Source organism: Zingiber officinale, chromosome 1B, assembly GCF_018446385.1.
Source record: "Zingiber officinale cultivar Zhangliang chromosome 1B, Zo_v1.1, whole genome shotgun sequence".
NCBI lineage: Eukaryota > Viridiplantae > Streptophyta > Magnoliopsida > Zingiberales > Zingiberaceae > Zingiber > Zingiber officinale.
In genome coordinates this window covers 17,734,645-17,878,823 of record NC_055986.1, presented here as the reverse complement: position 1 = coordinate 17,878,823, position 144,179 = coordinate 17,734,645, and the positions used below count along the sequence as shown (strand labels likewise).

The 144,179-nt window shown below is 39.0% G+C and overlaps 6 protein-coding genes across 8 annotated transcripts; 5 read left to right on the top strand and 1 right to left on the bottom strand.

The window, feature by feature from the left end:
- The first annotated feature begins 15,517 nt into the window (after positions 1-15,517).
- Positions 15,518-18,134, top strand: LOC122043653 (protein SPEAR1-like). Its single transcript, XM_042604280.1, has 5 exons — positions 15,518-15,761; positions 15,898-15,981; positions 17,616-17,677; positions 17,753-17,810; positions 17,905-18,134. Exons 1-5 carry the CDS (start codon positions 15,633-15,635, stop codon positions 18,004-18,006), a joined length of 435 nt encoding a protein of 144 aa, XP_042460214.1. The 5' UTR covers positions 15,518-15,632; the 3' UTR covers positions 18,007-18,134.
- Positions 18,135-41,888: 23,754 nt separating this feature from the next.
- LOC122043562 (sigma intracellular receptor 2-like) lies at positions 41,889-42,850 on the top strand. Its single transcript, XM_042604204.1, has 2 exons — positions 41,889-42,244; positions 42,490-42,850. The coding sequence occupies exons 1-2, from the start codon at positions 41,921-41,923 to the stop codon at positions 42,652-42,654; spliced, it is 489 nt and encodes a 162-aa protein (XP_042460138.1). The 5' UTR covers positions 41,889-41,920; the 3' UTR covers positions 42,655-42,850.
- Positions 42,851-45,245: 2,395 nt separating this feature from the next.
- Positions 45,246-47,798, top strand: LOC122051818. The gene is made up of 4 exons (XM_042613121.1): positions 45,246-45,434; positions 45,525-46,026; positions 46,705-46,890; positions 47,266-47,798. The coding sequence occupies exons 2-4, from the start codon at positions 45,559-45,561 to the stop codon at positions 47,542-47,544; spliced, it is 933 nt and encodes a 310-aa protein (XP_042469055.1). The 5' UTR covers positions 45,246-45,434; positions 45,525-45,558; the 3' UTR covers positions 47,545-47,798.
- A 122-nt stretch (positions 47,799-47,920) lies between these two features.
- On the bottom strand, positions 47,921-76,263 carry LOC122051807 (proline-rich receptor-like protein kinase PERK1). Of its 2 annotated transcripts, none has more exons than XM_042613109.1 (8): positions 75,486-76,263; positions 74,425-74,958; positions 50,167-50,253; positions 49,988-50,058; positions 49,247-49,323; positions 48,880-49,027; positions 48,627-48,791; positions 47,921-48,462 (listed from the first exon to the last, which is right to left on the bottom strand). In XM_042613109.1, exons 1-8 carry the CDS (start codon positions 76,060-76,062, stop codon positions 48,163-48,165), a joined length of 1,959 nt encoding a protein of 652 aa, XP_042469043.1. In that variant the 5' UTR covers positions 76,063-76,263; the 3' UTR covers positions 47,921-48,162. The 2 variants fall into 2 exon arrangements, with proteins under 2 accessions (XP_042469043.1, XP_042469049.1); XM_042613115.1 differs by having other exon boundaries at positions 74,425-74,929; positions 75,486-75,653.
- A 9,999-nt stretch (positions 76,264-86,262) lies between these two features.
- On the top strand, positions 86,263-88,239 carry LOC122051794 (indole-3-pyruvate monooxygenase YUCCA2-like). Of its 2 annotated transcripts, XM_042613097.1 has the most exons (5): positions 86,263-87,153; positions 87,249-87,497; positions 87,594-87,716; positions 87,839-88,043; positions 88,147-88,239. In XM_042613097.1, the coding sequence occupies exons 1-4, from the start codon at positions 86,542-86,544 to the stop codon at positions 88,013-88,015; spliced, it is 1,161 nt and encodes a 386-aa protein (XP_042469031.1). In that variant the 5' UTR covers positions 86,263-86,541; the 3' UTR covers positions 88,016-88,043; positions 88,147-88,239. The 2 variants fall into 2 exon arrangements, with proteins under 2 accessions (XP_042469031.1, XP_042469023.1); XM_042613089.1 differs by having other exon boundaries at positions 87,839-88,233.
- A 3,729-nt stretch (positions 88,240-91,968) lies between these two features.
- Positions 91,969-101,675, top strand: LOC122051786 (GTPase Der-like). Its single transcript, XM_042613078.1, has 8 exons — positions 91,969-92,455; positions 92,544-92,768; positions 92,894-93,150; positions 94,140-94,357; positions 96,402-96,527; positions 99,545-99,730; positions 100,300-100,437; positions 100,780-101,675. The coding sequence occupies exons 1-8, from the start codon at positions 92,082-92,084 to the stop codon at positions 101,092-101,094; spliced, it is 1,839 nt and encodes a 612-aa protein (XP_042469012.1). The 5' UTR covers positions 91,969-92,081; the 3' UTR covers positions 101,095-101,675.
- Positions 101,676-144,179: the final 42,504 nt, after the last annotated feature.

Below are 144,179 nucleotides of genomic sequence, written 5' to 3'. Positions count from 1 at the left end.
AAAGTCTTATTTACATATCTAGGTTTGATAGGTTCAAAGATGTAATTAGCAAAGGTGTCCCTAAGATGTATAGTCGGGAATCTGATATCTGCTGATGGAATTCTAGCTGGATTAAGGTCAACATGTCGGCGTTTCCTATTTTTAACGAATTTGCCAAAAATTGACAGAAATAAGCAAAAATTCTAAATAAAACTTGATCGGAAGGGATTAGGATTATACCTAGGAGGCATTGTCACGTAGAAAGGGAAAAAAAACGGTTGAGGGCGCCTTAGTTGGGAAGAAAACGCACGAGTAACGCGTGCTCGGCGTCGGCAGAAAACGAACAGAAAGGCTTCTGTTCGTTTTGATATAAAGTGTTGAAGGCGCCTTAAAACAAGGTTTAAGGCGCCTTATATACGTTGGAGGCGCCTTGGATGGATCCGAGGCGCCTTAAGACGAAGCGGCGGGAATTTTCCCGCCGCTTGCTAGGGCGCCTCCTATTGATGGGAGGCGCCTCCGATAAGTTCCACGTGTTTTTTTTTTTTTCTTTTCTTTTAAATTTAATTTAATTAATAAATTTTGAAGAGGTTTTAAAAATAATTTTAAAGTTGAAAAAAATTTAAGGAATTTTGAAATTGAGTTTTAAAAATAATTTTGAAATTGAGTTTTAAAATAATTTTGAAATTGAGTTTTAAAAGTAATTTTGAAATTGATTTTTAAAAATAATTTTGAAATTGAGTTTTAAAATAATTTTGAAATTGAGTTTAAAAATAATTTTGAAATGGAGTTTAAAAATAATTTTGAAATCGAGTTTTAAAATAATTTTGAAATCGAGTTTTAAAATAATTTTGAAATCGAGTTTTAAAATAATTTTGAAATCGAATTTTAAAATAATTTTGAAATTGAGTTTTTTAAAAAAATTTAAAATTGAGTTTTAAAATAATTTTGAAATTGAGTTTTTAAAAATAATTTTAAAATTGAGTTTTTTAAAATAATTTTGAAATTGAGTTTTAAAATAATTTTGAAATTGAGTTTTTAAAATAATTTTGAAATTGAGTTTTTTAAAATAATTTTGAAATTGAGTTTTAAAAATAATTTTGAAATTGAGTTTTTAAAATAATTTTGAAATTGAGTTTTAAAAATAATTTTGAAATTGAGTTTTAAAGATAATTTTGAAATTGAGTTTTAAAGATAATTTTGAAATTGAGTTTTAAAAATAATTTTGAAATTGAGTTTTAAAATAATTTTGAAATTGAGTTTTAAAAATAATTTTGAAATTGAGTTTTAAAATAATTTTGAAATTGAGTTTTAAAATAATTTTGAAATTGTGTTTTAAAAATAATTTTGAAATTGAGTTTTAAAAATAATTTTGAAATAATTTTGAAATTGAGTTTTAAAATAATTTTGAAGTTGAGTTTTAAAATAATTGAAATTGGGTTTTAAAAATAATTTTGAAATTGAGTTTTAAAAATAATTTTGAAATTGAGTTTTAAAATAATTTTGAAATTGAGTTTTAAAATAATTTTGAAATTGGGTTTTTTTTAAAAAAATAATTTTGAAATTGAGTTTTATAAAAATAATTTTGAAATTGAGTTTTTTTTTTAAAAAAAAAATAATTTTGAAATTGAGTTTTATTACTTAGTCATCTCACCCGATCTAAATTTTCAATCAGGGAATCCTATGATTGATGTGAGATGATTTATTGTTGAATTCAGGAGTTTTGGTTTAACTTTGTGTTAGATTCAGATTTGGCTTTGGGTTCAACAAGTAAGCATTCTTTGGATAAACTTCTGGGCTATGGTGAGTCACAAGGAGCTCATTAAAGTAACCATGCCTTTGAGGTTTTCCAAATAGTCCTACCCATTGAACTTAATACCAATCCTTGGTCTAACTAGTCAGGATCCATTTAAGGGTAGCTTCGGTCAGTTCCACTTGGCCAAATGCACCAGGTCGAAGCCATATCTTCCTAGACATGCGATGCCCAAGCTTCCCTAACGTACTATTATCCAAAAACTTCACCAGTACTGTGGTTCAAGTTAACCTTAGTCCGTTTTAATCTAACCTTAATTACCCTGCCGGGTAATCTACTCTTGTTTTACCCATTTCGGGTAGATTAGGTTCAGTTACCCTACCGGGTAGTTTAGTTGGGGGTGCCAGCGAGTCTGGATCCTCCATCTTTATTTTGAGTTTTTAATTTATGATTTTATTTTGACTTTCAATTTCGAATTTTGAATTTAACTTTAATTTTTAATTTCAATTTCGAATTTTGAATTTTATTTTAATTTTAATTTCGAATTTTGAATTTTTCAATTTCGAATTTTGAATTTTAATTTCAATTTCGAATTTTGAATTTAACTTTAATTTCAATTTCGAATTTTGAATTTTAATTTTAATTTTTAATTTCAATTTCGAATTTCGAATTTTAACTTTAATTTTTTAATTTCAATTTCGAATTTTGAATTTAACTTTAATTTTTAATTTCAATTTCAAGTTTTGAATTTCATTTTAATTTTAATTTCGAATTTTGTATTTTTCAATTTCGAATTTTGAATTTTAATTTCAATTTCGAATTTTGAATTTAACTTTAATTTCAATTTCGAATTTTGAATTTTAATTTCAATTTCGAATTTTGAATTTAACTTTAATTTCAATTTCGAATTTTGAATTTTAATTTTAATTTCAATTTCGAATTTTGAATTTTAACTTTAATTTTTTAATTTCAATTTCGAATTTTGAATTTAACTTTAATTTTTAATTTCAATTTCGAATTTTGAATTTTATTTTAATTTTTAGGATTGTTTTTCTTTTTGCTCCCCCTGGATCATGGCCTCGATATGGTCTATCGAGGTAGTATATTTGATCCTTCGGAACCCAGTATTGGCCAAGTCCAACTTGATTGACCAAGTTAGACTTGGAGACCCATGCTTGGACTGATTTAATACTTTGTTTGTTTATTAGTGATAAATAAGATCTATATTTACTTTTGTATCCCAACCCAGTTCTGTTGTAGACGGCTCTTTGTGTTCCAAGAATCAAGTCCAAATTCTTGGAGCCCAAAGTAAACCGTTCTAAGGTATTTTCTAAATCCTTAACCTTATTTGTTAAACTTGAATTTTCTTCCTCAAGTTTTTGAACTTGAGTTGGAAATTCAGTCTGACTCTGGTCAGGTAAGGGTTTAGTGTTAGCCACTTCTTTAAGGACACTTACTTCCTTTAGAAGTGACTTAACTTTCAGGTTTGACTTAGCTAATTTGCGCAATAAATAGCTAACTAAAATGTTCAACCGGGAGATACTTACAGCGGGGTCTGGTCCTTCGGAAACGGATACGGATCCGTGGCTTTGCTCGGACTCTGCCTCAGACTCGCTCTCACATCCGTATTCGACGACTTGGTCCCGGGCCATTAATGCGAGTAGACTCGTTTGTTCGAGCTCGTCGTCGTCGTCCTCTGATGAAGATTCGTCCCATGTTACCTTAAGGACCTTTTTCCTTCTTTGCTTTTTGACCTCCTTCAGGTTAGGGCAGTTGGATTTGATGTGCCCTCTTTGGTTACACCCGTAGCATGTAACTTCAAACTTCATCTTTGTATTTTGTGGGCCTTCCTTTGATTTTACTGCCTTCTTTAGATCCCTTTTGTCGAATCATTTCGTCTTGTAGAGCTTCTTTACGAGGTTTACCAGCTCAGTTGTAATGTCACCTTCTTCATCGTCAGAGTCTGGTTCAGCTTCCGATGTCGGTTCGGTTCTCCGTCGTGGTCTCGGTTCCCGGGTTCGGCTTGTACCTGCAACCAACGCAATACCTTTCTCGGTTGGCTGTGCATTAGTCTGCTCATGAAGTTCAAATTCACTAAAAAGTTCATCTAGTTTTAAAGAAGATAAATCCTTGGAAACTTTGTAGGCATCTACCATTGATGCCCACAATGTATTCCTTGGAAACGAGTTTAGCGCATACCTTATTACGTCTCGATTTTCTATCTTCTGGCCAATTCCGTGAAGAGAGTTAAGGATGTCTTGTATTCTCGCGTGAAGAGAACTCGCCGTTTCGCCATCCTGCATTTTTAGATTATATAATTTATTAAGTAAAAGATCTCTTTTACTTACCTTGGTGTCGTCAGTGCCTTCGTGGAGTTCGATTAGCTTTTCCCAGAGCTCCTTTGCAGAGGAGAACGGGCCAACTCTATTGAGTTCTTCCTTGGTAAGACCACACTGGAGGGTGCAGGTAGCTTTGGCGTCGGCTTCCACCTTTTTTATTAGAGAGGCGTCCCACTTCTCGCAGGGTGTAGTTTTGCCGTCGTCATCGACTGGCAGTTTCAGTCCCGTCTTTATGATCATCCACGTTTCGAATTGTATCTTTAGATACGTTTCCATTCTTCCCTTCCAAGTCCGGAGAATAGCGGGGTCGTACAGTGTTGAAACCCTCTTGTTGGGCCATTTATAATATGTAACAAAAGAAAACAACGAATATGTTCCAAGACTAAGTCTTGGATTAGTAATCTTCGAATAAAAAAAATAAAAGCGAGCTCGAGTGGTGTTGCACCTACTTGAGCAAAAGTCGATTCGAGGGAAAGAAATTAGAATATAGCTATAAGGCTAAATTCTAATTCGACTCAGAAAAAACTGCGAAAAATTTGTTTTGAAAGGTAGTTGCACCAATTCAAACGACCCGCTCTGATACCAATTGTTGGATCGAGGCCGCTAGAGGGGTGAATAGCGCTCATGGCTATTTGTTCGATTATCGGAATCGTAAAATGTTCGTAGAGTAATTAACGGAAAAAGAAACAAACACACAAAGACAAGGGAATTTACTTCGTTCGGAGCCTGTGACGACTCCTACTCGAAGGCCAGCGATCCTTGATCGCTTTCCGTGGGCAACAACTATAAGCTCGACAAGAGTACAAGTATTACAGTTAAGTATAATGAAAAAGTACAGTTATACCGACGACAATATCGTAATCTGAAGATTTCGGAGCTCCGGGTCGTCGGTGTCTCGTAGCAACACTTCGGGATTGTCTCGTGAGCAGCTTGTAGCAGAAAGATCGCTTGGAAGTTGTGTGTAGAAGCTGCTGGTCGAGACCCCTTATAAAGGGGGTCCAAGGCGCCTTAACTGTTCACCAAGGCGCCTTGAACGAGCCGAGTCACCCGCGTGGATCAGCACGGACCTGGTCGAACTCTATCTGGTTCAAGGCGCCTTCAGCCTATCCAAGGCGCCTTCAGCCTATCCAAGGCGCCTTCAACCTCCGGTCCAAGGCGCCTTGAACTCCATTCAAGGCGCCTCCAGTCTGCTGCGCTGGCCTTTTCCTGGCTCGCACCCGAGGCGCCTCCAAGCTCCATGGAGGCGCCTCGGACACTGTTCATCCGAGTTGTAACTTGCTCCTTTGTTCCTGCAAAATGTGTTAGTCCCAAACACATACCCTGCAAAACAAAGTTAGCACAGAAACATAATGAATGAAGTATAGAAATATTTGACAGTCTCTGGACTGTCCGAGTCTGACTTCGGGTTTCCAACCGGAAACCCTAGGTCGACCCGACGCCTACTGTTCCCTCTACGGGGAACGCGTCCTCACCTACTCCACTCAGGAGATTTACCTGTTGCCAGTACGATCCTCCAGATCGACTGGACTTTTGCTCGGCACTCGATGCTTCCGGACTTTCTGCTGAACATCCGCTTCACCGGCCAGTTCAGACTTTCACCTGGTTCGCGACACCAGGACTTTCCACCTAGGGTTACCACCCCCTAGGACTTTTGCTTGAAGCCATCGACCTACCAAGACTTTCCGCATAGGGTTACCACCCCCTATGACCTAGGGTTACCACCCCCTAGGGTTTTACCTTGCCTAACCGCAGTTAGGACTTTCCTGAAACACTCAGCAAAAGCTGTCAGATAACAAAGCACTTTAACTTTGAATCCTTTGCCATTATCAAAACTTAGGTTCGATCGTCGGATGCTTCCCGCACCAACACTTTGAAGCGCCTCCAACTGTTAGTTTGATACAATAATCTTTCGGAGGCCATATCTTTTGACTCTGAACTTAGAATCAAGCTCTGTTAGTTCTCACGTATATAGAATTCGAAGCTCTACGTTTGTCTCTACAACATAGGGTTAGAAAAATATATGCATGAACAATTTATATAGATTTATGAGTTAGATCTTGTCTTCTCGACCAGAATCTAGTCAGGGTCTCAGTTTAGGGATCCAAAATGGACCTAAACTGGACTGACATCTACTGTCCCCTCAAATCAGGACGTGTTCTCACTTAGTCACTCTCCTCCAGTGACTTACATATACTTACCAATTTGCTAGTTGTCCAGTCCGCAGACCAAACTAGACTTCTTGCCAAATATTCGGTCTGCCCATTGATGTAGCTGGACTTCCCACCAGATATCTGGTCGGCTCGTTGACCTATCTGGACTTCGCACCAACTATCCGGTTGGCTTGTTGACATAGTTGGATTTTTCGCCAGATATCCGGTCGGCCCGTTGACCTATCTGGACTTATCCTACACACTTGGTAAAGTGGTTAGATCACAACAACATATAACTTAATTCACTTGTCATTCATCAAAACATGAATTAGATCGTTAGTGCAAACTGCACCAACACATTCTTTTAATAAAAGTTATGCGTTTGTAAGTTTTAAATTACTAGTAGTAGTTTGTTGTATTTTAGAAATATTAATTTGTGTTCCATATTTTATATAATATTAATTATAAATATCATATAAATAACTTCTAACATTATATATAATATTAACGAGAAAAAGAATATTTAATTGAAATTAAAGCATTATAATATAAAGTTAACATTTCTTATAAAACTTCTAATTTAAATCTAGGATATAAAGTAAATGCAATTAAATAAATTTTAGGAACAAAATAAAAATATTTTTTCCATTTAGTTTTTTTAGCTAAGATGCAAGAAGATAAAAATTCATTATTAATATGTTTATTTAAAACTAATACTATATTAGAAAAAAAATTTAAAACTAATTAACAGTGGGATAATAAACATCGAAAAGTTGTTCGGTTACATCATTAAATACTTTTAAAATTTTACAAATACTAATACAAATATTCCATTATTGTGAAAATAAATATATATTAGTATTAGTATTTTGTACAAAAAATGAATATAATAATTCTTTATATTGAAATGAATCTTGTAATAATTGGTATGTTGAATTCCAACGTGTTGTACATTACGTGAAAATTTTTTAGGTCTCATTCCATTAGTTTTACAAAACCTATCCCATTGTTTCATTATAGATGGATGAGATCATAAATAAGAAATTATAATTTTTTAAAATTTTTAATCCATCTTGAATGCATAAATTTAAAATATTACATACACAACGAATATGAAAAAAATAAACCACCAATAATAGGATGACAAACAAATTTTAAATCATCTATACAAATGGTATTAGAACTAGTATTATCTAATGAACTTAGAAATATTTTATGAATTAATCCGTATTCTTCTAAAATTTAACATAATAATTGTGCAATGTTATGAATATTATGTGATTCATCAAAAACTCTATAAGCTAACAATCTTTTTAGAAGTTCCATGAGTTATCGATCCAATTGCAAGTCACACTCATATATAAATGTGTTTACCAATAATCACTCCAAATATCATAACATAAAAAAACTTTATTATCTAATTTACTAAATTCATTAATTAAATTTTTTTTTTCTTATTTTTACTAATTCTTTAATTGTACGAGTAAATGTAGTCCTAGGAACACATTTAGCACATGAATTAAGAGATTCTTTATAAAAATCTTCAAATATGTATTTAGATCCAAAACTAAAAGAAAGATGTTATACGGAAATAAATGTAGCTAATGATTCTCTTAATTTATTATCTGAATATAAAAATAAACTGAAATCAGTACTACTGCTAGTTGAAGAAAATCTTAATATTTATGTTTGAGAATGGTCAGTCCATATTCCATCAGGTGCTTCGTTTCTACATGTCATTTCAACGACCCATAGCCACCACTGGCTTGGAATTTGTAGCAAACATTGCAGTGCTTATATTTTGCACGCATTTCTCTCAACGGAAAAGTAACCTTCTCAAAATATTTAGTGAAAATAGAAGACTTTAGAGGAGAAATTTCTCAAACCTTAGAAGTAATTGCATCGGTACTTCCTTGTATTTCGGGTGTCGGATTCGGAAGGTGCTTGATCTCATCATCGGTAGATTGAATGTTGGGGTGTTCCTCCTGCGGATTCACTATTTCCTTTCCCTTTTGAGCTCGAGATGTTGCACCTCCATGGCCTCCTTCCATTGTAATTGAAAATTGAAAATGAAAGTGCGTAGAAATGAAGACAAAAACATATAGAGAATACAAAATTGAGATTAAGAGTAAAGAAGATGTGTGTGGAAATGATGAAATAAGCTATCTATTTATAGAGTTTAGAAAAGTAATGGACACTAAATCATAGTCATTAATTAAAAAATAATCAAATGATCTTAACCGTTGAAAAAATACCCAAAAAACCCCCCACCCCTCCCTCAACTGCTAGGACCGCCGGTTACCGGCGGTTCCAACAAAAAACAAATCTGTTGAACCGGCGGGCCAAACCAGTGGTCCGCTGGTTTTGCACTTAATGAACCAAAACCGACCATGCAACTTGCCAGGTAGATTCTGGTTCGGCCCGACAACTTGCCCGGCAGGTTCCGATATAGCCTGCCGAACCGAGTCAATGGGCAACTGGCCCATTGACCCGGCCCGTGGTCAGGTCTACCTCTAAGGAGATGCTTGCTTAAGATGCCAAAGCTTAAGTCATCATAACCAAGATGACTTGAATATCTCAAGTTGAAGGAAACTTACAATTGAGATGCAATGAAATCTTCATGGACATATATGGAACAGCATGAAGACTCATAGCAGATCACATCCAATAAATTATTTACCCTTAATCAGCAACATATGTTAACTCTCAATATCTTAATGTTTCCAGCCAGTAAGGATTGGTTGCTTGGATAAACCAAGAAGTCTAACATATACTAGTCTTACAGAATCGATGATGTCTAGTCTTATCAATTTATCGACTAGGGATCTTTCAATCTGTATATAGTTACACACGAAAAAATACCCACTAATTATGAACTAATCACAATCTCTCTCATGTTATGCGTTGTATTGTGAACTTCATTAATTTAGTTTAAGATCAAATCACATACATAGAGAATGTACACTTAAATAGTAATTTTATTTATCTGATAAATAGTATGTTATTTAAGGCAATTGTCTTATGATACCTCTCAAATATAACACTAATTTGATCCCATCTGAGAACGTTGATAAACGAGCCATCAGTGAGTAGGCATCGATGTTGATTGGGTCGTCGAGCGCTAAGCAACGATGAGGACTTGTGGAGAGGTCTGCCAAGGTCCGGGGGAGAAAAGAATGATGGGGGGTGGGGGAAGGGGGTTCCAGCACAGCAACTCCGATGCCTAACCTAGTTTCTAGTGGGGGTGGAGGAAGGAGAATGAAGAACAGTAGTTAGGGTTTGGATGCATGTGTGGCGTACCTGCGTTTATAGGATCGAGTACCTTTTATATAGTGGCAGCTGTGTTTGTTCATTCTCTACGTGTTCCGAGATTCTTGCTAACATGTTACCCCTATCTCCTAAAATAAATGAAGGTGTTACACACAACTTTCAGGCAAAACGACGACATTACCCGCATCTTGTTGGTGCAGGAAGCATCCGACGATTGAACCTATGTTTTGATTATGTCAAAAGGTTCAAGTTAAGTTGTTTTGTGATCTAACGTATTTGAATGAGATTGCAGGAAAGTCCTAAGGTTTCTTAGGCAAAAGTTCTAGCTGCGATTAGGCAGGTGGAAAACCGTAGGGGGTGGTAACCTTAGGTCCTAGGGGGTGGTAACCCTAGGTGAAGAAAAGTCTTAGCTGTGGTTAGGCAAGGAGAAAATCCTAAGGGGCGGTAACCTTAGGTCATAGGGGGAGGTAACCCTAGGTGGTGAAAAGCCCTAAGGGGCGGTAACCTTAGGTCCTAGGGGTGGTAACCCTAGGTGGTGAAAAATCCTAAGGGGCGGTAACCTTAGGTCCTAGGGGGTGGTAACCCTAGGTGGTGGAAAACTCTAAGGGGTGACAACCTTAGGTCCTAGGAGGAGATAACCCTAGGTGGCGGAAAACCCTAGAGGGTGGTAACCCTAGGCAGAAAGTTCAGTCGATCTGGAGGACCGATTTGGCAACATGTATGATCTCTTGTGTGGAGTAGGTAAGGACGCGTTCCCCGCTGAGGGAACAGTAGGTGTCAATTCGACCTAGGGTTTCTGGTCGAAAATCCGAAGTCAGAACCGGACAGTTCGTTGACTGTCAAACATTTATATTTATGGTGTTTTTATGTTCTAACTTTGTTTTGCAGGATATGTTGTTGTTTTATGCACTAACGTATCTTGCAGGGATGAAAGAACAAGTGTTGCCTCGAATGAACAGTGCCCGAGGCGCCCTCAATGGAGCTTGGAGGCGCCTCGGATGCAAGGCAGAAGCTGCGCAGGAAGCCAGGCTGGAGGCGCCCTCATGGAGGCTTGAGGCGCCTCGGACAGCATTGAAGGCGCCTTCAAGGAAGTTGAAGGCGCGCTCAAGTGGATAGGCGAAGACTTCTTTGGAGCTGATCCACGCTGCGGATCCAAAGGTGATGGAGGCGCCCTCAAGGGGATTGAAGGCGCCTTCAACAGCCCTTATATGGAGGTCTCAACCAGCAGCTCTATCAATCAATTCCAAAGCATTCTTTCTTCAACGCGCTACTAACGAGACGTTCCGGCTAAGCTACAACACGATCCCGATGACCCGAAACTATGAAACTTCAAATCTTTGTTGTCGGTATAGCTTTTAATATTATTTTGTAATCATTTCTTGTAAACATTTGTGCTATTATAGTTGTTGCCCAAAGTAAACGTTCAACGAGCGTGAGCCTTGGAGTAGGAGTCGCCCAAGGCTCCAAACCAAGTAAATCTCGGCGTCCTTTCAGCGTGTGTTATTTATTATTTCGCTGCAATTACTTGTAAGATTTCCGAATACGAAAAGTAAAAGTCACGAGCGCTATTCAACCCCCCCTCTAGCGCTTTTCGATCCAACACATCTTTTGTGAGCAATGGCTAATGTTTACCTCTGAGTGGATTCTCTTCGAAGTTGGAAAATCTTTCAGGGAGTTGGGGAGTCTATGACCCATTTGGAGTCGGGGGCCCCTTCGGAGTGGTTAACCTTTGAGGGAGTCTGGAAGTCTAGGATTCATTCGGAGTTGGGGAACCTTTCTGGGTGTCTGAGACCCATTCAGAGTCGGGGTCCCTTAGGAATCAAGGAATCTTTTAAGGAGTCGAGGAGTTTGGGATCCATTTAGAGTCGAGGTTCCTTCGAAATTAGGAACCTCTCAAGGACTCAAGGAGTCTGGGATACATTCGGAGTTGGGGTCCTTTTGGAGTCAAGGCGTTGCGGAATCAGGAAACAACTCTCCATTAACTTTGATCGTCATCTCAGTAAAACTATTGACCTCCTGTGCCGCATGACCCCCTCTGATTACCTCCTGCATCACTATATGTTGCCATTTGTTGAAGTTAGGATTATTTTCTAATTTGAGATGGACAAGTGTAGCAATTCCTTATGTTATACATGAAAATGATATCTATAGATCAAATGATTTGTCATTTTAAGTTGGAATGAATTCCAACTTAAATTTAATATAGTAAAAGAGTTATAGTTGTATGCACTAATCATGATGCATCTAACGAAGGTGTGGTGAAACTAACACGATTCAACTTCCATTAGTCACATATGGATACTTATGGTGGTCCCTTATGTTATATATTTGAAAGGTGTCCTTCTCAAACGAGCTCCCAATTCAATAGCAGTCACTCACTGCTCAGAGAAAGTCACTGCCTGTCAAATTGTCACTTGTGCAGTCCCTGAGTTTGCATTCATCCAATGGAGCACAACTAGCAAGTCAATGAATGACCTTTATGGCCTGGCATTGTTTTAGCAAGAAAACAAGTTATGGACTCTGAAATGTGTGTGTCCTATTCTTTTGCTTCCAAAGAAGCTTTGGCAGATTGATTTATTTGACTGTTCATTTAAAAGTTACTTGAAGAAATTCTATGTTACTCGTGCTGTTGTTGGATCACTTTCATGCAGGCTTTCTTTAACTTTCAGCATTAGACAGGCATGTTGAAATCTGCAGCTTTACCGTGAAGCACCATCAGTGGGGACCTCTCCTATGTAGCATAAGTTTTCAAGCTTGGTGAGTGTTCCCGAAAGATACCAAGGTCGATCAAAATGTTATTCCGAGGGCAAGAATCAGTTTATTTCATCTTCTGCCCCTGGCTGAGTCATTGGATTGCCTTGATTCTTTGAATAACATTTTAAAAATCTTAGAACAGCATGCTGACTCTGCGTGGATGTGATGGCACATTGGATTGAACTGTGGAGTGGAGTAGCACTGTGGAGTGGAGAACTTTGCTATTGTAGCATGAACAGTGGAGTGGAGAACTTTGCTATTGCTGCATGAACAAATGGGTTAGATTTCCCATTTTTATTTAAAAAAAATTTTGTAATCTTTTGCTAGGGATACGCAAAATCTTTCCCTGAAGAGGGACCAAGGCATCAAGTGTTTTATGCAATAAACACTCTCCGCACTGATGGATAAAGATGCTTATAGCTGGATTATATTCTCAATAATGATTTGTTCCGAGCACTAAAATATATTATTGGGAATCAGGACCTACTTGATCACTGAACGCTAGCCGTGACAAGATATTATGGAACCAGAGATATTAAATGGGATTATGTGGGTTATTTATTAGGGATGTACATGGTGGCGTCTTTAGGGAGGGACTGTTTGCTCGTGGGTGAGGGGACAATATTAACTGGAAGGAGATCCAGAACCAAAGTTTTACGTAGTTATATATATAAACCAAGTTAATGCAGCATCGGCTTCTGAACTCTGCCGACAGGCGTCCTTGTTTGCTGCAGTGCTTGTAGGTCTCCATTACTGTGGGTTTTCTCTTTGCCATGCTTAGGGACTGAAACCCTGGGTTTTGGCTTCTCTAATGATTTCTGCCTCTGGCTAGAACCTATATAGCTCTGCCATTAATGCTTCAATTTTCAAATTTTAATCTGGCAAAATACTTGTGAGAATTTATCTTTGCTCATTGATTTCCGGTTTTGAGAACATTGAGGAGGAAAGTTACTTTGGATTTATCTTGTCGGATTACTTCAAAATATGCGAAAATAGGAATATTTTCCCTGCTCGACTGTTTGCTCGCTTCCAATTCTCACTGTTTCCCTTGGAGAACTCATCGCGAAGGACAATCGCCCCTTTTGATAATCATGACGAGTCGCATTTTTTCCTTCAGAAATTTGAAGATATTTTTTAAGGACAATCTTTTCCCTTTATTCGTAAAGCAACCCATAGCTCATCTAATATCTCATTTATTTCGCTTAACAAGGGAAGAAGGTCGCTTCACGTTTCTTTGCTCGATGGGGACTTCTCGTGGCCAACGCATTCGGAGGAAGAAGACGAGCTGAAGCAAATAAAGCGAGGGAGGGTCGACGCTGCGTCGTCGACCAGGTGTTGGATCAAATGCGTGAGCGAGGGACAGAGAGGAGACTCTTGCTCAGTTAAGGACCCACGGCACGGAAAGGAAGCGTTGTGATTAGCTGGGATATGGTTGGTCGACCACGCGGAGTAGTGCCGTTGGTCTACTTGTTTCCGCTAATGTTGCGATGCGATACTGGATTCAGGGATCCGGCTCACATCGGGCTGCGCGATCGCGGTTGCTCGTACTCTCCCCGAGCGTGACCCGACAAAATACGTAAAGCTGCCGCACCAAGCTCGGGTCCCACCACCAGTGGCGGGGCAACGGGCGCTCGAAAGCGATACAAATAAGGTAAGACACAAATCGAAGCGATTAAAAGTCTGTCCACTACGCACGAAGAGACAACAAATCAAATCCAGATAGAATGTTGAAATTTCTAGCAATCAATTATCTATTAATTTATTAAAATTGAAATACCATCTTTAAATGTTTGAAAAATTAATTATAAGAAACATTCTTCATAGGAATATGGTACAAAATAAAATGTGGCTTGGGTAAAATTTTCCATTCCATTCCGCCTAGAAATCCGGGAGCATATAAGCCTGGATGGTATGGGGGAGCATCTTCAAAAGCTAAGACTTTGGGCCTTGAAAGATCTTCCAGGAAGGGCCTGCATCATCATGTTGGACATCCTTCTGCGTCTGATGAGATAGATTCCGATTGAGTTGAAATTAAGTGTAATATACCTTAATTTATATATATTCCCTGCAAATGAATCCATGTGAGTGTAATCTTGATTAGATCTTCCATATTTCCTATCCAGCTCACGATATCTAATCATGATTAACGTCTAGTTCCATGCTTCATACTCAACATTATGCAAAAATAATTAACATGTCATAATCCAAATTTCTTTTCCACCCGAACCACTTAATGATATTGTCAATCATCATGTTGGGAATGTGGGCTTACGATGGCGCAATTAGATCGGCTTTTGGAACACTAGCTAGGTTAAAAAAGTTAGAACAAAGTTTTGGGCAATCTTTTTATTTAGCCTATTTGGCTTAATTAAACCAAGCTGACAGCTCATGTCTGTTAGTTCTAGCTAGAAGTTCCCTCAAAGGTGGTACACCTAATATTCCCTTCATCATGCACAATGAAGCTGCAAAGGAAACTTCTTGATACTATATTCTATTGTTTGTTCGATATGGCCATCTACTTCAACTAGCTTTTTTGAATTGTGTAAGTGCATCTCTTGAGAAGCATGGATCTTATGGCATTTAAATTAGTATTTGCCAAACAATAGTCAAGTGTTTTTCCTAACTTTTTAAGATAGGAGTCATGTTGGTCTATCTTTGGCAAATGAATTTAATCTTAAGATATTGAAAACTTTTAAGATAAGAATCATGTTAGTCCCTATAGTTCGATCTATATGTTCTCAGCCCTCCGAGTTTACATCTTAATTATATTAAATTGAATTCTCTTGGTTGTCTTAGATTTTTTTTTATGAGCCAAAGTAGGTTGGTCCAGTTAATTTAGACCAAGTTGAACATAAAGTGCCAATTCATCAACTAAATAAGTAATGAACTTTGTAAGTGTTCGCTTAAATAATACATTATAGTAAACTACTATACTTAAATATATAGGATGATCATATTTACGTGGATTTAACATTGATACCAAGTCCATATTATCACATTAGTTATCATATCATTGAAGAAATCATCCAATGTAAAATTACATCTTTTTGAAAAAAGTTAGAAGAACCTGTTTGATATATATATAGGCGAGGAATATTTAAGTAATTACATTAAGATCATGGATAGATAGTGATAAAACATGGATTTTTAGGGCCCAAACCAAAAATATTTTCTTCAAGTATAACTAATAAAAGAATGCACATCGAGAATAATTAAGATAACACAACTTCATTGGAATGGTTTCTACTCTTGCAATAATTGCCTTGTACGTAGTGGGAACTTCTAATTAATTAAAAAGAAGTCCTCCTCATCCTTCATCTCTCTTAATTAGGATTATTGCTCCTTAGACTACCTCGAATTAAGACGAGAGAAAGAGAGAGAGTGAGAAAGATGAGGAGCTACGTTGGGCAGTCAAAGAAAGGGAAGAAGAGCAACTCATCAGCGAAGCAAATTAGGCAGCCTCAGAGAGGACTTGGGGTGGCTCAGTTGGAGAAGATTAGACTCCAAAATAAGATGACGGTTAATTACCGATCTCAATCTGTTACAATTGCATGGTTTATGTAGATCTATCCATGCATGCATGCTGCAGTATTTTTTTTTTGTTCTTTAATTGTCGTTTAATTGTTCCATGCATATAAGCATGTAATTTAAGCAGGATCTGAGAGGACAATTTGCATATCCTGATTCATCATCGCCTTCCACATCATCTTCTGTCTTTGGAGCTCATCCTAGCTTTATGGTACGAGCATATTCATCTTCATTAAGAATAGACGTTGCTTTATACTTTTTCCTTTCTTCCTTTTTTTCTTAATGATCTGTCACTGTAAAAATGGATTCAAGCATGTCCATAGCTCTATAGTATGGCCTAGGTGTTCTCAACAATATTAGGAAACTTGTGTTGGATCGAAAGCGCTAGAGAGGGGGGGTGAATAACACTCGTGGCTATTTTGTTCGTTTCGTAAAACTCGAGTTTAAAGCAGCGGAAAATAACAACACACAAAGACCCAAGTAGTTTTACTTGGTTCGGAGTCTTGGGCGACTCCTACTCCAAGGCCCTCGCTCGTTGAGCGATTACTGTGGGCAATTCACTATTTCGCGCAAAGAGATTACAAGTATATGTTACAATAAGTGCAATAACAATAAAAATATACCGATGACAATAATGGGAAACTCGGAGCTTCAGGTCATCGGTGACTTGCAACAACACTTCAGGGAGTCTTTTGAGCAGTACGTTGATGAAAGATTGAGTTAGAACTGATATCTCAAGTTGCTACTCGAAGACCCCTTTTATACAGTGCTGGAAGCGCCTCCAAACCTGTCCGAGGCGCCTCCAGGCCGCCGAGTCGCACGGGTGGATCAGCGCAAACCTGGTCGCGCCTCATCCCTCTGAAGGCGCCTACAAGCTGCTCCAAGGCGCCTCCAACGTCTGGTCCAAGGTGCCTCCAGCTTCCTCCGAGGCGCCTCCAGCTCCTCTGGACAGTTGGCTTCGGCTTGCACCCGAAGCGCCTCCAAGCCCCATGGAGGCGCCTCGGACACTGTTCATCCGAGGTTAAATGTGCTTCTTTGTTCCTGAAAAATGTATTAGTCCCAAACACAAACTCTGCAAAACAAAGTTAGCACAGAAATATGATAAAAGATATAATCGACAGTCATCGGACTGTCCGGGTCTAACTTCGGATTTCCAACCGGAAACCCTAGGTCGACCTGACGCCTATTGTTCCCTCTACGGGGAACGCGCCCTCACCTACTCCACTCAGGAGATTTACCTGTTACCAGTGCGATCTTCCAAATCGACTGGATTTTTGCTCAGCGTTCGATGTTTCCGGACTTTCTGCTGGACTTCCGCTTCCTGGCTGGTCCAGTCTTTCATCTGGTTCACGACACCAAGACTTTCCACCTAGGGTTACCCCCCCTAGGACTTTTACCTGAAGCTCTCGACCCGCCAAGACTTTCCGCATAGAGTTATCACCCCCTATGACCTAGGGTTACCACCTCCTAAGGTTTTCCACCTGCTTAACCGTAGCTAGGACTTTTATCTAAGTGCACTTAGGACTTTTTTGTAAACTTGTTCAACATATTAGAAACCAAAACACCTTAACTTTGAACCCTTTGACATAATCAAAATATAGGTTCGATCGTGGAATGCTTCCCGCACCAATAACTTGATACTGATCCATGGACAAGGCTAACTCACAACTTTTGTTGAGTTTCAAGAAAGTCTTGAAAATATTCATGCTATAATTAGATGTGTGCGTTCAGAGACTTCTGATAAATCTCAAAGCTAGTGATCAGTTTAATCTTTCATATCTTAGTTTAATTTGAACACCAGATTTTTTTTATTTAAATAAAATGCTTCAATTGCATATTGTTTAGATTGGATTTGAAGGTTCTACAGAAATCACATATGGCGAACACTTTTCTGGTGCAGCAAAATGGTGTGTATGTCTCTCTCTGCGCCTGTGTGTCTATCGTAGATATTTATAAGTATTTAAAGCAAAAGAATATCGTAGGTCCTTGAACGATTCAAATAGTCATCCAATGTTGTTCATCAAGGAACAAGACAATGAGGTATCAATTTTTTTCTTCACAAAATGCATGCATTTCACCTTGTATTTTGTTAACTGATCAATATATTTTAATTTGGATTGGTCAATTAATGCAGAGGAATAACATGCGACAGGATCAGCAGCTTCAGCACTCAATTGGTTCTAAAGGCCGAGACTCCGATTCAGCATTAGATTTAGAGCTAAAATTATCTCTGTAGCAATATGTTTATTATGTATATTTTATTGAGTGTCGATTTTTCTTTTTTTTTTTTCAACTTTACTTTGTACCACATGGATGGTACATGCTACTATATAATCTGCACCCCAAACAATTAGCACAATACAATCTGCACACATCACTTAAATCAAATATGTTCCTGCCTAAGATCATTAACGAACGAACACCGGTGAATTGGCGTCCATGTCGACTTTGTCATCGTCGTCCACCTTGGTCCAACAAGGATTGGTAGGGTTCTTCGCTGGAGCCTAGGGAGAGAGCACTAATAAGAGAAGGTTAGAATGATGATCGAGAGGTTCCTAGCATAGCTACTTCGATATTCAAGTAAGTCTCCGGTGAAAAAAAAAAAAGAGAACGAAGAATAGTAGTTTAGGGTTTTGGATGTGTGTGTGCATGTGTATCTGTGCCCCTAGGAGCGAACAACTTTTTATAGAGTGATGGCTATACTCCTCACGTTCTTCACTTATCCCGAGATATACACGTGGCTTACTCACGTCTTTCAGATTAAATGGCTACTGATCATGTCCGGAGTCTGAGTCAGATGGAGGCCGGATGAAGTGTCGTTGCCGTTGACCGGGAAGAGACTTTGATGTTGCAGTCGCATGGGGTTTAGAGAACGGACCCCCACGTGGCCCTGAAGAACTGTTGGGCCAGCGCCGACGATATAAAACTCTGCGCATACTCAGACAAGCACACGGAACGTTAGAAATCAAGAACTAGGGAAAAAGTCTCCGGAGCAGACCCTCCGACGCTCAAGTCAGGTATTTTTTCCCCAGAAGAACAATGTACGAAGGAAGAAGAAAAGTAGACAAGTGTGCGAGTGAGCGTACCTGCGCAAGAGAGAGGACGTCCCTTTTTATATGACAGTATGTACCTTCTGGAGACTGACCCCTGTCAGAGGATGTCGGATGTCAGGACTTGTCAAGTGATGGAGGACACGTGGCCCTCTTCTATAGACTGGAGGAAAGTTCTTCTGGAAGATGATCCCAACTGCTGGAATATTCTCTAGCATACAGCAGATATTCTCTGACAGGCGGTTACGATTCCCTATCCTGTTGTAGCGTAGCGCCTTTTATCCCGCCCGGGTGAGATTGAAACAGCCCTGGTCGGTCCATTGAGTGCTGATGAATAGACTGGTCGGGCGGAGGGGCGCAATCAGAATCCCCTTCTGCCGGCCTTTATGATTCCGACCCACCGAGGGTTATAAGTTTGCTCATGTAGGCTGGCTTGACAACCCCTGATTGGTAAAGCCAGACCGAGTTTGGTCCTGATCACGCTTCCTGCTGCAGACCTGGTTTCCCGACCGGTAGATCCCGCTCTGGCTTTATATGTCAGATGGCCCCGGGTGGTCCCACTCCGTATATTGACTGTCACATCCCCTTGACTTCTGACTGTCATCTCCCCTTGACTTCTAACTGTCACATTCCCTTGACTTCTGACTGTCACGCCCCCTTGACTAGATCCTACCATTATGCATAGTATCATAAGCCCCCCCCCCCCCCCCCCAAGTTTAGTCGAAAGAGGCTCCGGTCTGACTGACTAGACCAGACTCTGGTTTCACTTGGCCTCGCCATTGAGGAGCTCTTCCGAATCTTCAGGAGTTCATCTTCATTAGAAATTGTCATTCGCCGAAGCCAGCGCACCACCTCGCAAATTTCAGACATGATCAATATACATGAAATACAAGTAGATGTGTATCAAACAATACCTAAAGATGTATATAATCTATGCACATCACTAGTACCTTTTGAAGGCAAAGATTGTTCACTTGGAGTTCTCTTGAAGAGCTCGACATGGATACGAATAGAGGCGAGATTCCATAATGTCGCAAAAGGTTGATGTCCTTCTCGTTACAGATTATCTGTAAGGTATACCTAGAATAATTGTTATTTGATTTCATTTTATTTTATGATCTTGTCTGCACGATTGTATCTTGCATGTGTATGGTATGTATGATGTAATAAATTAGTTTATTTATCATTAAGTCTTCTCTTGTGCATGTTTACAAAATATGTTTTTAGCACATACTGCATCGGGCATATCCCATCACCTCAAACACTGTTCATCCGAGGTGATTGTTTGTAATTCAATCCTGTAAGTTCATGTTAGCCTAATAATAAAAAAATAATCTATAAAATAGAGTTAGCACAAATAAAATAATTATTAATTAGATCATGTCTCACCAAGACTAGGATTTAGTTATAGTCTCAGCTTAGACTTCCAAAATGACTCTAAGCTAGACCAGCACCTCTAGTCCCACTGGACTCTTCCTCACTAGATCACTCTTCTCAAGTAACTTACCTTCATTTACCATTTACAGTCACTTGACTTGCCTCTTGACCCACCATGTCTTCCTGCCAATTATTAGATCCGTAGACCCAACTGAACTTCAACCAGCTGTCAAGTCCTGCAAACCCAACTAGACTTCCTGTTATATATCAGGTCACACTTTAAACTATCTTGACTTCAAGCCAATTATCAGGTCCTCAAACCTAATTGAGCTTCAGCTTGGTATTAGGTCCTCTAGACTCGTCAATTCCTGCACACTCGGTAAAATTATCATATCACATAGAATCTAACTTTAACCATTTATGTTCATCAAAATCAAGTTCAAGTATTAGTATCAACTATACTAACAATCTCCTCTTTTTGATACAATGATAACCTAGATTAAAGTTAGAAAAAATATGCAAAACAATAATAGCATGATTAAGAGAAAGAATAATAGTAATGATGTTCATTCTCTTGAGCTTTGGATATTTAACATTTTCTAAGTTTTACCTTTACTATCATCCCCTTTGTTATTCATCAAAAATATCAAGCAAACAATAATCATTTCTAACACAAACTTGTAGATAAAAATAGTAAATAGGATTAGGGTGTCAGGTCTACTTTTGTGAGAATTTTAAAATACTTGACACAATATTCCAAAATATTTTTAAAGTAGTTTTTAAAGTATTTCAATGCATTGTATACAAAATTATGTCAAAAGAGAGTTTTCAAGGAATAAAATTATCATATTTGAAAAGATATTTGAAAAAAAAAAACCATGAAAATTTTACAAGATAGTTCAACCATTTTTCAATTTTTTTCAAGAAATTTTTCTTGAGACCTTTTTCAAAAGATGCTTTTTTAAAAAAATTGTGTCTATTTTCAAAAGTGGTTTCCTGAAAGTTTTCAATGCAAATAATTTTTCAATACATTTTAAAAGTTATTTTTGAAACATTTTTCAAAAATTTTAAAGTAGATTTGGAAATATTTTCAAAAAATTTCAAAGTAACGTTTCAAAATTTTTCAAGTAGTTATTTCAAAGATTTTCAAAGTAGTTGTTTCAAATATTTTCAAATAAAGTTTTCAAACATTTTTCAAAAATTTGTAAAGTAATATCTTCATAAGATTTAAAAATTTTCAAAGTAATTTTCCAAGTAAGTTTTCAAAGAGTTTTGCAAGAACTAATTCTTGAAATATTTTTCAAAACATATTAACAAAAAAATTAATTTTAAAATAGATTCTCACACTTAACTTATATTACTTTAAAAATAATCATCTAAAAATTTATCCTTAAATGTCTAACATTTAGTTAATGACTGACTATCAGAAGATAATAGTATTCACCAAGTTAGTCAAGTTAAGTAAATTATCCAATTAATTATTTATTAAGAAAGATTGCTTAACTTGATCAATGTGCTATGATATTTTTGGCCCAAACTTATATTTTCAATTTGTGTTGTTTTCACATCTAGAGTGGATCGAGTAGATCCCACTATTGTCTAGGTTAAACACTTTTTTTTTTCCGCTGTGTGGTTAATCCAATCGTGTGGGTTGTATATATTATTCTTGTATTGCCTTGTGACCATGTATCCAAATTTCAATTGTCATTGTTACATGGGAGGCGTTGTCCGATTTTCGTCAGACAACATTACCCTCGGAGTGTGATAGTTATTGTTTTTATTAATTAGTTTCATAATTAAATTATAACTTGATTTGTGAAGTTTAAGTTTGATTTAGACTTGTAACCCAAGTCTAAATTTTATATGTTGATAAAATTATCAATAATTTTTCTAGTTTATTAATTTTATCTTTCAAAAGCTTGTTTTTGTTTTTCTAATTTTATAACACTTGAAGATAATTTTTTAAACTTTGAAACATTATTAGATGATTTTGAATTATTCTTATTTAGATTTGAATTAACTTAATTAGTTAAATGAGCAAGCATATCTAATTTTTGGTGAGAGTCTAAACTTGAGCAATAGTAATTATCTAAGTTACTAACATGTGTAAAAAAAAAAAAAAAAAAAATTCATGTACTATAAACTTACTAACCTTTGCTCCCCCTAGATCATTGGGTTTTCTTTCTAGGCGTTGATGTTTGTAGTGACCCATCTGTCTGCACTTGAAACATTGGATGTGTTCCTTCCCTTTCTGGACTTTTGGTATTGATTTCTTCTTTACCTCCGGTTGTATGGTTCAAGTCTTATAAGTGGGACACTTACTTTTGTAATGCCCTCTTTCACTTCATTTAAAGCATGTTATATAATCTTTAACTTTTAAATTTACTAGTATACCTTTTGAATTCCCATTAAGATTCTCCTCCTTGTCCATCGTCATCTCATATTCGGATTCTGACTTTTGTTCTGACTCAGATTTAGATCCTTCTACCTCCTCCTTTGCCATTTATGCCATGAAGCTTATGTAATCCACCGATTCTGAGATTCTGGTTAAGTATGACTTAAAAAGTTAGATGGTACTATCCATATCACCAAGATGCACCTTCCTTTTCGGAAGGCCAAACTTAAGAACTCCAAAATTAAGCGTACTTGGCTTGGAGAAATCTGAGGATGGGTGACCTTTTGGGAAGTTTTCCAGGGTAACTGCGAGTGAGGACAAAGCACACTGAAATGACCTCCGATGGTCTGTGGAGCTAGTCGTCAATCCGATGGACAATTCTGATGGTGTTCCCAATTCGGTTCGGGTGGCACCCGCCCGGGCCGGGGCGTTACAGATGGTATCAGAGCGACCTTACGACCGTGAGTGCGCCTGTGGCAGGAGCACCCAGGGCACCACCTAGCGAGGGAGATTCTGGGATTTGTTTGTGGTGTGATTCATGGTTACACAACGAGGATGTTGTGTCTTTAAGTGGGGGTGATTGTAATACCCCGGTTCTGAGATTCTGGTTAATTATGGCTTAAAAAGTTAGATGGTACTATCCATATCACCAAGGTGCACCTTCCTTTTCGGAAGCCCAAACTTAAGAACTCCAAAATTAAGCGTGCTTGGCTTAGAGAAATCTGAGGATGGGTGACCTCCTGGGAAGTTTTCCAGGATGCGTGCGAGTGAGGACAAAGCACGCTGAAAGGACCTCCGGCGGTCTATGGAGCTAGTCGTCAACCCAATGGGCAATTCTAGTGGCGTTCCCGGTTTGGTCCGGGTGGGACCTGCCCGGGCCGAGGCGTTACAGCTTATCTGGTCTGATTCTCCCAAGTGTGATTCTAAGGATGACTCTAGGGATTCATACTCAAATTTGAGCTTGAGTTCAACTTGATCTTCCAATTATGACAAATCCTCGTGAAGTTCGTTTAGCCAGGTCCAAAAGTCATGAGATATTTAAATTCTCTGATTCTGCATACAATTTTATTAGGCAATAATAAAATAAAGTTTATTACCTTTTAGTTTGCTTCTCAATGGATATTTTCAATGCTATTCCACAGTCAAAGTCGTCCATCATGATGAAGTACTCCATCTAATGCTTCCACATTCTGAAGTAATCAGTTTCATATAGTTGAGGTTCGTGAATGCTTCATCCTTCACCTTGAGCCATTGATGTGAGAAGATCTTGCAAGACAAATATAGGCAAGAAACAATTTCCAAGACTTTGTCGTGGGATTAGTAGCACAGGTGAAAAAAGAAAAGAAAATATCTCGAGTGGTGTTGCACAAACTTCAAGAAGAAATCAAGATGAAGGAAAATTTATCTGAAGGGGTAATCGTACCAGTTCAGATATAATTGAAAAATCTCAAAATCGAAAAAAAAAAATCGGCTTGATTGGTGGTTGCACCAATTCAAAGCAAACTTAGCTCTAATACCACTTGTAGGATCGTAGCGCACGTGAGAGGGGGGTAAATCACGTGGTTTTAAAAAACTCTAATTTTTTTATAGTCTTGAAAACAAGTACGCAACGGAAAAAAGATCAAGTAAAACAGAAACTAAAAAAGCATAGTACACGAGAAGTTACTTGGTTCGAAGCCTTTAGTGACTCCTACTCCAAGACCTAGGTTATGCAGACCTATCGACGAATAATCTACTGATAACCTCTTCCATAATCATTAGAAGAGGGGATGGAGTACAAAAAATGATAGGATAAGTGTAACAAACTACACTTTTCTTAATGCAGTAATTAAGTACATAAAGAAAATTTTGTTACCTAACACTTGTACATTTAATGGATCGAACTCGGTGTTGGACAACTTCTCAGTAGCAGTTGAAGGTAGTAGTGTCGTAGCAGAATAGTTGCACGAAGTTAGAGCGGTCGGAATGTTGTACGATTGCATAAAAGCTCGTAGAAGAAGTGTTTAAGAAGCATTGGTCAAAACTCTCTTTTATTGAGCGTTGAAGGCACCTTCCATCCACTAAGTTTTATCCCAAATAGCTCACCTTTTATCGTCGACGAAGTCTAATATTATCCGACCGAAAGCGTCTTCCAAAGCCACCAAGGTGCCTTCCATCGCCCAGCTCAAGGCTCCTTCTTTCGCATGGAACGCACCTCGGGTATTATTCACTCAAGGCATTTTGTGCTTCTTTTATCCTGCAAAATGTGTTAATCCAACAAAATAAAGTATATCCTGCAATGCGAAGTTAGCACAATAGAAATAAGCAGTATTAATTAGAATTTGTCTATCCGAGGCCAGAAACTAGTCAAGTCTCAGTTTAGGTTTTCAAAATGAACTTAAACTGGACCTACGCCTAAAGTCCCAAATTGTGACTCATCCTCACTAGAACACTCTCCTCTAATGCTTACCTCCACTTACTTGTCAAACATCTGATCCTTCAGACCTGTTTACTCTTTCTCTGGCCTTGCTTAGTATCTGACCAAGATGATCTACTAAAATTTACTTGCAACACTGAGTTAGCACAATAAATATAAAATAGTAAAGAAAAATAGTATTAGCATTATTAATAATTCACTGGTTTGGTCAACCGCGCACGATCAATCAAAAACCAGTCAGTTACATATGTTTGGAGTTTACTCCTTTAAAACTTCTTATTACCTAGGCTTACCTTCTCCTAGGGTTGCCCAACTTCACTCACTAGAACTTTTATTGTCTGGCTTCACTCAATAGGACTTCCACCACCTAGCTTTACTCACTAGGGTCTGGCTTCACTCGCCAGAACTTCCACCACCTAGCTTCCCTCACTAGGGTCCAGCTTCACTCACCAAGACTTCCACTACCTAGCTTCACTTACTAGGACTTCCATTATCTAGCTTTACTCACTAGGGTCTGACTTCACTCACTAGGAATTCCCTTTGGCTGACATTCAATTAGGACTAGTGACTTAGTAGACTTCTCACCTGCCTTACCCTTGCTAATCATCTAGTCCTAACTAGACTTCTCTCTTCCAAACATCAAGTCATGTTTGGATCAACCCTGCGAGCGAATTGCCTTTTGCTACATGTTTAGATCAACTCTTGGTTAAACTGGTCAAACTTAGGCATATTGTCAAATATCGAAATCCTAAAGGTTGATTACACCAACATATTAGACTGTCGGACTGCCTGTTATGAGTACTTCTGAATTTACCAATGAAAATTTTTATAATATTGGACCATTATCCCCAAATTTAATCTACCCAAAATGCTAGCTAAAAATAATAAACAAACATATATGTAAATCAGACTTCCATTCTGCTACAAATTAAGTCATTTAAATTTTTTTTTTATGGTCAGGGTCAGCCCTGACTTTTCGGGGCCCTTGGGCAAAAAGAGAAAAAAGACCTCTATAGGAAAAAAAATATATACTGACGTACAATTTGAATGCAGTTTAATAGAAAAACTTGAAAATTAATATATTTCATTTAAAATATGATAAACTCCATGCAAAATATATTTCTCAAGATTCTTCAAAAAGTACAACACCGTGCAAAACATATTTCCTATGTTTCTCCAAAAAGTGTAATACCTATTAATACAAAAAAATAAGTATAAAATAATCATTGAAAAATCTATATCTTCTAGTATTTTGAGAAGTAAAATCGTCAATAAGATTTTCAAAATCAAATTTTTTCTAATACCTCATTTTCGATATATAAAATTGTCAAGTCATTTATATGCAAATCATTATCATCATCTTCTCTCAATTCTTCTTGCTCATTCGTTGCATGATTATGATCATCATTTTCTCTCAATTCTTCTCATTCATTGATTGTATTATCATTTAGTTTTTCTTGATTACTCAATTGTTGTTCATTTGTTGTATAATCATTTAGTTCTTTTTAACTTTTTTTCTTGTAATTCATCAATTGAATCTTTAATTGAAGAGTTAGCTTTAAAAAAATTACAAAGAATACCTTTATGAGTTTTAATAATCTGTTCCACTCTTTATCTTTTGTTTCTTTTTTGACTCCAAGGTTGATATTACTTTGAAAACATGTTTGTACTACCAATTTCAAGTGTAAAAATAAAACACACAAAACCAGCAATAAAGTTGATAATGAAACAAACACTAGTGAAAATAATAGTTGAAGAACAATAAAGCTTGGTTTATGCTTGAAGCAATCGATATAATCTATTCTATGATGATTAAAATTGAGATGATTTATTTTAAGTCTTTCAAATATATAAGAAAATGTTGGATATTGGGGCCTTAAATGGACCAAAACGATTTAGAGGAAGGAAGCCATCAATTGTTGAAAGTCGTAATTGACTTCAAAATTGAAATCTACGATTCGCGTAGATAGTGTTGGTGCAACATCCCTCAGGTCAAGGTTGACCTGGTTGACCAAGCTGAGTCTTGGTTTGAGTTTAGATGTTTGACAATAAGATGTTAATTGAAGAAGAGTCAAGTAGGTCAAGGTTGACCGAATACTTGACTGGGAAGTCCTAACTGGGATGTCAGGCAGAAGGAAAACCCTAGTGAGTGAAGCTAGGTGAAGTCCTGGTGAGTGAAGCCAGGTGAAAGACCTAGTGAGTGAAGCTAGGCAGATGGAAAACCCTAGTGAGTGAAGCTAGGTGAAAGTCCTGGTGAGTGAAGCCAGGCAAGGGAAAATCCAGATGGATCAAGGATGATCGGACATCTGGTGTTGGGGAGTCCAAGTAGGTCAAAGGATTGACTGGATACTTGGCACGAGGAAATACAGATAGGTCAAAGGGATTGACCAGACATCTGAATAGGAAAGTCCAAGTAGGTCAAGGGAGTGACCAGATACTTGGCATGACGAGAAAAGTCCAAGTGGGTCAAAGGAATTGACCGGACACTTGGTGGGAAGTCCTGGCAGGGTGACCGGATGCTGGGCATGATGTACCAGGTCAAGAATGACCGGATGTTGGTTTGGGAGTCTTGGAACTTGGTTTTGGGCAAAACCAAGTCTTGGATCGATCGAGGATCGATCCGAGGCTGAATCGATCGTGGATCGATCCGGTTTTCCGATGAGCGAGCCTCGGATCGATCCGTGGATCGATCCGGATTCCCAATCGATCGGTGGATCGATTGGGGCGCATCGCGATAAGGGCTGGATCGATCCGTGGATCGATCCGGTGAGCGCTATAGGCGCTGGATCGATCCGTGGATCGATCCAGCCTCCGATCGATTGGGAACATTTGAATCGATCGGGTTCCGACCGTTGCGTCGTTACAGGCGTGCGATGGCTGCGGCATCTTTTCACCGATTCACTCCAGATCTCTCACCTCCACAGCGCTCTCAAAGATCAGATCGCCTTGAAGGATCTTGGAAGCTTTCCAAGTCAAGAGGCGGATCAAAGGCGAAGAGAAGCTAGGGTTAGGGTTTTCTGTACTCATTGTAAGCTTTGCGCTTGTGTTTTGTTTCCCTTTCCTTTCTTCTTGTACTGAGAGTCTTGTAGGGCTTCTCCGCCCTCGGTAGTTACCGAAAAGGATTGTTTTCATAGTGGAGGGTGCGTGCATGGTGTGGATCCTTGGACTAGTCACCTCTTGTGAGGTGGATACCAAGTAAACCAACCTTGTTAGCGTTGTGTGATTTGTTTCTGTATTTTCCGCTGCATATTCTTGAAGAAACGAGCAACGCCGAGCAACGAGCACGCGACAAGCTATTCCCCCCCCCCCCCCCCTCTAGCTACTTTTGGTCCTAACAAGTGGTATCAGAGCGAGGCCGCTCTTCACCGGAATCATCGCCGGAAGGGTCAAGCACATCAAGAAAAGCTAGAGGGTGAAGAAGTTGGAGCAAAGTCTTCAAGTTCAAGACTTTATCAAGCTCAACTTAAAGATGCAATTCCAAGATGGGCTTGGATTTGACACAAGGGTGGCTCCACCATACACTTCTACGAGTTTCGATTCTTGGAAATCAAGAATCAAAAATTTTCTTATGATGGAGATAGAGCAATGGTTTGCTCTAATGGAAGGCTTCAAGGCTCCAAGAAATTCAAAGGGCAAAGTTCTAAAGAAAAGCAAATGCAGCCCGGAGCAAGTCCAAAGGTGCGAGGCAAATGACAAAGTGACCAAGCTTTTGGTCAATTTATTGCCAAGCACGATCCTTTACAAAATTGGAGAGTTTGAAGATGAAAAGGAGCTATGGAGCAAATTGGCCAAGCTTCATGAAGAGATCCCCTCCACTGTACAAGATCATGAAGAATCCAGAGAGGGTGACTCTTTGGAGCAAGACCAAGAGGAGGACTCCGAGGTTGAGAGATGCTCAACCTCCGAAGAAGAGGAAATCCAAGAAGCTTCATCCTCAAGGTAATGCAACGAAGGGAACAAGGAGGAAGCATACTCCTTGTTTCATGTTCAAGATGATGAAGTCTCCACCTCTAGGATTGAGGGGGAGCAATCTTTGGTGACGCCGGATCAAGAAGAAGGAGAAGCTTCTACATCCGGGTCAAGAGACGAAGAGGAGGAAGAAGATTCTACCTCCACAAGTCAAGAAAAATCAAATGAAGGAGAAACAAGGTCCGATCAAGAGGAAGCCTCTACCTCCGGATCCAAAGGAAAAGATGCCACCCCTACAAGCAAAGGTATAAATATTTCAATTAATAATAAAAATCATATTATATGCTTTGAGTGTAGGGAACATGGGCACTACAAGAGCAAGTGCCCTAAATTGGCCAAGAAGAAGGGCCAAGTGGCACAAAAAGGTAAGGTGAAGCCCAAGGAGACCATCCCCGGAACAAAAAGGAGCAAGGAGCACATTGTGTGCTTTTCTTGCAACCAAAAAGGGCATTACCGAAGTCAATGCCCCAAAGGGAAGAAGATGGTCAAAGCTCAAGGAGGCATTAGTCAAGGGGGAGCCTCCAAGGTAAAGAAGAAGGTAACATTTATTGAGCCTACCCCTTTACATTATGGTAAAAAGCATGATAGTTCTAACTTTTATCATTTTAATGCGATTTACCATAAGAATAGGAAGCATGAGGGCTTTAAGGAAAAGCATGTGGCCCTACATGCCAAAACTACTACACCTAAGGCTAGGAATGTAGGTAAAAGTCTAGGCAAGAACTCTAAGGATTGTAGCTACAAGCCTAGAAACAAAAATGCTCATGAACTTAATGGAAAACCAAAAACTAAGGACTTAGTGATGGAAAATCAAGTCTTGAGGTCAAGACTTGATAAAATGGAAAAGACCCTAAAAAGGATGGAAAATATCCTATTAGGGCAAAATGAGCATAACCTAGATTTAGGGGTACAAAAGCCATCAAATGGCCATAGAGGTTTGGGATACAAACCAAAGGCTAAGAAGGATGTGCCCTCTTACCATAGAGTTCCATATAGTTATGGAACAAACCCTAGGTCTAGTGGTCAAGCCAAAAATACTAGGGAAGTCATCCCTAAGAGTATTTTTGCAATAAATGTGACTAAGGCTTCTAAGAAGTCTAAGAAAGTCACAAACAAGGTCACAAGGGAGGCTATCCCTAGAGTTGACCTAGAAAGTGTGACCAAGGCCTCCAAGAAGCCAAACAAGGTCACTAGGAAGGTATCTAGGGAAGTTATCCCTAGTGAATATCTAGAGCATCCAAGGAGCACCAATAGGTGTTGGGTTCCTAGGAGCATCTTCTCTACCCCATAGATGGGTTAGAGAGTGTCAACTCCGATTAGAAGGGTAGTTAACCCAACTTTGAGGAAATTGACACTCAAGGAGCATTTTCAAGGTTTTTGTTAACCTTTGAAAATGAAATGGAATTATCATTTACTCCTTGAAAGAGTAAAATGTGCCTAATGGTGGAGAATTGATTTTATCTTAAAAAGGCATAAATTGGGAAAACCTAGAGAAATACCAAGTTGGGATTTTGGTATTCTCTTATAAATTTTAAGGCACTCCGGGCCTTGATTTATGTGATTACTCTTGAGGAAAAATGGAATATGCCAACATTTGAGGATAAGCTTAATTTCAATTGGCATAAATTAATCAAGAGAATTAGAAATGCCCATTTAGGTTTTGGCACTCTCTTGAAGCACTTTGGGCAATCTAGGATTTAAGTTTTAGGATTAGCTAAGATTAACGATACTTAGATAGGTAATCTAGGTATATTTTATTTATGCTAAACCTTGCCATGATTGTTTGCTCATAATATGCCATGACATCATTTGTATTTTGCATTCATGACTTATCATGAAAAATACAAAAATGTCATGTCATGCCATACATACATCATGTAGTTATAGGAATCTTTCTTTTGAAAGCTATTTTATTTTGATGTATGCCATAATATTATCATGCATTATGTTTATTTCCTTAAAAATTAAGGACATATGGCATTAGTTAAACAAGTGGCATTTGTTTACAACAAGTGGAATAAACAAGTGACATTTGTTTAACAAGTAAATCAACAAGTAACATCATTTGTGGATGTATACCTCTCAAAATGCCTAGATAGATATGCATGATCCCTAGAATAGGGCAAAACCAAAATCTTACATCTCACAAAGACCTATAAGATGACTTGTATGTGTTTCAGTGCACATTAGATACAAGTGAGATGTTAGGATGATGAACAAAACTCAAGATGTTGATTTAGTGCATTCTTTTGAGTTTTAAGTTCATCAAAACACATAGTTATGTGTTTTCCCATCATTGGGAAAGCTAATGTACAAGACATGTGCATTATGCCCAAGGAACATGATGGGATATTGGTTTTGAAAATGTTTTTAAAATGTTTTTGGAAAACCTTGGTGGAGGCTGTCTTTTGATAGTAATCACCATTGAATAGTTAGACACAAACTTGAAGAAAACACTAAAGTTTTTGCAAGTTTTCAAGTTTGTGTCAATCTTTGAAAATATGATGTATTTTCATAGAAAACTATTTTTCCATGATTAAGTATGCCCTAAATAATGTCTACACAAAATTTCATGATTTTTGGATTTTTGTAGAATTTTCTAGGGGTTTCTGAAGTTGGCTGGATTTGAAATTCAGCAACTATCAGAGGCTCCGATCGATCCGTGGATCGATTCAAATAGGTTGAATCGATTGGAACCCAACTCCAATCGATCCAGGATGCTGATTTTGGCTGGGAAGGTCTGATTTCAGCACTCTAAACCTAATTGAGTCTAGGTAACCATTCCAAACCCCTAAAAATACATTTGTATACATAAAACGGGTGTTTTCGTGTGGAAAACAAGGATGGATTGGTTAAGGAAGGCTAAGTTGAAGTTTAGGTTGAGGTTTGTTTCAAATTTTGAATATTTGAACCTCAAAACTTCTAAATTTGGGTTTCCTAAAGGTTTAGGGATTCCAAGTCATTGTTGGTGCAATGACAGAAGTTACCACCATGTCTTTAGGGGGAGGGACTCTTTAAAGACATGAAAAATTATTTTTCATGAACCTTGGAAGGTGGTTAACCTTCTTTAAAGAAAATGCTCTTGTATGAGCTTTTGAACTTGAAATGGGGAGTGGATATCCTCATTATTTCAAGTAGGAACTCACGTGGTTAGAAAATGCTCAAGGTTGAGTATTTGTCTACAATGAGGGAGAAGTTAAGGATAAATGAAGGGTATGGGACCTTCTTTATCGTGTTGATCACAACGAGTGATGTTGTGAACAACGATGAGCAACTCTTCAGGGGGAGAGTCTTTCAACAATGGATTTGTTGAAGTATACCCGAAATTGAGGCATGGGTTGATGTGTGCCTAAAGATGGGTTGAGTGTGCCCTACAGGGGAGTTTGATGTGTGCCAATAGGGGGAGAATGAAAAGACTAGTGAAAGGGAGTCAGTTAGGCTTTCATTATCTAAGAGGGAGTTTGCCCTCTTAGGGGGAGAATGAAGAGCTTAACTTATGCTTTCATTACCTAGTGGCATGAAGAATGAGGCTATGGGATTAGCCTAACTTACATGTGGTATTGTAAGTGTTATTGTGGTATTGTCAAACATCAAAAAGGGGAAGATTGTTGGTGCAACATCCCTCAGGTCAAGGTTGACCTGGTTGACCAAGCTGAGTCTTGGTTTGAGTTTAGATGTTTGACAATAAGATATTGATTGAAGAAGAGTCAAGTAGGTCAAGGGAGTGACCGGATACTTGACTAGGAAGTCCTAGTGAGTGAAGCTAGGCAGATGGAAAGTCCTAGTGAGTGAAGCTAGGCAGATGGAAAGTCCTAGTGAGTGAAGCTAGGCAGATGGAATACTCACTCAATCCTCTCTTCTCTTCCTCAAGCATTCATCTCATCTTGTGCATACAAGAGTCCAAGAAGTCTACTAAAAGGTTCGCTGGTCTCGGAAGTCGGAGTGCTACGATTCCGAGACGTTCGTCGTTGTATCTTGGGAACGAATTGCAACAATCCGTTAAGCACCGTAGCGGAGCAATATCGTTTACGGAGATAGTGTCGAACACTAGCCTCGACGATCAGTTTGCATACTCCAGAAGCTACCCGGGGGTCAACAGTCGTAAACGATATTTCCTGCAAACTGATATGGCTACCAACGACATTCCGACGGCCGTTCCGACCGCCATTTTGACAACCATTCCGCACGGAGAAAAGCCGGAGAAATTCACCGGAACCGACTTCAAAAGATGGCAGCAGAAGATGTTGTCTTATCTAACAATGCTAAACCTTGTACGGTTTTTGCACGAAGACACGCCAGCCGCTACGGAAGGTAGTAAGGCTGCTAGCGATGCGTGGTCTCATGGAGATTTTCTGTGCCGCAATTATATACTCAACGTCTTGGACAACACATTATATAACGTATATTGTTCTCTGGAGACGGCAAAATCTTTGTGGGAATCCCTTGAGAAGAAATACAAGACCGAAAATGCTGGATTGAAGAAATTCATCGTCGGTCGGTTTCTGGATTTTAAGATGGTGGACTCAAAAAGCGTCTCATCTCAAGTCTAAGATATGCAATTAATACTGCATGATCTGGACGCCGAAGGCATGAAGCTGAACGAGACATTCGCAGTTGCTGCGGTAATTGAGAAGCTCCCTCCGTCATGGAAGGATTTCAAGAATTACCTAAAGCACAAGCAAAAGGAAATAGGGCTGCAAGACCTGATCCTGAGGCTACGAATAGAGGAGGATAATCGAAAGTTATCCGACTCTAGAGGAACCAAGCGGACTATAAACGAAATGTCCAACCTGGTCGAGCCGAACGCCAAAAAGCCGAAGCAGTTCAAAAAGAAGGCTCAAGCAAAGAAGTTCAAAGGCTCCTGCTACAATTGTGGAAAGGCAGGACACCTATCCAAGGACTGCAGACGCCCAAAGAAGCCAACCAAGGGGCCAAAGGATGTTGCGAATCATGTCGCAACCTCTCTTGAGGACTTGGATCTCACTGCGATTGTATTTGAAGCCAACTTGGTGGATACCAACCCGAAGCAGTGGTTCATTGATACTGGAGCAACTCGTCATATCTGTTCCGATAAAGCGATGTTCTCCAAGTATACTCCGATAAATGGCAGGAAGCTCTATATGGGTAATTCCACGACGTCGCCAATTGTTGGACTCGGAAAGGTTGTTCTGAAGATGACGTCCGGAAAGGAGCTAACACTCATTGATGTACTTCATGTTCCCGACATCAGTAAGAACCTAGTTTCTGGAGCGACATTGGTCAAGGCCGGATTTAGGCTAGTGTTCCAGTCAGACAACTTTGTACTTACGAAGAATGGTGTCTTCGTAGGAAAGGGGTACCTAGAAAAGGGTCTATTCAAAATGGTTGTAATGCCTGTACTCCGAAATTTTGATGGTAATAAAATAAATGCTTCCAGCTATGTTGTTGAGTGTTTTAATTTATGGCATGATCGACTCGGACATGTGAATAATAATACTCTCAAACGTCTCGTCAAATTAAATTTATTACCAACACACAAATGTGAAGTGTGCGTGGAAGCGAAAATGACGAAACTACCTTTTCATTCGGTGGAAAGGACAACAACTCCTCTAGAGTTAATACATAGTGATCTATGTGACTTGAAATTTGTGCAAACTAGAGGAGGTAAAAAATATTTTATTACTTTTATCGATGACTGCACAAAGTTCTGTTATGTCTTTCTTTTAAGAAGTAAAGACGAAGCCCTAGAGGCGTTCAGAACCTATAAAACAGAAGTTGAAAACCAACTTGACAAACGAATTAAAATAATTCGAAGCGATAGAGGTGGAGAATATGGTGCACCGTTTGATGAATTTTGTACAGAATCTGGCATTATCCATCAAACAACGGCGCCTTACTCACCTCAATCAAACGGTGTTGCCGAACGTAAAAATCGGACACTAAAAGAAATGATGAATGCCTTGTTGATAAATTCAGGCTTACCTCAAAACTTATGGGGGGAAGCAATATTATCGGCAAATCACATTCTCAACAGAATCCCTCATAAGAAAAATGATAAAACTCCATATGAACTATGGAAAGGCCGCGAGCCATCGTACAAATACCTGAAAGTGTGGGGGTGCTTGGCAAAGGTCGAAGTACCTAAACCAAAGCAAGTAAAGATCGGACCTAAAACGTTCGATGCGATATTTGTCAGATATGCCCATAATAGTAGTGCATATCGTTTCCTAGTTCACAAATCAGACATTCCTGATATACATGTGGGAACAACCATAGAATCTCGGAATGCGATATTCTTTGAAAACGTATTCCCAAATAAAAAGGGAAACGTTGAAAGTGATAACAACGGAAGTTCAAACAAAAATGACGTTATCGAACTTAGCTATTATAAAAGGACTATTGACGATCAAAGTGAAGAGCCACGTCGTAGCAAACGGGCTAGAGTTGAGAAATTGTTCGGGCCAGATTTCATGACTTTCATGTCAGAAATGGAACCAAGAACATTAAGTGAAGCTCTCTCTAGACCCGATGCTCCAATGTGGAAAGAAGCTGTCAATAGTGAAATTGAGTCTATCATGAATAATCATACTTGGGAATTAGTAGACCTTCCTTCTGGTAATAAACCATTAGGTTGTAAGTGGATACTAAAACGTAAGTATAAAGCTGATGGATCAATTGACAAGTATAAGGCCAGACTTGTAGCCAAGGGGTACAAGCAAGAGGAAGGCCTTAATTACTTCGATACATACTCACCGGTGACAAGGATTACGTCCATACGAGTGCTAATAGCCATTGCAGCACTGTATGACCTTGAAATACATCAAATGGATGTTAAGACTGCGTTCTTAAATGGTGAGTTGGAAGAAGAAATTTATATGGACCAACCCGAAGGGTTCATGGCTCCTGGAAATAAGAAAAAGGTGTGTCGACTTGTTAAGTCGTTGTACGGACTTAAGCAAGCGCTTAAACAATGGCACGAAAAATTTGACAAAGTAATGCTGTTAAACGAATTCAGAATAAATGAATGTGACAAAAGCATTTACCTGAAGGCTATGTAATTGTCTGTCTATACGTAGACGACATGCTAATAATGGGCAGTAATCATGATGTAATCATGACTACAAAGAAAATGTTGACCAAAAATTTTGATATGAAAGATATGGGTCAAGGAAATGTTATATTGGGAATTAAAATTCTCAGGACATCAGAAGGGATAGTTTTAACACAATCCCATTATGTAGAATCTGTATTGAAAAAATTCAATGCGTACGATCTCTCTTCAGTGAAAACACCTATGGATCTAAGTCAACACCTAGCGAAAAACCATGGTGAGACCATATCGCAGTTGGAATATTCTTGGATAATAGGCAGTTTGATGTATCTCACAAACTGCACACGTCCGGATATTGCCTGTACGGTCAACAAACTGAGTCGTTTTACGAGTAATCCAAACGACACCCATTGGAAAGCATTGATGCGAGTTCTCAGATATTTGAAATATACTATGAACTATGGATTACATTATGGAAAATATCCCGCTGTATTGGAAGGATATTGTGATGCTAATTGGATATCAGATACAAAAGACTCCAAATCCACTAGTGGATATGTATTCATGATCGGTGGGGGAGCAATATCTTGGAAATCCACTAAGCAGACTTGCATTGCTCGGTCAACTATGGAATCCGAGTTTATAGCACTAGACAAAGCAGCTGAGGAAGCTGAATGGCTGCGGAATTTCTTGGAAGATATTCCGAGCTGGATGAAACCTGTGCCTGCCGTACTAATCCACTGTGATAGTCAATCGGCGATTGGAAGGGCACAGAGTAATATGTATAATGGGAAGTCACGACATATACGTCGTAGACATAATACCATTAGGCAGTTGATCTCGAATGGAGTGATTGCAATCGACTATGTTAAGTCCAAAGATAATTTGGCAGATCCTCTAACGAAGGGGTTGAGTCGAGATCAAGTATACTGCTCATCAAGAGGAATGGGATTAAAAATCTACAACTAAAAATGACTGTAGCGGTAACCCAACCTTGTTGACTGGAGATCCCAAGATCTTGGTTCAATGAGATAACGAAGTTACAGAAGTTGTGGTCCAGCACATTAGATAGTTTATCTCTATCCCAATCCTAGGATGAATTTGTGCTGTCCTACCTCATGTAGTGAGGTTAAGCTTATGCTTTTAGTGACTTCTATACCTGATAAGGTGGAGTATGGTAGGATACTCTTGATAGAAGTGTCACCTATGTGAGTGTGAAGACAGGCCGCTTCAATGAAACACTCATGAATCCAAGATGGTATCCATGGCTGAAACGGAACCAACCATGAGAACCTAAAGTAGGTGAGATAGATCTCTGTGTGGGTGCTATTGTCTAAGTATACACCAACAGCTGAGCAGTTCAAGACATCATGTTCACTACGCAGCCTAGTATACTCGATAGCATTTCACTACGGAAGGTTCAAAGCCACAAGCTACCTCTCCCGATGTAGTGACTTATCGATTGGACTCTTGTAAAATGTCAGCATGCATACACGCATTGCATTAATTTCCATTCATGTGGGGATTGTTGGATATTGGGGCCTTAAATGGACCAAAATGATTTAGAGGAAGGAAGCCATCAATTGCTGAAAGTCGTAATTGACTTCAAAATTGAAATCTGCGATTCGTGTAGATAGATTTAGACTATTAATTTGCTCAAAATCGATTAAGGGTGAATAAGAAATTAATGTTTAAAGTCAGCACAAAATAACATTTATTATTCATTAATAAAGTGCATGGGAGAATAGTCCCACATCGAAAATTCTCGATGTGTATTCTCTACTTATTAATGAAGATGTGTTAATTGAGTTAACACAAAAAAATAAAAGGACAGGTGACCCCTTAGCCCAGGGCGAGCAGGTGCTCGCACCTGTGAGCCCGCCACCCGCCACGTGCGCAATGGGCGCTTTGTAGGTGCACTTTGCACCTTAAATTTATGCTCCAGGTGACATTGCAGTGCCTACGTGGCACTCGGGTGACGTGTCAGGCTCGTACCTGACGTGGCAGTACCTACGCGGCATCCTCGTGGGCAAAGGGAGATGACTAGACAGTTGACTTAGGGAATGGATGGCCACCGTTGATCAACGTTGATCAAATAGGTATGATGGATCGCTTGTGATGCGATCTAGAGCGTTAGATCGCAAAGAGTAACGATCTGACGGCCTGGGATGAGACTTGATCTGAAGCATCGAATCAATGGATCCAGATGACAATAGGCGGATCTGAGGGTCACAACTCCTCAGATCTGATGGATGAGATTGAAGTGGGCTTGGTGAAGGGTTACAACCCTTCAGAATAGATGATCTAGATCGATCCAGCCCAAGGAACACATCCACTCACCCAAAGGACACTCAACCTCTTCTTTCAGTATAAATAGAACCCTCCAGATGATGGAATACTCACTCGATCCTCTCTTCTCTTCCTCAAGCATTCATCTCATCTTGTGCATACAAGAGTCCAAGAAGTCTACTAAAAGGTTCGCTGGTCTCGGAAGTCGGAGTGCTACGATTCCGAGACGTTCGTCGTTGTATCTTGGGAACGAATTGCAACAATCCGTTAAGCACCGTAGCGGAGCAATATCGTTTACGGAGATAGTGTCGAACACTAGCCTCGACGATCAGTTTGCATACTCCAGAAACTACCCGGGGGTCAACAGAAAAATCATAAAATATTGGCTCCAATACAATATTAAAAATCAATATTGAATATTGACAATAAGAAAAAAATATAGATAAGTAGGTAACTTACATTGTAAGTTTATATATTGATCAATGATGATATTGATGAAACTAAAATTTCAATTGGAGAATAAACTTTTCTAATTTAATTAGAAGAGATTCAAAGGAGAAGAAAGGAGAAAATTAACGTTTATGATTCATACTTTACTCTTTTGAGTCTTATGACTTCTATAACATACTTTACTCTTTGGAGTCTTGTAATGCCCGAAAATTCTCAAAACTATTTTAGAAATATTCTATGATTTTTTCTGGAATTATTAGATATTTTTCCGAAATTTTCCGAGTAGCGGAAGTAGCAAAAAATTATTAGAAAAGTAAAATGGGTTAAGCGAGAATCGAACCCGGGACCTCTCGGGTCCGCTAAACCTTTAGTTAACCTTAGTAACCGGTGAACCCAGCAGGGCCGTGCTGAGAGAAAGGAGAATCAAAAATATTTATAATTGAGTTGGGCCAAAATACCCACTTAATATAAATAGGAAAACATAAGTTGGGTTGGTTTATTTTATGTTGGTTCGGCAACTTTCTTCTCTTCACCCTAACCTCACCGACGCCACCTCTCCCTCTCCTCCCTCTCTCGGCGCCAACCACAAGGAGAACTAGGGTTCCATCCCTAGGGTCCCAAGGTCACTTTCCGGCGACGATTTCAGCACAAGGACGTTCCCCTCCGCGAGTAGAGCACGTGGACGCGAGCGAATCGTCGAGAAGTCGTCTCCACCAGAATTTCTAGCGATTAGATTTGTAAGAAATCTAGCACACAAGGTAAGAAACCCCTCATCTGCAGTATAAGTAGCTCTCGCATGTTTTCTGTGATGCATTAGATTAGTTTTATTGAATTTTGTCAGCATATAGTGTGTATTTTAACTCTTCTCACAGATTTAGGGATTAGTGAGCATCTCTAGATGGGCCGAGCACGTGTATCCTCTATAGATAGGGGTTTAGACGCTGCTGGGTGCCTAGAGATGGTCTCCCTGATCGCGAGGAGAGTTAGAGAGCGCCAAATACTCGACAAAATGCTTAACACAGCCTTATAATACAGTGGGCATTTAGTTAAATGTCATAGAACATGTTAATTAGCATGATCAGTTTTTATTTTAGCTTTTATGAGACTAGATGTCCAAATGGGTGGGCTCCCACAATCGCCTCTACGTTCAGACAACCTAGTTCTAGGTTCAGATAACCTAGATTCAGCAAAATAGTATTAGCTATTTCAGTATTTTACTTTTCAATAGCACTGTACTGGATTAGATATCCATTGGGTTGGGCTCCCATAGTCGTCCCTAGGTTTAGCTAACCTAGTAAACCCTACTAGATTCGGAACTTGCAATCCCGGGTCTAGTTAGGGATGCGCGCACAGCAATGGACCCAAACAGCATGTTTAGTATTTTCACTTACTATATGTATATGGTTTTCAACCTTTCACAAAGTAGTTCGTGAATTCAGTACAGTCCTAGCAGTAGCTCAGTTTTTAGTATCAGCTTAGTTCTTCATTGATACCATGTGATTGATATCATGTTCAGCTTTAGATATGCCATGATTGTATGCTTATATGTCATGTCATGTTTAGTTTATTCAGTATACTTAGCATATCCTTTCAAACAGCATGATTTAAAATCATATTTGCATCGTATGCATGTTTTAGTGAGGTAGATGGTTTCTTACTAAGCTTTTTAGCTTACAGATACTATTTCCCTTATACTGCAGATACAGGTAAAAGGAAAATGGACTAGCAGTGGAGGCTGGAGGTCAATGCAGATCAAGATGTGTGTGGAAGGAACTTGAATAAAGATCCTAGGGATCTAGTTTTATTTTATTATGCATTAGAACGTGTTCAGTATGCATTAGTACTTATAGCAAGCGTTATCTTATGTTTCTGTTAGTTAGTAAGAGAACAGTTTAAAACCTTGTTAGTTTTGGTTTCCATATGTTTACATGCCATGAATTAGTATTCTATGCTTTAATCATGTTTAGTATGTTAGTCATTACCTAGTAGAATGTTTCTCTTAGCTTTTATGGTGTTGTGTAATGGTTTTGGCACGCATCAGTGTTGATATCAGGGGCCCGATACGAAATCAGAAACCCCTGATCGATCAGCAGACCGATCAGGGAGTCTCTGATCGGTCGGTAGACCGATCAGGGAGTCTCTGATCGGTCGGTAGACCGATCAGGGACCTGGTTTCTGCGAACAGAAGCTTTCTGTTCGTTCCCTGATCGATCCGTGGATCGATCAGGAGCTGGGTCGCGAAAAAAAAAATGGCTCACTGATCGGTCAGCAGACCGATCAGTAAGCCACTGATCGGTCTCATTGACCGATCAGGGACCAGCTGGATCGGTCGGCAGACCGATCCAGCAGCGTACAGGATTGCAGCGTAGTTTATGGATCGGTCGGTTGAACGATCCGGAGTTTCCTACCGTGCCAGTATCAGTAGATCGGTCTGTGGATCGATCCGAAGTTTATTATCAGTTGTAAATATCTTCCCTAATATGTGTACAACTCCTAGGTACACCCAGGACACTAAGTTAAACTTTACAGCATTTAGTTCAGTAAAATCTTAAATTAGCCAGTTTTCATTCCGCATTAATAGTCCAGCACAGCATAACTGTAGCGACCGGCCTCGCAGCCTAGCTAGTAGGAGGCGGGTCGTTACAAGTCTTATGACTTCTATAAACAAATTAATAAAAAAAGAATTGTACAAATAATAAAATCTTGGAAAGAGAAAAAAATGATCATTTACCTTCCTTTATATATATATATATATATATATATATATATATATATATATATATATATATGGTATTTAAATTACTCTATATATATATATATATATATATATATATATATATATATATATGTGGTATTTAAATTACTCGTGATTTGATCATCCATCAAGATTTATTTATATTTTTAAATTTATTTAAATAGTCTATGTGAAATTTTTATTAGATTGGATGTTAGTTAGAAGAGTTAGGTAGATTATATATATATAAAAAAGTTATATAGTAAATTTTATATATTAAACTATACACACAAGACACATATATTACCGCATGATGGGCCGGGGGAGGAGTTGCCCGCAGTCCGGCCCATTTGACGATTCAATGTCTAGTGGAAGTCTGGATAGTCGCCCTGTTTATTTTGTAAGAAAGGGTGAGAACGCGAAGAGCTTACACAGGAGAAATGGGTTTCATATCGGTGCTCGTTGACGCCGTCGTGGTGGTCTTCTCCGTTGTGCTTGCGGTGACGGCGCCATTTTTCGACGCACAGATCTTCCTCCCCGATTCGCTCTATCCGACGCTGCTCGTGAAGCTAAAGCGGTGGTACGCCGAAGAGTCCGGCGACTATTTGATGGCCGAGAAGCCCGGCTTCTTCACTGGCCTCATATGGCTGGAGATCGCCTTCCTCTGGCCCCTCTCCGTCGCCAATGTCTACGGAATCATCGCCCGCCGCCCCTGGGTTGCCACCACTTCCCTCATGGCGGGCGTCAACGTCGCCACGACCATGGTATTCAGCATCCTCTTTATGTCCTAAACCCTAAAAATCGCAGCTTTGCTACTTTCCTTGCTACAGACTTGGAAAAAGTTGTGACTTTAGCACCGATCCAGACCCGTATCCCAACTTCTTCACATTATTCTGGATCGGTGACTCATAGAAAACCGTGTGGAATGTGAATTGATGAGCTTCTTGATTGTTTTTGAACAAACATTTACAGTTACGTTTTGATTAAGAACTTTGTGATCGTTTTTCAGGCGGCCATAATGGGAGAGTTGCTGGGTTCAGGGAAAGCATCAGATAGACTGATTCAATTTTATGCTCCATTCATGGTTTTTGCCTTCTTGGCGATCATACGAGGGCTGCTTCCTCGACGCAACCCTCCTGCCCTTTCAGGCAAAAGCAAGAAGAAGAGGGCCTAATTGCAGCAGCTGCTGGTGCCTCGCGGTGTAGTTGTTCTTTGGCTTCCTGTCGTTGACAAATTACCTGTTGGATTTTATGCTTTATCGATCTTGTCTGTTATTGAGGTTGGAACTTACATTTTTTTGCATATTGAATTGGACCTTATTCGGGGACGAAAATACAATTCTTTAGGTGGTTTTTTTTTTTTTGCGTAATAAAATATAAATGTATTTGTGAAGCTTGCACATTCTTTAGCGCGACTGCATTTCAGGAGTTGCTTGCCACTTGCATTTCATGAGCTCAAACTTGATACAACTCCTTTTTCCTTCAGACATGATTTACTGGAAAAAGTAGTGAAAATTCTCGTCGCATTATTTCCTGTGATTTACTCTTTCGTCATGCTAACGTCTGGAAAATTTTGTCAGTGAATATTACGTATCAAGGTAATAAACTGTGTATTGTGAAATTGACGGTCTTCGTCCGATTTTGTATGCAGCAGCTTGTGCAGTGATAATGCGGCAATTATCTAACAGCAGCTTGGAGGATTCATCGTGCTATCCCCCTGAAGTCGCATATGGGCATCACTTCAACGATTTGCTGGATAGTTGCATATAGTTATTTGATTAGTTGCATATAGAGATTACAATAGGCTTAATGTCTCCGCTGTGATTGTAGATGGACAGCAAAATCTACGTGCGCCATCTAGCGAAAGCAAGTTAATTCTTGTGACCTCTTCTCCGTCCACTCACTGCTTGACCTTTCAACTTCATCTTGATCCCAGCAATAATGTGTTAAACTAGTTGATTGAGCATGGTCTAATCAATGTTCTGTTTCTTTAATCATATTTTGCCACCTTCCTCGGTTCAACCTTTTCTTCTCCACCCTCCTGGAGTCGGTTTTAATTTATCCAGCTTCTAGTGGTAGTATTTGTTTCCCTTGCTTTTGATCTCAGATATAGAATCATTTATTTTCAACGTCATTGGGCAAAATGATGATAACGCTTGTCCCTAACACTCTCGTCGTACTTTGCCGAAGGCCATTATGAGAGAGGTTAATCATGATAACCGGTGAAGCTAGTGCGCAGTGGGAAAAGGACACGGGGACCAAGGATTTACATCCTGACTACCCCACGATTCGAATCCACGATCTCATTCACCAAGTATTTATTTTCAACGTCATGAGCTTGTAGCAGCTTGTCATTCATCTATCTGCCTAGGGCTTGCTACTCTGCTTACTGCTGTTTCTTATCTCTAACAGGAATTTGCATTATATGTGGCTCCAAATAAATCTGGGTATAATCAAAGTATTCAGATTTTGTCCAACTAATCTTGAAATAAATGATATTTTTTCTTGATTTGATTCGTCTACCAAATAAATTTGAATTACAATTATACAATCAATCTCTAAAATATCAGCGAGTCCCTGCTGTAAGAGTTAATCATGTAAAGGCGGCTGATGATGTATTTTGGCTCCTCTTTGGTATTCAGGATTCTCTGAATTGTAACTCCTGATCCGTTCTTGGACCAGAAATTGTTAATAAGTGGGATCTCATGAACCCTACTTGTATAATAGATAGGGTCCATGAATTTTCACTTATAAATGAAGTAATCCATCCTCTGAACCGCACTTTGCGATTCAGAGCATCCGACCCCCCTCTTTGGACACCACCTCATGTTTGCTTTTCAGCTTACAGTTCTGCGAATGGTCCCAAGTGCTGTGTAAGTGTGTTACCAGGGCTGGAAGAACTTGGACAACTCCAATTTAGGGGAAGATAGTGATTGGCAATTAAAAAATGCTCAAGTAGTGTTGTTTTCATAATTTATTTATTTTCCTATTTAACATGATCTGTTTTCCCTTCTTTTCCCTACCAAGTAGGTGGGAATGCCTTCTTGCACAATTTTTTCATGGCATATGTATTATGGTGTTATTATATATATACCTAACTCCACTTATTCCAATAAATATATATATATACCTATTCCAATTATTAACTCCTTTACCCGAATTTCCCATTGTATTTACTATGCTAACCTCGTGCTCCGTCCCTTTCATATTTATATCATCATTCATCAACCTCCAAAGGTAAAGTTAACAACACCCAAGATCCAGGATATAATTATGTAGCGATTAGGTTCTTTAGATGGTTAATTAAATATCTAAAGATAGTTATGATGGATTGTAGGAATTTTTTTTCTTTAGATAAATCTTTCTATGAGACAGAGCTCATTAAGAGTTTAATTTATTAATTTCAAAGTGAATTTCTCTCACTAGAGTAATCAATCATCCCAAACTTAATTAATTAATTAAGTTGAATACCTGTCAACTAAAACTAAATAAATAAATAAAACAGCACTCCGCCGACACTTCCAATTCCCCCACTCACGAGAGTATTCTCAGAATCTTAGCGACTGCGTGTCAACAACTTGCCTATTCACGCCCAACAGGAAACGGGTTTAGTGATCGCGTGCCATGATCTTTTAAATGGCATAAATGATAAATGGGATCGCTTCTGCGTTGTTCCTTTTTTTGTAAGTTTTATTATATTCGAGGTTTGTCATCGAGGGTAGACAGCGGATCCCGTGGGATGTTGTGAGTTGTGACCTCTTATCCCTCACTTGTTCGTTTCGCTCTTTGGTAGTGCAGTGAGAGCTCAGCTTTTCCTTTTTCAATTCCTTGGCTTCGCGTCCGAAGCAAAGCTCGAATCTTTGCCTGGAACTCGTAATGTTGCCAATGGTTGATTGTTCTGAAATGTTGCAAGAAATCCACGTTCCCTGATCTTACGGTTTCTTTCTCACGAAAGGTTCGGAGTTTTATGAAAAAAAATTTGGTAGTTTGCTTCAATTTGCTTTAGGATTTATGCTGAAAGTTCCAAATTTGACAATTTTTCAAGCTATTTGCGAAATCGAGTAGAGTGAGATACTAAGATGATGCACACCAAGTCGGAGTCCGATGTTACGAGCTTAGCCCCGTCCTCCCCGCCTCGGTCGCCGAAGAGGCAGACCTACTACGTCCAGAGTCCGTCGCGGGATTCTCACGATGGCGACAAGTCGTCGTCGATGCAGGCGACCCCTGTTTTTAATAGCCCGATGGAGTCGCCGTCGCACCCTTCGTTTGGGCGCCATTCGCGGACCTCTTCGGCTAGCCGATTTTCCGGGCCCTTCCGGTCCTCCTCGGGCCGGAAAGGCGACAGGAAGAGAGTAAACGACAAGGGGTGGCCTGAGTGCAATGTGATCCAGGAAGAAGGATCCTATGCGGACCTCGATGACGAGAAGGGGTTAACGCGCCGCTGTCAGATTATTCTGGGTCTTGTAAGCTTCATCCTCTTGTTTACCCTCTTCTCTCTTATCATTTGGGGAGCAGCTCGGCCGTATAAACCAGAAGTTGTTGTCAAGGTATGCTTCTTTAAAAATTATTGTGTTTAAATTGTATTGTTGTTGCACTTCGTGTTCCTATAATTTGAAGATATACTCTATTACTTTATTTGGGTGTGTGTATTCATTAATGGTTACTGCAGAAAAGATTACAGCTTGTGAATCTAAAATTTTTGCGTAAGCTTCTTCATTTAGTTGAACTTTGGAAGGGCAGCATTGCCACCCTGTAAAATAATCACATTGCTGATTTGCTTGGAATCTAAATTTATATGAGTAATATGATATGAAATGTTGCTGAATTTGTCATGACCTGTAACCAGTGCAATTATAGAAATCACATTGGAAATTGAAATGGTTTTCTATCTAGTCACTTTCAATTTTTGCAGTTGAAGGACAAAAATGGTTCATCACATAACTTCTAAATTGATATAGCCCTTAATTTTTGCATTTTTCCTTTCCTTATGAACTGCAAATTATTGGTTTGGTGTTGGGCAATATTGCCTTGCATTAGCTAGGAATGTCTAATTTCTATCATGGTCATCAGGGATCATTTTATTTAGGGCATGCCCTAGCAAATTCTGATGCTTATGTAGGTAACTAGGTATTGTGCAAGTTCTATTGTTATGTGTTAAAGAGACTTGCACAACTCTGAACCTGCTGCATGATTTAACATTCCATTAAACTCTCCTCTTAAACCAGAGCTTGTCAATGGATGACTTTTATGCCGGAGAGGGTACCGACATGACTGGTGTTCCAACTAAGATGGTCACTGTCAATTGTTCAGTGAAGATCAGTGTGTACAATACTGCTACAATGTTTGGCATCCATGTCACTTCTGACCCAATCCGTCTCAAATTTTCAGAAATCACAATTGCTACTGGCGAGGTAAGTTTCTCATTGAATGTTGTATTTGATTATATGCAGTATTATCTAATCCTTCAAACTGCATTATGAAGAACTTGAACTGGGACAGTACAGATTCTTTAAGCCATAATGAATGCAACCATTTTGGTCACTGATTATAATCTCTGTAAGCCTTCTCATTGCTGAAGTACAATGGTCAAATTGTATATGAGACCCAAACTAAATCTTCTCTGCCTGTGGATGGTAGTTTTGCCTATTTAATTCTTTTTCATTTAATGTTCGCTATTTATGTCAGGCCACAGAAATGATATGCTTCAAATGTTGGTAACTACAGTTTGCACGACTATAGTTCTTGGAGGAGCTAGTTCTCACGTTTTTTTTTTTTCCTGATTGCAGTTGCAGAAATATTACCAGCCTAGAAAGAGTCACAGGACAATATCAGTTGTCTTGCATGGAGAAAAGGTCCCATTGTATGGTGCAGGAGCAGGCATGGCTTTAACCAGCACCGGTGGAGCTGTCCCCTTAACTCTGGACTTTGATGTCGTCTCACGGGGTTATGTGATTGGGAAGCTGGTGAGGGTGAAGCACCATAAGCACATTTCGTGTCCACTTGTTGTTGATTCGAGCAAAAGCAAACCTATAAGGTTTTCCCGGAATGCCTGCACCTATTTGTGAGCCGTGTCGCCGATATGGCAGCACAAATTCTGTTGTCAAAATGAGACCAAATGAATTTGACCAAAACGAAATGAGAGGAAAAGAAGGTTTTTCACTAATGCCAACCAATGTTCTGGTAATTAATTTGGCTATCCTAAAGAACAGTATTGATTTCTTAGAGTATGCTTGATGCTTTTTGTCAGCAGTCCCCCTTGGTTGTTTAATGATTGTAACAATATTTTTAAAGTTGAGAATAAGTTCCTTTTGTTTGGAAATAGCATTCTTGATGTTTTAGGGATCATCTAACATTCTTTCTGGACTCGAATTCAAAAATAAATGAGGTGCCGTGCTTCTTGTCTATTTGGATTTGACAAATAGCATCAGCAGAACATAGAAATGAACAAAAAATACAAATCTCGCTTTCTTTATATTAGAAATCAATTCAACTGTTGAAGAAATACATTTCCTTTCAGCATTTGATCAGAAAAACATATACATCACAAAAGAAGAATCAAGCTATTAGTCATTTATTGAGTCAGCGAAATGAACATTTAAGAAAAGCTGTCCAGAAGATGAATTTGGTTTTCTCAGCCGTGGAACAAAGGCTGGGATTTGCAGTAGAACTGATGCAGGAGGTTCTTACAAATTGCTGCCGAAACCATAGTAGTTGCCTCTCTTATTTCCCATCTCAATTTCTTGTGTTTGTTGACCTTCACTGCTTGATGCCGACCGAATCTGACCGTATTCACTGGTTGGTGCACTGTACTCGCTGCTAGCGAATTCTTCAGTGGTCATTGCCATTTTTCTGAACTTCATATCCTTGTGCTGATTGGAATCGTAATCAGAGCTGCCGTATGAACTGTAAAACCTGCTGTGACCGGGCCTAACGCCGTTGTTTAAGTCATCAAGAGATACATCACCTTCTAAAGCACGGACGACCTATAGATTACACTCAGTGGTGTTAGTGAAAGGTGGACAACATTGCAGTGACTGCACAATGCATACATCAGATGCAAGCCACAATTTGAAGATGTTATATAATTATAAACTTTCATAAGGAACTTCAAAAAAAAACAAAAAAAGTAAAAGAAAGAGACAGGAACCTGACTCATTCTTGGCCGTCGACGTGCTGAGTGACGAACACATGCAGCAGCACAGGCAATCATGCGGGCCATCTCGTCAGGGTTATAATTCATTCCCAACTTAGGATCAACGAGAGCATCGTCATAATTGCCATCTTCCAGAGCTTGAGTAAGCAATGGCCTTGCCTGAAGTTACAAGAAACAACTGGATAAGGTAAGATGCAAAGAGATGATCAGAACAAGATAAAACATTAATGTAAATATAAATACTAACCCAATCAACCATGCTTTCATCCATGTAAGTTTGGGATTGATCAACAGGGCGGCATCCTGTGATTAGCTCTAGAAGCATTACACCAAACGAGAACACATCTGATTTATCTGTCAGTTTGCCTGAAGATGCATATTCAGGTGCCAGATAACTACAACAAAGCAGTGTCCATAGGTTAAATTGATGTGAAAGAAATTTATGCCACGGGAACTCCACAAAGCATTTAGGTCTTAAAAGATTCCTACTCGCTAAATGGATGCAATGGAAAACACAGGTCACTAAGCTAGACAAGTGTTACAATCACTAGTTGCCTCATTAGATCTAATGTCAAAGGTACATGTTGAAGTGTAATGACAAGTATGAAGCTTACCCAAACGTCCCCATGACTCTCGTGGAAACATGGGTGTTATTATCAGAAGCAAACTTTGCGAGCCCAAAATCTGCAACCTGAAAAACATAAAATGTGTTCAAAATTAGCAAACGTAATGGTTAACTAACTAAAATAAGTTACTTGAAAAAGTGCTTCAGCCAATCTGCTGGCTGATAGGGAGGTTTCAGCTAAAAGCGCTGAAGTTAACCAAATATGTCTGACTGAACTTCCGAAGGATGTGAAGCAAAGAAAGACTTGTCTTTTTTCCATTAACTAAAAGCTTAGTGCACACTTCAGTACAAACCTTTCATTTTTTCAGTTTAAATATAGCATTTTTCAGCTCCTTTTTTCTTATATACCAATTTTCAGCCTCGAAAAAAACAACCAGTTCAGGCCAAGCCAACTCTTACATTCATTATTCATCACTTATCCGACTCCTGAGTCGGACAAATTTCAAGTACAAAGTAGCATGAGATATCCCGTTTCACGTACTACAATTGTTCCTATTGCAAAATAATCTATAGATTATTCAACTAAAATAATAAATCATTCTTCAGTTCATGTGTGAATTTTCACATAATAGTTTAATAACAATTCTAAAGATCCATGTTGGCATGTTTAGCACGTGAGGAAGATTACATGTCAAAGCAGAAGCCATATTCTTTTTTGAAGTTTAATAAACCAAATATTATATTTTTGTCTAAATTTTAATGTATTATCTGACGCAGTAGATTTGTTTACCTTTGCCACAAACTTATAATCAAGGAGAATGTTGGATGACTTAATATCACGGTGAATAATCTTAGGGTGACCTGCGCACCAGAATAATCCTAGTAAGGATTGATACAAAAGAGTAAATCAATTCTACATTGATGAACATTCGAAACAATTGTAACATACAAAATATCAGAATAACTCACAGTCTTCATGAAGATATGCCAATCCCTTGGCAGAACCCAAAGCAATTTTCAATCGTGTAGACCATTCCATGGTTGGTCGGCCTCTTCCTGCAACAGAATTACTTTCAGAAAGTATCCATTCAATTATCTTAAAATAATGCCTCTTCTGCAAAATAACAAAACAAAATCTCCAGTCATATCTATTAAGAGAAAAATCGTGTCTTAGACACTACGAAGTTATTGACTTATATAGAAAAAGATATACAGCATAATTACAATGATACCCCTAGTTATTATGTTATAATATTCTATCACTCCCCCTCAAGATAGAGAATATAGATCATATGTACCCAACTTGTTACATATGTAGTCATTCGGGAATCTCTCAGTGACTTAGTAAATATATATGCTAATTGATCATGTGAGTTGACAAAACTAATAGATATTTCTCCTGATATGACTTTCTCTCTAACAAAGTGACAGTCAACTTTAATATGCTTTGTCCTCTCATGAAAAACTGGGTTCGAGGCAATATACATGGCAGCCTAGTTGTCACATATAAGTGACATTTGTGTAACCTTCCCAAACCTGAGTTCCTAAAGCAACCGTTTTAGCCATATAAGCTCTTGACTAGTATAGTCATAGCCCGATACTCTACTTCTACACTGAATCTTGCCACAACATTTTACTTTTTGCTTTTCCAAAAAACAAGGTTACCTTCGACAGATATACAAAACCCAAAAATGGACCTTCTATCAGTGGGAGATCCTACCCAATCCACATCAGAGTACCCTATGACTCGAGTATGTCCTTTGTCTGCATACAAAAGACCATTTCCTGGTACACCTCTGATATATCGAATAATGCGAGTCACAGCATCCCAATGTTCTTTGCATAGAGAGTTGAGAAACTAACTTACTACACTTACCGCAAATGAGATATCCGGATGAGTAACGGTAAAGTAACTTAGTTTCCCTACTAATCGTCTGTACCGTTCAGGATCTGGAAGAGGCTCCCCCTGATTTGGCAGGAGCTTGACATTATGATCCATAGGGTTGTCGACTGTCTTTGAGTTTAACATTCCTGTTTCTTTCAGATTATCCATTGCATACTTCCTTTAGGATATGACGATTCCCTATTTAGACTGTGCTACTTCTATCCCCAAGAAATATTTGAGTTTGTCGAGGTCTTTTGTTTGGAAATGTTTAAAAAAATATTATTTCACATGTGAAATCCCAAGATGATCACTACCTGTGATGACAATATCATTAACATAAACCACTACGTAGATGCAACCAGTAGATGAGTGGCGATAAAAGACAGAATGATCAGCCTCGCTCCGAGTCATGCCAAACTGTTGAATTACAGTACTAAATCTACCGAACCATGCTCTGGGTGATTGCTTGAGGCCATATAAAGATTGTCGCGGGCGACATACAAAATCAGAAGACTCCCCCTTAGCAACAAAACACGGAGTTTGCTCCATGTAGACTTCCTCAAGCAGATCACCATGTAAGAATGCATTTTTGATGTCCAAATGATAAAGAGGCCAATGGCAAATCGCAGCAATTGACAAGAATAGGCGTACAGAAGACATCTTGGCAACAAGAGAAAAAGTATCCCCATAATCCAATCCGAAGATCTAATTATAGCCTTTAGCGACAAAACACGCCTTAAGTCTGTCAATCATACCGTCTAGACCAATCTTCACCGTATACACCCATCGACAACCAACAACTGACTTCCTAGGTGGTAGAGGAACGAGGTCCCAAGTCCTACTACTCTGTAAAGCACAAATTTCATCGAGCGTAGCCTGTTTCTAACCTGGATGGGCAAAGGCATCACCTGTAGTCTTAGGAAGAGAAACAAACAACAAGGAAGAAAGACAAGAATAATAGAAAGGAGAAAGACGATGATAACTCAAAGAAACATAGTGAGGAGAAGGATTATGAGTGAAACACATACCCTTTCGAAGTGCAATAGGAATATCAGAATCAGGAGATGGGATCGGAAGAAACGGCGAAGGACTTGGCTCCAAAGATGTGTCCACGGCAGTGTCAGTATCGGTCAGCGACAAAGCAGGACAAGGATGATGCTGATAAACCTACAAAGGAGAAGACGAGGCTGGGGATGATAGAGGTGCCTCCGGAGGACAAAAGATAGTAACTGGTGCAGCTGGAGAGGGGGAAACCTCGGACTGGGAAGCGGGAGGCCCAAAAAATGGAACCAAATCAAAGAATGTGACATCAGCAGAGATGAAGTACCAACAAAGAGTAGGGGAATAACACTTGTACCCTTTCTGAGACCGTGGGTACCCAAGGAAAACACACTTATGAGACCGGGGTGAAAGTTTATCAATGCTAGGATCAAGATCATGAGTAAAACATATAGAACCAATGACCCGAGGTGGTAAAGGATGAAAAGGATGATGAGGGTAGAGGATATGATGAGGTATTTTACCCTGGAGAGTGGAGGAAGGCATGCGATTGATGAGATAATACGCAGTAAGTACGGCATCACCCCAAAACTGATAAGGAACATGAGAATGGAGAAGAAGAGTCCGAGTGGTCTCAAGGAGATAACGATTCTTGTGTTTTGCAACCCCATTCTGTTGAGGGGTATGAGGACAAGACATGCGATGAAGTACACCATGAGATGCCAAAAAGGAACGAAACTAAGTAGAAAGATACTCACGTGCATTATCACTTTGCAAAGTTCGAAGAGAAATACCAAACTGAGTTTTGATTTCATGAAAAAAATTTGAAGAATAGAAAACAATTCTAAACGTTCCTTCATCAGATATAACCATGTACAATGGGAAAAATCGTCTATAAAAGTAACAAAATATCGTGATCCCAATGTAGAAGAAACACGACTCGGACCCCAAACATCAAAATGAACCAAAGCAAAGGGGAGTGTAGTCCGACTCACAGTGCGAGGAGAAAAAGAACTAAGAACATGCTTACCTAACTGACACGACTCACAAGACAAAGGCTCTAAGTGAGAGACTAGGATGTAATTGTTTCAACTTATCAAAACCAGGATGTCCCAACTAAGCATGAATAAGAAGTGGAGAAGCCGCCGCCGAACCAACAAGAGAGGGTTGTTGAAGTCGATAAAGTCCATGAGACTCACATCTGAAGTCAATCATCCCCCCTGTATTCCGGTCCTGTAAGAAAACAGACGTTTTATTAAAAGAAATAACACAATCAAGAGACTGAGTAAGTTGACTTATTGACAATAAATTAAAAGGAGCTCCAGGAACATAAAGAACATTATAAACGGAAAGAGACATAGAAGGATGAACAATACCAATACCCTTGGACTAAGTTTGGGAACCATTGGTCATGGTGATAATTGGTAAATAACCAAAAGTAGTGAGAGAAGAAAAATAGAGATTTATTACAAGTGATATGATCAGTGGCCCCAGAATCAAGAATCCAAGGACCTGAAGAGTGAGATATGCCAGCAAAGGAATTACCAGCGTGTACAACAGTAGCAGTGGAATCAGAAGCCTAACGATCCTCAAATCATTTCAAAAAGTCATTATAGGAAGGTTATGGGGTCGGATCCGGTGTTAACTGTGAAGTGGAAGCTAAAGAAGCAACAGAATTCTGAACGATTTGAGCAGTGCGAGGAGGTCGATCATGCGGACCCAGCACTTATCAATCATGTGGACCGGGCGGTGGCAATGATCACACCAAGGACAGCCTTTGCCACCCTTGCGAGGCGGAGGTATGTTGTTGTGTCGATAGACCAAAGCTGACGAGTCAACAGGAACGGAAGGAGGCATCGTCAAGATCTTAGCCGGGACACGAAGGAGAGTTGCCCAGGTATTGTCCATGATAGCTTCTGTGGGGCTGCCCAGGATCTGATCACGAACATGAGAATAATCTGGAGGCAGACCATATAAAGCCAGGGACATAAAAAATTTCTTCCGATTTTCAAGCTCTTCAATAAGACTGGCCGCAGGTGGTAGCAATTCATTGAGTCACAAAGAAGGCTAGAGACCAAACCCCAGATAAGTTGACACTGAATCCTTAATCTGATGGGCACTGAGGATGGTCATAAGATCTTCACAAACTTGATAGAATCGCCGAGAGGTGTTTGTAAAGAGTTGTTGAGCCTATGTCCAAACGGTTTTGCAGGTTTTGTGAGTACGGAAGACATTCCTAAGAGATGGATGGATGGTGGCTCGGATAATACAACACAACTTAGCGTCAACCTTCTTCCATAGAGGACATTCGGCGACTTGAACATCTTCTTCAGTTTGAGTGAGATATGCCTCATAACCTTGTCCAACAAGCCAAAGCTCAATATGAAATGCCCAAGAGACGTAATTTTTACCATCCAACTGCTCGGAAGAGAATGGTGCAGTAATGTGGTTGGTAAAGATTGAGGTATCTGGCTTTGGGATGCCGGATGTAGCCATTGATTAGTTTGGAAAGAACTGTGAAGAACGTCGAAGGAGAAGATGAAGAGGCAACCGGCTATCCCCTTCTCTGGTGAAAACTCCCTACTTCCACAACCACATCCACGGGAAGCCTTCAGAGAGCAGAACCACTGCGGCAACGAAACCCTAGATTGAAGTCGACACTCTTCAACAAGGATCGGGAGTCAGCTTGCGGATCGTGCGCTTGCTGGTCACGTCGAGGGCGATCGCACGATTGTTGGTGAATACGAAGAGGGTGCTGTCAGGGAGGAGGTGGAGAAGAGAGAGGAGTCTATGAGGAAGAAATCACCGGAGGGGGTGCAGGAGGAGAGTGGATCGGGCTACCAACGGCCGGCGAGGGCGAGGGCGAGGGCGACGGCGAGGTCTCCAAGGAAGCAAGATCCGCCACTAAAAGTAGAAGTAGGATGACGATGGAAGCGACACCGTGGGTGGGATCGGGGTCTGGGACGGCGCATCGGGAGGTGGAGACAGAGGGGTTTTGTGCGGTGGAGAACTCACTGGAGAACAACTCTGATGAGATGAAGATCGAAGCTCGCCGCTGCCACCAATCGTTGTGGAAACCCTAGCCCTTGCAACCCGCGCTGGCGAGAGCAGCATAGTAGCCACGGAAGGGGAGAAAACGCCGGAGAACCCCTCCAATGAGTTGAGCACGATCTGGGATGTCTTTGTCGTCGCTCGCATCCGCCGACACTCGTTGTCGCTGGAGAATCGCGGAAGAGAGCAAGGGGGGTTGCGGAGAAGAGAAAACGCAAGAGAGCGACGGCATAGGAAATTAGAGTTTTCTTTTAACCTGGCTCTGATACCATGTTAAGAGAAAAACCGTGTCTTAGACACCACGGAGTTATTGACTTATATAGAGAAGGATATACAGCATAATTACAATAATACCCCTAGTTATTATGTTACAATATTCTAACAATATCAATGATAGAAGTTATTTTCTAAGCCGCATGAATTCTAGAAACTGAACAAGAACTCGAATAGGAAATACAACCCTAAGCACAAAGATCTAGTAACATCGCATGTGTAGCATAATAAAAACAATGAAAAAATTGTAGTAAGGACGATAAAACATGAATGCAAGAAGAGACATTGTCGTAGAGCATCATCCTCGAACCGGAAAAAAATCTTCCGAAGGAACTAGGGTGACGGCGCCAAAACTCTTTGTTAATGGGGAACGAAAGAGATGTCAAGATACTCTAATTCAACGGGGACCTCTCCCTTATATTAGAATTCAATTCATTATCAATCATAGATGATAACGGATCGAGCTAAAGAGTTCTACACATCCAATAATCTGAAACCTAATAATCTCAAGTTAGATCACTTAAATGAGTTCGGTTTATATTACCATATACAAATTACATTAAGCCCACCTTAAAGAGATTAAATCCAACAATCTCTCACTTGGGTCACATGTGATGTGTATATGATATACGAATATAACTTTAATTGATATCAAACTGTATAGGTACTGTATACCTGTAAACAATTTGGTCGATTAACTTCAATGGTATAGAATTAAAGATGTCATAACTACTATATATGACAATAACAAACCTCAACAGTAATCATAATACTAATATCATTAGTGACATATATCAAGATGTGGATGTATAGTATGAAAATTAAATAAAATGTGATCAATACATGTTACTTTCCAATTGGTCCTGACCCAAAAGGGTCTGATCATATTTGCAAATATTTAATATTAAACTGCAATAGCAAATAATGATCCAAGCCTTATGATTTTAAAAGGAATTTATATCATATTTACAAACATCAAATGTTAAACTGCAATAATAAATCATGATATTTTATTTAGAGTGTCAAACAAACATATAAATATTCATTAATGTTTTGAACTTTAAGTACGTATAATAATCAAAACAAAATATGTCTTTATTAACATAGAACAATAAAATAAATACAAGCTCCCACTAGATGAGTATTTCTTCAAGAATTTTATTATCCACAATGTAAGATCCAATAATTAAATAATAAGTGTTATCAAGGTAATAACCTTATTAGATTTTTCAAGAATTTTTAGAAATTTTCTAGGATTTAAACGGAGTCCATATAACACGTTTAAGGGGATGAAATGATCGGGCGTAGAGAAAGCCTGTTTAGAATAACCATTTAAGTGGGAGTTGATTGAAGAATTAACTTAAGGTTTAATAAATTAAACCCTACTTATATAAGTTATATTAAGTGCCCTAAATCATTTGCCGAAGCTTCCTCCTCCCTTCCTTTCTTGCGCTAATTCCCCCCGCCCTCTCCCTTCTCCCCGTGTCACCTTCTCCTCTCCACCGTTGCTTCTCCTTTCCTCATTGCCCACGCCACCGGCCACCACAAGTGCTAGCAAGCCAATGGCGACCTTTTTCTTCCTCTCGCATCACTACAACGCCCCAATTTGCCACCTCTTCCTCTTCTCCATCCGAACTCTCTTCATCGCCGACGCAAATCCACCACCGCCAACTGCTAGGGGCCTTTATCAGCTGCTGTGGGCCGACACCGGAGCATTGGCATCACCGTTTTCCCCTGCGAGCTATGCCCTAGCTTCCATGGCCGATGCTAACACCCGATTTGCCGACGCCGACCCCCAATCCACTATCGGCCGAGGGTTGATGTTCTCCTCCTTTGATCGTCGAGTTCTGTTCGGCCTTTGTCCTCTACGAGTCGTCTCCGCTGGTCTCTCCATCCACGAGCAGGGAGCTGTTGATTCACAGTCGCGGCCTTCTCCTCAATCATGTCGCCAGTGCCGAGCAACCACCACCAGGCTCTCATCTTTCTAATTCATCACTGTCATCTCCTTTCGATGTTGTGCCCTAGAGCCCATCGGTGCTCTGTCCAGATTCGGAGGGGGGGGCGATCAAAGACACCATCTCTTCTTCAGATTCGAAGAGGAGAGCACCATTTCTAGCATAGCAGCATTCGGGTTTCATCCTAGAGGAAATTACAGGCTTGGTTTTAGGTAAGACATGCTTGGCATTTTGATTTTCGGGTTGTAGAGATCTGAATTCTGATTTTTGAATGGGAAGTTTGTGCTAACTAGGTTGGTCGATCATTGTAGCTTCGGCCTTGGATTTCTGTCAGCCTTGCTCCGGCCACAGTAGCTCCACCAGCAGCTAGTCCGGATGGGTGTCTCAGGTGACCACAATGAGTTGCCACCATAGAAGAAGTTCGATGTTTGATTTAGGTAACGAACTAAATCTAAATAGATTAATTAGTTGATTAATCTACATCTCATTGATAACCTTGGATTGATTTGGAATTTATAACATGTTGATGATGGAGATTTGATTTCACTTTCAATTGTGGATGAATTTGGAATTTAGTTACAGATTTGGATTCATTAGTAATCATTTATTTGGGGAATTGTTAAAGAAGATTATGTTAATAGAAATTGATTAAGTTGTGGTATAATTCTTTATTAAAGGATTTATGGATGAGTTGTTCCATGAGTAATGAATTAAATGATTGGTTAATTCATGATTCATGTATAAACCTAATCTAATTAGGTTGTAGTATGATTAAGATTAATTGGGGGATTAATCAAAAATCATATTCGATTAGAGTACCATAAGTAGATTGGGGATTTTATTTAATTATTTACTACATATGTGATTAGCTAAACTGTACATCATGTAATTTGCAAGACGTTTATTCGAGACAAGCATCTCGATGTGGGATTATTTAGCACGATCGACAGATAAAGGCGAATATTTCCTGCTTTATTTCTTTAGTTCTTTGACCCTAGTACATGAACTATATATTCGGATAATTGCTGTACTACCTTGATTCCACTCGTATTTTTCTTGAGCTTGATATTTATCCACTCAATCTTTGAGATGATTGTTATAATGGTCTATACAGTCTCTCGTTGTCATCTATGATATTTAGCAGATATTAGATACTAGGTACTAGATATCATGTTTACTTGCTTTGATTGTTGTTAATTTACATACCTTATTGAGCATGCTGGCTTCCTGTAGCATACCTGATTTATGTTTATATATATATATGATGATTGTTACATCTTATGTATCATATCATTGCATGTATGTCAACGACAAATTCTCCCTTGTGGTCGAGAGAGTCGTTGACCAGCGCCGCACACTCAGCCACCCATGGGTAGTGGTAGCTGGAGCAGATGTCGCTTGTCCTGTCATGCTCCCACTCGGTCACTTATGGGTAGTGATAGCTAGAGATGCGAGCAGCAGAGACCCCATTGCTACGTAGCTAGTTAGCTACTCAGCACCTGTCCACTCGGTCACTCGAGAGTAGTGGCGGCTGTAGTGAGTACAGTTGTCATTGATCCGGCCTCTCAACCATACAGAGGTCGTGGTGCAGAGGGGTGGGCGGGGTGACCATCCGTGGATACGCTATTGTTATTATACCTGCTGATGCTGTTGATTGCTTACTTATGCAATTGTTTTATTATATCCATGTGATATGCTTTCATATGCTGAGTTATATACCTGTTGCATGTGCTTAGACACTGACTTACTTATTAATAGTATGTATATACCTCACATGTTATCCTTGTTGTTATGAGCAGTACTTGTAGCAGATCTTTGCTAATCCTGACCTCTATTACTAACCTAGGATATGATTTCAGGTATGGACATTTAATATGTATCTGTTATTTTTCCTACAAGACTATATACCTTTATATCTCTAGTTCTTTATTATGTTCATGCACTATCTGTCTATTACCCGCTGAGTCCCAGCACTCACCATCTCATGAACTGGTTTATTTCGCCAGGTAATAGGTAAAGGATTTATGGAGTCGCTTGGATATCCTGTTCGTCAGTCTCATGTCACATCGAGCGACTTCTTCTGTTATTGCTTTCGTTCGTATTATTGGCTTTGGACTTATTCATGTATATGTATCTTTTGTATGGAGGTCAGCTTTATAGTTTCGTATATTTGGTTTAATATGGTCGTGTCAAGCCGAGTCGGCTCGCAGTTAGTTATATTGTGGTTTTGTGATCGTTATTTTGTGACTTCTGCTGTGTTTTGTTTCAACCGTGTGGATTATTTATTAACTGCGTGGTTGTATTTACTTCCAGCGGTGTGGGCTGCTTATAAACTGCGTAGTTGTATTTACATCCAGCCGTGTTGGCTTTAGTTTGCTTGTGAGTAGCCTTGTGGCAATGTATATTAGTTTCATTTGTCACTGCTATAGGAGAGGTGTTGTCCGATTTTCGTCGGACAACTTTACCCTCGGGGCGTGACACACAACATGCGCATGAAACACTTTAGGCACCAAGCCCTTGGTGAGTAGATTTGCCAACATAGAATATGTGCTTATGTGCTCTATTATCATTTGATGATTCTGAACTCTTTTCTTTAACTTCCAAAAACTTGATGTCGATGTACTTGGACTTCAACAACTGCGGTTGTTCTTGGCATAAAGTTCGGCGGTTTTATTATCATAGTTGATCCTCAATGGTTTGTCAATGTCATCAACGATCTGTAACGCTGTGATGAAATTTCACGGCCAAATCCCATGATTGGATGTTTCGTAGTATGTTATCAACTCTGTCTCCCTAGTAGAAGTGGCCACTAGCATCTGTTTGGCGCTCTTCCAAGATATAGTCCTCCAACCAACATGAAAATATACCCTGAAATGGACCTCCTACTATACAACCATCTAGCAAAATCGGAGTCTGAATATCAATTACCACCAGGTGATCTGACCTCCGATACATGTGCATATATCCTTTAGTTTGTTGCAAATACCGCATCACTCTGTTTACCGCTTTTTAGTGCGACGATCCTTGGTTACTTACATATCTGCCTAACATCCCCACTGTGAACACTATATCTGGTCAATATCAAATATGTGCATACATGAGACTTCCCACGATGCATAAGGGAATTATTCCATATCCTTTATTTCAAGTTCAAACGGTGGACAATGCTACAAACTGAATATGTCACCTCTAGGCATAGGTGTGTCACTAAATGCACAGTTTTGCATGTCATACCTTATAAATATATTTTCAATATAGGCATTTTGTAAAAGTCCAAGAATGCTCTTGAACGATCATGGCATTTTTGCATGCTTAAAACAAAGGATATTTCACTAAGATCTTTCATTTCAAAATGACTGGATAGAAATGACTTGGTTTCATATAATAGATCATTATTATTGCTTGCAAATAATATGTCATCCACATATAAGACAAGTATAACAAACCTACTCCAACTTGACATATGTATACTAATCAACAAGGTTCTCCTTAAATCCAAATGAGACGACCACTTGATCAATTTTTTGGTATCACTACAGGACGGTTGTTTCAAACCATAAATGGACTTCTTTAATCTATATACTAGGTGCTTTGAATCATCAAACTCAAAGTTATCTGATTGCACCATAATGCAGTCTTTACGTCCATTTGGTGTAGCTATTAATTAAAATGAACTACAAGTGTCATGATTACCCTGAGGGAGTGGTGAGAAAGTCTCCTTGTAATCAATATCCTCCTTCTAAGTGAATCTCTTGACAAAAAACGAGTCATATACTTTTCGACATTATCCTTTAAATCCAGTTTGGTTTTAAATATCCATTTACAACCAAAGAGTCTGTACCTTAAAGTACTTCGACAAGTTCACAAATGTCATTGTCTGTCATAGACTTCAACTCTTCTTGCATGGCGTTTATCCACCTTTCAAGGTTAGAGCATTATTTGACTTCTTAGAAAGATGCAAAATCATTTTCCAACCCTATATCAAACTCAATTGTGGCAAAAGGCGAATACGCTCGCCCTCAGTGCCCCCGCCAACCCGTCCCAAGGCCAACACGGAGGAGGTAAATCACGGGCGGCTATTATATCAAACTCAAGCTCTTAGAGATAAACATAATCACGAGAAATCGTGGATCTCCTATCCCTAGTGGATCGCCTTAAAAGCACTTGTTCTTAAGGTGGTTGAGATACTTGCCCATCAAGGCAATATCTCACTTTGAGTGGAAGGACCTTCCAATTGCATTAGAGATGACACGGAAATATTTTAATTCACTACTCCTACTGGATGTGCAATATCCATAACGTAAGGTGTGGTAACCATACTATTACTTATTACACTCATAGTGACCACGGGAGAATTACTAATCTTTCCTCAAAAAATACTTTCCTAACCTTAATGCTCCCACTATCCTCAATGAATTTAACGTTTCCCGTTTCGAAGAAGGATATATTAGTGAGATCATAAAATTTATATTCCCTTGACTTCACGGAGTAACCCACAAAATTACAGCTAACATTCCTTGAATCCAGTTTCTTTTCATTAGGCCTACCCTCAACTAGACAACCCAGACATATAAATGTCTAATGCTAGGCTTCCTACCCGTCCATATCTCGAATGGGATTTTAGTTATTGTCTTACTAAGTACTTTGTTAAGTAGATAAACTGCAATCTTGAGTATTTCACCACACAAGGATTCAGGTAAAGAAGTAAAAGTTATTATACTTCTTACCATATCTTTTAGGATACGATTACGGCGCTCAACTACACCATTCTAACTGAGAGTAGGCACAATTCCACGCTCAATAAGGTAATTCGCAAAAGGTCCGGGACGTTGTTCACCTGATGCATCATATAGACCATAATATTCACTTCCATGATCAGATCTGATGGCTTAATTTTTTTACCTAGTTAATTTTCAACTTCGATTTTAAAAATTTTGAACATGTCCAAAAATTACAACTTCTTATAAATAGGGTACAGATTGTCGAATCAAGAGTAATCATCTATGAAACTAATAAAATATGTATGTCTATTCCAAGATATCTTAACGAATGAGCCACAAATGTCTGTATGTATTAACTCTAAGACATCACTACATCGACTTGCTCCCTTATTTCTTTTGTTAATTGTCTTCCCCTTAACACACTCTATGCGGACATCAAAGTCTAACATATTAAGGGAATTGAGAATTTCATATGACATTAACCGTTCTAGGCATTGTTTGGATATATGTCCTAAACGCATATGCTACGGCATTGATGAATTCTCCTCAGTCAATTTAAGTTTTGTACCTATACTATGCATAATCTTGTTGTCAACCATAGGCGGTGTTTTCAATAACGGCAAATAGCGCACTATGTAGCACCCTATCACGCGCTACGATTAGCGAACGCTACATAACGTTTGCTGATTAGCGATTGTCCCAAATAGCCCATGCTATTCGGGACAATAGTGTCGATAGCACACGATCGCGTGCACTATCTTAACTTAGCGGCCCATAGCATGCGATAGCTTGGGCTATCTTGATTTAGTTGATTACAAATCAACTTAAGCAAAAATCAGATTTTAACATAGCAGAATCGTGACAAACCTTCGAGCAGCTAGGGCAAAGGCAGAGGTGAGTAAGAAGGACAGGTTCAAATACGATTAGAGAGGGGCGGCGAGCGGCAAGGGACGGCGAAGGGCGACGACTGAAGGTGAGGTTTTCTCCTTCCTTCTCATTTTTCTTCGATTGGTTTGTTTCTGACCAGTCATGGCCGGTCCCAAGCCCGGATAAAGGAGGAGGGTTGCGTTAGGTTGCCAGCCAGCGTCAAACTATGGCAAAATTTCATGAATGAATCCATTAAAATATTGTGCTAATGCTAGGTTGTTCCCCGGAAGGAACGCGTTGCAGGGTCCGACTGTAACGTCTCGTCTCCGGAACTCGGGTGTAGTGATAAATATAAAGAGTTCGCGTTACAGGGTTCGATTGTAACAACGGCAAGGACCGCTACATCTCCACGAGAACTTGGGTGTAGTGTTAAATAGGCAAGAGTTCTCACACCATAGGTTAGATAAGAACAAATATGATAGGAAAACTAATAATCTAAGATTTGGAACATGGAATATGGAACTCTCATTGGTAAATCAATGGAGGTAGTAGATATGATGATTAGGAGAAAATTAATATTTTATGTGACAAGAGACAAAATGGATAGGTGAGAAAGCGAAGATGATAGAGAACTCGGGTTTTAAGTTATAAAAGTAAAACAAGAAATGGAGTGTATTATTGTATAGTTTGTTAAAGGATGAAGTTGTAGGAGTAGTTAGAAGGGGATAGAATTATAACTCTTAAGATAATAGTGGCGAAGAAACTATGAACATAGATGAATCTACCAAATTAAGGTTTTGGGAGGACTTAGATGAAATATTACAAAATATTCCACCAAACGAAAGGATTTTAATAGAGGTGATCTAAATAAAAATGTGGAAGAGGGTAGAGTTATGGGTTTGGAGCGAGAAATGAGGAAGGAAAACTATATTAGATTTTGAAATATATTATATTAGCTAATACATTTTTAAGAAAAGAGAAGAATTTGTCACATTCAAAAGTGGGAATAATAAATCGCAAATTGACTTTCTTATGGTTAGGAAGAAGGATAGAAAGATTTGTAAAGATTGCAAAGTCACTGAGAAAGCTTAACTACCCAACATAGGGTAGTGTATATACCTCAAACATAGTATCGATAGAAGAAAATATATCAATTCCTAGAATTAAGTGGTGGAAGTTAAAGGATTGGAAACATATATTTAAAGAGAAGGTAAATCTGACAAGTTAGGTGAAAAGTTGCGTCATGCAATAAGATGGTATCAAAGTTGAAAATAGGAGCTAAGAGTGTCCTCGGTGAGTCGGGCATGCACCGTAAGTAAAGAATCTTGGTGGTGGAATGAGAAAGTCAAGAGAAAGTGAGGAAAAACGAATAACTTATAGGAATTATATATTTGTAAGACGAGGAAAATTTAAAAAATATACAATAGCAAGAAAGAAGAAAGAGTTTAAATGAAACTTTTGAGCGGTTATATCAAAATTGATACAAAAGAAGGGAAAAAGATATTTATAGAATAAGCGAGAGAAAGAAAAACAAGAGATCTTAAATAAAATGTATTAAAGATGAATGTAATAGTATAGTATGAAGAAATAAAAGAGGAAGAGGTATTTTCATCAACTTTTTAATGAAGGTTTAGGAGACCAACTTAACTTAGGTAATTTAATTAGTCAAATGAGCGTGAAATTTTAATTTTTATCGTAGAATTGAAACTTCGAAGTAAAACAAGCTTTAAATGAGATCCAAAATAGATGATATTCCGATAGAGGTATGGAAGTGCTTGGGAAACAAGGTATTGAATTATAAAATTATTTAACATGATATTGAAAGCGAAAAAATGCCGATCAATGGAGGATAAGTTCCCTTATATAAGAATAAGGAGACGTACAAAATTGTGCAAACTATAGGAGTATTAAACTAATAAAGTAATAGAAAAAGATTAAGGAAGGAGACCATAGTCAATTTGGGTTCGTACGGAAGGTCGACAATAAGCTATACATCTTATAATTAATTGAAAAATATCGAGAGCAAAAACAAGATCTACATGGTATTCATTGACTTAGAAAATAATAGAGTCCCAAGAGAAATTATATGGAGAATTTTAGAAAGAGAGGTGTTAGCAGTAATATATATTGAACTAATTAAGGATATGATGAGGATGTAACGACTGAGTAAAGACTTGAGTAACTGAAGCATTTCAATAAAGATAGGGTTACATCAAGGATCAAAGTCCCTATCTTTTACATTAATTATGGATGAACTCATGTGTTTGCAGATGATATTATTTGGTAGATGAGACACGTGAAGGAGTAAATGCTAAGCTAGAATCTTGGAGGGAAACACTAGAAGGGAAAGGTTTTAAGCTTAGTAGATTAAAGACTAATATATGGAATTTAAGTTTAGCAATATTAGAAGTAATGAAACAATTGTTAAGATAGGAGAGGACGAGTTGCACCGAGAAATTTAAATATTTAGGATCATTTTACAAATGATGGAGGGATTGAGAGAGATGTCTTACATAGAATCATGCAGGATGGGTGAAATGGAGGGGAGCGTCGTGAAATAGAAGTACCTCTTAAACTTAAAGGTAAGTTCTATAAAAGCTAGACCGCTATGTTATATGGAGTCGAATGTTGAGAGCGAGAGATGAGGATGTTAGGTGGATGTGTGGACGAGGATGGACAAAATAAGAAATGAGGCGTTAGAGAAAGTAGAGTTGATCTATCGAGGAAAACTCGGAGAGACACGTTTAAGACGGTACTTAGGCGACGATAAATGCTCCAGTGAAACTATGATAAACATGCATATAAAACGAGGAAGAGGAAGACCAAAAAAGACTTGGTTAGCAACAATAAAACAAGATAAAATTTATTTAAATATAGATGATGATATAATAGGAGATAGAGCTCAATGGCGTAAAAGGATTCATACAGCCGACCCCACTTAGTGGGAAAAGGCTTGGTTGTTGTTGTTGTTGTTGTTGGTTTGTTTCTGACTTTCTGTCAATTGTTTGTAATTTTTAATTAATTTTTCTTCTAATATAATCAACAGTGAAATTAGAGAAAGAATTAATTAATTATTTGTTCAAACAGTGAAGTTTTTTTTTTTCTTTCGATTGCTTTTTCTCCTTAATTCATAGATAATCAAATAGTGTCAAGAAAATAATTATTTTTTTCTTTTATTTTTCTAAGATTTTGATTGTATATTTGGAATTTGCAATATCTACAAATTTGTCAAAAAAAAAAAAAAGATATTGGTTGGAAGTATTGTTATTAAAAGGAGAGGGGAATCTGTTAGGCACAAATTTTGTCACCATATATCGAATGGAGGGATTACTCGCTTAAAGGAACATTTAGCTCAAACTCATAAAAGGGTTACACCTTGTGTTAGTGTTCCGGAGGATATTAAGCAAGAAATTAGAAAATCACTTGATAAAATTAGAACATCTAAAAGCTAACAAACGAAATTGTCACGAGAGATTGGTAAGGGTCCCCAGAGCATGAGTACACAATCATAAAGGTTAGACTTGGAAGTGAAGGGGGAAATTCAATTGGATTGTCTGGTAGTGGTGAATCAAAAGGTAAAGGTACTCTTCATGGGTTCGTTAGTTTGGAACCTAGACAAACAACCCTTAATTTGGCATAAAAAAAGATTTGCTTGTTGATGTGAAGCATAGAGTTGGTCGTTTTATTTACTCTGCCACACTTCCATTTAATGTTATGAATGATCCTTATTGGTTGTCTATGGTTGAGGGTATTGCAAAATATGGAAGAGGGTTCAAGCCTCCTTCAATGCATGAGTTAAGAACTTGGCCACTTAAGGCTGAGGTTGATGACATCAACGTAATATATTAGGAGCATAAAAAGGCATAGAAAAAATTTGGATGCACTATGATGTTCGATGGTTGGACGGATGGGAAGAGTAGAAGTTTGATCAATTTTTTTGGTGAATAATCCTACCGACACTTTCTTTTTGAAATCTATTAATGCATCAGCTTTTATTAAAAATGGGGAATTGAACTTTAAGTATCTTGATGACGTTGTTGATGAGGTGGGAGAGGAAAATGTGATTCAAATTGTCACGGATAATGCTTTGAATTGCATTAAGGCAGGGAAAAGAATTATGGAGACTAAACACAGAATTTAGTGGACACCTTATGTGGCGCATTGCATTGATCTAATGTTGGAGGATTTTTCTGACACAAATGAGCATGCTAAGATGGTTGTGAAGTTCCTTTATGGTCATGGGACTATACTTTCTTTGATGAGAAAGTATACAAACGATAAAGAAATTCTCCGTCCTGCTGTTACTCGCTTTACTACTTCCTTTCTCACTCTTCAGAGTATGTATAAGGTTAAAAAACCACTTGAACAAATGTTTGCTTCCGAAGATTGGGTTAGTTCACCACTATCTCAAACAACTCATGGAAGGTCGTGAAGAGAATTGTTATTAATGATCCCAACTTTTGGCCACATGTTGTATTTTGTATTAAGAGTGTTGCTCCTCTTGTAAGTATGTTAAGGGAAGTTGATTCAGAGGAGAGATTGGTCATGGGATATATTTATGAACTTATGGATAGGAAAAAGAGATAATAAAATTTAATTGTGAGGGAGTTGATAGAAAATACAAGCCCATTTGGAAAAAAAAAATGATTCACGATGGACTCCGCAGCTTCATCATCCTCTACACGTGGTCGGGTACTATTTGAACTTGCAATTGCGTTATGAAGAAAGGTTTTCTGATTGTGATGAAGTTAGAGATGGATTGTATGCTTGCATGGATAAGATGTTGTCTTCTAATGTTTGTCTTAAAGCGAACATCCAATTGGACTTGAATAACAAAGCTAAAGGAGAATTTGGAACTCTAATAGTAAAGTGAACAAGAATGTTGCGGACTCCGGGTAAAATTATTTACTTCTTTACAGACTCTTTTCAATTTTTAACCTTTTATACTAGCATTCGTATTTTAAAATTATATATACATTCTTATAATTTTCATTTTCTTTATGTTAATAGCCTCATGGTGGGAACGTTTTGGAAGTAAGACACACGAGCTTACTACGTTTGTAATTCGAGTGCTTAGTCTCACTTGTAGTGCTTCGGGATGTGAAAAAAATTGGAGTACTTTTGAATCGGTGAATATTCGAACTCTACTTGAATTTTAATTGTTTTATAATTTTCATATCATTGTTTAATTTTTTATATATGTTTTCTTCTTTACAATATTATATTCATACAAAAAAGAGAAATAGGCTTGAACATGCAAAGTTAAATACGTTGGTGTTTATGAAATATAACTTCAAGCTTAGGGAGAGAAGCATTAGGAGGAGAGATAAGATTGATCCCATTACAGTTGATGAAATTAATTCGGATGATGAATGGATAACTGAGAAAGAAGGTCTCATCTGTTGGTGCAATATCCCCTGGGTCAAGGTTGACTAGGTTGACTAAGCTTGAGTCTTGATGTTTGGGTTTCGATGTTTGACAATACATGGAGATTGTAGATGTAATCGTCCGATTGGGGAGATTATTGATATAATTCCCTTTTAGTCAAAGACTGACCAGTTTGATGTGAAGAAGAGTCAAGTAGGTCAAGGTTAACCGGATACTTGACTGGGAAAGTCCTAACTGGATGTTAGACAAGAGAAAATCCTGGCGAGTGAAGCCAGGTGAAAGACGTAGTGAGTGAAACTAGACAGTTGGAAAATCTTGGTGAGTGAAGCCAGGTGAAAGACCTAGTGAGTGAAGCTAAGTAGGTAGAAGTCCCGGTGAATAAAGCCGAGTGGGAAAATACTGATGAGTAAAGCCAAGTGAAAATCCTAGTGAGTGAAGCTAGGTGAAAGTGCTAGTGAGTGTTATCAAGGGAAAAGTCCAAGTGGGTCAAAGGATTGACCGGACATTTGGCGAAGAAGTCTCAGCAGGTCAAGGTTGACCAGATGCTAGACACGAGGAGTCCCAACAAGTCACGGTTGACCGGATGTTGGACTTGGGGCACCTTAGACTTGACTCGGGCAAGCTAAGGTTGGTCAATTTGATCAAGTGATCAAATTGAACCAAGCCCAATTGATCAGCTGATCGATTGGGCAGTGTTGCGACAAATGACAGCCCAATCGATCAGCCGGTCGATTGGGAGCAATTGTCGTGGGCACATAAGCTTCCCCAATCGATCAGCCGATCAAGTGGGCTCCCCAATCAATTGGTCAATCGATTGGGGGTTGGTTCTCTCGCGCAATCGCGAGAAAGCCTAAATCGATCGGTCGATTGATTCAAGCACTTTCCAGATAGTATAGAAGAGGGTTGAATCGATCAGCCGATCGATTCAACCTCCCCAATCGATCAGCCGATCGATTGGGAGACGACCGATGCGCAGGGTAAAGCTTTGGCAAGCGTCTTCCTTCGTAGTTCTTCCTCCCCACTTCTTGCGATCATTCTCACAAGCACACACCAGATCTTGGAGGCTTAGAGAGGAGTGTCGGTGCACTTCCAAGCAAGTCAAGAGGTGTATTCAAGCAGGAAGAAGCAAGCTAGGGTTTTGTAAATCTTGTAAGATTTGTATTGTATAAGCTTGTTTTTCTTTCTTCTTGTATTGTGAGTTTGTACAAGGCTTCTCCGCCTTTGGTAGTTACCGTAAAGGAATGTTTTCATAGTGGATGAGTGAGTGAGGGTCGGATCCTTGGAATAGTCACCTCTTCTTGAGGTGGATACCAAGTAAACCCTAGCATTAGCGTTGTGAGTGTGTTTTGGGTGTATTTCCGCTGCATATTATCATCATCAAAGCAAGCAACGAGCGCGCGACAAGCTATTCACCCCCCCCCCTTTCCTCTAGCACAAATCGACCCTAACATCATCCTCCCCGTAACTACTAAATGACTTCAAGAAGATGAATTATTTAAAAGTAATCCTATTATTAGAGTATCGTCCGCTATCTTTGAAAGTTTTTTCAACTCAAATAAGCGAGTCGAAGATGTTGAGAATATAATTGAAGTTCCTCTTATGAATTCAAAAAAAAAAGAATGGTTGAAATTCAAATAAGCATGTGCAAATTATTTACTTATATCTACTTCACCTATAATTGATTCTTAAATGTCGTGTCTCTTATATAATAGGTGGAAGCAAAGGCAAACAAGCAAAGTTTAAGTCTCGTTGATGAAGAAAATAATCATCTTGATGCTGAAAATTATAGAGTAACTCCAATAACTTTTGATAGTGGAAATTTTCCAACCATAGATACTATTGATGATGATAGTGATATGGAGTTGGATGATACTGATTATTTTTAGGTTATGTTGTTTTAATTATAAAACTTTTTAAATTGTTGTTTTGGTTATGTTATTTTAATTATAAGACTTTTTAAATTGTTGGTCTTGAATATTTTGGCATGTAATGAACTATTATGATTAATTTTAGGTTATGTTATTTTTATTTTACTTATATAAGTATATTTTATTTTTTAAATTAGCTTGCACTATACGCTTCGCTATTTACGCTGCGCGATGACAAGACAAAAATGCTATGAACCAACGCTACGTGATGAGTTAAGGTGTTTAATTTATAAAGCTTATCAACTAAGGGTCATTGTAAATTAACATTGAATTAAAGAAAATACAGAAAATTTCATTTCCAAATGAACAAGAATAATTAGATTTGTTCAAACAAGAAATTGAAATTAAATTATGTCGAAAAAATGGTATAATAAATGTATTTTCTAAATCCAAAAAAGCATATGTTCCTAAACAAAGCCTAAAAACACCTATGGACTCGACTTTAACCTTCTTTCCATTCCCCATAGATGTATCTTTCACCATCAAGACGAAGACGGCTCCTAAGATAATCCTGCATAGTGACACTTATGTGAATAGTAGTACCGATATTTATCCACCAAGTATCAGTGGATACAATAGATAAATTGACTTCTGAATTAACAAAGTTGAAAAGTTTACCTTTCTTTACAACGCCAGTTGGTGTATTTAAGGTCGTCTTTCTTCATATGGTCTTTCTTCTTGCAAAAGAAATAAGTGTATTCCTTATCTGTTTCTTGTGCTCCTTATGGCCAAAACTCCTAGAATCTGCAGTTTGCTTTTTTTCCATGTATTGTTGATTCTCTTTCTCTTCTTACTCAAACCTTGGGAGTCAGATGTTAAATGGCAGGTGTCTCACGCCTCAATCTCTCCTTTTGCACGCACTGAGCTATAAGCTCATTTAATGTCCACTTTTCCTTTTGAGTATTATAAGACATCTTAAAAGTAGTGAACCATGCTAGCAAAGATATAAAAATAAAATACACTAACATAGACTCGGACATTTCAAGTTTTAGTACTTTCAGACTTATGGCGATATTAGACATTTTCATAATGTACTCCATAATGTTTCCTTTGTCATGATAGTCTCAACCTTTTCGTTTGCCACGAAACGGTCTGTTAATTGACTAAGGAAACTCCTAGTATCCTCTCCCTCAATTATCGAGCCTTTAATTAGTGCCAGAATAAAAAGTCTCATGATACTTAGATTCATGAGATTTGATCACTCCTATTTTTTAAATTCAGCCCTCTATTCTATAGTGCTAGCACAGGACAATCGTATCTTAATGCATAGTCTAAGTCCATCCAGCCTAAGACTATGATAACCTACTCTTTCCATTCAACAAAGTTAAAATCAATTAGTGTGAGAATGTTATTAATACTAGCAGTTACTGATTGCACTGAAATTATCAAAGTGAAAATAATGTAAGCTCATAATTGAATTAAAGCCAAGAACTAATATAAGTAAGACAGTAAAACATAAGATTATACAAATAAAATAAAATTTTAAGTGCATATGAATGGGCTTTTTATGAGATACCAAATACAACATTATATTTTACTATTTGGACTAAAACAATTTGTTAGTGATACTCTTTAATATAACTCAAACTTTAGTTGGTCACACAATGTGTTTTACTTTGAGCCGACCCTGTGTGCATAAATCAACACTTTATATGAGTTATATATCGACCCATCGCTCACGACAACCTTAATCAGTCACGTCATATGCATTCCTTTGAGCCAACATATTTTGTGCATAATTTGAATAAAATAAATTTTGTTCCTTAATTATAAGTTCCATTTAAACATATATCTAGCATAAAAGTAATTTTTCTTTAGGTCAATTACTCTTAATATAGATATACGTCTACCAACACAAAATATACTAAACTTATCTAAGGTGTCTTTCTTTTAGCTAACACAATGGTTCAATTTAGTAGCATGTGTGTAGATAGACCCAAGAAGACTTAATCGAACAGATAAGTACTTGATCAGCTTTAACAACTCAAGTTTAGGCGTATCAGTCGATTGATATTGTATGGTAATAGATTGGTATGATTCAAACGATTGGCCTAATTGATCTAAAAGGTATTTGACTTCACGACCATCAATCGACTAATGATATCTGCCAATCAATCCCACTAATCGATCACAGAATCTTCTGTGTTCGACTTCACACTCACCAATTAATTATTGATCCATGGCAATCGATTGGTGGTCACCAATCGATCAACTAGACGATCTCAGAGCCTTCTGTATGCGATTTTAGGCCATTAATCGATTGGTGAAAATTAATGTCTTCAATCGATTTGACCAATCGATTAAATCAATACTGCCATGATTTTAAGGTTGTTAATCGATTAGCAAATTGATTGACCTGATCCATTCCAATCACTTCTGTGTCCGACCTCAAAACTATCAATCAATTGGTGACGATCTCCAATTGATTTACAACAACAGTTGGACCTGTAATTGATTGAAAATTGGTCCCATGTTCGATCACGCAATGTCAATCGATTGGTACCAACTAATCGAATGGGTCAATCGATTCCCATCGATTATGTTTGCAAACTTTGGCTTGGTAAATGATTGCCCGACCAAGGCAATCAATTACACCATTGCGATTTTACCCTAATTAGAACAAGTAGCGACAGTTCTTCCCGAAGACAACAATGGTTCACCGCTGTTTTTCGTGTGCTTCATGAAAATCACGAAAAACCTAGAAGATGAAGCCTTTCCTAGGTTTTCTTTGCAAAAGTTTTTTTCGATGATCAAACATGATTTATACTAGCAAAACTTCATCTAGCATAAAGAACAACAAATCGTTGAAAAACTCTAAATTGTAGTGTCATAGCAAACGATGAAACAGAACCGGGCTCTAATAGCAATTAATAGAAGTTATTATTGTAAGGATCTTGAGCGCAGAACAACACAAGCGTAGTTGAATAAATACAAGATCCTTTCCAGAAGATCCATGGGAAGGAAACGATATATTAGTAGTGATAAAAGTTATACCTTTATTACGTAAACATGAACTCCTGACAGCAACTTTGTCCTCGGTAGATCTCAGCACGATCAAGTGGCCACGCTTCTACGGTATCCACACGAACACGTTTCGTCCGTCTCACGAACTCATAATTTGGAGAAGAACCAACTTTGTGGTGCTAGCCTTTTAGAAGGTTCAGCCAAAGAGGAAGGAGGAAGAAGACAAGAAGATTAAGAGTCTCTAATAAAAATGAGCTCACAAAGTCTTTTATATTCTTCAAAGAATACCAAAAGTCTCAAGCAATATCAAGAGTCTTTGTCTTTTGGTCTTCTTCCAATAATGATACCAATTAATCTCCATTAATCTACATTATCCTCTTAATGGGTTAGATTTAGTATATTGGATTAATCATTAACCCAATAAGCCTAATCATCTCATAATTGGCTCTTAGGCCTAATACTAACAATTATTTCCTAAGCCACATGAATTCTAGAAACTAAACAAGAACTCGAATAGGAAATACAACACTAAGCACAAAGATCTTGTAACATCGCATGCATGGCATAATAAAAACAATGAAGAAATTGCAATAACGACGATAAAACCTGAATGCAGCGGAAAAGACATCATCGTAGAGCGTCGTCCTCGAACCGGAAAATCCAGGTCTTACAAAGGAACTAGGGTGACGACGGCAAAACTCTTTGTCAATGGGGAACGAAAGATATGTCAAGATACCCTAATCCAACAGGATCTCTCCCTTATATAGAAATATAATCTGTTATCAGCCCATAGATAATAATGGATCGGGCTAAAGGTTCTACACATTCAATCCACATCCAATAATCCAAAATCCAATAACCTCAAGTTAGATCACTTAAACAAGTTCAGTTTGTATTCGCATATACAAATTACATCAAACCCACCTTAAAGAGATTAAATTCAATAATCAAGACAAGGATGAAGACCAATTTATTCAAGTAATTCAGAAGGAAACATTTTAGTTAAATTGTTGTCTAAGTTTTTTAATATCAGCTCATTATATAGCTTGAATATATGACCGGAACCCAACTTCAATGCATGTATGGTTAAACAAGTGAAGGCTAAGAATTAGAAGCAAAAAAAGTAATAAAGCTTTAATTGATACAAGGTACAAAAACTTGAACAGGTAATAATCAAGAATGGCATAATGCCTTACCATGCAAGTGGAACTCCAATGTATTATTAGGAACATATTCGTAAACAAGCAGCCTCTCGCCTCCTGCAATGCAGTATCCAACCAATGAAACAAGATGCTTGTGATGCACACGGCTGATGATCTCAACCTCTGCCTGGAATTCACGTTCACCCTGTCCACTTCCTGTTTTCAATTGCTTCACTGCAACTTCCTCACCATTTGAAAGTACTCCTCTATGTACGTAACCAAAACCACCTTGCCCAAGGAGATTAGCATCAGAGAAACCATTTGTTGCTATAGCCAGTTCTTCATAAGTAAAAGTGCTTTTTGAGAATCCAAGGGCAACACCAGGAGATGGTGGCGGTAGTGGAGTCTCAGGAGCAGAATAATTGGACCCTGAACCTCCACTGCTACTTATCATAGGCATTGGAGGCAGATGGTTTGGAGAGTGTGGTGGTCGCAAAGCGAATGGAGGAGGTAGTGGTCCAGGAGGAAATTTCACAACATTAGCTGCTGGAGGAGCATTCTGTTGCCAATATTCACCATAGCTGTCATCTGAAACAATCCCTCGTGGTTGTTTTGATGAGATATAATTTGACAATTGGAGTGGCTAGCAATTCATTGAAGACTAAAAACATAATGTCCAAACCAAAGCATAAAATAGAACAGCAAAGAATACGATCACAACAATCTTCTTTCAAAGAAGTGACAAAAATAGTTGTTGCTGATTGATGAACGTGTTTGAGTGTAAATATTAGTTAAGCAACTAGACAAAACAGTGAATTGTAGATGCCATAGATGCAAGGTTGTCTTCACAGAACATCAACCTTTTTGACACAGCATTATTCGAAGCAACTCGAACCACCATGCACCAATCTCAGTGACCGACGAAGCATACTACTCATAAGATAAAGAGCCTTCGATTTGTTGGTTATTTCATGCGGTGTATTTCCATGAGAATTACACGGATGAACCATTTGTGCAGTTGAAAGTAACAAAGTGCACATCGAAATAAGGGAAAAGGTAAGGGGAAAAAAAAAACAATTTTCCCGAGAAAATCAACAAGAGAAAATGGAGCTAACCTTTCCCTGCCATTGGAGGCGGCGGTGAAGCTCCATAGTAATGAGGCGTCGGCGGCGCCGCCCTGCGCTTCTTTCTCCAACAAAAAAGGCATAGGAAGCTAAGCAGCAAGAGGATCGCAACCCCGCCAACCGCTATCGCGACGACAACCGGTGTCGAGATTGAGCTAGAGCTTGACGGAGATGCAGAAAGCGAAGAGGGAGACGGCGGAGACCTGGTAGATGGCACTTGAGGCGGCGATGGAGAATGTGAAGAGGGTGGAGACGGGGGTGGGAGCGAAGCGGATGAGGCCGGAGGCGGGGGAGGCGACGAGGCGGATGGTATGGAGGGGGAGGGCGAGGTCGAGGGAGGGGACGGGGACGGGTTGGCGGGGGAAGGCGGAGTGGCGGGTGGAGGCAGGGATGCCGGAGGTGAGGAGGCGGGGGTCGTTGGGGGAGGGGCGGATGGGGCCGCAGGGGGCGGGGCCACGGGAGTGGTTGGAGGAGGTGTGGCGGGGGTAGCTGGAGGAGGCGCTGCAAAGGTGGATGGGGGTGGGGTGGCGGTAGCTGCCGGTGGAGGGGCGGCGGGGGAGGAGGACATGGTGGGTATGGACGGCGAGTACAGAGGTGGCTGGATTCCTCTCCTTTGCGGTGAGATTAAAAAAACATACTCTTACGTTGTAATCATTCTCTCGGGTATGGACGGACAATGCACGAGGGGGAGAAGTAAAGAGACGCGGAAGTAACCGTAACGAAGAAGACACAAAATGACGAGGACGAGCCTGCTTTTTTCTCCACTGAACGAAACAAATGATGTGTTTACTTAAGTGGAAAATAAACCAAAAAAAGAAAGAAGCGCGAACTTTTATTTATGAGGAAGTGAATAAAGTGAAAATAAGTCAACATGTGAATAAGTCGATTAAAAATCTAAAAATGATTTGTGACAATATGAATCATATCTCTTTGATGACAGATTCTGTCTCAATACCAATTCCACTATATCCTTGGGGTGCTATCAAACCTTGTTTAAATGAAACATGTGGAATCTCGAGTAAATAATTACCAAAACTATAATGCGAATGTGAGGTGGAATAAAGTCACTTGTAATTATTCTGGCAAGACTTGACTTCTTTAAAAGTCAAAATGATTTCTTTAGACTTTCCTATTTGGATGCATTACTGAAAGCCACATGACATGCCATAGTTGATTGGCCAGAGTAGATCATTGACTCGGTTCCATGTTTACCGGCTAATTATACAGAAGATTCCTCTAAGCAAATTGGCCAAAATAGATCATTAAAGTGGATTTTATCTTATCACTTGTCTAAATAGCAAATTATTTCATATGGTCAGGAAACAAAAACACTCGATCTGCAAATTCCCTCTAAGCATAAGGTCGCTGCTTACCAATAAACACATCCACCAAAGAGCAGTTAGCATTTGTTTAAGCTCCTCACCCACTAAGTCACCATCACACCTCTATGGGATTGGCCTGTCTATCCTGGAATTAATCGGCTTATAAGAACTTAATACCAATTAAAATGTATAACAGTTATATAATTTTCCTTAGGCTATGAATATTTTATCTATTTCATCTTCAAAGAACATATTTAATTGATTTATGGATGTCCCTGAGCTTATAATAGACATCAGACAACAAGGGGCGACCTACTTGCTCATCATGTATAATGAAGTGGCCTACAAGTTAATTTATTTCATTCGTGATTAGTAATGAATAGAAGAAAAAGTAAGATTCTGGATTAGATAGACAACCAGGCCGGCATATTTGAGGTGGGCCCTCCTCTCCTCTTTAGATTTATTTATTAAACATATAATAAAATTAATTTTAAAAAATACGTAATTGTTTGATTTAATGACAAACGAAACCAAAAACTCTAGCTAAGAGGTTAAATTTCTTAGAAAGTTTAATTAACTTCCGTTTGCAACTAGTTGAATTATCATAGTACGAGAGCATTGAGTTGTATTTGATTATCATAATACAAGGTTCCATTACTCTTTAAGTAGCACGTACTAATCTCCTCCCATGATCTCTAAAACACATTTAGTCCTCAATTTAATTAGGTTAATTTGACACTTATTCACCTTCCTTTGTGTTGGACAATTGGTGTCAACTAAAATTAAAAATTAAAAATTAAAAATATATATATGCTTCTTATTGCAAGCAAATGCACTTAGCTTGCAAATGTATTAAGCAAAAAAAGTTGACTATTAATTATATATCAATTGATGGAGTGGACATGGATGGGGCATATACCTCACTATCTTTTAAAAGCCCAATTAAGTGGAGACCAAATGATGATTAATTAGTAGATCCTTACCCTTTTATTAGCTTAGCTGTTTTATCCTCAGTGCCCCTTTAATCTTTGGCAAATGATGAGAAAGGATTTACACAAATGATGAGACACACTTTTGGAGATGAAAGTATATATACTTTAATCCGTAACAGTTTCAGGAAAATTTACATGTATGGAATTATATTCCACGGCATAATGATTTAGAAGGCGATTCTGTCGGATTAAAATGGCTTCTCATGACACATTAAAAGGAGTAGGTCGTCATTGATATGATGAAAAGCAATGATGATGATAAATCTACACATGAACTTAATGAATAGGTGGAATATTGGTTCTTTTTGTAATTATAAGTGACGAGTGGAGAAAGATTCATGGAGATGATGATGTGATTTAGTGATCTTAAATCAACACGATACCTAATTATTTTAGTGCCGCATGGATAAGTCAATGCGCGCTAGATGTGATATATATTTATATCTCTTCCAAAAATAGACCTACGTCACAATCACTTTGATATGTGAACCAAGGGGAGAGACCGCCATCAAATTAGAATGTAACAGCTAACAAGTACATCTAGAATTTTGAAACGTAGCTAGCTAAATATAAATCTGAACATCAATCGAACTAAAATGTTAAATATTATAATCAATTGGTATAACTTTAATTAATATAGTGGTAAAAGACGAATACGACGACTACTAATCTCATACCTCATAGTGACAATATTTTATGCGCTAGTTCGATTGGGATGCACATGGTGAACTCTTGACTATGGATTAATATAGAAGTCATGTGGTAAGATTAAGGTTCGATCAATATAGGGATCATGTAGCGTACTTCATGACTCGATTAACAATGGCAGAGTCCGCCGGGTGACTTACCTGGGCTATGGGCCACGAGCGCCAATGACGACGGCGACGTTGACACTGACGTCCGGGCTTGCCTCTTCTTTCTCCTTCTTTTTTCCCTTTTTTCTATGGTAAATTTAAGATTTTTCTCTTCTCATCGTTGTCGAGCCCCCGGGTTACAGCCCGGGTAGTCTTGTACCTGGCTCCGCCCGTGTCAATTAACATAGCCTTCGCATATATGGTGTATCAACAATCTCCGACTGGTTGAGTCGAGCCGAACCGATCCGACCCAGTTCTCGATCAATCTCCTAAGTTGCCAACTCATCGACTTCCTGGCTTGCCAACTCATCGAGCTGTTGAGCTCCTGGCATACGATGGCAAGGGCGGAGCCACATATAATTTTGGTGGGGCAATTGTCCCGTCTTAATTTTTTATAAGTATCCTTATAGATGTATAAAATTATAAAAATATATATTAGAGTTTTGTCTCACTACTACCGTGTTAACTTAGACATAGGAATAATTTCGCTAGGGCAACTTTGGGCAAGTTCTTTGATGCTTGTACTTTCTGTAGAAATTATCATGTAGGAATCTAGATGAAGACATCAATATCATTGTTCTTTACGTTGGTCTGGACTTTTCTCGCCGAGTCATTGTGGTGCAATTTCCAGACCGGAACAGTCTGCTTTGTTAATTGATTAAAAATGCCGTCCAAATAGATAAAGGAATTGTTTTGATAGTGAAAAGTTTCCGTTCCATAGAAGTTCATATCTTAAAAGGAGAAGAGCATGTATCTAACACCACAGGTGTGTCTTCAAAAGGGATTTAACTAAAAGCATATCTTCACTTTTTTTTTTCAAGTGCATCAAAATTTAATAATTTGGAAGCTTAATTAAAGAGTGATGTCCTAGTCGTGCCAACTTAATTAAGACGTCCAACACACTTTTTTATTTTTTTTTTAATCTTGCAATGATGAAAGTGATTTGGTCAGGTTAATTTTCTTGGACAAGTAAATTATATTATTTGGAAACGATCACAACATTAATTTTTTTTATGAGATCCATAAATGAGTTTGAGACGAATTATTATAATCAGTTACAATTCTCTGAAATTTCTGATACACTAGTTAATCGTATATATCTTGAAAACACTCGAATTTTCATTGTTTTTTATTTCCTTAAAATTATGATTAGTCATAGTTATTAGTATACATATATCTGTCGATCATTTAAGTCGTGTGTATGTGTGTTAAAAAATTTCCATCTGAAATATTATCATTTGGGAGACCTATATAATTAACCTCTGAGTCGCTGACTGAATATGTTAAATTGTATATTATGTGTTGGGGTTAACATTAAATCCTTAATCTCTTAGTTGTCATCCCCAATTGGGTAGGAGGGAGTATGCAATAGAATTCTATATATACATATTTAACTCAAATATTCAATTAAATTATATATATTTGTACATCTCTCCATGCACCGATTGAGTGCGTGGGGTGCCCGGATCCACTTCCGAGCGTCCCACGGACTAAGTCGTGCACAAGAGGTGAGAACAAAAGAAATTTTTCTATTTCCAAATCTCAATTAAAATTCAAACGTTGTAGATGCTAATATAATATTTAGGTAGGTATCCTCTAATAGATATCGGAAAGGAGGATATGTTATATTTGAGAGATGTTCTAAGACAATCATTTTATAATTTGTACTTATTTATTGGATAAATAAAGTTTCACTAATTGAGTGCACATTCTCTATATGTATGATTTGATCTTAAACTCATTTATTGAATATCTACAAAATGATTTATAGCATAAGAAAACTTGTGATTGGATCACAACTTATGAGTTTCTCTACATGTATAATTATAAATATATTGAAATAATCCCTAGTCGATGAATTGATAAGTTCAGATATCATCGATTATGTGAGACTAGCACAGGTTATACTCTTTGGTTTAACCAAACAATTGTTCATCAAATTTCCTTTAACTTAAGGTATTCAATTCGCCTTGGTCGTGGAAATATTTGGATAGCCCACAAAGGATTTATTGCTCCTTGCGATGAGATGTATACCCTATGGGCAGTATTTCTTAGGCTAAGCGCGACGTAATCGCATGAATGAGACACGACTCATTATAGTTGCTGAAAGGTTCAGAAGTGATTTTCGAATCAACCGTTTAATTTTCGCTCCCAACACCTCCGCCAACCCACCCCAAGGCTAACAAGAAGGATCTAAATCATGGGTGCTTAGTAACCTTTGAAATAATCACTGGCGCATAAAGAATGCATTTATCTCGGCTATGTCGAGATTTGAACCCTAGATCTCATGGTGGCAGCACCTCATGCACTAGCCACTAGACCGTCCCAAGGGGACACCGATCAAATAAGGATCATGAAATATTATTATATGTCACTCATGATCGATTTACAATTAATGGTTAAGTATGGACGGCCAACACATTCGGGAATCTATTGGGTCACACGTACTACGAGTTTATCTAAAAGATTTAAAACGAGTTTGAGAATTGTATTCTCAAATTGAGAGAGATAGAGTTTGGTTGAGTCGTGACTATTGTAGGAGATATGAGATTATTATTGTTTGATAATAAACTAAAAGGGGGTTGATTTAGTTATGAAAAACTTGGTTTAATAATAAATCAAAAGAGTTTAAACAAAGATGGTTTGGTTTTGAACCAAACTTAATCTTAACGGTAATAGATCATGTTAACTTTACTTATTGGATTTGGGAGATATCTTGCTTCCAAACTCTAATTTTATTCTTTGAGGTGTATATATACAGTAGAATTCTATATATACATATTTAACTCAAATATTCAATTAAATTATAGATACCTGTGCATCTCTCCATGCACGATTGAGTGTGCGGGGTGCCTGGATCCACTTTTGAGCGTCACACACACTAAGTCGCGCACAAGAGGTGTGCACAGAAGGAATTTTTCTATTTTCTAAATCTCAATTAAATTCAAAAGTTATAGATGCTAATATAATATTTAGGTAGGTATTAGGATCGAAAAGAATTTAGATATCTCCACAATAGCATGATATTGTCCACTTTGGGCATAGACCCTTATGACTTTGCTCTTGGGCTCTCCCCAAAAGGCCTCATGTCAATGGAGATATCTTTTCTCTTATAAACCCATGATCTTTCCCATGTGTTTTCAATATGGGACTATGTTTGCAACCTTACAACCCCAACAGTCCCCCCCTCAAACAAAGGACCATAGGCTTCCCACGTCCGATCCTCGACCCACCAGGTCTTCCTGCCCCTTGGTCCACCCGACCTACTAGGACTTCATTGCCTAGTCGCAACTAGGACTTCCTGCCTGGTGTCTGATCATCTTGATCCGAACATAGGAGCCCCCACTTTCTTTGTTCGAGGTCAATATTGTACCCACATGGCTCAATAAGTGTAGGATCAAAAAGAATTTAGATATCTCCACAATAGCATGATATTGTCCACTTTGGGCATAGACCCTCATGACTTTACTCTTGGGCTCTCCCCAAAAGGCCTCATGCCAATGGAGATATCTTTTCTCTTATAAACTCATGATATTTCCCATGTGTTTTCAATATGGGACTATGTTTGCAACCTTGCAACCCCAACATCCTCTAATAGATATCGGAAAGGAGGATATGTTATATTTGAGAGATGTTATGAGACAATCATTTCATGATTTATACTTATTTATTGGATAAATAAAGTTTCACTAACTGAGTATTGAATATCTGCAATACGATTTATAGCATAAAAAAACTTGTGATTGGATCACAACTTATGAGTTTCTCTACATGTATAATTATGAATATATTAAAATAATCCCTAGTCGATGAATTGATAAGTTCAGATATCATTGATTATGTGAGACTAACACAGGTTATACTTGTTGGTGCGGTTAGCACTGATGGTCTAACTCAGGTTTTGATGAATGACAAAATAAAGTGAAGTTAATTTCATAGTGATCTAACATTTTGACGAAGTGTGCAGGCGAAATCCAGCTAGGTCGACGGACTGACCTGATAGCTGGCTCGAAGTCCAGTTAGGTCGACGGGCGGACCTGATAGTTGCCACGAAGACCAGCTAGGTCAACGGACTGACCTGATAGCTGACACGAAGTCCAGCTAGGTCGACGGACCGACCTGATAGCTGGCACGAAGTCTAGACTGGTCGACGGGCTAACCTGATGTCTGGCACGAAGTCCAGACTGGTCGACGGGCTGACCTGATGTCTGGCACGAAGTCCAGCTAGGTCGACGGGCTGACCTGATAGCTGACACGAAGTCTAGACGGGTCGACGGGCTGACCGGACGTCTGTCAGATAAGTTAAGGTAAGTCATTGTAGGGAAATGACTTGGTGAGGACGTGTTCCCCGTTTGAGGGAATAGTAGGCATCGATCCAACTTAGAACAATTTCGAAAATCTAAGTTGAGATCATGAATAGATTCTGGTCTCAGTGAGACGGAATCTAATTACTACTCTATTTTACTACAATTGTGTTAACTTATATTTTGCAGGGTAGTTTAGCTATTATTTTACCTCGGACTAACTCTTTCTTGCAGGAGAATGACTTTCTGGAAAAAGGTGGTTCAGGCACCCAGAAGGGATCCGGGCACCCAGAGTTGGTCCGGGCGCCTAGAAGGCAAATTTTATCCCCGCAAGTCGTCACAACGTGGAGCTCACTGGTTGGTTGGGCTACGCCACCGTCCAGGCGCTCGGAGCCTCCTATATAAGGAGGGTGAGCCCTGAAGCAAAGACAACAACGACATTTGTGCACTGTGCTCCTGCGAAGCTGTGAAGCTCCTCCGATAACGTGTTGCCAAGAGTTTTTTCTTTCTTTATTTTGTTGTTGGTATTCTTTCTTTTAAGTTCCTGTACTTGCATTTGTAATCTTTTACGAACTACTAGTAAATTGTCCAACGAAAGTACTCGACGAGTGCGGGCCTTGGGGTAGGAGTCGACGAAGGCTCCGAACCAAGAAAATTGGTTCGTGTTATCATTGCTCTTTTCATTTGTTTCCGCTGTGCACTTAATTTCGCTACAATATTTTTTCGATCGCTATTCACCCCCCTCTAGCGAGCTCTACGATCTAACAATACTCTTTGGTTCAACCAAGCAATTATTCATCAAATTTCCTTCAACTTAAGGTATTCAATTCACCTTGGTCATGGGAACTTATACTTTGACATGTTAAGCAAATCTCTCTGTTGAGGTGTAAACTCGGGATGATTGGGTATAAGTCGAAGTACCCGAAGGTTTTTGGATAGCCCACAGAGGATTTACTGTTTTTACAAGGAGATGTATACCCTATGTTCACTTGTTAAGATTATTACTTAAAGTGTTTAGCCAAAGCATCACATGTTAAGAGTATTGTACTCTTGGACACATGTACAAGTAATTTGAATCCATAGGATGAGAAAGTATTTCTTGGACTAAGTGTGACGTAGTCGCAGGAATGAAACACGACTCACTATTGTTGTTGAAAGGTTCAGAAGTGGTTTTTGAATCAACCGTTTAATTTTCTCTCTCAGCACCCCTGTCGACCCGTACCAGGGTCAACACGAAGGAGGTAAATCACGAGTGCTTAGTAGCCTTTGAAATAGTGACTGACGCATGAATGAGACATTTACCTCGGCTATGTCGAGATTCGAACCCCAAATCTCATGGCGGCATCACCTCATGCGCTAGCCACTAGACCGTCCCAAGGGGACACCGATCAATTGAGGATCATGATATATTATTAGATGCCACTCATGATCGATTTATAATTAATGGTTAAGTATGGACGACCAACACAATAGGAAATATATTGGGTCACACACACTACGAATTTATCTAAAGGATTTAAAACGAGTTTAAGAATTGTATTCTCCAATTGAGAGAGATAGAATTTTGTTGAGACATGACTATTGTAGGAGATATAAATTTATTATTGTTTGATAATAAACTACAAGGGGTTTGATTTAGTTATGAAACAACTTGGTTTAATAATAAACCAAAAGAGTTTAAACAAAGATGGTTTGGTTTTGAACCAAACTTAATCTTAATGGTAATAGATCATGTTAACCTTGCTTATTGGATTTGGGAGATGACTTGCTCCCCAAGTCGTAGAGGTATATAAATACCTCTTTATGGAAAGAGGAGTGATTTTATTATTTGAGAGAAAACTCTAATTTGATTAGGATTTGTTCTCATCCTTTTCTCCCTCTCCTAGCTTTTGCTTAAGCTCTTGCCGCCTAAGAGTTATCATCGGCCTTCTCCAACCACCAAATTCGGTGTCGACAAAGTCGGTGCCGACGAATTCAGTGCCAACGAATTCGGTGCCGATGAATTATACTTCGACAAATTCAGTGTCAACAATTTTATTATCGACGATTTCGATCCCGTGCCACCCACCAAATCGTGCTGTGGGAGTTCTCTCGAATTACTTCGTCTTCATTCTTGGCTAGTACCTATCGCAGACGAACGACTTGTGGTTTCGTGAAGCCATCTCAACAATAACTGGACGTGGATACGAGTAAAGGCAAACTCTATTGTGTTTGCTAATTGATATTTTTTTCACTACGTATCATCTATCAAGTGTATCTAGTGTAAATTTACTTTTCTTAAAATTTTATATTATGATTATATTTTTATGAGATGTATTTTTATATGTATATTATGTGGTAGGTGTACTGTAATAATTAAAAATTATTATTTTACTTTTTCGTTGTATTTTATGAAATATATTTTGGCATGTAATCGTAATCATATAGATATTACCTAACAGGATAGACATTAAATGAGAATGAATGATATGAAATTTGAGGGAAGGAATCCTCTAATCCTTAAATGACGATCCTCTAATCTAGTATTTATATTGATGGGAGATAAAAATTTCTATCTATTTAATATGTGGGGTCAACGAATTAGAAAAGATGATATAGAGGATCTCTTCGCGAAATTTGATCGATTGGTGCGATACGCATCCATATATGCATGGGTCAGTCAGTCATCGGTGCATGCATATGATACGGCGACAGACACGTAGCTTGGGGCTCCGATCCCCTCCTACGCTGCTGCCGTGCCACCTTAACTAATTGAACTGTTTTAGAATCATCATATATATATGTATATCTCAATTTATATATATTCAGAGATCGTGCATGGTGATGATGATGGTACCTGCGATTTGAAGAGAGGTATGCATGCGGCATGCCCGTGCTTGCAGGCTGACAGCTTTTACAGAAGCTACATTCGGAAATTATTATAGTTTAAGTGCGTCCTAGGTTCGGATCTTTGCATATGCTAGCTCGTACTATTTCCTACCTTAGATTCATCCAACGATATTAGAGATATATATATATATATATATATATATATATATACATAGACTTCGGCAACACACTAATTATTATTAGATTAAGTTTTTTAATTCCCGGTTTATTTCATATTCATAAATGGATCGTATCGATACTGATGAGAATAAAAATAATAATTACGTACGTACGGGTAGGTGACCACAGCTACATGCCCACTAATTAGCAAGAGCCAATTGTGCACCGAAACGACGGTCAAGCACTAGGTGTAGCATAAATAGTCGCTCGCCCTTCTCCGTTATTTAATTGCGTAGCTCCCTCACTGATTCCCAGCTCTACCACCACTCCCCCGCTTACTCCGGCCAAGATAATCCAATCTTAATTTCTTCGTTGATCCTCCACGAGTGGATAAGTCCTATAGAATGTTTTCTTGATTAGATTCATCCCCTTAGCCTCCTTTTTTTCCTCCAATCAATCCTTCTACGGATAATACCTATAAAAAGGCCTCCACCATCCGTCTTTCTCCCATAGTTCGTTAATGGCTATTGGATGGCCGAGGACATGAGGAAGCAGAGGAGGAGTCGAGCTGCCGCTTCTTTAAGTCGATGAAAAAGAAGGTCTGTGATTTCGCCGGTCCGATCATCGTCGGCGCCGGCCCGTCTGGGTTCGCCGTCGCAGCCTGCTTCAAGAGCCGCGGCATAGAGAGCCTCATCCTCGAGCGCGCTCACTGCGCCGCCTCTTTGTGGCGGCTCAAAACCTACGACCGCCTACGCCTCCATCTGCCCAAATCCTTCTGCGAGCTCCCCCTCATGCCCTTCCCCGCCGCCCTCCCGCGCTACCCCACCAAGCGCCAGTTCCTCTCCTACCTCGACGCCTACGCCGCCGAGTTCGGCCTCCGCCCGCGCTTCGGCGTGGCCGTCGTATCCGCCGAGCGCGACGCTTCCACGGGCCTCTGGCGCCTCCGCGCTGACTCCGGCGAGGAGTTCACGACCCGGTGGCTGGTGGTGGCCACAGGGGAGAACGCAGAGCCTGCGGTGCCGAGGATCCCGGGGATGCCCAGCTTCCTGGGGCCGGCGCTGCATACCAGCGCCTACCGTAGCGGCGAGGCCTACCGGGGGAAGCGCGTCCTCGTCGTCGGCTGTGGCAACTCCGGCATGGAGGTCGCCCTCGATCTATGCGACTACAATGCGATCCCTACCATCGTCGTTAGAGACACCGTGCGCCATCGCCATATCCATTAAATTCTTTACAATTTAATTATTATGTATATTCTCAATTTTTTCCCCCTCCCTGCAAAAAAAAAAAAAAACAGGTCCACATATTGCCACGTGAAATGCTGGGCCAGTCGACCTTTGGACTGTCGATGTGGCTGTTGAAGTGGCTTCCGGTTCGGACGGTGGACCGTCTCCTGCTCATCGTCGCCCGTCTCATGCTCGGTGACACGGCCAGGCTCGGCCTGCCCCGGCCCAAGCTCGGCCCGCTCGAGTTGAAGTCGCTCACCGGTAAGACCCCCGTCCTCGACGTCGGCACCTTAGCCAACATCAAGTCCGGCTATATTAAGGTAGGAAATAATTAGTTAATCGTAGTTAATTAGTTTAACCATTATTGTTGTTTAACTTAAATTCATATATATATATACACATGCAACAATAATAAGGTTCGGCCAGCGATTAAGCGGATTACGGAGAAAGGAGCAGAGTTTGTGAATGGAAGAATCGAAGAGTTCGACGTGATCATCTTGGCAACCGGATACAAGAGCAATGTACCTCGTTGGCTAAAGGTATCTATAATTTATCAGCATTACGTACGTATTTCTGGACATATATCATCCAGTGATTTCTTTTCCCCAAAAGAATTAGTGATCAATTAGTTGGGTAGCTAAGAAATTCAGTACGGTTGTAGGAAAGTGATTTGTTCTCGGAGGAGGATGGTTTGCCGAGGAAACCATTCCCGAATGGATGGAAAGGGCAGAATGGGCTCTATGCGGTTGGATTCACAAAGCGAGGCTTGCTCGGGGCGTCGCTCGATGCAGTGAGGATTGCTCAAGACGTGGAGTTGTGTTTACAAGGCCGAGAATAAGCTCGTTCAATAGTAATCTGATTGTTTGGTGCGTTTCGTTGCCTGTGAGAATTAATGAATTAAGCTAGCTAGCCAGTAATATGTATATACATATGTAAATGACATTTTTTTTTTCTTTTTTCTTTTCCCAGCTGATCACTGATGATATTTAGTGTGAGTGAAAAAAAGAGGAGAGGTTGATGCCTCCAATCTGACACCAAATCAAATGTCCCCTCTACGACCATAGTTTTGATTTCAAAATGTGTTTCGAGTGACTAATTATATTATTCCTCCATTTAGTTTAGAGTATTAAACTTAATTTGTGCTTTGGATCGCTTGCGCCACTCTTTGATGAGAGAAAATGGCCAATTTCAAAACCTTTTTGATTACTTTCTGCTTATAATTAATGTTTATAACGTACCCACATATCATATTAGATAGGCTATTCTATATTCAATTGTAACATGATAAAATTATTTGTTTCTGCAATATTATTTTATATGATTCATACTTGATCTCACATCTTAATGAAATTAAAGTATTTCATATTTAACCCATTTATCTAGCTCGTAATAAACAAATACTGATTCCCTTCACTATTTAGCAATCAAATAATCTAGTAAGTTGTAGTAAAAAAGTGAAATCGTCGAGACGACGGCTCCTCCAAAGTTAGCCTTCCACAGTTTTAAAGGAAGATAATTCATAGAAAATCAATCTCACACCTACACCAATCCGTGAACCGTTAAAAAGTTATATATACATGTGTAGCACTAAATAACACCACAATCTCAGACTGCATGTTAACATTTGTGAAATTTTAATTGCAGCCAGAATAGGCAACCCTTCTTCTGTCCTTGGGCTGGCGGCCTAAACCCTAAAGATATGATATCTAGCATCGCGCTTGCATTTACGATTGAGACTTCTCACACACGCGCACTATCATGCATGCCGATCTCACAATGATCTCCTCCTACGCACACGTCGCCATCGGGAATCTCATACGTGCAATTCTTGGTCCGAACTGTACTTTTTCTGTTGATTAGACATCGAAGTTCACTTCTGGTTTGGACTCATTCTCGTGTCTTTTTCTTCTCTGGATTTAATTTAAATTGGTTTCGAATTAGCTCAACACATCCAAGCTGGATCACAGGAGTAGTGCGTGTGTTCTGGAGAATGAATGGGAGACAGAGAGAGAGAAACAAACGAAAAGGGAGAAGGATCTTGACCTGATCCATATATGCCGTGGGGAATCTGATGAGTCCAAGAGAGAAGCAGAGGATGAATGATTGAGATGGAGAAGGTATGCAGTAATGCAGAGGCAAGTGGGATCAGTGGCGTGAGGTCCCAATTACAACACTACGTATATTTCTTCATTTCTGCTACTACTACTAAATCGGGGTAAATAAATGGAAGCAAAACTCTGCGATTCGTCTCCATCACTGTCGAGTCTGTGTTCTTTCGGAAGCTGCAAGTCAACAATTTATGAGAAAAAGCACTAATTAAGTAGTTGTCTTCCATCACAGTGCCAGGTGTTTGCCACATAAAATTTTTGGTGATCGGAGACAAAAAAAAAAAAAAAAAAAAGAGAGAGCCCTTTCTACAAGCAAATGCCAACGAACATTTGCGTATAGATAGCAATTAAATTCTCGTGGCAGGCACAGTAAAAAATATTTGCTTGTACTTAAAGATCTGTCCTACTGGAGTACCAAGGAATCCAACACTGGGCTTCGTAATTATTGTCGGAAGGTGGCAGCCCACTTTGTGTTAACTCTGGCCTTGCAGCTGAGTGAGATTCACTCGCTCTGCTGGTGCAGCTCCCAGCAGTGACTAGTGGCACTGGTCGGATCCGGAGGATCTCACAGTGTCCTCCTGTTCCAATGGGCCATGGCTGGTGGTTGACGATGATCCACTCCTTCGTGCTTGGACAAGCCGTTGTGCTTTTAAAGGTGGAATCAGGGGTCATTTGGGCTAAGGGTGTCCCCATTTTCAGCTCTCTTTGGAGTATGTCAACCAGAGCAAGAAGAAACAGAGTTGAGTTGTGAGGCCCCAGGAACAAACTGAAGCGGTAGTGCGAGCGAGCAGTATCAGCTGTTGGAATTTGTTTTTTTTCATGGATCAATAAACTTGCTCAGTCCCTACTTGTTCTTGCTTCTGGGCGGGCCACATTCCTGAGGCTTATTTAGGTTAAGGCCCAGGACGCGGCCCAGACCCAAGTCTAGGTTACTTCTGTGGAGTTAGTAGGTATGCATTTCAGTAATTTGCAACAATGTTTTCAGAAAATTATCATTTAATACTAGTGATCGTGCATATAGAGTCATTAGGGTAAAGTAAAATACCTAACTTTTGAAAATCTGAATTATTTAGATTTTTGAAAATTCGAATTGTTTAGATTTTTGAGTATCACCCTTACGAATTCCCTATGAAAAAAATTAATTTAATTTAATATTATACTTATGTTAGTAAAAAAACTAAGAAAAGTATTTTTTTTTTACATTGTCCGTCTAAAATATTTATAAAAATTTCTTTGATCATAGTGTTATCAATTATAAGATGTGGGATTAAAGAGAACTATATTTGTTTTATATAAAACAACTAGAGAAAATTAATGATGAGAAAAATTCATAACAATATGCCGCAGTTGAGTGTCGAACTCTAGACTACTGATTGTTTCGCTTGTGGAATTACTAATAAACCTTGGAATTATTTTTAGTATGAATAGAAAAAAAGATATTAACGTAAATTTATTTTAAGCTTCACCAAAGTTAGTTAGTAGGGGAGAAATTTTTAATAAAATAGTAAGATAACAAGATATTCCTTTTTCCGATAAATGCACTATTTGTATTTACGATTTATTTCACTTTAAGCATGTGTAATTGTCTCTCCTTCATTAAAAAAAAAAAAAAATTTAATTATTTATATCAAATATTAAATCGATTAAATAAATGCACATTTAATCTTAGTTGAAAAATACTCTAGATTTTTGATTAATTAATTAGAATTTTTTTAATAATATATCATAATTAAGTATCAAACTCCTAGATTATTAATTGATTAATAAAAAAAATTTCTAATAACATATTACTAAATCAACTCTAGAGAAAGAAAAATTATAATTATTTTAGGTTTTATCACAATTTAATAATTACTGAATATAGATATTTTTCTATAAGTACTAAAAGTTTAAAAATATTATTAGTTGATATTTTTTATTGTATATAGTTAGAGATGATAATGGAGTGAGTTGAAATTTGGACCCGTAATAAATTTGCTTTGACGGGACCGATTTAAACCCTCCTAAATGAGTCTCAAGGTAGATCCGGGGGCGGATCCCAGATTTAACCGAATCCACCCTAGATCCATCCAGTATAATATTTTTTTTTATTAATTATCAATTGAATAAAAATTGATAATTAATTTTTAATTGTATCAAAATTTATAGATTTTAATTTGTGATAATATTTTTTGTTATAAAATATTATTAATATAAGGGCATCCATAGTCGTAAAATTTTTAAAGAGGTTTCACATCATTATCACATCAAAAATTAAAAACCTTACTTCTTTTAAAAACCACTCTCTATTATCATAAAATCTCTTTTTTAAAAACTCCACTTCTTTTAAAATTCTCTCTCAACTATTTTTTTATAAACTTGGTCTCAAGATTTTGATATAGGTTTATAAAAAAAATTATAAACCCCACCTATATAGTGAGAGAGAAGTTTATATGAAGAAATTTATAGCATAAATTATATACTATAAACCTTCCACTGCATAGGATCTAACCCGGGTCTATCCAGCCGGATTCACAGGATGGGACGGGTCTAAAAGAAGATGGGATGTGTCCTGAGTTTGGTCAAACTCATCCCAATTCGGATCCATTGTCATCTTTATATATAGTCAGTCAAATACTTATCTATATTTTATGAAAAAAATAATAATTATCTATTCTTTTGGGGTTTTCCGCAAAGTAACGGTGCGGCTCGGAAAATTTGCCTTGGTTGGAATTCCAGTCTGCGGCTGTTTTAAACCCTCGTCGCCGCCTGTGCTGCCGCACGCCTACCGCTTTCCTCCCCCCGCTCGCTCATGTTATGGCGCTGATCTTCCTCCGTACCATTTCAAGAAGAACCCGTAGTGGTTTTGTTCCACTCTTCCCCTTATCTCCCATCTCAAACCCGCTACCTCTTGTCTCCTGTTCTGCTACTACCCATCTTATCCACGGCCTCCGCCGATCTCCGCCAGCATGGCTGCACCTCCACCTTCTACGATTTTGTGGAGTCCCCAACTCGGAGGATACCAGATTTACTCCCTTTCTGACCGAGGACGATTCTTCGAAGAAGAAGAGGAAGAACAAGCACGCCAAGAAGAAACCCCGGGTGGATTTTACTAAGATCGATCCCTCGGTGCTCCCCACTGTGATCCTCGTCGGCCGTCCAAACGTCGGAAAGTCTGCCTTATTCAATCGGTGAGCTGAACTTCGCAATTGTAGAGGTTTCGAAGTTGTCGTGCTTGGTGGCTTCTATTTATTTATTTATTTATTTTGTTGTTTTTAGCTTGATTCGGAGGAGGGAGGCTCTTGTTTATAACACTCCCGACGATCATGTCACTCGGGACATCAGAGAAGGCATTGCCAAATTGGGGGATTTGAGGTTCCGTGTGCTGGATTCTGCTGGGTTGGAGACGGAAGCCACTTCGGGAAGTATTCTTAGTAGGACGACAGATATGACCGCCAACGTGCTTGCGAGGTCCCAATTTGCTATCTTGCTGATAGACGTGAGGTTGGTGTATGACATTTGTTTTAATTCTCGATGCATCTCTTTCCTTGTGGCTGAACTGACGAGTTATGTTCCCTACAAGAATGCTTGGTCGGTGGGTATGACTTGATGAAACTGCCTCTCTTCAGGGATGGATTGCAGCCACTTGACCTGGAAGTTGGAAAGTGGCTCCGGAGGCATGCACATGGAATTCGAACCATTGTGGCCATGAATAAATCTGAATCACTTGATGAACAAGGATCGCTTACTGCTGAGGCAGGTCAAGCATACACCTTAGGATTTGGTGATCCAATTGCAATATCAGCAGAGACTGGCTTTGGAATGGCCGAGCTTTATGAGAATCTTCGCCCATTGTTAGAAGACTATATACTTCAACGCCCTGAAGGTTTGTCCATTATGCATGTTTTGGTATCAATTGACATAGTCCAATTTCTTGGCATATATAAAGGCTACTTTTCATATTGTTCGGAACCATAGAGATCTATTGAATTAGGGATCTATTTCTAATACCACACTTGTATTTGACTATTTGGAAAACAAGAAAAATAGGAAATTGTGTTCTCCTGCCCTAAAATTTTTGATTGGGAAACCCAATAAAAATTGGTTGGTTTGTGTTTGAGATTTCTATGGAGCACGAAAGTAAGCCTTGTTTTATTTGAATGCATAGCTAGGAGTGGAGTGGAAAGGGAACAGACACAAAACACATGAATTTTGTGGCCCTCTCCTTGTATCTAAATCTAATGATCCCAAACATAAGAAAGTGAGAATTAGAATTCTGTTTTTTACTTAAATTTAATATAAACCACTATTTGTAATTCTTAAGATTTCCTTTCGAAGTATTGAAGTTAATTATCTATGATGCTTCCAAATCTGACAGCGAGTCATGACAAAATAATGAGTATATGATGAAGGAGACAGAGAGAACCTAAATGCATGTGTGAGGATGATGCTTTATTGTAGCAACTTCAACTCATGTTCACCGTGATCAATTTGTTAATAATTTGTTCGACACATTGATAGGTAAACATTATCCATATGCCACTGGGTTTGCATTAATTTCTAAATGGGCACTCATTTTCTGATGATCTGTGTTTTGCTTGAAAGAAAAATTGATTCTGTAATCAATAGGAGCTATGAAAAAAAAAATCCAATCTTCATCTTTGGGAGCCTGGGCGCAACGGTAAAGTTGTTGTTTTGTGACCAAAAAGGTCACGGGTTCGAATCTTGGAAACAACCTCTTGCAAAAAGCAGGGTAAGGCTGCGTACAATGGATCCTTCCCCAGGTCCCCGCATGGTGGGAGCTTCGTGCACCGGGCTGCCTTTTTTTTTTCTTCATCCTTGGGATTAGTAATGTCTCTATTGTTGTGATTTTAGATGAACATGCCCATGATGATACTTATCCAGAGATGGAGGATAATGGTGAGTGCAAGTCACCATTGCAGCTTGCAATTGTTGGGCGCCCAAATGTCGGGAAGTCTACTCTTTTGAATGCATTGCTACAAGAAGAAAGAGTTCTAGTTGGACCAGAATCTGGATTGACTAGAGATTCAATCAGAACCCAATTCACATTTGAAGAACGGACTGTATATTTGGTAAACTAACATTTTTTCCCCATTGAACTCGCATCATTTCTTACATACATTCACTATGTGGTTTGCTTCCTGTCTTTTTTAACGTTTTATCATTTTACCTATTATGTTAAATTGTTGAATTCCGTATGATAGTGGCTTTGTATGAAGATGGTTTTTAAATGCATCAGCAAGATGAGGTTGGCTAGCATAAACTGTGTCAAGAGAAGGTTAAAAAACAAACCTCCCACTTGATCCTAAAACACCTTAAGAGAGACATCACATCATTAAGATTATCTAGCGAAATGTGTTTTCAATTAGAGCTCAATGGCATGAATGAATCCCAGTGTTTTTTTTTTCAAATCCCAATTAGTAAGTGTTCCATCTACGTTAGAGATATCAAACAGCTATGGTAGTATGCATACAATTACTATATATTCGATGTGGTGTAAATACTCACTAAACATACTGGTCAATAAGGCCTTGACAATTCTCTTCGCAAACAAATATATGTTTAGGTAAGGGTTCGTACTGAGACCACATCACCATATGACCTTGTTGGAGTGAAATGCTGATTCACTTCTTCATGTTGTCAGGCTAACAACTAGTTAATGCAAATGTTGACTACGCTGGGGCAGTCATGATTGTTTTGTTCCTTTGATTTATTTGCTATTTGACTTCAGTTCACACTTCAGAACTAATCAAACCTCACCTCTAGGTCTCGACTTAAGTTCCATACCTGTAGAAAATTCACTTCAAGTTCACACCAAGATCGATGACCAGCCTTGGACCTTGAACTTTAGGAGAGGGTTCACACCTCAGACATTCAAATCATATCAGCCTTTGTTTCTCAGGTCTCCATTTTGGGTTAGGAGAGTCAGCACCTCATCCAATCATTCCCCCACTTTCAGTATATGAACCAATAAGTATGGAGCTAACTCCAAATTATTTTTTCATCTCGATCAGTTAAGAACCCTTAAGCCTAGATGGTCTAACTATCTCAGAGTAATACTCCTTTAGTGAGTACCATATCTATGTTGTGCTCATTTTCAACTAAATGTGCTGGGCTTGTACCTGTCTGAAGTAGATTAGTGGCATCTATTGGATGTCCAACTACATCAAGAAATGAAGTTTTAGGTTGAATAACAGCAAAGCAAATAAGCAATTCTTGTTCACTTCCTTTCATAGTCGAAGTGCCCCATTTTTTAAGGCATTAAAGAGAAAAAATTGGACGATGGAGGAGATATTGGACGACTTGCCATCACTTGCTCGCTCAAAGATGCTGGCCAACAGCTACTTTGTTTGGCAACAGGACTATTATATTGTTTTCCAGAACAGATTGAATGAGGTATTCTTCAACTGAGAATTTGGTGTATGTGCTGGAGTTGACAACTCACGAAGTTGCGAGAATAAATCGATGATAATATTACAGAAGTAATGAATATTTTGACAGATTCTACTTAGGCCATATATTACTGGTGCATGTTATGTTGTACGATTACACTTTAGTGAGTGATCTATTCCTTTAAATGGAGGGCTGCAATGTAAAGTCAAGTGCTAACTTTATGGTTATGTAGATGATAATTTCTATAGAGAAGTTTGAAAAGTAGCGAAATTGGTCATTTCATACAGATTGCTCACCAAGTTGTCCTATGGCGGAGCAAGTTTACTTTTGTACTTGAGCATTAGGATAAAGAGTTTGCACATTGGCTAGACATCCTTTCCACCTTGAGTATTTCAACTGACATGTACAGTTGGTACCTCAGATTATCAGTTCACCCTTTTGATTCAATTTGAAGCCTTAAATTCATATGAATTAACTAGCTTAGGACAAACTTCTGTGATTACCATACCTAGGCAGTTGTGCAGTCGCAACTGCATGAGCAAACCCCAAATATTTCCAGAACAAACTCCTCTTCTTGTGCAATATGATAATGATATTTGTATTTTTTTTCCCATGAACTCCTTACTCATCCTATTTCGACACCAACCATCGTTCATCCGTTTTAAGTGATGGACTGAAACATGCTTGCAATCCATGGATGATAAGTCATTCTTTGTTTTCCAGGTAGACACAGCCGGATGGCTACTGAGAGCAGGGAAAGAAAAGGGACCTGCGTCTTTAAGTGTTATGCAGTCAAGAAAAAATCTTATGAGGGCTCATGTGATTGCTTTAGTACTAGATGCTGAGGAGGTATGCCACCTTTTCTACGGGATATATTCTTATTGTCAGAGTTTACCATCAGAAGCCACCTTTTTTATGCAATCTGTAAATCGCCTCCAGTTTTTATTTGACTGAATCTTTAACATGAGGCCTCTTAGCAATTATTTATCTGGATTATATAGTAAATGTTTTTATTTTAAAGAAAAAAGTGCAGAGAAATTTTACTTTCTAAAATGGGGATTGCATTCATTCAACTTTGAACTTTGGAAAGGGGAATATAGACTCCAAATTTTCATCTAAATAGTTTGTGAATTGCATGTGCATACCAAAGTTTTTCCGAATCACAGTTGGAAAGTGTAATGCCTCATTCTTCATTAGGGCTGTAAACGAGCCGAGCCGAGTTTTGGGGTGTTTAAGCTTGCTTGATAAGGTTACTACTCAGGTACATATTTAACACGAAAATGATCTAGATGTCGGGCATTTGATTTATTCAAAGTGGGGAAACTGGGGCCCATCAAAAAAGGGTCCAAGTTTGAGACAAGACTACAGACTCAACACCTGAGATCCAAAACTTGGATTAAATCCCTAGTGTACTGGTATAAACTAATGGTGGATAGTTTGCAGGTAAGGTGATATATAATTAAAATGTCGTGGGGTTTGCCTCGAGTGCAAAACATACTTGATAGAATTATCGGGTCTCATCTTCAGGCTTGCGATGGAGACTAAGTCTCGCTGAACCGATTGAACTGAACAAACTGAAATTTTTTCGAACTGATCGAATTTTAAAAAAAAACCGGAACCGATATCGACCGAATTAACCGAACTTCCAAATACTAATTCTGAGAGCTTAAACCAAGAGTTTGTGATTAACCTACATAGGAGGAGAACATTTTAGGAGTGGAGGATCATGCTGCGAACATTCCATTCTGGTTCGAATAAATTCAATCCCAAATGCATTGGTGGTTAAGATACAGCCTATTAGGCATTAGCAATGTTCGGTTTTGATCAAAACAATCGTCATCTGCAAGATGTTTTTTTTTCTCTAAGAAAAGATAGGAATCAGAAGAGAGACCATAACGGATTGATCAAGCAAGCACAAATAACGTGATCCCTTCCAACCAAATAACGTGAGGGAAGAGGAGAGTGAGGTTAGGGTTTGGGATGAAGCTGCCAAATCTGGCGCTGCCCTACCAAGAGGATTGCTGGAGTGAGCTGGGGAGACGCCGGTGCTGGTTGAAGCCTGGGGTGACCACTACCTACCTTGAACTCAACCGTTTTTGCCGACATCGTCAACTCCAAGCTGTAGGAGGAGAGGAGAGGGTGCTTCAACTTTGAGAGGCGAGAACGATAGGGGGCTGCCAGAGAGAGAGAGAGAGATGGAGAGGAGCCTCGGCTAGAGAGACGGAGAGGAGGGGAGGGCGGCGAGAGCGACGGAGAGGAGATGAGGGGAGTTGGAGTCGTGGATGGATCACGGAGTCACGGGCGGATGGACGACGGGATTAGGAAATTAAGGATTTTGAAGGGCTTGATTCGGTTTATTCAATCTAATCGAATAACAAAAAATCGAAACCGAACCAAATAACCCGAAATAACCGTTTTTTTAAAAACAAAAACTGAAATAACCTAACTGAATTTTTAAATTCGGTCGGTTTGTTTGTTTCAATGTTTTAAATAGTGGCGAATAGCACGCTATGCAGCGTGCTATCGCGAGCTATGCAGCGTGCTATCGCGCGCTACGATCAACAAACGCTATGTAGCGTTTGCTGATTAGTGATTGTCCTAAATAGCCCACGTTATTCGGGACAGTAGCGTCGATAGTGCACAATAGCGTGCGCTATCTTACTTAGCGGCCAGTAGCATGCGATAGTTTGGGTAGCCAAGTCCCAAGCTTCGAGCAACTAAGGCAAAGGCAGAGGCGAGGGGCGGCGAAACCAGGGCAAAGGCAGAGGCAAGGGTCGTGAGCGTCGAGGGACGGTGAGAGGCGAGGAATAGCGAGGGGCGATGGCGGCGAGGGGTAGCGAGGGGTGGCGACTGGAGGTGACGTTTTCTCCTTCGTTTTTGTTTTCTTCGATTGTTTTTTGTTTGATTGATTTGTTCGGTAAAGTTTTTATAAGCACCACTCAACCGTGAAGTTTTATCTTTCAATTGCACTGTTGATAATCAATAGTATCTTTTCGTTTTTCTTTCGCTTTTTAGTTTTTATAATCAAACAGTATTAATTAATTGTTCTGATTTTTTTCTTTTGTTTTTTAGGATTTTGATTGTATATTTGGAATTTGCAATGTTTACAAATTTGTCAAAAAAAAGAAAGATAAAAAGATATTGGTTGGAAATATTGTTATCAAAAGAAGGGGGGAGGGGGGGGAGGATGTGTTCGGTGCAAATTTTGGCATGTAATGAATTATTATGACTAATTTTATATTATGTTACTTTTATTTTACTTATATAAGTATATTTTATTTTTTAAATTTAAAAATTGACATGCACAAAAAGCTTGTGGTATATGCTTCGCTATTTACGCTACCTGATGACAAGACAAAAATGCTATGAATCAACGCTACTCGATTTAAAACATTGGTTTGTTTAATTGAATTTTTGCTCAACCCTAGTCTCGATTCCAAGTATTTTTTTTCCCTCTCTTTTCTTCCTCCTGTGCCATTCGACCTCACTTCTTCCTCCACACAATCTCCTCCTAAGGAGGTATACGAGTTGTATGAGCCAGAAGTGTGAGTAGCTGAGGTTATATTCCTTCAGTGACAAGATTGTTATATGTTGTTTTCACTTTTGTGTATTGTTTACATTTCAAATTGTGACGAGCCATCTATGGTTTATTGAACAGGCTAGTTGATCGAACGATGATCTAAATTTTTATCACAAAACCTTTCCTTTTCCCTATAGGAATTTGATTTCAAGGATAAATATGAAGAAAGATACTTAGCTCGAAACACTTCAGAATGCTTATTGTAGTGGATTAAGCTCTTGCTGACTTGGTTTATATTTTTACAATGTAACTCAATTAGTATTTTCTGTTTTCTATGCACATGTAGATTGCAAAAACTAAGACAAGTTTGAAACATGCTGAAGTACTTATTGCTCGCCGAGCAGTGGATGAAGGCCGTGCGTTGGTGGTAATTGTTAACAAGATGGATTTGCTTTGGGGGAGAAGAAGCACAATGATACGTGAAAAAGTCATAAATGCTGTTCCGAAAGAAATTCAGATGGTCATTCCCCAGGTCTGTTAATCTATGCTTCAAATGCATATATCATAAAACTAAACTGTTCAGTTTGATTCTTGTCTTGCATTTGTACCTTAGGTCCTTAGATACTGTAAACTTAAATCCTACTCTAATGCAGCATGAGTGCAAGTATCCTTATTATGTAATATTCATTGTTATGTAATATCTGTCTCTTTCTGAGTATGGTTAAAATAGCCTACTTATCATATACGTTAGTTGTTTTCTTGCACAAAGATTTGAACCTGGATAGTCTTTTTCTAAAATTTGGGCTTCAGTGTTTATCTGAAATTTTAGCCCTATTCTGACATGAGAAAAAAGATTTTTAAATACTTCTTATCAGGAGTATCCCTTGTGATTTATAAACACCTCTTATCAGCTAATAATCTGTGATTGTAACTCCTATAGATATTGGGTTCTTTAATTCTGAAATTGGTGTGCTTATCCATGTTGGCTACAGCTAATGGTAGCGTCATACAGTAATTAAAATTTTGCTAATATATGCTGAATACAACAAACATCTTTGTCAGTAAAAGGGAGTGCTTATTCCTGTTCTCGTCATTTGGCAGATTACAGGTATACCTGTGGTCTTTGTTTCGGCGTTGGAGGGAAAGGGTCGGGTAGCTGTAATGCATCAGGTAGTGGATGCTTACCAGAAGTGGTGTCTAAGACTACCAACGGCACGCCTAAATCGCTGGTTGCGAAAGGTAAATTGTTACTATACTTTGATTTAGTTGCAAGAGATATAGGTCTCCATTGTTTCTAGTTTTTTGAGAGTTACTTTCATTCTGTGTTTATGCTGCATAACAAATATAATGTTGTTTTCCTTCTTATGGGAAAAACATATATTCATCTGGTAGAGTTCCTTGATTTATTATTTAATTGCTGCCTAGAATTGATTTGGTGTGAAAAGTCATATAATCCAGGTTCTTCTGTCATTCTTTGGACAACACCACGTTAGTGAATATTTTATGGAAACCAATAACAAAAAGAATTAGGTTATAGCATTCTTTCTCGTATTGTAACTTGATGCATGTTATCTACATTAGGTTATGAGCAGGCACTCCTGGCGAGACCAAGCGACTCAACCTAAAATCAAGTATTTTACGCAAGTCAAAGCTCGTCCACCGACATTTGTTGCCTTTTTAAGCGGGAAGATGCAACTCTCAGACACAGATATTAGATTTTTGACCAAGTCCCTGAAGGAAGACTTTGATCTTGGTGGGATCCCAATCCGCATTACACAGCGATCTATACCTAGAAAAGCTGTAACCAGCAAGAGGAGCAGAAAGCTGCCCGCCCGAACCAAAGTGAGAATTCTATCAGGAAAACGATCTACATCGCAGGAACTCATTTCTCCGTAATGGGGCTCTCCTTTAAATATGCAAATAGTCAGTCCAATGTCTGGATCCAGTGGTTGCTAGGAACCAAGAGGTTCTCTAAGAACAGGCTTATCATTCTGGTACCCAGGTACTTTTAACATTGTAGATGACCTTCTCCATTTTGAAAAGGAATGAAGAAAGAGGAAAGGAGCTCTCTTCCAACATAGCTTTATCATTCCAAGATTGACTTACAGACTTCGGAAACCCTTGGACAATGGATTTCCGTGATGCTTAGTATTTTATGAGAAGATGGGTAATTTTGGATCAGCAAGAGAAAGTGGTCAATAATACATTATTAATATCCTCCAACTGGTGCTTTAGAGGCCATTGCATTTTCTGTGGAGCTTGCTGCAATGAGATTCATTGGTCGTGTGGAGAATTTTCCTTGCACAATAAATTAGCAAATCCTCTTGTCTAATTTGGAAAACATGGCCAAGTTATTTTTGCTTTTGTTGTGTGCGGTTGTAATCTACCATTCTCCACAAAATGTTTTTTTAGTCCCAATCATGCAGACAAATTCTTTTAAGTGTTCTACAAATAAAAGACATTTATGTTTTTTCAAAGAGTGTAGTAGTTTGTGGAATTATTTCTTTTTTCTTACTGTTTTTACTTGCTGAAAATTAATTATCTTCGATTTGTGAATTTACAAGAGTAAGGTTTCCTGCAGGGATGCAGATTCTTACGGCATGGATACATATTCTGTCAGTGAACGTCGTTAAATATGATGGTAAAAGATGAATACGTTCGTCTTTAGTGTTCCTGTTAACTTGTCTTAGGGTCAACACGGAGGAGAATGTCGTTAAACAAATCATCGGTGAGCAGGTGTGAAAGTCGTCTTGGTCATCAATCGCCTAATAATAACGAGGATTGATAGGGAGGTCTCTCATGCTTGGAAGGAGGGAGATGAAATAAAGAAGGTTAGAATGATAGTCGGAGTTTCCAACGTAGCCACTTAGCCTAATAATAACGAGGATTGATAGGGAGGTCTCTTACGTTTGAAAGGAGGGAGATGAAAGAAAGAGGGTTAGAATGACAGTCGGAGTTTCCAGCGTAGCCATTTTGATGCTCAAGATAATTTTTGGTGGTGGTAGAGAAAAAAGTACCAAGAATAATTAGGATTTGTGGATGTGTATCCTCATGTACATGTGTCTGTTGGAGTAGGTTACATTTTATAGGACGGCGATTGATTCTCAGGTTCTCCATGTGCACCAAGATCCGCACGAGCATTATTCTCTTTTCCTAAAATAATATGAAATCTCAAGATCTTCGTGTGCATTATTCAACTTTCCGAAATAAACTATGACATTGTCCCATTCTCCAGATGAAGCGGTTATGTTTCCCACTATCTTAGGGAAATCACAGCTACCTTGTTTGCATCTTTAGCAGACCACCCCTTATCGTCCTTGGTCGGAGGCTATTCAGAGTTAAACACAACCCGAGATCGAGAGCGTCATAGAGTTAGGGGCGTCATCGAGTCGAAGGCAGCTTGGAGACGGACGACCCAAAGTTGGGAGCGTCATGGAGTCAGAGACGCAGCCAAGTCAGGAGGCGGCTCAGAGACGAATGACTTGGAGTCGAGAGTGTCATGGAGTCAGGGACGTTGCCAAGGCGGCTTAGAGGGCGCCGCCAAGTCAAGAGGTGGCTTAGAGACGAATGACTTGGAGTCAGGAGTGTCATGAAGTCGAGGACGTCGTTGAGTCAAAAGGTGGCTTAGAGACGGACAACCCAGGGTCTACAGTGTCATGGAGTCAGGGTTGCTGATAGTCGAGAATGTTTGGATTCGGGAAACGACTCAGCTCTCCCTTGACTTTGACCACTATCTCAGCAGGACTACGAACTCCGTTATCCACGTGACGCTCTCTGATTACCTCTTAGGTCAGATATTTTTTTAAAAGTTAAAACAGATCGATTTAAGTGTTTCTTATAAAACATAATCTTCCAAATGTAATAATTTATTTATAATTTGGCAATAAGATCATACGCTAACTCCAGACTTTAGGGTCGATTTGCAATTAGAGGAGGGTGAATAGCTCGTCGCGTTCATTGTCTTGCTTCATGATGATGATATGCAGCGGAATGAAACATGAAACACACTTACAACGCTAACACGAAGGATTTACTTAGTATCCACCTTAAGAATATGTGACTAATGTTGGAGTGTATACTAAAAGCCTAGCTTTTGTAAATATTTATTTTTGAAATAAAAGAATCACATTGGTCAATATCTGCATTTATTTGTTAAATGTAATTGTTCAATTAATTTATGTAGTAGATAACATGGAGTGTGGTGTCACACTCAGAAGATCATGTTGTCGGTTCTTTATAAATTATAAATAGTTGCTCACGACTAAGATGGAAAGGAACAAACCATCGGAATAGTCGTAGTGTAATTAAGTATTTGTTTATCTTGATTAATAAATTACACTGATACACTCTAAGTGTATTGAGTAGGACCATTTAGGTAAGTTCTTTTTGTACCGACTTAATAAAAGAACTAGACCTTAGTTATTATGGAAGTGTGTGCTCTTAATCCTAATATAATAACAAGCACATATGTTTAATATTTATTTCTTTGACTTATCAAAGGGTGAGGTTTAGCTCGATAAATCAATATGCCCGATAAGTTGGGAAATGATATTACTTATAGTGTGTGTTATTGATTATAGAAGGAATCTGTGTCCTAGTTATCTAGGTTGAGAATGTCCCTAAGAGGAGCTCATAAGAATTGTCATGTTAAACCCTGTTGGTGGACTTAGTCCGACATGACAATAAAGTTGAGTGGTACTACTCTTGGAGATAGATATTAATTAAATGAGTTGTCAGTAACTTAATTAATGGACATTCGTTATCTTAAACACAGGGAGACTAACACACTCATGATAAGAAGGAGCCCATAATGTAATTTGGGATTGGTGCGGTAGTGCGATAATAATTCTCTAGTGGAATGAGTTATTATCGATGAACTTGAGTTGTGTGTTCGGGGCGAACACGGGATACTCAAGCTCATCGGAAGGTCAAAACCAATTTCTCCTCTAGGTCCCTGTCGTAGCCTCATTATAGCCTCAAGTCCATCCAAATATAAGTCCATCTTGGTGTCCAAGAAGGGGGCCGGTCCAATGCTTGGTGACCAAGCAAGGGCCGGCCACATCCTCTTCTATAGGGGTCGGCCACAATAATTCAAACAAGGAGGGTTGTTTTGAATTTTTAAAATCTTCTCTTTGTAGAAAACTATAAGTTTTAAAAGAGAGATTTTAATTTTTAAAACTTTCCTTATTTGAATTAGGTCACATGTTTTAATAGAGAGTTTTAAAAGTTTTAATTAACCATCCTCATGGTTTAAGAAAAAAAGGAAGATAAATTTTAAAATTTAAATTTTCTATCACCATGTTAAAAAAGAAAATTTTATAAGAGAAGTTTTAAATTTTAAAATATGGTTTTAATTTTTAGAACTTTCCTTTTTTAACTCCTACTTTAGGAAAGAGAGCTTGTAAAATTTTATAAGAGTTTTTCTTCTTGTAAAATTTTATAAAAAATAAAATTCTTTTTCTCTTATGGGGGCCGACCACCCTTGCTTGGTGCCCAAGCAAAGCGGCCGGCCATGTTTAAAAAAAATAAAAAAAATAAAATCATCAAATTTATTTTTGGTGATTGATTCAATCAAGAGGAAAGAAAAGGAAAATTAAAAGGGAAAAGAAAAAGCTAGAGGAAGATTTTAATTTTTGTAAAAATTCTTCCCTTATTTGCCTTGGGTAAGTATTATAAAAGAAGGGGTGATGAGGCTTCATGAGACAACAATTCTTATTCTCTTGGTGGAGTCTCTCTAGGTGGCCGACCCTCTCTCTTCTCCCTTTCCCTTTGCTTTCTTCTCCTTGGTGGTGGTTGTGGCCGGATTTTAGAGGAAGAGGAAGATAGCTTTTGGGTGGTGTTCATCTTGGAGGATCGTCGCCCACACGACGTCCAAGGCGAGGCGAGGAATACGGCAGAAGATCTCGAGGTCATTAGTTTACAAAGAGAAGGTATAATTAGCAATTATTTTTCGCATCATGCTAGTTATTTCTTTTTGTAAGAATTCCAAACATAAGAGGCATTAGATCTAGTTTTTCGAATTAGTTTTTCGAGTTTGTGTTTTCTTCTTTTTCGAACTTGTGATTCGATTGTTCTTTTTGGTAAACCTAGAGTTATTTAAGGAAATTAAATATTAGCTTTCCTTAAAATGCTTTGTCTAGGCGGTGGTGGTTGCTCCCATATCCAAGAAGGCCATGTGCCTCGCCATGCAGTCCTGGAAGCCAATTTTGAAAATTAATATTTAATGGAATTAATAACATAGGTGGATTTGAATCAATAGTGTTAAGTTCCGCTTGCGATTCAAATCTAAACCATTAAGAACAGATAAGTTAAATTTGGAATCAATGATGTTAAGTTCCGTCTGTGATTCCTAATTTAACTTCTAAAGAACACAATAGGTTATTTAAGGAAAGGTTCTACACTTGTGCAAAATTTTTGTACAGTGGAACCGGTACATTTTCCTAGGACTAACCAACAATTGGTATCAGAGCTAGGGTTTGCCTCTGTGTGTTTTGGTTTTCAAATTAATTATGCACATGTCATACATAATTTAGGCAGGATAATAGTAGGATGTACTAACTTTGTGGTTGCAGGCTCCAACTATTATGACATTTAGATATTGTGTGTGATTGGACCCTTGGACATGTCAAGAGCATTATTTTGTGTGCATGATTGTATGTATCAAATACAGCAGGAGCTGTATTATTTTTAGAATTTTATTTTTTGTTCGATCTAGAATATATGTATATTCCTTTATGGAATATAGGATCGATATTTGTAAAATTCTATATTTGTCGCGGATCGTATCTTTGCGAGGCGTGGTGCTATTAGAGGACAAGAGGCGCAGCGGAATAAGAAGCAAGATGATGCGACAACTCGACCCGATGACAATAGCTAAAGATGGCAACAGCTAGGGTTGGAGGATACTGAAGACAGTGATGGAAAAGACCATAATAGTTGAGAAATTAATTTTCAAATTTATTGCTTTTATTTACTGTGATGTTTATGTGCATGTGATGTATGCTAGCATAGGTTAAAATCCTCATTTTAAATAACTAAGTGGGAGAGAGATTTTAAATAAATCCCATGGTCTCCATTACTGGTTTGTAAGTGATGCAACAAACTTGCGTGTTGGCTCTGAGTGCCTCCCTCCACAACGGATGGGTTTGTTGCGGATCACTAGATTAAATTTCCTTTTATGGATGGTTATAGGAAATTATTTAGGAGCGTGTGATCTTCTCCAACTGAAGGGGCACAATCCTATTTAATGGACTTAGTATCAAGTAATGGTATACACTTAGACGCATTCAATAGTATCCTCCCTAACGGAGTCACTGCTATTATTTTGTGTGACCAAAGTGAAACTAACTATTAATTTTATTTGTCATAAAGTTAGGATGACAAGATAATAAAATTAATGGGTCACACCCTTCTCTTATAAATGTTGAATTTGTATACGTCCACACTAACGTGACATGCAATATTCACGGTGATTTAAGGTGTTGGTTAATTTAAAATAGTATTGTTTGAGAAATCAATATTATTCTAAATTAGAGTCTTGACCAAAGTTTATTTTTGTGATTCTTAGGATGACTTTCAACCCACTGACCATTATACTGAAAGAAAACAAATTTGCTGGTCCAAACTATATTGATTAGAAAAGGAACCTGGACATTGTTCTTACTACTGAAAGCTATAAGTTTGTACTGACTGAGGCTTGCCCTGATGCACCTGATGGTGACTCTACCCCAGAGGAGATTGAGTATCATAAGAAATGGGTAAAAGATGATGAGATGGCGCGGTGTTACATTTTGACTTCAATGTCAAATGTATTGCAACATCAGCATCAAGATTTACCAATAGCTTATGATATAATGAACAATCTCAAAGAACTCTTTGGGCATCAGAGTTGGACTGCTAGGCAAGAGGCAATGAGAAAATTAATGACAGCCACCATATCTGAGGGGACACCCGTAAGAGATCATATCCTCAAAATGATGATCTATCTAAACGAAATACAAGTTCTTGGAGGAGAAATCGATGGGGAAACCCAGGTCGATATAATTCTCCAAACGCTACCCAGAAGTTTTGAGCAGTTCCGCCTGAACTATAACATGAACAAAAGAGAGTATACGTTGGCGGAACTTCTGACAGAACTACAGGCAGCAGAAGGTATATTTCGTTAAAGTTCTTAGATTCACTATGCTGAAAATGATTCTACTTCTAAGACGAAAGGCAAGAAGAAGAAGAAATAGGTCTTTTAAGCAAAGAGAGTGAATAAACCTCAGGGACAAAAAGCTAGAATGAAGAAGCCGAAGGGCAAGTGCTTCATCTGCAAGCAGTCAGGATATTGGAAGGCGGACCATCCTCGTAGGAATCAAAACAATAAAGGTATATCTCATGCTCTAGTAGTTGAAATATGTTTAGCGGTGTTATCTACCAGTACCTTGTGTGTAGATACGGGAGCCACTGATCATGTCTGTAATTCTTTGCAGGGGTTCCAGGAAACTCGACGACTATTTGATGGAGAGATAACCGTCTACATGGGCAATGCTACTAAGGTGGCAGCTGTTGCAGTGGGAGACATCTACTTATCTTTTGATAGAAATAGAAATTTGGTTTTAAGAAATTATTTTTATGTACCCATTTTTAGAAAGAATTTAATTTCAGTTTCTAAACTGTATTTGGATGAATATTCAGTTTCCTTTAGTAATAATGTCATTATAAAGAGAAATAAGGTGATTATTTGTTCTGGTGCATTGGTTGGCAATTTATATACTTTAAATCTAATTTCTCCCACAAAGTAAAATATGGAAATTAATAACACATCTTCTAACTCTAATAAGAGAAAAGAACCTTCGGAAATGAACCAAATGTATCTTTGGGATCTAACGCTTGATCATATTAACTTAAGTAGGATTCAAAGGCTTGTAGCCGATGGACTCTTGGGATCATTAGAGTTGAAAAACTTTCCAACATATGAATCCTACTTGGAAGGTAAAATGACCAAGAGACCTTTTAAGGCCAAGGGGTATAGAGCCAAAGATGCGTTAGAACTGGTTCATTCTGATTTGTGTGGTCCTATATCTATCCAGGCAAGAGGTGGTTATGAATACTTTGTTTCCTTTATAGACAATTATTCAAGATACGGATACATTTACCTGATGCGCCGCAAGTTCAAAGAATATAGGGATGATGTGGAGAAACGTCTTGGTAAAAGTATCAAGACACTACGGTCTGACCGTGGTGGCGAATACCTCTTTGAAAAGTTTAGGAATTACTTATCAGAAGTCGGGATTCAATCCCAATTGTCTGCACCTGGTACACCCCAACAGAATGGTGTGGCAGAATGAAGGAATATGACTCTTATGGAAATGGTTAGATCGATGATGAGTTATTCAGAATTACCAAATTCGTTTTGGGGATATGCTCTGGAAACAGTAGTGTACATTCTGAATATGGTACCTTCTAAAATAGTTCCTTCTACTCCCATGGAATTATGGAATGGGCGTAAGCCTAGTCTGAATCATATCCGGATATTGGGTAGTCCAGCACATGTGCCAGAAGTCGGGATTCAATCCCAATTGTCTGCACCTAGTACACCCCAACAGAATGGTGTGGCAGAACGAAGGAATATGACTCTTATGGAAATGGTTAGATCGATGATGAGTTATTCAGAATTACCAAATTCGTTTTGGGGATATGCTCTGGAAACAGTAGTGTACATTCTGAATATGATACCTTCTAAAATAGTTCCTTCTACTCCCATGGAATTATGGAATGGGCGTAAGCCTAGTCTGAATCATATCCGGATATTGGGTAGTCCAGCACATGTGTTGAAGGGAGATACTGACAAGTTGGAATCACGTACAGAAGTTTGTCTGTTTGTGGGATATCCTAAAGGAACGAAAGGTGGTTTGTTTTATAATCCTAAAAATCAGAAGATCATTGTTAGCACCAATGCTCGATTTTTAGAAAAGATTATATAATGAACCATAAGTCCATGAGTGAAATAGTTCTAGAAGAAATAAGAGAGGACACGTCTACTTTAATACCAACAGTACAAGATAAAGTACCACAAGAAACTGCAACATGTGTCACACATGATACACAACCAAAGACAGTGCCTCGTCGTTGTGGGAGGGTTGTAAGGCAACCTGAGAGATTCATGTTTTTGGGAGAGTCTTCGGATTTGATCCCAGGTAAACATGAACCTGATCCCCGGACATATGACGAAGCACTCCAAGATATAGATGCAGTATCTTGGCAAAAGGCAATGAATTCTGAAATAGAGTCTATGTATTCTAATAAGGTCTGGGAGCTTGTAGAACCACCTGATGGTATAAAAGCCGTTGGATGCAAGTGAATCTACAAAAGGAAAAGAGGGACAGACGGGAAGGTAGAAACCTTCAAAGCAAGGCTTGTTGCGAAAGGGTATACTCAGAAAGAGGGAATCGATTATGAGGAGACCTTTTCGCCGGTAGCCATGCTTAAGTCTATCCGGATACTATTATCCATTGCCGCTCATATGGATTATGAGATTTGGCAAATGGATGTCAAGACAGATTTCCTTAATGGAAGTCTTGAAGAAAACATCCATATGAAGCAACCAGAAGGGTTCATTGAAAAGGGCAAAGAACATCTAGTGTGCAAGCTCAATCGGTCCATTTATGGACTGAAGCAAGCTTCAAGATCTTGGAACATCCGATTTAACGAAGTAATCCAATCATATGGATTTATTCAGTGTTCGGATGAGTCTTGTGTATACAAGAAATGTAACGGAAACGTGATGGTATTTCTTGTACTATACGTAGATGATATTTTGTTAATTGGCAACAATGTTAAGGTATTATCGGACGTAAGAGTATGGTTGTCTAAACAATTTGATATGAAGGACTTAGGAGAATGTGCACACATTCTTGGGATCAAAGTTATAAGGGATCGCAAGAAAAGAATGTTATGCCTATCTCAAGCTTTATATAATAGATACAATTCTTGCTCGTTTTAGCATGCAGAACTCCAAGAAAGGTTTCTTACCTTTTAGGCATGGAGTAGCCTTATCTAAAGAGATGTCTCCGAAGACATCAAAGGAGATGGAGGATATGAAGGCAGTTCCTTATGCTTCGGTTGTAGGAAGCCTTATGTATGCAATGCTGTGTACAAGACCTGATATCTGTTTTGCCGTGGGCATGGTTAGCAGATATCAGAGTAACCCTGGACAAGGACATTGGACTGCTGTAAAGCATATATTGAAGTACCTGAGAAGGACTAGAGATTATATGCTAATCTACCAAGCAGACGATTTGCTCCCTGTGGGTTACACGGATTCAGACTTTCAATCAGATAGGGACAATAGTAAGTCTACTTCAAGCTATGTGTTTACTCTAGGAGGTGGAGTCATTACATGGAGGCGTGTTAAGCATAAATGCGTCTCAGACTCAACCATGGAAGCTGAGTATGTGGCAACCTCTGAGGCAGCCAAAGAAGCTGTATGACTCAGGAATTTTCTAATGGACTTAGATGTGATTCCTGGTTGGCCCAGAATCATCACAATTTATTGTGATAATAGCGGTGCAGTTGCAAACTCGAAGGAACCACGAGCTCATTAGGCAAGTAAACATATAGAGCACAAGTACCACCTGATACGAGACATCATTAAGCGAGGAGAAGTTGTCGTCGCCAAGATTGCATCAGCAGATAACCTGGCAGATCCTTTCACTAAGGCCCTTCCGGTGAAAGCTTTTGATCGACATGTGGAGGGGATGAGAATCAGATGTATGGCAATAGATATGGTAACTTAGTCTTTTAGTATAAGTGGGAGATTGTTGGAGTGTATACTAAAAGCCTAGCTTTTGTAAACATTTATTTTTGAAATAAAAGAATCACATTGGTCAATATCTGCATTTATTTGTTAAATGTAATTGTTCAATTAATTTATATAGTAGATAACATAGAGTGTGGTGTCACACTCAGAAGATCATGCTGTCGGTTCTTTATAAATTATAAATAGTTACTCACGACTAAGATGGAAAGGAACAAACCATCGGAATAGTCGTAGTGTAATTAAGTATTAGTTTATCTTGATTAATAAATTACACTGATACACCCTAAGTGTATTGAGTAGGACCATTTAGGTAAGTTCTTTTTGTATTGACTTAATAAAAGAACTAGACCTTAGTTATTATGGAAGTGTGTGCTTTTAATCCTAATATAATAACAAGCACATATGTTTACTATTTATTTCTTTGACTTATCAAAGGGTGAGGTTTAGCTCGATAAATCAATATGCCCGATAAGTTGGGAAATGATATTACTTATAGTGTGTGTTGTTGATTATAGAAGGAATTTGTGTCCTAGTTATCTAGGTTGAGAATGCCCCCAAGAGGAGCTCATAAGGATTTCCATGTTAAACCCTGCAGGTGGACTTAGTCCGACATGACAATAAAGTTGAGTGGTACTACTCTTGGAGATAGATATTAATTAAATGAGTTGTCAGTAACTTACTTAATTAATGGGCATTCGTTATCTTAAACACAGGGAGACTAACACACTCATGATAAGAAGGAGCCCATAATGTAATTTGGGATTGGTGCGGTAGTGCGATAATAACTCTCTAGTGGAATGAGTTATTATCGATGAACTTGAGTTGTGTGTTCGGGGCGAACACAGGATACTCAAGTTCATCGGAAGGACAAAACCAATTTCTCCTCTAGGTCTCTGTCATAGCCTCATTATAGCCTCAAGTCCATCCAAATATAAGTTCATCTTGGTGTCCAAGAAGGGGGCCGGTCCAATGCTTGGTGACCAAGCAAGGGCCAGCCACATCCTCTTCTATAGGGGCCGGTCCTATTGCTTGGTGACTAAGCTAGTAGGGGCCGACCACAATAATTCAAATAAGGAGGGTTGTTTTGAATTTTTAAAATCTTTTCTTTGTAGAAAACTATAAGTTTTAAAAGAAAAATTTTAATTTTTAAAACTTTCCTTATTTGAATTAGGCCACATGTTTTAATAGAGAGTTTTAAAAGTTTTAAAACTTTCCTTTTTTAACCATCCTCATGGTTTAAGAAAAAAAGGAAGATAAGTTTTAAAATTTAAATTTTCTATCACCATGTTAAAAAAGGAAATTTTATAAGCGAAGTTTTAAATTTTAAAACATGGTTTTAATTTTTAGAACTTTCCTTCTTTAACTCCTACTTTAATAAAGAGAGCTTGTAAAATTTTATAAGAGTTTTTTTTCTTGTAAAATTTTATAAAAAATAAAATTCCTTTTCTCTTATGGGGGCCGGCCACCCTTGCTTGGTGCCCAAGCAAGGTGGCTGACCATGTTTAAAAAAATAATAATAATAAAATCATCAAATTTATTTTTGGTGATTGATTCAATCAAGAGGAAAGAAAAGGAAAATTAAAAGGGAAAAGGAAAAGCTAGAGGAAGATTTTAATTTTTGTAAAAATTCTTCCCTTATTTGCCTTGGGCAAGTATTATAAAAGAAGGGGTGAGGAGGCTTCATGAGACACAACAATTCTTATTCTCTTGGTGGAGTCTCTCTAGGTGGCCGGCCCTCTCTCTTCTCCCTTTCCCTTTGCTCTCTTCTCCTTGGTGGTGGTGGTGGCCGGATTTTAGAGGAAGAGGAAGATAGCTTTTGGGTGGTGTTCATCTTGGAGGATCGTCACCCACACGACGTCCAAGGCGAGGCGAGGAATACGACAGAAGATCTTGAGTTCATTAGTTTACAAAGAGAAGGTATAATTAGCAATTGTTTTCCGCATCATGCTAGTTATTTCTTTTTGTAAGAATTTCAAACACAAGAGGCATTATATCTAGTTTTTCGAGTCTGTGTTTTCTTCTTTTTCGAACTTGTGATTCGATCGTTCTTTTTGGTTAACCTAGAGTTATTTAAGGAAATTAAATATTAACTTTCCTTAAAAGGCTTTGTCTAGGCGGTGGTGGTTGCTCTCATATCCAAGAAGGCCATGTGCCTCGCCATGCAGTCCTGGAAGTCAATTTTGGAAATTAATATTTAATGGAATTAATAACATAGGTGGATTTGAATCAATAGTGTTAAGTTCCGCTTGCGATTCAAATCTAAACCATTAAGAACAGATAAGTTAAATTTGGAATCAATGATGTTAAGTTCCATCTGTGATTCCTAATTTAACTTCTAAAGAACACAATAAGTTATTTAAGGAAAGGTTCGACACTTGTACAAAATTTTTGTACAGTGGAACCGGTACATTTTCCTAGGACTAACCAACAATTCCAAGGATCCACACACGACACACTCTCTAGTATGAAAAATACTCATTCTCGGTAACTACTAGAGGTGGAGAAACATTGTACAAGACTCACACAATAAGATACACCATACGCAAAATAAAATACAAGAATGGAAATGAAAAACCTTCTTCTTGCTTGACCTTATTGATTAAGACGCCTCTGGACTAGCTGGAAAGTGCAACAGCACTTTTTTTCCACACTCGAAGTCCGGTGAACAATAGCAGTGAAGGATTGTGTGAGCTGAAGAAGAAAGGGTTGCAGCGTTTGAACGCTTTGTCATATTTATATATGCGCTTCTAGGGCTTCTAATCGATTGGGGCTCCTCCCAATCGATTGCCACGCCAGATCCCAGTGATCTTGGCCATCCAAAACATGCATCCCGCGCAATGGTCATATCCCAATTGATTGGAGAGGCTTGAATCCATCGGTCGATCGATTCAGAATGCCTCCGTGCTCTGCTGGAGAAGGCTTGAATCGATCGCCCGATTGATTCAGCCTTTATCGTGACTCGCGTGATTTCCAGCTGCCCAATTTATCGGTCGATCGATTAGCGGTTCCCAATCGATTGACTGATCGATTGGGAAGCATTCTGTTTGTGCGATATAAGCTCCCAATCAATCGACCAATCAATTGGGTTGTTATTTATCACAACACTCTCCCAATTGATCGGCTAATCGATTGGGCTTTGGTTCAATTGATCGGCTGATCAATTGCCTGCCCTTGACTTGCTTAACTCAAGCTCAAGGGCCCCCAATTCTAACATCCGGTCAACCGTGACTTGTTGGAACTCCTCATGCCTAGCATTCGGTCAACCTTGACCTGTCAGGACTTCTTCACCAAGTGCCCGGTCAATCCTTTGATCCACTTGGACTTTTCTCCTTGTGCCAAGTGTCTGGTCAACCTTGACCCACTTGGACTTACCGTCTCGTGCCAAGTGTTTAGTCCTCCTTGACCTACTTGGACTTCCACCAGACGTCCGATCATCCTTGATTCATCTGGATTTCCTTGTGCCAAGTATCCGGTCAATCCTTTGACCTACTTGGGCTTCCCAACACCAAGTGTCTGTTCAACCTTGACCCACCTGGATCTCCACGTGACTGGCTTCACTCACCAGGTCTTTTCATCTGCATAGCTTCACTCACTAGAACTTTTCATCTGCCTGGCTTCACTCACCATGACTTTTCATCTGCCTGGCTTCACTTACCAGAACTTTCACCTAGCTTCACTCACTAGGATTTTTCCACTACCCGACTTCACTCACCGGAACTTTCACCTGCCTAGCTTCACTCACTAGGTCTTTCACCTGGCTTCACTCACCAGGATTTTCCAACTACTTAGCTTCACTCACTAGGTCTTTCACCTGACTTCACTCACCGGGATTTCCCAACTGCATGACTTCACTCACTAGGATTTTAACCTGCCTAACCTCCAGTTAGGACTTTCCTAGTCAAGTATCCGGTCAACCCTTTGACATACTTGACTCTTCTTCACATCAGACTCGTCAAACCTTGATTAGAGGGGAGTTGCTCCAACAATCTCCCCAATTGGACGATTGCATCTGCAATCTCCATGTATTGTCAAACATCGAAACACAAACATCAAGACTCAAAACTTGACCCAACTCAAGCTTAGTCAACCAGGTCAACCTTGACCTAGGGATATTGCACCAACAATCTCCCCATTTTTGATGTTTGACAATACCTTTAAGCTAGGCTAATCCCATAGCCTCAACTTTTCCTTCATGCCAATGCATGAATGAGGGTTTCCTTCATTCTCTCCCTTTCCTAGAAGGCAAACTCCCCCTTTGGATAATGAAGGCATAATTTAGACCCTACATTCTCCCCCAAACTTAAAGGGACAATGAAGGCCTAACTTAAACCCTACATTCTCCCCCTATTGACACACAACAAAAACTCTCTCCCTGAAGAGTTACTCAACGTTATTCACAACCTACCATGTTGGTCATAACAGAACAATAAAGGTCTCATTCCCTTCACTGTATTCAATACTCACCCTTGAGCATTAAACCTCTTCACAATGCTCACCCTAGAGCATTCATCATTTCAACAATAAAGGTCTCATACCCTTTATTGTAGCTAATGCTCACCCTTGAGCATTTACTCTAAAGAAGGTTTAACCACCTTCCAGAGTATTTGAAAAAATTAATTTTCATGTCCTTAAAGAGCAACTCCCTCTAAAGACATGCTCCAAACTTCTGTCATTGCACCAACAATGACTTAGAGTTCCTAAATCTTTAGGAAACCCCAAAACTTGAAGTTTTGAGATTTAACAGATTCAATATTGAAACAAACCTCATCTTAAACTTCAATCTAGTGGTCCTTAACCATTTCTCCTTGTTTTCACCATGAAAACTACCCTTAAACGTACATAAATATATTCCAAGGGGTTAGAAGTGGTTAATAAGGTTGAAATGACTTAAAGTGCTGAAATCAGGCTTTCCTAGCCAAAATCAACCTTTTCAATCAATCGGGTTGAGACTCAATCGATCCGCTGATCAATTCAGCGAGGTTTTATTTGCAGAAAACTGTGTGAATCAATTGACTAATCGATCCAGACAGGGTTGAATCGATTAGTTGATTGATTTGGCGAGCTTCTGCTCATAAAAATCCCCTTTCTCAATCGATCGACTGATCGATTGAACCCGCCCAATCGATCGACTGATCGATTGGGTTTCTGAATTTCTATAAAATCCAATTTCAGCCGAAATTCAGAAATGTCCTAAAAATTCTACAAAATTCTAAAAATCATGAAACTTCTTGTAAACATTATTTAGGGTATATACTATTATAGAAAAATAGTTTTCTAAGAAAATAAACTTTATTTTCAAAAATTGACACAAAATTGAAAATTTGTAAAAACTTCAATATTTCTTCCAATTTTGTGTCTAACTTGTCAATGATGATTACTATCAAAAGATAGCCTTCACCAAAGTTTTCCAGAGTATATTTAAAATATTTTTCAAACCCAATTTCCAACCATGTTCTTTGGGCTCAATACACATGACTTGTACATTAGCTTTCTTAATGATTGGAGTACACATAACTATGTATTTTGATGAAATCAAAACTTAAATAGATGCACTAAATCAACATCTTAAGTCTTGTTCATCATCCTAACATCTTACTTGTATCTAATGTGCACTAAAACACATATAAGTTACCTTATAGTTTTTGTGAGATGTAGATTTTGGTTTTGCCCTACACTAGGGATCATGCATATCTATCTAGCCATTTTGAATTATGAACATCCACCTAAGAGGTCACTTGTTAGTAAAGCCATTGTCCTTAATTGCAAGGAGTTAAAAATAATGCATGATAATTTATGACATACATCAAAATAAATGATTTTTAAAAGAAAACATACTATAGCTACATGATGTATGTATGACATGACATGATATTTTTTGTATTTTTCATAATAAACATGAATGCAAAATATGATGTCAAGACATATGATGGACAAACAAACATGACAAATTAGTATAAATAAACTATACTTAGATAATCTATCTATGTATCCTTAATTTCTTGCTAAATTAAAATCTAATCCTAAATTGTCCACATTTTCTCAAGAAAATGCCAAAACCCAACTTGACATTTCTTTTATTCTTGATCAATGTGCCAATTTAAATTAAGTCAAATTCTTCAAAGTTTGGCACATTTTACTCCTTCAAAGAGTAATAATTTATTCTCTTCATTTTCAAAGGTTAACAAAAACCTTGAAAATATCTCCAAGTGTCAACTTTATCAAGGTTGGGTTAACCACCTTCCCATTTGGAGTTGATACTCTCTAAACCCATTTAGGGTGTAGAGAATATACTCCTCGGAATCCAAAACCTATTGGTGCTCCTTGGATGTTCTAGGTACTCACTAGGGATAACTTCCCTAGATACCTTTCTAATGACCTTTCTAGACTTCTTAGAAGCCTTGGTCACTTTCTCCAGGTTAACTCTGGGGATAGCTTCCCTTGTGACCTTCTTGGTGACTTTCTTAGATTTCTGAGAAGTCTTAGTCACATTGGTCTTGGCAAAAATACTTCTAGGGATAACTTCCCTTGTATCTTTGACTTAACCCCTAGACCTTGTTGGTGCGGGAAACATCCGACGATTGGACCTGTGTTTTAATTATGTCAAAGGGTCCAAAATTAAGTTGTCTTGTTATCTAACAAGGTTCATTGAGCTTGCAGGAAAGTCCTAAGTTGTCTTAGACAAAAGTCCTAGTGGATTCTAGGCAGGTGGAAAACCCTAGGGGGTGGTAACCTAGGTCCTAGGGGGAGGTAACCCTAGGTGGTGGAAAGTCCTAGCTACGGTTAGACAGGTGGAAAACCCTAGGGGGTGGTAACCCTAGGTCTTAGGGGGTGGTAACCCTAGGCAAAAATTCCAGTCGATTTGGAGGACTGATCTAACAACAGATAAACTCTCCTGAGAGGAGTAGGTGAGGGCGCGTTCCCCGGCGAGGGAACATAGGCGTCGGTTCGACCTAGAATTTCATCAAAATTCAAAGTCAAAATCGGACAGTCAGAGGCTGTCAAACTTTAGTTTATATATATTATTTTATGCCTGGACTAACTTTATTTTACAAAAAATAAAGGGCAGAAAAAAGCTGGTACGGGTGCCCCGAGCTAGTCCGGGCGCTCGGAGTCGATTTAGGCGCCCGGAACCCAAAAGTTATCGCCAAGCTGATGTGGCGTGCGGAGTGGCCGAGTCACGTGGTCCAGGCGCCCGGAACAACCTATAAAGGCAGCTTAGACCAGGAGCTTCAAAATAACATTCAAAATGACTTATTCTCTTGCGCGCTGTCGAGAAAACACTTCCACGACGACCCGAAGCTCTGACGACAACCAAGAATAAGAATCTTTAGATCTGTAGTCGTCGGTATTCTTTACTTTGGAGTTGTTTTTAATATTGTAATTGCTTACTTGTACTTATTCGGAATTGATAGTGGATTGCCTATCGAAAGCACTCTTACGTGCGGACCTTGGAGTAGGAGTTGACACAGACTCCGAACCAAGTAACCAAAAGTGTTAGCGATTGCTTTTAACTTATTTCTATATTCCACTACATATTTACTTTGAGTTTTACAAAACGAACGAATTAGCCACGATCGCTATTCACCCCACTTCTAGAGATTTTCGATCCTACAATTGGTATCAGAGTGGGGTCGCTCTGAATCGGTACAATTATCGTTCGAGTATTCTTATTCGTCGCTTTTCCCTCCAAAACTATTTTTGAAAAATTCATTTTCATCTTTTCACCATTGGCCGATATTAGCGAAATATCACATTTTCAAAAATTAATAAATTTTTAATATTTTTATTAATATTTTATTAATAAAAAATCAGTAAATTGCTATTTTTTTCTTTTGCACTACTAATCCAAGATCAAGTCTTGGGATATTTTTTTCTTTTTACTTTTTGTGTGTGAGATTTTCTTTTACAATGACCCACCAAGAAGGCAACAGTACCGCACGCCTACCACTCTTGTCCAGTGAGAATTTCAGATACTGGAAAGACTAGATGGAGCATCAACTGAAGACCCAAATGGAGATATGGACCATAGTCCAGATCGGATTTATACTCCCCATCGAAGAAGGTGTGCCCATCGCTTGTGACAAGTGGAATGCACAAACAAGAGGAAAAATCGAGGCAAATGCAAAAGCAACATATACTCTCCTATGCGGACTAACAAATTTAGAGCTTGATCGAGTTAGAAAGTTCGACAATGCTAAGGAGCTTTGGAAGAAATTGATCAAGCTTTATGAGATTCCTTTAGAGCCAGAAGACGAAGTCGAACCTATAAAATATCGAAAATAGGTGAATATTAATAAGAGAATTTTCTGGATTTTTTGGATATTTTTTGGGAATTTTTCGGAGCTCATACGGACGAATTAACGGGGATAAAAATGAGGCCCGGAAAAGCCTGTTTAGGCTACCCCATTTAAATGAGGAAAAATTGAATTTCTTAATTCCTTTTCTTTATTTATTTTCCCTTTTTCTTCATTTTTTTATTTCACCGATCGTTCTCTTTATCCCCGACGCCGTCTCCTCCCCAAAACCGCACGAGCGGTTCTCTTCCTCTTCTCCTTTTATTCCTCTTTTCTCCCGATCCTCTGCCCAAGCCTCCCGCCAAGTGCCGCTCCTCCTTTTCCCCAAGCGCCGGTGACGTTCACTCCATCGCCGGTTCCCTATTATGTGCTCGTGCCCTAGCCTACCTTGCCGACGCCGGTGAGCGCCTTGCGGCGATCTTTGCTAGTGCTGTTCGAGACCTGTGCTTCGGTGACGGTGATTTGCCACCGCCGACGCTCTCCCTTCTGCCCTCTGTGCTGCTAGAGCCGACATCACCGAAGGACCTCACTGTGCCCGTTGTCCCTTTGCCGTGGAGATTCCCACGCCGCCGCCGGCCAAAGGAAACCCTAGTCGAGGTGTGGTGTGGAATTAGGGTTGTGGTATGATTTCGGATATTGATTTCCAGTTCATGTTCTTCCTTGCCTCGGATCTAGTCACGGTATAAGAATTTGTCCTGGTTGCTTCATAGGTGAACGACAGTAGGTGTCCCCGGCAACCGCTGTGATTTCCGGCCACAATTTCCAGCAGTATCCCTGGCTGTGATTTGAGGTAAGGTGTAGAGGAAGTCATTTCTTTTGTTACAGCGTACACAAAAAAATTGGAGCTAGGAAAGGATGAGAAATGAAGAGTATAAAAATTTATTTAAATCTAAGTTGATTATATATATATGGAATAGGTTTGGAATTTATCTACTGGTATGATTAGCGTTTTACCTAATTTTAGGGTTAGAGGTTTTATTTAGCTTTATATATGATTGTATCTAAATAAAATATATATTTCTATTTGTGACACAGGACTTTGACGCGAGACGAGTATCTCGGAGTCAGATTTGGATCATTTTATCGCAGGCGGGTACTTTTGACTTTATGTCTTTGATATGCATAGTAGTGAATTTAACAAGTAGCAATAATTATGTTCTATTATTTGTTTCGGTTAATCACTACCCGATACCTGTTACATGATTGGTTGATTGCTTGTTTTGCATCTCATGTATTCCTTACCTGTTGATACATGTTTATAGGGGTAGTGATATACCATGCTTCACCATGTTCAGGACCTAGGTTTTATACCTTCTGTGTACCTTTGTTTTGATTCGTTGACCTATGATGTACTTTTATATATATATGGATTAGCTCAGGATATTTTTGTGGTTAGTGTCATGCACCATTTGCATGATTGCATGCTGTGCGATAGTCCGTTCCATTATTGTTGAGCACATCGCCAGTTACATGGATCTGCACACACCACCACTCATGGGTTAGTGGTCGATTCAGGCAGTGTGTGTTGCAGCAGGGACTTTGTTTGGCTCCGTTGGTCCGCTCATGGGTAGCGTGATGCAACGTGTTAGCCGGCAGGGATTCCTCCCCGTTATCGTGTACCGGGAGTTGAGAGCATTGCGCTCCCCCATTTATGATTTGGGGTAGGAGGATAGGTGTACTCCGACAGCATCCCGTCCATTCGGTCACTCATCAGGAGTAGTGACGATAGAGTGCACGGTTGTCACAACCCTACCCACTCTTTCTCACTATTGTGTGTGAGATGATCGACTGGCGTCAGGGGTGACCAGGATGCATCATTGGCATCATATGCATGATGCATTTATTGCTTGTGTTTGTGCTTGCTGCATTTATATGTTGTATATTGTTTGGACGCCTATGTTTGACATGCATACAGGATTTCTATGCCACTTACCAGGTCCTGGTTAGTACAGTTTTTCTCCTGTTTACTTCAGTTGCATTTCATTCTTTTATATCAGGAGACTGTACGCATGATTAGTGCTAGATGTTATTTCTCTACTTTGCATATCAGTTGTACCTGCTGAGTGTTGGACTCACCTCGCCTCCATTGTTGTTATTTTTTCAAGTTGATGCTGTCAGGAGAGAGTTCCAGTTGCTAGTCCCTGCAGATCTCAAAGATATTGTTGGTCTTTTGGTTTTCTTACTTAGATTATGCTAAACTTGTTCTGGTTGATGGTATAGACATTGTATGGATTTTGTGATGTCGATGAATTTTTATATGATTTGGTTTTGTTCTACTACATGCCTGCCTGGACGGCAGAAGAGGTAAGTTCGTCGGATATGTGTTTTATGAGTGTAGTGGAGTAGGAAAAATCGAATTTGAGTTTTATGAGTGTAGTGGAGTAGGGTTGTTTTCAAGTCATGGTGTTACTGATTTGTTTATTTCTTATTAAACTACGTGAAATGCCTGTGTGTTGTATTTTATTATCGTTGTTATTCCAGCCGCATGTGGCTGAGGTATATGGATATGTAGAAAGTTTCAGATTGTCCGCCGTACAGGGGAGATGCTGCCGAAATTTCTTCGGATAGGGACTCCTCCGGGGCGTGACAATTTATTTGGTATCAGAGCCAAGTTTGCGAGTCAAATTGGGCATTTCAGGATTTTCGTTATGGTTATGTTTCAGATTTCCTTTTTGGATTTATATGGATTTCCGACGATTTTCATGTTCGGAATTTTGAGGTCAGAAGTTGGGGACTGGACAGCGATGGAACATCTCCAGACGGCATATAGGTATGATGTGTAATTTTATAGTTTATGACATGTATTAGCATTCTTTATTTAGTACCTGTCTGGTTGTTGTAACACATATTACATGTGATGGGTTAGCCATTAAGCATGGTTGACCTTAATAGAGATCAAGGATTATAGTCTCTAGTGATTTTTCATATCATACCATCAGTAGTTTTGCTTCTGTTACTACTAGTAGGAGATGGAGGCACATACCAGCCTCTGCTATTGTTAGCTGGCTAATGGATGATACCTACATATTCCTGTGGATTTAGCCAGTAGAGTTTTTATACTCATATCTTTTGGATATTAGGGTACCCGATACAATGAAAATTGGTCATTGGGGAGTTATCATGTTTGATCATTGTTGAGAATGGTTGGAGGTTGAGGGATATTGTGAGATCAGATATTGTGATATGTTGATTTCTAATGATTTATGAGAGTAAATGTTATGTGGTTGTCTGATGATCTATTACTAGATATTTGTTTTGATGATCTATTATTTGGGTTGTCGTTGATGGTGACATAGTGAGTGTCATGTATGATATTCACAGGTTTGATGATTATAGTTGGTGATCAAATTATAAATCGGGTGCTAGAGAGTTTACGGTTGAGTGTGCCTATGAGATTTTAATAAATCTGGTTAGTTGTGGTTAGTTAACAGGATGATAAAATTGATATTTGCTTCCTCTGATATTGGACTATGTGGATAAATAATGATTTGATGTTTTGAATGCTAACTTGCTCTCATGGAGAGTAGAGACTGATTCATCTGATATTATGTGGGCTGATATTTTTGAGGATAAAAATGAGAGTGTCTTGATGTTCTTGAATTCTGACTTTATCTTTTGGGTCGTACACATTTATACATATGATATTATTGTGGATTTCTAGTAGATTATACCCGAGTGGTTAGACATACATGTCTGATTGTTTATTGGAGGTATTTGTCAATTAAAAACTATGTTGTGGAATGTGCACATATGTTTGAGTGTTTTATTGGATGTATCTTATCGATTTAATCTGAGTTGTGATATGTGCAGATGTGTTCGGTGTAATATTTGAGGTATCTTGTTTATTATATGATTGTTCTGAGAGTATACTCGTGTCGGTTATGATTTGTTGGAAGTATTACGTTGATTATACTCTTGGCATAGATGTATATATGTCATGTGAGTGTTGTTGAGGTGTATTGTTAATTATACCTATGTTGTGAGTATGTGTGGTGTGTACAAATTGGAGGATTATGTCGATCATACATATGTTGTGTGAGCAAGTGTGCCAGGTGTATTGTTGGTAGCAGCATGATAATTCTACTTATGTTGAATGCAGGATGTGGAGTGTTTGCATTATGTCATTTGTTGGATTACCCTGTCAACCCATATTCTTATCAGTGGGTGACTCACTACGATGTTGATAGATTTGACGATGAGTTTGATTTGATTGCTGGATTGTTATACCTTTGGTTGCCCACAGTGATATGTGGTTGAGTGATCTCGTGCAGCCTCTAGTTGGATAGTTAGGTGCCTTGGACACTTAAGGATCGTTTTTGGTGGAGCGGAGCTCCCACATATTATTGTTGGTTTGTGATAGAGCATTGCTCTTACATATTTTGGATTGTTGTGGTGGAGCGTTACTCCCACATATTACGGATTGTTTGTGGTAGAGCGTTTCTCCCACATATGTGGTATTTCTTGTGATGGAGCGTTGCTCTCACACTAGTAGATCTATTCTTTGGTGATTTGTATTGTTGGTGATTATATTTCAGACTTATTGTCAGAGATCTTATGGTTAGAAATGTCTGTGATACGGACATTATGTGTCATGATTTTACCATTAGGGTTTGGGAAGCCTTAGATGTTTTCAGAGACTTGATGATTTTGGTATTCCCAGGATGTTTGGATCAGTTTCCATTGTCTTTGTTGACGATGTTGTGAATCTATTTCGGATCCATGGTGAGTCACGCACATCATCTTTGCATAGTTCTAGAGATGTTTCGATGAAAACGTCTAGATGTGAAGATCAGTAGTGCGTATTTTGGTTGTCTTCTGTGAGATGTTTGAGACACACGGTCACCAGTAGGAGTATACCGTGGTTCCACAGGAGATCGAGGTTGTTACCGTTGGGAGTAGACGGAGTCTATAGAAGAGGCTCGCAACTTCCTTTGTTTGGCTCGATATTTCCGGAGATACGTTGAGGGTTTCTCACGGATTGCTATGCCGTTGACACGCCTTACCAGGAAAGGTGTGAAGTTCATGTGGTCCGAGGATTGCGAGACTAGCTTTCAGGAGCTGAAGCGGAGATTAGTGTCGGCTCCAGTTTTAGTTTTACCTTCTGGAGAGGACGGATTTGTGCTCTATACCGACGCGTCTCTTCAGGGTTTGGGCGCTGTTCTGATGCAGCACGACAGGGTAGTCTCCTATGCTTCTCGACAGTTGAAGGAGCAAGAGAAGAACTACCCAGTTCATGATCTGGAGTTAGCTGCCATCATCTTTGCTCTGAAGCTTTGGCGACATCATTTATACGGTATTACATTTGAGATTCTCACTGATCATAAGAGTCTCAAATATATTTTCACTTAGAAGGAGCTTAATCTCCGATAGAGGAGATGGATGGAGTTCCTGAAGGATTACGATTGTACCATTAGCTACCACCCGGGGAAAGCTAATGTGGTTGCAGATGCACTCAGCAGGAAGTCCAGAGGGACTTTGGCTTGCCACCGAGTTTCAGTTACAGACTTGGTTCAGGGTTTCTCTGAGTTAGATCTTGAGGAGCAGGGACCGACAGAGCAGGGTATTCTGGTTACCATGGTTGCTCAATCGTCGATCAGGACGAGGATCCGAGAGGCCCAGGCTGGTGATCAGCATTTGCAGTTCATTAGCAGTCAGATAGTTTCCGGGCAGCAGACCGAGTTTACACGCGACGAGGAGGGTATGATATACTTCCGAGGCAGATTATACGTATCTCAGTCTCATACGGTCTTACAGGAGCTACTCCAGGAGGCACACCGCTCACGATTTGCGATCCATCCAGGCGGGACCCGTATGTATCGAGACTTGAGGCGTTCCTATTGGTGGAACGACATGAAGAAAGACATCACAGATTTCGTAGCTAGATGTCTTGTTTGTCAGCAGGTGAAGGCTGAGCACCAGAGACCTGCAGGATTACTTCAGCGAATTCCTATTCTTGAGTGGAAGTGGGATCACATTACCATGGACTTTGTGGTAGGGTTGCCGAGGACACGACGAGGTCATGACGCGATTTGGGTAATCGTTGATCGATTAACCAAATCTGCGCACTTTTTAGCGATTCGGAGGACTGATCCCCTGGATCGATTGGCAGATCTGTATTGTCAGGAGATCATCATACTACATGGTGTTCCGTTGAGTATCATTTCGGATAGAGATTCACGGTTCACGTCTCGTTTCTGGCAAAGTCTGCAGCAGGCCTTGGGCACACAGCTCCGTTTCAGTACAACCTTCCATCCACAGACAGATGGACAGTCAGAGCGGACCATTCAGACTTTAGAGGACCTGCTGAGGTCATGTGTTATGGATTTCGGAGGCAGTTGGGAGGACCATCTGCCGTTGGTAGAGTTTGGATACAGATGGCACCGTTTGAGGCGTTGTATGGTAGACCTTGTCGGACACCCGTCCTCTGGGATGAGGTTGGAGAGGCCCAGATGTTGGGACCTCATAGAGCTCAGTAGGATGCAGAGTTGGTCCGTACTATCAGACGGAGGATGTCAGAGGCGCAGGACCGCCAGAAGAGTTATGCTGATCGGAGACGCAGACCACTAGAGTTCTCTGTTGGCAACCATGTATTTCTGCGAGTTTCACCCACGAAAGGGGTGAAGAGATTTGACCTCAGAGGTAAGTTAGCCCCGCGGTACATTGGCCCTTTCGAGATCTTGGAGAGGATCGGAGCGGTAGCTTACCGACTGGCACTACCACCCTCCCTGTCAGGCGTTCACGATGTATTCCACGTATCGATGTTGAGGAGATACGTACATGACCCGACGCATGTGCTGACAGATGTCTCAGTTCCAGTTCAGCCTGACGTCACTTATGAGGAGATTCCGGTACGGATTCTGGATCGGAAAGAGCGTCAGTTGCAGAACAAGACTATCCGGCTGATTAAAGTCCGATGGCAGCATCATTCGGACGAGGAGGCTACTTGGGAGCTCGAGGATACTATCCGAGCTCGATACCCCCATCTTTTCACTTGAGGATGTGATTTAATTTACCGTTCAGCATTTATACTCTATATCTGTTGTTAGTACTTGCTGATGGTAGATAACGAAATTTGGGGACCAAATTTTATTAGTGGGGGAGAATATAAAATACCAAAAATAGGCGAATATTAATAAGGGAATTTTCCGAAATTTTTAGATATTTTTCAGGAATTTTTCGGAGCTCGTACGGACGAGTTAACGGGGATAAAAACGGGGCCCGGAAAAGCCTGTTTAGGCTACCCCATTTCAATGAGGAAAAGTTGAATTTCTTAATTCCTTTTCTTTATTTATTTTCCCTTTTTCTTCATTTTTTTTATTTCGCCGATCGTTCTCTTTATCCCCGACGCTGTCTCCTCCCCAAAATCGCACGAGTGGTTCTCTTCCTCTTCTCCTTTTATTCCTCTTTTCTCCCGATCCTCTGCCCAAGCCTCCCGCCGAGTGCCGCTCCTCCTTTTCCCCAAGCGCGGGCGACGCTCACTCCATCGCCGGTTCCCTATTCTGTGCTCGTGCCCTAGCCTACCTTGCCGACGCCGGTGAGCGCCTTGCGGCGATCTTTGCTAGTGCTGTTCGAGACCTGTGCTTCAGTGACGGCGATTTGCCACCGCCGACGCTCTCCCTTCTGCCCTCTGTGCTGCTAGAGCCGACATCACCGAAAGACCTCACTGTGCCCGTTGTCCCTTTGCCGTGGAGATTCCCACGTCGCCGCCGGCCACAGGAAACCCTAGTTGAGGTGTGGTGTGGAATTAGGGTTGTGGTATGATTTTGGATATTGATTTCCAGTTCATGTTCTTCCTTGCTTCGGATCTAGTCACGGTATAAGAATTTGTCCTGGTTGCTTCATAGGTGAACGACAGCAGGTGTCCCCGGCAGCCGCTGTGATTTCCGGCCACAATTTCCAGTAGTATCCCTGGCTGTGATTTGAGGTAAGGTGTAGAGGAAGTCATTTCTTTTGTTACAGCGTACACAAAAAAATTGGATCTAGGAAAGGATGAGAAATGAAGAGTATAAAAATTTATTTAAATCTAAGTTGATTATATATATATAGAATAGGTTTGGAATTTATCTACTGGTATGATTAGCGTTTTACCTAATTTTAGGGTTAGAGGTTTTATTTAGCTTTATATATGATTGTAGCTAAATAAAATATATATTTCTATTCGTGACACAGGACTTTGACGCGAGACGAGTATCTCGTAGTCAGATTTGGATCATTTTATCGGAGGCGGGTACTTTTGTAACGCCCGAAAATTCTCGAAACTGCATTATAAATATTCTATGATTTTTCTGGAATTTTTAGATATTTTTCCGGAATTTTACGAGTAGCGGAAGCAACAAAAATAATTAGAACCGCAAAATAGCTTAGGCGGGAATCGAACCCGAGACCTATGGCTTAGGGAAAATGTTGGGAACTAGTTGAACCCAGCAGGGCCGTGCTGAAAGGAAAGGGGACCAATTATATTTTTAATTGGGTTGGCCGAATTAGTTACTTAGTATAAATAGGAAGGTTAAGTTGGGGGTTGGTTTATTTTGAGAACTGGGTTCGGCAACATCAAATTTCACCGTGACCTATCCCTCTCCCAAAAACCTTCACCGCCGCCCACTCCTCTTCTTCCTCCTCTCTCGGCGCCCAAGCCCCAAGGGCTCTCGGATCATCTTCCGGCGACGACTCCAACACGAAAGAGGTTCTTCTCCGCGAGAGGAACGCAAAGACGTGAGCGGATCGTCGAGAAGGTCATCTCCACCGGAATTCTAGCGAATAGAATCGTAAGAAATTACGAACAGGAGGTAAGAAACCCCTCACCTGCAGTATAATAGCTACCGTTTGATTTTCTGTGCATTAGTTTAGTTATATGCGTATGTTTTCGACATATAGGGTGTATTTAACCTTCCTCGCAGGTTTAGGGATTTAGTGAGTACCTTTAGATGGGCCGGACACGTCTTTTCTCCTTCAGTTGGAGGTTTAGATGCTGTTGGGTGCCTAAAGGTAGTCTCCCTAATAGAGAGGGGAGTTAAAGCACACTAGGTGGTCGATTAAATAACTAGCTTAGAAAAAATGCAACCTAGGTATTTTTATTAGCACAGTTGAATGCATTAGAAGCATCTAAATCAGTAAATCAGTTATCCTAGCTTATATGGGACTACGGTCCAATGGGTGGGCTCCCACAGTCGCCTCTAGGTTCAGACAACCTAGCTCTAGGTTCAGATAACCTAGAAACAGCTATTTAGAACAGTTTAGCTATACTCAGTATTTTACTTTTCAGTTGGCACTGTACTGGATTAGATATCCATTGGGTTGGGCTCCCATAGTCGGTCCCTAGGTTTAGATAACCTAGTAGCTCTACTAAATTCGGGATTTGCAACCCCGGGTCTAGTTAGAGATGCGCGCATAGCAAGTACAGTTGCCGGGCCCAAACAACAGCATGATTACTATTTTCACTTATTATGATATTAGCTTTCAAACTCTTAATCTAATCCAGTGATTATAGTTTAAGATCAGTTTTAGCTTAGTTCAGTTTCAGTTACAGTATCATGCTCCAGCTTAGTTTTTCCGTGTGAATATGCATGATAACTTTATGTGCAGTTATTATACATGTTTATATGTTCAGCTTTAGATATGCCATGATTGTATGCTTACATGCCATGCCATGCTTAGTTTATTCAGTATATCCAGCATAGGTTTTAAACAGCATGATTTAAAATCATATTTGCATCGTTGCATGTTTTTGTGAGGTAGATGGTTTCTTACTAAGCTTTTTAGCTTATAGATACTATTTTTCTTATACTGCAGATAAAGGTAAAGGAAAAGTGGACCAGTAGCAGAGGCTGGAGGTCAATGCAGATCAAGATGTGTGTGGCAGGAACTGGAATAAAAGATTCTAAGGGATTTTAGCAAGTTTTACTTAAGCATCAGAACTTTACAGTATTTTGTTATTTGCACTCTAGTTGTTAATCACTATGAATTAGTTAGCTATGCACTCTATTATGCTTAGAACCCTTCGTTTATGATGTGAGAATGTTAGTTTCCATTGTTAGAGTGTTTCCTAGCCTTGTTAGAATTGTTGTGTGAGGTTTTGGCACGCCAAAGTGCTGAAATCAGAGTCCCCGGACGAAATCAGAGCCTAGGCAGTGCCACTGGATCGGTCGGCCGACCGATCCAGACAGATACAGTATGCTACTGTATCCTCCTGGATCGGTCAGCCGACCGATCCAATGCCTTAGAGCGTTCCTGAGAGTGCACGGATCGGTCGGCCGACCGATCGAGACATACTGGATCGGTCTGCCGACCGATCCAGCCACACTGGATCGGTCTGCCGCGATCCGGCCACTGGATCGGTCGGCCGACCGATTGAACAGAATGACCGCAGCTCTGATCGATCTGTGGATCGATCGGCAGGTCTGTGAGTAGTTGGGAAGTTAGTTTCTAGCCCCTAGCTCAGTTGGGATGTTCAGTTTCTCCTCCTTAGCATATGTACACCAGCAAAGAAGGTCTTTAGACCTTTCTTATCAGTTGTATCCATCATTAGTAGAGTAAAATTTTAATTAGCCCAGCTTTCCGCACAGTATAGTTTAGCATTATTGTGACGATCGGCCTTACAGCCAGTGATCAGAAGGCGAGTCATTACAACTTTTGACTTTATGTCTTTGATATGCATAGTAGTGAATTTAACAGGTAGCAATAATTATGTTCTATTATTTGTTTCGGTTAATCACTACCCGATACCTGTTACATGATTGGTTGATTGCTTGTTTTGCATCTCATGTATTCCTTACCTGTTGATACATGTTTATAGGGGTAGTGATATACCATGCTTCACCATGTTCAGGACCTAGGTTTTATACCTTCTGTGTACCTTTGTTTTGATTCGTTGACCTATGGTGCACTTTTATATATATATGGATTAGCTCAGGATATTTTTGTGGTTAGTGCCATGCACCATTTGCATGATTGCATGCTGTGCGATAGTCCGCTCCATTATTGTTGAGCACATCGCCAATTACATGGATCTACATACACCACCACTCATGGGTTAGTGGTCGATTCATGCAGTGTGTGTTGCAGCAGGGACTTTGTTTGGCTCCGTTGGTCCGCTCATGGGTAGCGTGATGCAACGTGTTAGCCGGCAGGGATTCCTCCCCGTTATCGTGTACCGGGAGTTGAGAGCATTGCGCTCCCCCATTTATGATTTGGAGTAGGAGGATAGGTGTACTCCGACAACATCCCGTCCACTCGGTCACTCATCAGGGGTAGTGATGACAGAGTGCACGGTTGTCACAGCCCTACCCACTCACCCTCACTATTGTGTGTGAGATGATCGACTGGCGTCAGGGGTGACCAGGACGCATCATTGGCATCATATGCATGATGCATTTATTGCTTGTGTTTGTGCTTGCTGCATTTATATGTTGTATATTGTTTGGACGCTTATGTTTGACATGTATACAGGATTTCTATGCCACTCGGACTGTTTGTCCTTATACCGAGGTCCTGGTTAGTACAGTTTTTCTCCTGTTTACTTCAGTTGCATTTCATTCTTTTATATCAGGAGACTGTACGCATGATTAGTGCTAGATGTTATTTCCCTACTTTGCATATCAGTTGTACCTGCTGAGTGTTGGACTCACCCCGCCTCCATTGTTGTTATTTTTCTGGTTGAGAGAGTTCCAGTTGCTAGTCCCTGCAGATCTCAAAGATATTGTTGGTCTTTTGGTTTTCTTACTTAGATTATGCTAAACTTGTTCTGGTTGATGGTATAGACATTGTATGGATTTTGTGATGTCGATGGATTTTTTTATGATTTGGTTTTGTTCTACTACATGCCTGCCTGGACGACAGAAGAGGTGAGTTCGTCAGATTTGTGTTTTATGAGTGTAGTGGAGTAGGAAAAATCGAATTTGAGTTTTATGAGTGTAGTGGAGTAGGGTTGTTTTCAACTCATGGTGTTACTGATTTGTTTATTTCTTATTAAACTGCGTGAAATGCCTGTGTGCTGTATTTTATTATCGTTGTTATTCCAGCCGCATGTGGCTGAGGTATATGGATATGTAGAAAGTTTCAGATTGTCCGCCGTACAGGGGAGATGCTGCCGAAATTTCTTCGGATAGGGACTCCTCCGGGGCGTGACAGAACCTGAGTTCGAATATGAGTATGAATCTCCTGAGTCAACCTCCGAATCAGGCTTAGAAGAATCAGATCAGACCAATTTCATAGCACTGATGACCAAGGAAGAGATAGCTGAATCTAAGTCCGAATTTGAGACGACAACAATCAAGGGGGAGAATCCTATCATGGATCTAAAAGGTAAAATTGTAAATTCAAAATTTTATATAACTTGTTTTAAGTGTAGGGAAAGAGGGCACTATAGAAACAAGTGCCCTACTATTAAGATTCGGTCGGCACAACCGGAGGAGAAGGAGAAATCAATCCGAAAAGGGAAGAAGCACATTGAATGCTCCAAGTGCAAATGAAAGGGTCACTGCAAAAGACAATGCCCAGAAAGAAGACCCAAGAATCCAGGGGAAGAAATCAAAGTTAGTAAATTTACATTATATGAAAATCTAATTTTTGTAACGCATGTCAGTACCTTAACTAATCCTGATTGCACTAGTTTAGATTTCTCTCAAAAATTAGATATGCATGCTAATAATATAATAAATAAAGTTAATTCAAATCTAAATAAGAATAACTCAAAAATATTTAATAAAAATAAAAAATTAACTCTTATAAAATTTGAAATATAAAATAATATTTTAAAAGATAAAATTGATAAATTAGAAAATATTGTTAATAATTTAACCAAATCACAAAATCTAGACTTGGATTACAAGTCTAAGGTAAAACTTAAACTCTACAAACTAAGTTATAATCAAGTGCCTTTTAATTATGAAACCAATCAATAAACACTAAATTAATCGATAAACTTAAAAGTTAACTTAAAATTGTAACTTGTTAACCTAAACTAATAAATGCTTGATTTGTTTGATCAATGTATAATTACCATGAATATGAATATAAGTAATTAATTGATAAATGTCATTCATAATTACTAATTGTTTAATCTAGATTAGGATAGATAAGGATTTAGGCTTGATTCACACTTGATTAGTTAGACCGAGGAGTTTCAGAAAAGAAATTAAATATCTAATTTCTTTGAAAGACTTTGACTAGAAGTGGTGGATGATCCCATACCCAAGAAGGTCTAGTATCTCGCCACAACCTATAAGCCAATCATTGAAATAAATATTTAATTGACTAACTTAAAACCTTAGTCTAACTCAATTATAAATCAATCCTTAGATTGTAATCTAAATTGAAGATGAAATTAACCATCTCACAAAATCCTATAAAGTTTCCTAGTTGATAATTTACAAAAAGGTTTAAAATATAAAGTCGTTAACCAAACGCAAATTAATTAAAATTATTTTAATTAAGTTAACTTAATTAATTTCAAAATCTTAATTAATCTTAATTTCAAAATATTATTTATAAAATCTAATTAATTTCAAAATCATAATTAATTTCAAAATTAATCATAATGAATGTCAAAATCTTAATTATTTGATTATTAATTTCAAATCATAATTAAATTTTAAATTATTAATTCTTAGATTTTCAAAATCTTAATTATTTTTAAAATGATAATTAATTTTTAAATCATAATTACTATGTAAGTTTATAATTTCAAAATTAATTAATTTTCAATATATTTTTAAAATCTTTAAAATTTTAATTATTGTCAAATGTTTAAATCTAATTAAACTTATATTTTAAAATTTGAAATTCAAACTCATTGAAAATTCAAACTTATATTTTAAAATCTCAATTTTAATATTTTTAAAATATTAATAAAATTAAAATAAACTTATCTTCGTCTCACACACACTCATAAGCTGAACATGCTTGATAACTTAGAATGAGTGAGATGGGAAATCAAGAAAGTAAATAATAACTTTTATGTTTGTTTTACATGCTTGAACTCTAAGACTCTAAAATTTTTTTAACATTAATTAAGGGGGAGTGCAAAGAACTTTAAGACATTATTTTTTATTTTATTAAAGTATTTTTTTTCAAAGTTAAACTTTTCAAAAAGAGGAAGTTAAATTTTTTTTTACTATTTTTGAAAATAAAAATAAATTATTTTTTGAAAAGACAGAAACTAAGTATTTGATAAAATATATTTAAGGGTTTAAGAAAAATTATTTTTGAAAGCTAAGGGTTTAAGCAAAATTATTTTTAAGCTAAGTATTTAAGCAAATTTTTTTAAAGCTAATTGTTCCAGCACAATTATTTTTAAGTTATGTACTTAACTAAGTTTTTATCCATTTTTTTTAGCTAAGTACTTAACTTAGTTTTTATAAAAAAATTTAAACTAAGCTTTAATCAAAATTCTTTTTATGCTGAGTACTTTTAACTAAGCCTTTTTCAAAACCTTTATAAATCTAAGTATTAAACCTAAGTTCTTATCAATTTCTCTCGAAGCTAATTACTTGGCAAAATAATTATTTCCAAAGTTAAAAATTAGCTAAGTTTTTTTTGGAAAAGCTAAGTATTTTCAAAATATTTTTAAATTAGCTAAATGTGTTTCAAAGCACTTTTTTTTTTCAAAAGCTAAGTTTAGCAATGTTTTTTTTTTTCAAACGCTTAAAAATTAGCTAAGTTTTTTAAGTGCTACCCTTCAGGGGAAGCTTAAAGTTAAATAGATTAAATATTTTTTTTTGTCTATCTTTACATGTAAAACAACCTTCTCTCTACTTAGTATTATTTTTTATTTATGTCAAAGGGGGAGAGAAAAGTCAAAGTTAAGAATTTAAACATAATTTTTATGAAAGAGGGAGCGGAGCATAAGGAAATTTTTATAAATTATTGTATTTATTCTCATGCTTAAATTCTTTTATCATTTTGTTATGTTTTACTTAACTTTGAACCGTGTTGCCATAATAAAAAAATGGGAGATTATTGGTGCAAGAAGCATCCGACGATCGAACCTGTGTTTTGATTATGTCAAAGGGTCCAAAGTTATGTTGTCTTGTTATCTAACAAGGTTCATTGAGCTTGTAGGAAAGTCCTAAGTTATCTTAGGCAAAATCCTAGTGGATTCTAGGCAAGTGGAAAACCCTAGGAGGTGGTAACCCTAGGTCTTAGGGGGCGGTAACCCTAGGTGGTGGAAAGTCCTAGCTGCGGTTAGGCAGGTGGAAAACCCTAGTGGTGGTAATCCTAGATCCTAGGGGGTGGTAACCCTGGGCTGAGGAAAACCCTAGGGGGTGGTAAACCTAGGTCCTAGGGGGTGGTAACCCTAGGAAGAAAGTCCAGTCGGTCTAGAGCACCGATTTGGCAACAAGTAAACTCTCCTGAGAGGAGTAGGTGAGAACGTGTTCCCTGGCAAGGGAATAGTAGGCGTCGGTTCGACCTAGAGTTTCGTCGAAACTCTAAGTCAAAATCGAATAGTTAGAGGCTGTCAAACTTTAGTTTATATATATTATTTATGCCTAGACTGACTTTATTTTTGCAGAAAATAAAGGGCTGGAAAAAGCTAGTCCGGGTGCCCAGAGTTCGGGCTCCCAGAACTGGTCCGGGCGCCCGGAGTCGATCCAGGCGCCCGAAATCCAAAAGTTATCGCTAAACTGATGTGGCACACGTGCAGTGGTCGAGCCACGTGGTCCAGGCGCCCGGAACAGTCTATAAAGGCACTTTCGACCAGGAGCTTCAAAACAACATTTAGAACGACTTATTCTCTTGCGCGTTGTCGAGAAAACACTTCCACGACGCCTCGAAGTTCCAATGACAACCGAGAACAAGAATCTTTAGATCTGTAGTGGTCGAGTCACTTTGAGTCCCGTTAACCATTCCAAACCCCTTGGAATACATTTGTATACATTTAGGGGGAGTTTTCATATGAAAACAAGCATGAATTGGTTAAGAAATACCAAAGTGAAGTTTAGGATAAGGTTTAGTTTCAATTATGAATTTTGGAACCTTAAAACTTCAAGTTTTGGTTTTCAAGGGTCATTAACCATTCCTAACCCTTTGGTATACATTTGTATACACTTAGGGGGAGTTTTCATAATGAAAACAAGCATGGTTTGGTTAATGTCGACTTAGGTGAAGTTTAGGTTGAGGTTAGTTTGTAGAGGACTTCTTCAGAATAGCCTCCCCACTGACAGCTCTCACTAGGAAGAACAGAAAATTTCAGTGGATAGAGGACTGTGAGAACAGCTTCAGCGAATTAAAAAGGAGATTGACCAGTGCACCTATTCTGACTCTACCAGAGAACACAGGTAGCTTTGATATTTATAGTGACGCCTCTAAGTTGGGACCAGGAGCAGTGCTGATGCAAAATGGCAAGGTGATCGCCTATGCCTCCAGACAACTCAAGGAATATGAGAAGAATTACCCTACTCATGACCTTGAGCTTGCAGCAGTAGTGTTCGCTCTCAAGATTTGGAGACATTACTTGTATGGAGCTCAGTGTAGAGTGTATACAGATTATCAGAGTCTGAAGTACTTCTTCACTCAGAAGGATCTGAATATGCGACAACGCAGATGGCTTGAGCTGGTCAAAGATTATGACATAGACATCCTCTACCACCCAGGAAAAGCCAATAAGGTGGCAGACGCACTTAACAGAAAGTCCAGTGCTACCTTATTATCACTAGCAGCCATGTCACCACCCCTACAGAAAGAGATCACAGATTTTGGTCTCGAACTCATAGTGGGACAGCTCTCTAATATGACACTAGCATCTACCCTGCTTGGTGACATTCAGACAGCTCAGGAACAGGATCTTGAAATTCAGAAAATCAAGCAAGGGTTAGCAGAATCAGAAAGTAGAGAATTCAGAGTGTCCGATAGTGGGGTACTATACTTCGGTGACAGACTCTGTGTTCCAGATCAGGAGGAACTAAAGAGGAAGATTTTAGACGAGGCTGACCGGACTCCTTATGCGATGCATCCGGGTTCCACCAAGATGTACCAAGATCTAAAAAAACATTTTTGGTGGCCCGGGATGAAAAGAGACATCGCTAGATATGTTAGCACCTGTTTGACCTGCCAGAGGGTCAAGGCAGAACATCAGAGACCAGGAGGAGTTCTGCAGCCTATCCAGATCCCAGAATGGAAGTGGGAAGACATCTCCATAGATTTTATAGTGGGAGTACCCAGAACCACAAATGGTTTTGATACCATCTGGGTAATAGTCGACAGATTGACTAAATCAGCCCACTTCTTAGCTATCAGGATATCCTACTCCATGGAACAACTAGCTCAGTTGTATCTCAAGGAGATCGTCAGATTACATGGAGTCCCACGAACCATCATTTCAGACAGAGACAGTAGATTCACATCACACTTCTGGGAGTGTGTACAGTCAGCATTGGGCACAAAGTTGAAATTCAGTACAACTTTCCATCCTCAGACAGATGGTCAGACGGAGCGAGTAAATCAGGTACTCGAAGATATGCTCCGAGCATGTGCCCTAGATTTCAAGGGAAGTTGGTGCAAATATCTGAGTTTAACAGAATTTGCATACAACAATAGCTATCAGGCCACCATCGGCATGGCACCTTACGAGGCTCTCTACGGGCGGAGGTGTAGATCTCCAATCTGCTGGTATGAGAGTGGTGAACAGAAAGAACTAGAACTTCAGACAGATCTAGTAGCAGATACCACAGCAGCTATACAGCAGATCCGCCAGAGGATAGAGACAGCTCAGAGCCACCAGAAAAGCTATGATGATACACGGCACAGACCCTTAGAGTTTTCAGTTGGGGATTCAGTGTTCCTTAGAGTAGCTCCCATGAAGGGAGTAATACGTTTTGGGAAGAAGGGAAAACTAAGTCCCAGATATGTGGGACCATACCTTATCACTAGAAGAGTTGGCAAGGTGGCATATGAGCTAGAGTTACCACAGGAGATGTCAGCCATCCATAATGTATTTCATGTTTCTATGCTGAAGAAGCATATCCCAGATGCCACCCAGGTGATTGAGCCCCAGTCGGTACCAGTCCGCGAAGACCTCAGCTATGATAGTCGACCTATTCAGATAATAGACCGAGCAGTTAAGAAATTGCGGAACAAGAAGGTACCATTAGTAAAAGTTATTTGGAAAAATCACACCACAGAAGAGGCAACGTGGGAGACAGAAGCTAGTATGAGACAGAAGTACCCAGAGTTATTTTAAGTTCGAGGACGAACTTTTTATAAGGTATGGGGGATTGTAACGCCCGAAAATTCTCAAAATTATTTTATAAATATCCTAGTATTTTTCTGGAATTTTAGGATATTTTTACAGAATTTTTAGAGTAACGGAAGTAGCAAAAATAAATAGAAACGTAAAATAGCTTAAGTGGGAATCGAACCCGGGACCTATCGGGTCCGGTAACCTTTAGATAACTTTAGTAACCAAGTGAACCCAACAGGGCTGTGCTGAAAGGAAAGGGGAACAATTATATTTATATTTGAGTTGGGCCGGATTACCCACTTAATATAAATAGGGAATTTAAGTGAGGAGTTGTTACTTTTTTTTTAACAAGAAAACCTTTCCCTCAAACCCTCACCGCCGCCCCTTCTCCTTTCTCTTCCTCTTCTCGGCGCCAACCACAAGCACAGCTAGGGCTCCATCCCTAGGGTCCCAAGGGCTTCTTCCGGTGACATCTTGGATACGGGGACGCTCCCCTCCACGAGAGGAACGCGTAGACGCGAGAAGATCGTCGAAAGGATCGTCTTCTCCGGAAATCTAGCGAGTAGAATCGTAAGAAAAATTAGAGAAGAAGGTAAGAAACCCCTCACCTGCAGTATAAGTAACTAGTCGTATGTTTGTATGCATTGTTTTAGCCGTATGCAGATTTTCCGTGATAGGGTGTGAATTAGCGCACACCAAGCGTTTGGTTAAACGCTTAACTCAGTTAAATGCCACCATAGGCATTTTAATAGCTTAGATAAATGCAATAGAACCATTTTTACAGCTTAATTAGTCTTGCTACATCTTTTATGGACTAGACGTCCAATGGGTGGGCTCCCACAGTTGCCCCTAGGTTCAGATAACCTAGTTCTGGGTTTAGACAACCTAGTAAAAGCAAGACAAGAGTTATTAGCTTATGTTCAGTATTTTACTTTTCAGTGGCACTGTACTGGATTAGATATCCATTGGGTTGGGCTCCCATAGTCGTCCCTAGGTTTAGATAACCTAGAAACCCTACTAAAGTCGGGACTTACAAACCCAGGTCTAGTTAGGGATGCGCGCATAGCACGTACAGTTGTCGGGCCCAACAGCAGCATGATTATTATTTTAATCTATCTATTAAAATAGTTTTCAAAACCTCACAATTAGTTATGTGAATTCAGTACAGCTCTAGCATTAGTTAGAATTTGCTCAGTTCAGTTTGTTTGTATCAGTTTAGTTTGCTAATGATACAACGTGATAGCTTATAGTAGCACTTGTTGCCATGACTAGTTCGCTTGTATGCCATGCCATGCTCTTACATGTTCCATGTTCATATGTTTCAAATAGCATGTTTTAAAACATAAATTGCATCGTATGCATGTTTTAGTGAGGTAGATGGTTTCTTACTAAGCTCTCAAGCTTACAGATACTCTTTTCCTTATACTGCAGATAAAGGTAAAGGAAAGATGGATTAGAGGAGGCTGGAGGTCAATGCGGTGAAGATGTGTGTGGACAAAGGAACTGGAATAAAGATACTTGGGATCTAGCAAACTTGCATTTAACATTTCTGATTTTAGTTACTTCTCTACCTTTTAGAATGTTTGAGTAGCATGAATTGTGTAGTATGCATTAAGTTGATGTTGGATAGCACCCCATGAGTAATGTTATGCCTAGTAGTTCTATTTTTATGCTTATAGAGTTGATGCATGTGGTTTTGGCACGAACCAGTGCTGAAATCAGAGCCCAGCTGCGAAATCAGAAACCCCAATCGATCAGTGGATCGATTGGGGGCCCTCAATCGATCAGTGGATCGATTGAGAGTCTGTTTCCGCGAACAGTAAGCTTCTGGATCTATCAGCCGATCGATCCAGTCGCATTCTGTCGCAAACAGTAAGCTTCTGGATCGATCAGCCGATCGATCCAGTCGCGTTCTGTCGCGAACTGAAGGTTAACGGATCGATTGTTTGATCGATCGGGGAAATCGCTCCCGCGAACAGAGAGCTCTGGAATCGATCACTGGATCGATTGGCCAGTCTGGATCGATCAGCCGATCGATCCAGAATATTGCCCAAGCACAGTAGCCATCGGAATCGATCCGTGAATCGATCCAAACATCCCAATCGATCAGCCAATCGATTGGAATGCCTGTTTCGGCTGGAAGTACCTAAGTTCAGTCCTTAATCATATGTGAAGGTTAGATCCTCTTGTTTGAGTGTAGGTACAACCTTTAAAAAGGTACTTTTAAGCATAAGATCAGATTTAGTAGCAATTGACATGAGTTTAGCAAAATTTTAAATTAGTTCACGTTTCCGCACCTTAAAACATAGCCTAGCACAGCATATTGTGACGGTCCGACCTTACAGCGTAGTTAGTAGAAGGCGGGTCGTTACAGTTGTTTTCTATTTTTGATGTGTGACAAAGGGGGAGAATTGAAGGTTAAGTTAGACCTTCATTCATACTTTGTCATGGAAAGATTAAGGCTATGGGATTTAGCTTTGTGATAAAGAAGAAGTTAAGGCTATGAGATTTAGCCTAACTTAGAGATATTAACTAAGAAGGATTGTCAAACATTAAAAAGGGGGAGATTGTTGGGGCAATTTTCCTAGGTCAAGTTTGACCAGTTTGACTAAGCTTGAGTTGAGTCAAGCTTGAGTCGAGATTTAAGTTTTGATGTTTGACAATATATGGAGATTGCTAGGGCAATCGTCTGGTTGTGGAGATGGTCAAAGGGTTGACCAGGTTGAGAAGAAGACAAGTCAAGTAGGTCAGCGATGACAGGAGACTTGACTGGGTAAGTCCTAACTGGAGGTTAGGTGTTTGGAAGTCCTAACTGGAGGTTAGGCAGTGGAGAAGTCCTAACTAGAGTTTAGGCAATGGGAAAGTCCTAACTGGAGTTTAGGCATCTGGGAAAGTCCTAATTGGAGGTTAGGCAAGAGAGAAGTCAAGTAGGTCAGTGTTGACTAGACTTGGTGGTGAAAGTCCTGATAAGTGAGATCAGGCAATTGAAAAGTCCAAGTGTGACCTTGGCAAAGGGAGAAAGTCCTGGTGAGGAGCCAAGCAATTGGGAAAGTCCAAGTGTGATCTTGGCAAAGGGAGAAAGTCCTGGTGAGGAGCCAGGCAATTGGGAAATTCCAAGCATGTGGTCTTGGCAAGGTAAGTCCTAGTGTGACTTAGCAAGGAGAACTCGATAACTAGAATGAGGCCGAACGAAACTCCTGAAGGCAAGGCGTGAAGGATGGGAGATATCCGAGGGACGCAAGGCTGATGGAGGAGGCTAGAAGGCTAGTTCAAGGTTGATCGAGTGTGGTGTATAATTCGACAACTAGGATGAGGCCGAAGGAAGCTCCTGAAGGCAAGGCGTGAAGGATGGGAGATATCCGAGGGACGTAAGGCTGATGGAGGAGGCTAGAAGGCTAGTTCGAGGTCGGTCGGGTGTTGGCCAAATGCTAGGCATGGATACCCAATAGGTTGTGGTTGACCAGGAGTTGGGTTTGGGATCTTGAACTTGAGTTTGAGGTAAGTTCAGGGTGTTCAATTGATCGGTCGATCTATTGAACCAATGTCCAATCGATCGGTCGATCGATTGGAGTGTGCTGCGAGTGTGGGATGACTCCAATCGATCGACCAATTGATTGGGAGCATTACTCGCAAGCACAGAAGCTTTCCCAATCGATCGGGAGATCGATTGGGGAGGAGAAGCTCTCGCGCGGACGCGAGAGGACAGAATGGGTTTGAGTCGATTGGCCGATCGATTCAGATGGTCCCAATCGATCAGTCGATCGATTGGGAAGTGACCGTTGAGCAGGAAATGAGCAATGGACGACTGAGATTGTGTAGATGTGACGTGGCAATCGATTGAGACTAATTTGGATCGATTGGGAGCACTGTATAAAGCCTAGGCGGAGCGTTTTCTTCGCCAGAACTTTGTGTTCTTTCCTGCGACTCTTCTGCGACATTCACAACGATCTTCTCCAAGCTTGCAATGCCAGTTCTTGAAGGTTCTTAGAGGCACGTCCAAGTCAAGAGGCGAGTTACAACAAGAAGAAGAAGCTAGGGTTAGGGTTTGGTGTACAAATCTTGTAAAATTTCCCTTGTATCTGCTTCTCTTTGTATTTGTGTTGTATTGTGAGCTTGTAAGGCTTCTCCACCTTCGGTAGTTACCATAAAGGAGTGATTTCATAGTGGAGGGTGTGTGAGTGTGTGGATCCTTGGACTAGTCACCTCTTTTTGTGGTGGATACCAAGTAAATCCCTAGAGTTAGCGGTGTTTGTGTTTGTATTGTATTTTCCGCTGCATATCAAGACGAAGCAAGCACAAGCGGGCGACGAGACGCTATTCACCCCCTCTAGCGGGCATATCGGTCCCAACAGATATCGACAACGTGCTCAACTAGACGAGCCTCCTCGCACTGATGGCCTGGGATCAAATCAACGTGTCCCAGAGCGAGAGCGAATCGGAAGATGAATTGGAAAGAAGCCACGGATCCGTATCCGTTTCCAAAAGGCCTGACTCCACTGTAAGTATTCCGCGATTAAATAATTTAGTTAATTATTTATTACGCAAATTAGCAAAATCAAATATTAGGGTCAAATCACTTCTAAAGGAAATAACGATCCTTAAAGAAGTAACTAACTCCAAAACCTTGCCAGACCCAGTTCAGACTGGAAATTCAACTCAAGTCCAAAAGCTTGAGGAAGAAAACTCTAGTATGAAAACTCAGGTCAAGGATTTGGAGAAAACCTTAGAACGGTTTTATTTGGGGTCCAAGAACCTTGACCTAATTCTTGGGACACAAAGAGCCGTTTACAATAGAACTGGACTAGGTTTTAAATCCAAAAGGAAATATCGATCCTATCTATCCTTAGTCAACAGACCAAATAGTAAACTAGTCCAAGCATGGGTAGCCAAGTCCAACTTGGTCAATCAAGTCAGACTTGGTAAGTATTGGGCCCCCAAGGATCAAGTACATTACCTTGATAAACCTTATCGAGGCTATGATCCAAGGGGAGCAGAAAGAAAAATTATTTTAATTACTAAATAATTAAATAAATAAATAAAAATTAAATAAATAAATAAAAATTATCTTAACAAATAATTAATTAATTAAAATTACCTTAATAAATAAATAAAAATTATCTTAACAAATAAATTTAAAGGAATATAATTCAAAATTAAAACTTTTAAAACAAGTTAAAGGGAAAATAAATAATGGAGGCTCCAGAATAGCTGACACCTCCAAAAGGAATCTACCCGACAGGGTAACCAAATGCAACCTACCCGGCAGGGTAATTAGGGCTAGAATAAAAAGGGTTAAGTTTAACTTGACCCACGGTACTGGTGAAGTATTGGATGATAGTACGTTAGGAAAACTCAGTCTATGCATGTCTAGAAAGATATGACTTCGACCTGATACATTTGGCTAAGTGGAACTGACCGAAACTACCCTTTATGGATCCTAACTAGTTAGACCAAGGTTTTGTACTAAGTTCAGTGGATAGGACTATTTGGAAAACTTCGAAGACATGATTACTTTAATGATGTCCAGGTGACTCACGATAGCCCAGAAGTTTATCCAAAGAATGTTTATTTGTTGAGCCTAAAGCTAAACCTAAATCTAACATAAAGTTAAACCAAACCCTTTAATTGAACCTAATTCATCTCACAAAATTATAGGATTCCGTGATTGAAAAACTTAAATAAGGTGAGATGATTAAGAATTAAAATTGAAATTAAATTGAAATTCAATTAAATTAAATTGAAAATAAATTAATTCAATTAAATTAAAAATCGTTTAAATTAATACTTTTTAAATTTAATTAATCTAATATTTTTTTTAATTAACTTAAAACTTTTTCAAATCAATTTAAAGTTTTCAAATCAACTTAAATTTTATAAATTTAATTAACTTAAATATTTTTCAAAATTTAATTAACTTAATATTTTTCAAATTTAATTAACTTAATTTAATTAACTTAATATTTTCAAATTTAATTAATTTAATATTTTTCAAAATTTAATTAACTTAAATAATTTTCAAAATTTATTTAACTTAATATTTTTCAAATTTAATTAACTTTATATTTTTCAAAATTAATTATTTTTTCCAAAATTAAGTAACCTAAATTTTTTTTTCAAAATAAATTAACTGAATTATTATTTTTGAAAAAGTTCATCATTCAAAAAAAAAAAAAAAAGGGTTTAAGGCCTATCTGAGGCGCCTCCCACACAAGGGAGGCGCCCTTGACAGCGGCGGGAAATCTCCCGCCAACTCCGTTTAAGGCGCCTTAACACGCATATAAGGCGCCTTGAAGAGCCTGTTTAAGGCACCTTACCACGCATATAAGGCGCCTTAAACCCGAAGTTTTCTCACCGAACAGAAAGGCTTCTGTTCGTCTTTTGCTGAATTTCTCTACAAGCTTCCCATGCCGATTTTGCCTCTAATCCATCAACCTAGGCGCCTTCAACCCAACACTTCCCTTTCTACACCTAGCAATGCCTCCTAGGTATACTCTAAACTACTCTTAATCATCTCCTACATGATTGTAGTGCTAGTTTTGCTATTTTTTTTTTGTATATTGTCAAAAATAGGAAACGTCGCAATGTTGATCCTACTCCGGCTAGAACCCCATCCACGAATCTCAGATTCCCCTCAGAATAGCATAGGATTAACTTTGCTAGATGCACATTTGAACCCATTAAACCTTGGTATCTAAGAAGATCATTTTTT

Bases quoted from the DNA above. Each gene is read 5' to 3' on its own strand.
- LOC122051794 (XM_042613097.1), top strand. From the start codon at position 86,542: ATGAAAAAGAAGGTCTGTGATTTCGCCGGTCCGATCATCGTCGGCGCC. The intron at 87,154-87,248 runs GTGCGCCATCGC...AAAAAAAAACAG, and splicing joins CCATCGTCGTTAGAGACACC to GTCCACATATTGCCACGTGA. The intron at 87,498-87,593 runs GTAGGAAATAAT...AACAATAATAAG, and splicing joins TCAAGTCCGGCTATATTAAG to GTTCGGCCAGCGATTAAGCG.
- LOC122043653 (XM_042604280.1), top strand. From the start codon at position 15,633: ATGAGGAGCTACGTTGGGCAGTCAAAGAAAGGGAAGAAGAGCAACTCA. The intron at 15,762-15,897 runs GTTAATTACCGA...TAATTTAAGCAG, and splicing joins GACTCCAAAATAAGATGACG to GATCTGAGAGGACAATTTGC. The intron at 17,811-17,904 runs GTATCAATTTTT...CAATTAATGCAG, and splicing joins TCAAGGAACAAGACAATGAG to AGGAATAACATGCGACAGGA.
- LOC122051786 (XM_042613078.1), top strand. From the start codon at position 92,082: ATGGCGCTGATCTTCCTCCGTACCATTTCAAGAAGAACCCGTAGTGGT. The intron at 92,769-92,893 runs GTTGGTGTATGA...GCCTCTCTTCAG, and splicing joins ATCTTGCTGATAGACGTGAG to GGATGGATTGCAGCCACTTG. The intron at 96,528-99,544 runs GTATGCCACCTT...ATGCACATGTAG, and splicing joins TAGTACTAGATGCTGAGGAG to ATTGCAAAAACTAAGACAAG.
- LOC122043562 (XM_042604204.1), top strand. From the start codon at position 41,921: ATGGGTTTCATATCGGTGCTCGTTGACGCCGTCGTGGTGGTCTTCTCC. The intron at 42,245-42,489 runs GTATTCAGCATC...ATCGTTTTTCAG, and splicing joins TCAACGTCGCCACGACCATG to GCGGCCATAATGGGAGAGTT.
- LOC122051807 (XM_042613109.1), bottom strand. From the start codon at position 76,062: ATGTCCTCCTCCCCCGCCGCCCCTCCACCGGCAGCTACCGCCACCCCA. The intron at 50,059-50,166 runs GTGAGTTATTCT...TCTGGTGCGCAG, and splicing joins GGCATATCTTCATGAAGACT to GTCACCCTAAGATTATTCAC. The intron at 49,324-49,987 runs GTAAACAAATCT...TATGTTTTTCAG, and splicing joins ATTATAAGTTTGTGGCAAAG to GTTGCAGATTTTGGGCTCGC.
- LOC122051818 (XM_042613121.1), top strand. From the start codon at position 45,559: ATGATGCACACCAAGTCGGAGTCCGATGTTACGAGCTTAGCCCCGTCC. The intron at 46,027-46,704 runs GTATGCTTCTTT...CTCTTAAACCAG, and splicing joins AACCAGAAGTTGTTGTCAAG to AGCTTGTCAATGGATGACTT. The intron at 46,891-47,265 runs GTAAGTTTCTCA...TCCTGATTGCAG, and splicing joins TCACAATTGCTACTGGCGAG to TTGCAGAAATATTACCAGCC.